Source organism: Danio aesculapii, chromosome 10 (assembly GCF_903798145.1).
Source record: "Danio aesculapii chromosome 10, fDanAes4.1, whole genome shotgun sequence".
NCBI classification, from domain to species: domain Eukaryota; kingdom Metazoa; phylum Chordata; class Actinopteri; order Cypriniformes; family Danionidae; genus Danio; species Danio aesculapii.
The window spans coordinates 22829363-22949381 of record NC_079444.1 but is presented as its reverse complement, the minus strand read 5'-3'; the positions used below and the strand labels follow the sequence as shown (position 1 = coordinate 22949381).

The following is a 120019-nucleotide window of genomic DNA, read 5'->3' as shown; positions in this document are numbered from 1 at the left end:
CAAGGGGGCGATAGAGGCACCTTAAAACGTTAGTATTATTGATGCATACCAAGTGAGATAAATCCATCTCCAAAGGCCGCTTTAGAACAGGGACAATCACGATCTCTATATTGACAGGTCATTTCTAACTGCTTAAACTCTGCCACTTCAGAGGATTGAAGGATTTTGGAGAGTACAAGTGATGGCCGCTTTTCTCACATGCTTTTTTCCAAGTGTTCAATTTGTTAAATCTTAACTGACTAGGCAAGGATCGTTTTTGGTCCCAAGCAAAATGTAAACCCTTCGAAAGGACAAAAACATAGGGATAAGACCTTTATAATTTAATGCAGCCATAATTGTGTATAAAGACATGTTCTCATGTGAACTTACGCTGTTTTAACATTCACCTGTTCTATGAGCAGCACTCACAGACAGATGATTGGGGTGGACACTCCCCAGCTATAAATTGAGAACAGAGCGGCACTTACTTGCAAATGAAAGGCACTTTACTGTTTCTGATTAAAAGGGAGAACAGTCGCAGATAGCCAGCAGCCAAAGCTTACTTTCAGTGTTCATACAATCAAAATGCAACAACACATATTAAGTTTGCTTAATATGCATTCAATAATAATTTGCATAATAATTTGCTTTCAAATATTTAGTATGTTTTGGGTTTTTCACTGGTAGAGTTTTTTAAAAAGTATTTATTTGTCCAAATAATATAAATAATGTGCATTTTGATGTATGCAGCTTTCAGTCACTGGGATATAAGAAGGTTTTGATATTTTTAAAGCCATAGAAGGGAAATAATGGTTTGATGATAGATGAATTTGCGTCTTAAAGCCTCCCGGATGCAGTTGAAGCTCCCATTGTTTTGTTGGATGTTTCATAGAAGTACAAGGTTACTTCTATTATTTTTTTAGCTTCCTGTGTCTTGTTAAGTTACTCAACAAATGCAACACTGTGTTATTTAAATATTTAATTTACTTCTCATGTTTCCTGTTGCCCTTGGATTATTTTACGAGGGTTTTTCAAAAGCTTTTCTGTGAAAGCAGAAAGGCCCAATCAGTTTACATGCAGTACAGTTCTTTTCAAAGCTTCTGTTGAATGTTCAGGAATTGTAAATTGAATTTATACATTTACCATATCCCGAACAAGCATTTTTTTTACTTAAACATGTTTAAAATGTTATTCTTTTTGCTTTTAATCTAAATAAATAAGTTTTTATTATCTGTTTTGACCATCTTTTTTTGCTACTGAACACAAATGGATCTTCATAACCACAAGAGGGCGTACAAACATCTGGCAACATTCACTAGTCTTGACATTGAGTGTGCTCTGAATTATCTTTACCCAATGCAAATATTTTGATTAGCTAATAAGATTATAGCTCGTCTTTCATTTTTCAAATACTTCAAACTGTTTTACAGCCCAAGTTGCTGACTTGAATGTGCATATAAATATCTGAGAGAGGCGACACATGGAGAAAAGGAGAGCATTCCACTTTCTTTGCCTATTTTCCAATGCTTAAATCTCAACTTTCCTCAGTTTAAGAATGCAGCTCAGACTGTCGCCTTACTCTCGCTTCCAGATTCCAAACTGTTCAAATCAGCAAAACATACCAAGTTATAAGCTCTTCTTTTTCTTCTCTTTCACCTTTCACTTAAAAAAAGATGTTTACTGTTTGTTCAAACTACTTATTTAAAATGAGCTGAAACAAGACTATTCTTGAGTTTTTTTGGCACAACTTAATTGTTTTATGCTCAATCCACTTAAATTAAGTTAACTTAATTCTTTCATGTTGTCCAAGCACAAATCGATTGTGTGGAACCCAGCATTTTTTACAATGTAGGAAAGAGAAGTGAGGAGCTGTTTGTTTTTGACGTCGTGTGATTGAGGGTTTCTTATTCAAACCATAATGATAGAGGAGATGACTGTAGTGGTGTATTTGATGCCAGCAAGCTGTTTGCAGGGTGTCTGCAGGGTCTTAAAAAGTCTTAAAATATCTTAAACCTCAAAAGCTACATTTTAGTCCTTAAAATTCTTAAATCTTATGAAATATTGGGTTGTAGGTCTTAAATCTTTTTTTAACACGTCTTAATTTTCCTTTGTTCGTGTATTGCTAGCCAATCTGGCCATTAACACCCAAACAATCACCAACAATCCTAATCTCAAGAAAACTTTTAACTTTTCATTCAAAAATTGCATTTTTAACTCCATTTAATAGTAATTAGTTAATTACTTTCCTTAAAGTAACATTTGTTTAAAAGCTCTTCATGTATTTACTGCTGAGGACACTGAGCTATATTATTATTATTATTATTATTATTATTATTATTATTATTAAATAAAGTAAATTATATTCAGTTTTGGACAGACCAAGTAAAAATCTTTTCAAACTGGGATATAAAAAAAAAATCCTTAGCACTATCCGTATAAATGTATAGGACTAAAATTTCATTCATAATGGTCTTAAAAATCCTTAAATTTCACTTGAAAGTGAAACCTGCAGAAACCCTGTGTTTGTGTAATGGGCAATGACTGTTCTGCTTTTTGCAATTGCTTTCATACGCTTTTTAAACTTTTATTTTTTTTTTGTGGCATTTTGAAAAGCAGTAATCATATACAATTGTGGTCACAATTATAGCCCCCCTTCTTTTCTTTTTTTTTCTTTTTTAACAGAGCAAAGAAATTTTCACAGTATGTCTGATAATAATTTTTCTACAGGAGAAAGTCTTATTTGTTTTATTTTGGCTAGAATAAAAGCGTTTTAAGGTCAGAATTATTAGCTCCTTGAAGCTATATATATTTTCGATAGTCTACAGAACAAACCATTGTTATACAATACCTTGCTAATCACCCTGTATAGAAGTGTCTTGAAAAATATCTAGTCAAATATTATTTACTGTCATCATGGCAAATAAATCATTATTAGAATTGAGTTATTAAAACTATTATGTTTAGAAATGTCTTGAAGAAATCTGCTCTCCGTTAAACAGAAATTGGGGAAAAAATAAACAAACGGGGGGCTAATAATTCAGGATAAAAAAAAAAGTTTAATATTTATTTATTACTTATCGTATGTAGTTTCAAATGAAATTATAACTCCAGTCATTATTGCTTTTATTACTCCTACCATTAATAATTATAATAATAATAATAATAATAAATTTTAATATTAAAGTGATTCTGAATGTGACTCTGAAGACTGGAGTAATGAAGTTCTTTAATGTTATTTTTGGCATTATTTGCTCCCCTCCTGCCATTTTCTTTCATCCATTAAATACAAAAGCTATTTTGAATAAAGTTCACGCTGCTTCTTTTTGTAAATAAGTAACTTAGTTAAGAAGTAATTTGTAAATAAGTTACTGATGTCAAAACATTTTGCCATTGTTCTTTAATAAATTATAATTTTTGCATTTATTTAGCAAATTAAATGTATACATGTATATGATATAGACTTATTTACAATAATCATCAAAACTTTGAGATCAGTATGATTTATAATGTTTAAAAAAGGCTATTCTGCTCTACAAGGCCGAATTTATTTGATAAAAAAATTGTTAAACATTTATTATTATTATTATTATTATTAATATTATTGTTAAATTGAATGTATTTTATATTGTTATTTATCCCTTTGGGTCAAAGCTGAATTTTCAGCATCATTTTTTCGTTTTTCTGTGTCACACAATCCTTCTCATCTGCAAACATTAAGGGACTTTTAACCAATATAACAAAAAAGTTTTACATTTATTCACTATATTTCTGCCTTTGTTTCTTGCTCAATCCAATTCTATCAAAGTACATTTCTAAATATGAGTTTCAGAACTACTGCCTTCCCTAAAATCAAACAAAATGTAATTTGACTACATACAGTATTTCCCCCACTAAGTTCATTCCTCTCTACAGTAATTCTGTCCTGTCCCTCTGCCAAGAATACATTTTGATGGATTGTTTTTGTAGTGCTCAAACCCTTGACCTTCCTCCAGGTCTTTCAGCCATTGTTGGCCCCAAAAGCACCTTCTCCTCCCTCCGCGGCCAGACTTCTCACTCCTCCACCCCCCAGCAAACTCCCACGTCACCACATTCTTGTGCTTTCGCCTGTCATCACAACCCCAATCACATCCCAGAGAGAGCAAACACAACCAGACGCCAAAAACAACACTCTCTTAACATTGGATTCACATTATAGAGTTTGACTTTGTACTTTGCTAACGATGCTTTGCTTTAGATCACTTCGCTATTTACATCATGGTGATTCGATATCCTGTCCTCTTTTGAGATCTGCAGTGATTTTTTTTTTTTTCTTCTTTTTTATTGGATTTATATTTCTTCAGAAGGTTTTATGTGGATATTTCCCTGAACAGGCCTCTAATGTAGATTGAAAGGCCGGAGTTGCGAAAGAACACCATAAAGGGCTGAATTCTTCAAACGCTGTGACTCTTTCTGCTTTTACTCTGACCAGACACACACACAGATAACATGAATGTGAGGTCGCTTATCCCAATTACAAGCAGAAGTGCCTTTTAATCTTGAAGGAATGTTCTGGGTTCAACAAAAGTGAAGCTATAGTCTCTGGACAGCATCTGCTGTGTGTTGAGGAAAAACACAGAAAACAATCTCGCTGTTCTTGACAGTTTCTGATGACTAAAACTAAAATGAATGTTGTGTGGTTTGTTAGAGTTTCTACAATTAATTTAACATAATAAAATATTTAAATGCTGCCCAAAAAATTCAGCTATAGAAGCAAAATTAGAAAGAAATTAGAAAAAAATCAACCGAAGTGTATAACAAATAAAAAAAACTAAATTACTGAAACACAAACAAACAAACATTTCAACATTTCAACATATTAATAACTAAAGCACAAAGCATAAAAAAGGCTGTAGAGAAAAAACGAATAAATTAATTAAACATTAGAATAAAAAAGTAAATAAAAATATAAAATACTTAAACTTAATATAAAATAAAATATAAAATAAAAAACTTATTCAAAATACAGAATTACCATCGATATCTTCCTGTAATTCATAACTTTTTGATTTAAATCATATGAATTCGTGTGATCTTGTTTGTATAATTTAGTACGATTTGCTTATCTTCCAATGACGGTTGGGTTTAGGGGCGTGGTTGGGTGTCATGCCTCCTTTTATAAAATCGTACGACTAAACTCGTACAAATTAGCCAATAAAATTACAAAACGTAAAACAGCTGCTTTCCTCGTGAGATCAGGCTGGAAATACTTTTCACAGATACCAAACAAATTCTAGCTCAACGTCTCAGTTTTTAACAAGGTTGAAGACGTAACAAATTAATAAAAACTAAAAATAATAATAATAATAATAATAAATAATAATAGTAATAATTTTTTTTACTTTTTAAAAAATCTAATATGAGAACACAAAGCCTGTCTTAAGTTGCACAGGTATATTAGGAATAGCCAACAATATATTGTTATAAGTCAAAATGATTAATTATTCTTATATGCAAAAAAACCCTATTCATTTTTAAGTAAAGCTCTAGGGCCAGACAGAATCTGCGGACATTTTTTGCTATTTCTGCGCAGAATTTTGTAAAAAATCTGCAGATTTATGCTGAATGATTTTGGGTATCGTAATTAAAAACTTAATATATGAAATAAAATAACTTTTATTTTTAACTTTTATTTAATGTGTGCAATGCAAATCCAATTTATTTGGTAAACAAAGCAAGTCTTTCATATAATATCTCTACTAAATCACTAAAAATATTACTTTACTAACTGTATTGTAAATTAATCATATGAACATTTTCATATTAATCAATAACATTGCTGAAATTAATTTAAAAACAGAATAAATATAAATTTACACACATTTACACAAGTAAATATTCAGACTCAACAATGGACTAAAAATCTGCGAAAATCTGTGTGTGCCGATTCCGCATGGGCCTACATTTCCTACAGTAAATATATCATGGCCTTAATTTTTTGATTAATAATACATATTGCTAATAACTTAGTTTAGACAACTTTAAAAGTGACTTGGGCAACGCAGTGGCGCAGTAGGTAGTGCTGTCGCCTAACAGCAAGAAAGTTGCTGGTTCTAGCCTTGGCTGGGTCAGTTGGCATTTCTGTGTGGAGTTTGCATGTTCTCCCTACATTCGCGTGGGTTTCCTCCATCTGCTCTAGTTTCCCCCACGTCCAAAGACATGTGGTACAGGTGAATTGGGTAGGCTAAATTGTCCATAGTGTATGGATGTTTCCCAGAGATGGGTGGCGGCTGGAAGGGCATCCGCTGTGTAAAACATATGCTGGATAAGTTGGTGGTTCATTCTGCTGTGGCGACCCCGGATTAATAAAGGGACTAAGCTGAAAAGAAAATGAATGAATAAAAGTGACTTTCTCTGTATTTAGATTTTTTTGAACCCTTAGATTCAAACTGTTTTTTTTTTTTTTTTTTTTTAATAATATTTTGCAGATTCAGAATTTTCATCCAGATTTTTTTCCAGATCATGTATTTTTCCAGTCATATCTTGGCCAAATGTTGTCCTATTCTGAGACACATCACATCAATGGAAATAATTTGATCAGCTTTTTTCAGAAAATGTACAATTCTCAATTTCTTTTTTTTTTTTTTTTTTTTTGTAATTTCTAATTACAAAAATTTCCTAAATGAAAATATACAATCTTTACAATCAGAAAAATACTTTTAACAGCTATGATGCTGTATATATCCCCCATCCCCCACCCCGTTATATGCACATTAGAAAACAACTGTATAGTTTAAACCAAGCAAGTAAATAAATTACATAAAATTTGACTTTCATATTATCATATGAGGATGAAGTGTCTAAGATTTCTTTAATGTCATATATAAAGAACTTCCACACAGTTACAAATCTCAATTTCCAAATAAAGGACTTCTATGGCTGGTTTTGTGGTCCTGGTTGGCATATTAGCTCAAAGTAGTTTTTAATGGGGACCTGTTATGCAAAAATCACTTTTATAACAGGTTTAAACACAGTTGTGTTGCAACAGTCTGTGAAAATAACCAGCTACTAATTGTCAAAACGTGTTATGTAAATTTTTTTATAATCAGACTTCAAACAATCTGCAGAAAGATCGACATTCTCCCTTTGTATGTGTCATCAGAGGAAAGCCCCGCCCTTTAGTGAGGATCACTCCCTCCATAGACATTACACCCCATTCACAACGGGATGTCACTTTGAATGGGTGATATCAAGCGTTGAACGACTGAATTGTGGGTTAATTGGTGCTGCTTCAGCGGCGTTGCTCACTGTAGAAGTTGGGAATTTCTCAACGTGCCAATGAAAGTATCATTATTTATGCAAATTTACTTCTGACTTCATTGGCTGACGCTTCTAAGACGATCACATCAGCCCCAACTTCAGACACGCCCTCTGTAAAGCGTTGACGCTAAAGCCCCATGTGAATCGGACATTAGTCATGTTTATGAATCTGCCACTATGCTGATGCACAGGCATTTGTAGCCCCGCCCTCTTTTGAAAAGAACACAATCTTTTCTTTTTACATTTAAGGCAACAGTCACCAAAATTGCACAAATAGGATCAAAGCCATTTTATCGTACAGTTCTTTCTCACTTAAATCTATTAAAATCATTTACAAATTTAGGAACTTTAAATAAAAAAGGGCATATTAAAAATTAAAACCCCCAATCTAAAGAATAGTGGTCTTCCCCAATGTTTAAGACGCAGTTATTCAACTTACAAACAAACTCAGCATTTGTTTCTCTGCGTCTCCTGCTTTTATTGATGCAGCCTTCTTCCCTTTGGCCAAAGTCAATGAGACTGATTCTCAACCCAAAGTGAACATCTGGCTCTAATTATAACCTTCCCCTTGCTCGTCCCCCCCATAGCGTCACTTTCTCAGTCCCTTAGCATCCCTCCCTCAAACCTCCTTCTCCTCCTTCTCGTCCCGGGTCGTGTGTCCTGTGGCCGTGTCTGCATGAGGATCTCAGTGCTGCTGGATATGGAGCGTTTGACTGTGGTGTGGAGTTTGGGGCTTCTTCTGTCTCTCAGTTTTGGAGAGGTCTTTTGTCAGACCACCAACTACACCAGGTGTGCGGTAGGGCTGTGAATGAGAATGAGCTTGGTGTGCATGTCAGGACAGCTCTTTGAAGCTATAAATAACCAGTTTTACAAACCAAAAAGGTTTCTGTCTCAGGAGCAGTTTAAACTCGCTAGCTTTTTTTAGATGCCTGTGTGTCATTTTTTACTGAAAATGCATGGTGTTGGTGAATTTGAATGTGGTTTTAGGGTGAACTGGTCAGTGCATCAGATCCAGCTTTCCTCGTTCCCCAATGCTAATTCTGGAGAACACAGAATTCAATGATTTTTGGATGACTAGAGCAATCTGACTCACATCTTTATGGGCAGGAATGCTGGAAAACGTGTTATGCTTACCTTTTAAAGAAACAGTACATTCTTTAAACAGTAGCTTTACTTGTAGAGAAACTTGTCGTTTTTTGTAGCCAAATTTTCATTAAGTATCTCTAAGCTGGAGATATTTTACTGAATGTTTATGCTGCTCTTTTTCCATAAAATGAAATTAAACATAAAATAGCACTACACGTGTAATGCATCAAATCTAAAGTTACGATAGCAATTTTCCTTTTGTTTGTTTACTATTTTGATAAAGAGCATTCATTTTGGCCATTTACAAGATGTAAAATCAGCCTGAAGTGTCTCCAGAATGTGTCTGTAAAGTTTCAGGTGAAAATATTCATCAGATCATCTACTATATCCTGCTGAAAATGTCAATTTTGGGGTCAGAGGGAATTGTAGCAGTTTTGCGCCTGTGCCTTTAAATGGAAATGAGCTGGTTGTCCCCACCCACTCTTGGGACATTTTCCTTCAGAGTAGGCTAACCGGCGAAAAAACAGGCAGCAACTCAGACATGAAACCGAGACCCTCAGGCATGAATACTATAGCAAGATGAATGAGCCATACACAAATGCAGAAGTGCGTGTGTGTTTAACATGATGTGCTGTTTTTGCTCATCTACTCAAGGCTAATGTGACAGGATGCCCACCAAACAGGTAAATGTATTGCAGCGTAGAGTTCAATTATGGCTAAGTTACTGTGTAAAATAAGCCTGATTAAACGTCCACAAACTGGGACTCCTGTTATGTGATTGAAGCATCCTCGTTATTAGTTGTGTGCACTATGCAGTTGTGATAATTCCAGAGTTTCTTTGCAAATCCTGTCTGGTGGACATGGTTATATGCATTAATACTAAGACATTGTAATATGTCCCTGTCAAACAATATCGGTGGGTGGGTAAAACGTACTTCTGTTATGGTGTGGTGGGCCAACATAATCTCATGGCAATTTGTAACTTTTTGATTGAATTTGTATGAATTCGTATGACCTTATTTGTACACTTTAGTACAATTTGCTCATCTCCCAATGATGGTTGGGTTTAGGGGTGGGGTTTGGTTGCCATGCCTCCTTTTTTAAAGTTGTACATTTTCGTACGACCGAACTTGTAAGAATTCCTACGAATTAGCCACTAAAATGACAAAACGTAAAGTACTTACGTTTCCTTGTGAGATCAGTCTGAGTGATCCCTTAAAATCGCTGGAATTTTAATCCTTAAAAAAAGACTTGTTTTGTTTATATTACTCCAATATGACTGTGGACTCACTACACACTGTAAAAAATGGGCGTGATTTCAATGGTAAAAAACTGTAGAAATGCTACAGTAAAAATCCGTAATCTGGTTAACGTTATGTTTCCTTAATATTTACGGCGAATAACCGTAAATTGACTTTCCCAGAATTCCCTGCATGGCACATCACTTTTTCTGCTTTTTGTTGACATTACTATAGATATTTTTAGTTGTTTCCCCATAAGTTATGTACATTAGAGATTTATGTTACATCTAATGTTGATAAACAATGTTTATTTCATGACTTTAATTTTATGCATGTTACCATGAATGACACTGAGCACCTTCTATACACTGATACACGTTTCTACTTGTGGGAAAAGTTGTTTGAGATGAGCTTTGGATCATTGTGTATATTTCTCATGACCACCAGCATATGGCTGTGTTACTGTGTCTAACTGTGTAACAAAAGATGTGCAGATGTTGGTAATTCAAAATACAGACATATTACATCTATAAATTAATGAAATACGGTAGTTTACTGTAAAAATGAGTAATTACTTTTACGGTTTGTATCGTATTTTTAACGGTAAAATACTGGCAACCACAGCTGCCGTTTTTTTACTGTAAATTTTACGGATTTATTTTTTTATTTTTGAAAGTAATTACCAGAAGCAAACACAGACACACAAATAATAATTACATATTTTTCCACATTCATTCAGTAAAACTTCTTAATATTTTGTGTACGATTACTTCATGGATGATTTCATACCATGCTGTAAATGTGCCTTTTCTGTCAGATTCAAACAAGGTTATATCAGAAGCACGCACAAAAAACAACTCAATCTTGAATATGTGAACAATTGCATGTATCAGGATATTAGATCTGTGAATTAGCAGTTTTTGGACATGGTGAAAATACATGATAACACAAAACAGTTCAACACATCATGCAGCAAATATTAAACCATTTCAACACTGGATATTGTGATTGCCAAAAGAAAACGCAATCAAGCTGTTCGAGATTACTGATACAAGGAATAATCCTTTGGAGCAAACTTTGTGCTTTGTACTTTTACAACAATTTGTCATGCTAAAATAACAGTATTACACACTAAACGAAGAGTAACAAGCATAAAAAGACAGTACAAAATATTTAAATCAAATATTCATTAATTTATTCAATTTCCTTCAGCTATGTCCCTTTATTCATCAGGAGTCGCCACAGCGGAATGAACCGCCAACTTATCCAGCAAATGTTTTACACAGCAGATGCCCTTCCAGCTGCAAACAGTAATGGGAAACACCCATACACACTTAGTCACACACATACACTACGGTCAATTTAGTTTATTAAATTTACCTATAGCGCATGTCTTTGGGGAAAACCGGAGCACCTGGAGGAAACCCAAGTTAACACGAGGAGTACATGCAAACTCCACGGAGAAATGCCAATTGGCCCAGCTGGGACTCGAACCAGCGACCTTCTTGCTGTGAGGCGACAGTGCTAACCACTGAGCCACCGTGTCACCATTAATTAAAACATTATGCACCTAAATAGTCGTCATTTAGAAGTAGTCTATTTTCCTGTGGCAGGTCGGTTTGTTTACTTACTTTTATTAGCTGTAAATATTTGAAAATGCCACTAAAACAGTAAAGTGCCATAAACATCCCCTTTACTAAATCTGTCATTCTGTAGGAGTGACTGTGTAATGACTGCTATTCTGGCTCTGCACCATCACTTTACAAAAGAGCCCTGTTTTATTTTGCTGTGCCATAGAGTTTAAGTCTATAAACATATGTTGCTGCAGACGTCAACGATTATCACAACAATAAAACATTTCAGGAAAGTTATAAAGGATTTTGAACTGTCAGTGAGTTTAGAAATACTGCCTGCGATGTTGTAAACACTGAATTAAAGCGTCTGACTCTGTGAAACAGCTTTTTGAAACTGTTGCTTGCCAAGTCTATAATTTAAGAAGTTTTTTAAAATGCTCTTTTCAGTTAGCAGCACTTGATGAAATTAAACCGGTGGAAAAAGTTCAGATGCAAAAACTTCCAGGTGTCAGAAATTGTCTCAGCTTCCTGTAGCTTCTTTATTTTTAGTTTTATGGCAAAGAAGTTGAGTTATTATAATCTATAAAGTTCCCTTTATTGTCTTTAAACTAAAATGTCTAAACAAAAAGGTAGAAGGCCGAGAAAAATGCTTATTTTAGAAAAAAAATTTAGATGGCACTTACAAGTTTTTGCATCTGAACTCTTCAAATTAGCAAATTATTACTACAAGAAATGTCATGGACTACTTTGTACAATAAATGTAATGACAAATGAAAAATGAATGAATGAAAAAACACTCTATTCATTTGTATTTGCAACTTACTGTGTAATTTCTATTATTTCTTTTTTGCCACAAGAAACCTATTGTTTTTCTATGGATTAAAGTTTACATTGAGTGAAGTTTCACAAACTAATTTCGAGAGGAGCACGTGATATGATTGACCGCAGCTGGTCTCTCATCTACAATCATTAGTTAGCCAATCAGATTAATCCAAACCCACTATAAGTAGCCTGGCAAAAACTACTCCCTTATCTTCGTTTTCCGAAGAAACCCCCCATCCACCCCTTCTCCCCCTTTCTTCCTGTACCACGGGGAGCTCTCGAGAACTACCTGATCTCGTGCTCCCCTTACATGCTCAATCGACCAGGCGGGAGCCCTGGGCTCAATTATCTCCGAGCTCAAGGTTCTCTCCCGGGACAGCATGCCAAACCTGCTAACATTTGTCAAACAATATCTAAGTGTGAACTCTTGAAATACAAACACTTTACAATAAGATTGTATTAGTTAATGATTTACTAACAAGAACAAACAATGAACAGTACATTTATTACAGTATTTATCCATGTTAGTTAGCATTAGCTAATGAAAATACAGTTGTTCATTGTTAGTTCATGGTGTATTAACTAATGTTAACAAGCATGAATGTAGACTTTAAATGCATTAGATAATGCTGAACTAATAAATGTTGTACCATGCTTGGTTTATGTATACATTAACTAATGAAACTTTATTGTAAAGTGTGACCCAAAAACCTACAATAAATATAAATATTATATTTATTTTCAATATAACATTTGTATTATATAAAATAAAAAGCTAGTATATACAGTGAACCAATCTAAAAATACAATAATGTATATACTTTGCTAATAAAATCCTGAAATACATGAAAATCCACCTTTATTAGCTTTTAAAATTATTTTGTATAAATATCTGTCCCCTATTTAACTGTATTTTGACTGAAATCTCATGACAGATAATAACAAAAGCTTTTGTAACAATTATAACTTATTTTAGTAGTATTTATGTGTTTTAATAGCCGTAATTGAGTTGTTGTGGGTCCATCTGTGTGCATCTGTTTGTACTTTGTGAGATTATGTGTTTTGCAAACTATGTCTTGACTCATGTGTTTATTGTGCAATATAAACACATTCATATGAGCCATTTTCTTATAGTGAGCAGAAATCTCTCTTTTTCACTCTTCCTCGTTTTCTCAGGCCCGTGTTTAACTGTGGAGGGGATCTGGTTGGAGACTCAGGCTTTGTGGGAAGTGAAGGATTCCCATCGTTTTACAAACCCAACAGCAAATGTACCTGGTACATCACAGTAAGTGAAGGAGGATTTCACACTCGAGTTTCTCCAGATTACTTGAGATTGAAGGGGGATTCTATAATTGCAGATACAATCAGCATTTCAGAAATTATATTTAATAATCAGTGCTTGCCAAACACAAGTCACTTCCTTTTTTTACATTTAAAGGTGCCAAGAAATTAAAATAAAATGTTGTAGATGTTAATATCCCTATTGTTTGTTTTTAGGATATCTATAAGCTAGTGCGCACCAAAACACTGACAAAAACCATGTTTAGCGGATATTAAACCGATATAAACATGTCAAGCTTTTTGTCATATCCGCCTAAATGCATCAACGGTTTTATTCAAGTCAGTTTCTCATCAAATCGTGACCAATCAAATGCTCTCTAGTATCTGACATGCCCCACCCCCTTCAAGACGTTTCACATTTGATGTGCTTGAGCTCAACCACTCTCATTGGCAGAGCTGTGGGAAAAAAACTAAACACTATTGGCTGTTTTTTAAAAGGGGAGGGGCTATACTGTCTCTTCGTATTTAGATTAACTTAGAATAAAAACACACATTTCAAAGCACTTTGCGGGACCGTTAAAGAAATAACAGCACAAAAGATTTCTTATAGTATTGTTGGTAACCTGTAACTTTCAACTTTGGTTCTGTCAACACTGATACTTTACTTTGTTAACAGAGTTTGATGGTAACAAAATTGACAATTTAAAATATTTTTGTTTTGGTCAAAAACTCTTTCGTGGCAATAATGAAATCCTGATTAAAATACTTTACTGTGAGATCAGTGATGGGCTGTGTTAATTTCTAATACTGACGTTTTGCAAAATAACTCATGTTGAAACTAATTTTCAGATCCAAATATTTTCTCAGCGAGAGCACACATGCCTTCAGTACTTTAGATATGATCAGTGATGGAAAGTGACATCATTTCCTGTATCTTAATTGTAATTGTAAGCTCATTTCATCAGTTTAACGGTACAGTATGGTAACAGAATGGATATAAGATTTACTGATACATTTTATAACATGAAATTTGATTTAAAACAATTAAATTTTGTAGAATTAGGGAAATGTTTAGGGCTTTATCAATAAAATAAATAGAATATTACTGAAGTAAAATAAAACAGTTGAGGTTGCAACATAGGATTATTCTGAAAACGTGGCCTTGTATACATTTCTGGAGATTGCAAATTATGTAGCCAGAAGTATGTAAGGCTGCATTTCGTCTTTAAAATGAACGATACGGGGTGGTATGATATCATTCCTTTTCGCGCTTACCAGCTGACCGCTTACCTCCGTATGGGCGGCTTTCCTGCTGTTACCAGATTGTCCAATAGCTCGCCATGTGCGCCAGTGGACTTTAGACGCAGAGAGGAGTTGACCAGGATGACAGGGTTCTATTCTAGCGAAGGACGCTTCCAGAAAGCAGGTAAGACAAAAACAAAAGACAAAAAATTAGATAAAATAAACAAGTAAAAAACGGGGTGAGAATGTGGTCAAATCTGAAAACGTGGTAAAAATCAGGTGAGGGCTTTTCCTTTTTCTGAATTGCTTTTTAAAACTGTTAATTGTGGAGGGTGGGTCAGTCAATCGGTCAGTCATTCAGTCAGTCAAACAGTCAGTCGACAGCGGCCTCTAGTGGATTTATGCGAGAATAGCAGGCGTGAATGGCACTCAAGAGAGAAATTTGTGATGTGAAAAAGCATACACATCGGCCTCTAGCAGATTCATGAAAACAAAAATTGCTAGAAACGTAGCCCCTGGGACATATTTGGCGCTCTCCAGAAATGTATATAGAGGTACATTTTCAGAATGAGCCTCGGTTGCAATTTACACAGTGATACATGATGATAAAATACACAGTATGATTCGAACAAAATGTAAGGCAATTTTTTTTGTGCGGGAAATACTATATATTGTTATGATTTGTAAAATCTTGGTATCCATGCCACTGAGTAATTATTAAAATAACTAACGACATTTGAGGAAAAATAACTGAAGTAAATAAGGACTTTGCACAACACATATACCTGCAAATAAAAAAAATCCTAAAATATGTGTGTGGCTTTGTATCAGGTCCCAGAGGGCAATGTGGTGATGCTGTCCTTCAGGATTTTTGATCTGGAAGCTGATCCTCTCTGCCGCTACGATTATGTGGATGTTTATAACGGACACTCAAACATGGTGCAAAAGCTCGGCCGCTTCTGTGGGACGTTCAGGCCTGGGGCTCTCATCTCCACGTCCAACACCATGATGGTCGAGATGGTTTCAGATTCAGGAACTGGAGGCAGAGGCTTCGTGGCCTACTTCAATGGAGCAAAACCACACGTTGATGGTGAAATCATGCATATTAAATATTAAATATTAAATATAAAGAGCCAGATTTACCAAACAGTGCGAAATAGCTGGAGACTCCAATAAGGTCATTGAGCAGCCTGGAAAAATTGAGCTTTTGATACTGATAATGTGAAAATGGGATCATTTCCAAAGTAACCAGTGCATTTAGCCGGGGCCGGTCTTGATGGCTCGACTACCCCGGTTAGGTTTACCTGCACAGCACTTCACTAGCTGGCCTCCATTATCCAATCAATCAAAGAGCAGCGCAAACAGGATGATAATCAATCAACACAATCTAACAGCATTTTGTAACTATTTTATGTTTTTGTAAATAAGTGGAAAATTCATACATTGTGTTTGTACATTTTACACAGTCTGCTGATCGAATATCCTAGTGATATTTAACCAATTTATGCTCAAATATGTCAGAATGGCTTAATGCATGTAGTCTTGTAACAGTGCCCCATGTGAATATGTTTTTATGTATTTTAACCATTTTTTTTCTAGAAAATTGTATTCGAATATTTCAGCAACTATAGTTATTATTAGTAATTAAATATATTGTATTCACATCCATTCAGTTCATTTTCCTTTAGCTTAGTCCCTTATTTATCAGTGGTCACCACAGTGGTGATGTATTCAAACTTTAATGTCAAATTTGAATATGAGGAATACATTTGGCGTTCTTAAAACGACTGCTTTCCCACACTGAACTGAATTAAACTTAAACTCTGAAAACTGGACTGACACAGTTTGAATTTACTATAGTCTTGTATGTTAAGCTGCTTTGACACAATCTAAATTGTAAAAGCGCTATAGAAATTAACTTGAATTGATTTGAATTATCGATTTGTCTTAAAGTGGTGAAACACACATTAGTTTCCCCAACAGCACTGTAAAACAATGCTTGGATCCATACACTCGATTTGGGTTCAGACAACATGAAAAAGTTAAGTTAGCTCATTAGTTTTTACAAATTTAAGTGGATTGAGCAGATTGTTGGAAAACAGGCAAAATAACATATGTTTTAGTTCTTAATTGATCAAAACACAAAATAGTTATGTGTTGATTGTTGTTACATAAGCAGCATTGAGATTGTGCTGCTTATGTAACGCTAATTTACTATTCACTTCAAAACCTTTATATAGTTTTACAGTAAAATGCTGTTAAATTCTGTAAAAGTAAAACAGTAAATATCTGTAAAACCTAAATTCTTGCTATGATATTTTGTTTAACTAATTTGTGCCCGAATGAATTTCTGAATACTTTCATAGTTGCAACAATGGCAACATCTAGGACAAAAAAAAATCTGTTTTTAAAGCTATTTTATTTTGTTTTATTGAAGAGGAAAAAATGCATATTATCACAATGTTAATGTTTGCAGCCTCAGTGATCTTTTCTCTCAATTATTTTTTTTTCTTTCAGAGCACCAGTTTTGTGGTGGGAAGCTCACAAAATCTCAGGGCACGATCAAAACTCCCAATTGGCCAGAGAAAAATTATCCACCGGGCATCAGCTGTTCCTGGCTTATAACAGTGGAACCAGAAATGGTCAGGAAAAAACATAACCCTGCAGCACTCACTGATCATTTATTGAGTTAATAATTCAATGCTCAATAGTGGCAGCAGGCCAGACAGTTTTTGTAGCCTGTTCTTTAAATGATAAGAAATAGGCCTGTTGGGAAACAGAGATATTTGAGATTGTATCTGGGATACTTTTAAAAACGAATATAAGAACCTTTTCCCAGAAAGCAAAATCATTTTCTGATGTTGAACTTTTGTCAGGGTCAATGCTGTTCCAGTCATTCCATATTTCTACTATTGTACTATTGAAATATTGAAGTATTGCTATTATTATTTTCAATACTATTATATTACTTTGTACATTTGAAATATTATTTACAAACGTTTCTTTCAACATCTGTTCACGGAAATGTTCTTTTGGAACCCTAAAACGGTTCCTCTTTTGCTTCAATATGAAGCCACACTTATTGCTTGAACAATTTTTTAATGTATTGAATCATTGTAAAGATTATGTTTGAGGTTTGGCTTTTTTGTGTTTCAGGTGATTGAAGTGAAGTTCGATAAGTTTGATTTGGAATCTGACACATACTGCCGCTTTGACTATGTGGCGTTCTTTAACGGAGGAGAGAAAGACGATTCGAGGCGCATCGGAAAGTACTGTGGATACGCTGCACCTCAGTCAGTATTCATTTTTATCTCATTGGCTGTCATTTAACTACTAAAGAAGCTACATTTTACTATTATTAGGGGCTATACATAAGGCTCATATAATCACTATTTTATTGCAACTGTGCAAAAAAAGTGGTAAAAGGCTTACTCTAAGCCAAGAAAATTGCTGAGCCACACCGTTTGCGGGGCTGAAATGTCCTCCCTATGCCATATTTGACAGCTCAATAGTGGTTTTATCGACGCGATCTCAAAGCAATTCGTAACTTGATTTAGTAGCTAATTCGTATTTGTACAATCAGAGTTGTACAATTTGGTGCGATTTGCTCATCACCCTATGACGGTTGGGTTTAGAAGCGGGGTTGGGTGCCACGACTCCTTTTTAAAATCGCTCATTTTCGGATGACTGAACTCGAACGAATTCACCACTAAATTGACAAAACGTAAAATACTTACGTTTTCTCGTGAGCTCAGGCTGGTTTTACAGGCTTTACGTTTAGTCAACACAATCTCACGGCAATTCGTAACTTTTTGATTTAGTGGCTAATTCGTATGAATTCGTACGATCTAATTCGTACATTTTCGTACGATTTGCTCATCCCCCAATGACGGTTGGGTTTAGGGGTGGGGTTAGGTGCCACGCCTCCTTTTTAAAATCGTATAATTTTGTACGAATGAACTCGTATGAATTCGTACGAATTAGCCACTAAACTGACAAAACGTAAAATACTTACGTTTTCTCGTGAGATCAGGCTGGTTTAGCTTATCTGTCATTATGTTTTGTAATCTGTGCAGTTGTCATTTTAAAGTCAAAAGTCTTCAATATATTATCTTGGCATGTTAGCATGTTAAAGACAGCTTAATTGATCACCAGCTGATGTGTGAAAAGATTAAAGCTATAACAATATGTTCAAAACAATGCAATACAAAATACAGTTTAGAAATGTGACATTTTAATAAACAGAAACTAAAATATAAAATGACAAACAAAAAATGCCTGAAATTTTAGGACTAATCATATTAACACTCCCTGACTTTCAATGTCTGGAATAGCCCTTTAAAATATTAGAGGATCTTTTAGAATTTCCATGATCAACCTTTTACTGCCAGGAAAAACTAATTTTTTCTTTTCATCTAAATGTGTGGACAGCATCTGGATATTTAGGTATACTGCAACAAAGCTATTTCCAACTTCTTTGAATTGGTAAAAAGAAATAAAGAAATTAGCTGTCAATAAGTTGGGGAAATCAATCACATTCATTCTCTTGTACACAAGCACAACTGAGCAATATTGAGCATGAGTGATAAGCTGCTAACTGCAATTTATTTAATCGCCACCAGAGTCGCTAATAACAAGGGTTTCTGAATTCTTTCACTTTAATACAGGGGTGCCCAAACTTTTTCTTACGAAGGGGCAAAGACCTTTATTGAGGGGGGTGGGCCGAAGGTAATTATACCAAACTATTAAATTAAAGCTGCCATGGTAATTTCCTAATTTACTAATATTGAAAAAACGCTTTAATCATAATATCATATTATTAATTATACGTTTTTAAACTTTTTTAAATTATTAACTATACATTTTTGCATTTAATAATGAAATTTTTACAATAAAGACAAACACATTTATAACACAATGTTGTTCAGTGAATCAAGCTGAACCTGCCTTTGCCTTAATTTGCTCGTTGTTGTCTTGTGTATTGTCTTCTATCTTTGAGTGACAGTCTTTACATTTTTAAAAATCTGATTCATGCACAACATTTAATCGAAACAATTAATTTTAGTTTTCCTTTTTGTAGCTCATCTTCTAAATCTCTTTTCAGATGGACAGGCCAAACTAAAAGTTTTCATGGGCCAACTTTTGGGCCAAAATGAAATTCTGTTATTAATTACTGTTATTAATTCTGTTCAATTCATGTCCCTAAGACCTTTGTTAATTTTCAGAACACATAATGTTTCATCTGAGAGCTCCCTTATCCTCCATAGACAGCAATGGTCAAGAAAAAGAACTAAAAACATTGTCAAAACATTCCATGCCACTTCAGAGATGTAACTGTAATCATACAGAGCTCAAAAAACACTTTTGTTAACCAAAAAAGCTGTAAAAACATGTCTTTCATATCAGATCAGGGTGTGCGTTTACTACAAACAATACAAATGCTTGCATATGGCGCTGCTGACTCTAAAGGCAATACATAGTAGCGTAATCCCCGTAGAAAAAGAGAAGCGTTTTCATTTTTGAGTGATCTAACCCTTTAATATAATTAGCTCATACAAATTTTAAACTACCACCAAATTTTACTGTTGCATTCCTGATTTCTTGTGTTTAATCTGCAGGAGCATTGTTACGAATAGTAACGTGCTGTTAGTGCAGTTTGTATCTGACCTGAGCGTGACTTCGGACGGATTCATGGCGTCATACAACAGCATCCCACGTGGTCTCCATTCTCCGTCTGCAGGTGGCGATGTTGTGTCAGGACCAAGAGTGTCTTCAACACCCACAAAACCTAAAGTCACCCCAGTCAAACCAGCGAAACCTGTCGTAACAACAGAAGTGATAACTACAACTACAACCACAACCACAACTACAGAGGTGCCGGAACAGCCAAAGCCCCAACCTAAACCCGTTAGACCCATTAAACCTGTGAAACCTCCAGTCCGTAAACCAGAGCCTGAAAGACCCAGACCTGGTAAGGAACAGATGAGAGTAACACATGATTCTGCTTATGGTTGATCGTAACTTGTTTAAACTCTTTTTAGCCACCGAAACAAACCCACTGTGTGCAAAGGCATGTAAAAGAGATGGAACAATCAAGACCAGCTTCTGTGCGAGTGAATTTGGTAAGCAACAATTTGGTACTATAAGAAGCATTAAGAAATATGTATACATATCTGCTGAAAGCTTGATTCCCATTGGTTGATGAACATCTAAGGTATGCATTATGTAACTTTTTAAAAAGTAAGTCATGACAAGATACCTAAAGAATTTTGGCTGCTTCTTCAAACTACTTATTTAAAATGAGCTGAATCAACACAGTTCTTGAGGTTTTTTTGTGACAACTTAATTGTTTTATGTTCAATCCACTTAAATTTGTAAAAACAATTAAGGTAACTTAATTCATTTGAGTTGTGACAACATGAAGGAGGGTGTGGAACCCAGCATTTTTTACAGTGGGTTTTATGTTATATTTATTATTACTTATTTAACCATGTTTCATAATTATATTTTAACAGTTTATTGTAATTCACGCTTAAGTGATTGATAAGACAACAAGTAATTTAATTAAGTTAACCGTCTCTATAAGACATGTATTTGATTTCAGTTCTCCTTGTAATGTTTTTCGCTCTGTTTCTCAGTGATCACTGGTAAACTGACAGCATTGACTGCTGGGCCTGGAGGAAGTATGCAAGGCACCGTATCCTTAATTAAAGCCTATAAAACTGGCAGACTCACAATCACCCAAGCTGGAGAAACCATGTCTGTCAAACTCATGATGCCCTGCAAGAAATGCCCATTGCTGCGCAGAGGTACAGTATATGGCCACTAAACATATACCCATATTGAAGAATTTAGTATATGGTGATAATGAACATACACAATATTGATATTGTGGGCACTTCAAAATACAGTGAATAGGTATTTATTAGTAGTATTAGTAGTATTAAACGGTAAACAAATTTGAAGTGGTGTTCATACCAGGGCCAGGGCTTGGCTTAATTGGTTAATAGTTTGAACATTCATTCATTCATTTTCTTTTCGGCTTAGTCCCTTTATTCATCAGGGGTTGCCACAGCGGAATGAACCGCCAACTCATCCAGCACATGTTTTACGCAACGAATGTCCTTCCAGCCGCAACCCAACTCTGGGAAACACCCATACACACTCTTTCACACACTCTATACGGCCAATTTAGCTTATTCAATTCACCTATAGCGCATAGATTTGGACTGAGGGGGAAACCGGAGCACCTGGAGAAAACTTATGCGAACATGGGGAGAACATGCAAACTCCACACAGAAATGCCAACTGACCCAGCCGTGGCTCGAACCAGCAACCTTCTTGCTGTGAGGCAATTGTGCTACCCACTGAGCCACCTAGTTCAAACATTAACATTTTATAATTTCATAACAACATTACATTAATCTCCAATAGTTAACATTAGTTAATTGAACTAAACTATTCAATTAAACCAAACCACGAAAACTACAAAACCTTTGATTAAGCTGATGTTATTTACTTATATCATCAAAATCGCTTAATTAAATAGAGTTAATAATTAATATAATTAAGCATTTTTAATTTAATGTTAACATAGTAACTGCTAAATTGAAAACTAAAACTGTACTTTTGTCAATGCAAATTTTAATTGGACTAACATCTGCTAATAAAACTTTCTTGTATTACTTTATAACACATTCGTGATTTAATTAGTTTGGAACATTTATTTACTCTGAACATGTATATAAAAATAATCCAGCTTACAGTATTTATTATTATACCTGTTAAAGTAATATTAAGAAAGCAATATTGTAATATTATATCATGATCAAAGCTTCACCAACTAATCTAGACCGAATGTTACCACCATAAGCCTAATGGCCACATATGATATCATAAATACAAGCATACGTCCATTTGACATACATTTATTAGTTACTAGTTAATTAGTTAAAGTTATTTAGAAAAGTACTAATAAAGTTATGGTAAGACTTTTCCGAAATTGATTGTAATGCAATAATGTGCACCTTTAAAGCTGCTTTGAAACATTAATTACTGTGAAAAGCACATTACAAATAAACTTGAATATGAATTAATTTCTTGCAAATCACCCTTTATATTTAACAGGTCAAAACTACATCCTGATGGGTGAGGTGGATGATGAAGGCCGTGGTGTTCTCAATCCTGGCACTTTCACAGCTCTTTACAAAGCCCCACATCACAAAATGCTGACCAACATCAACAACCAGCCATGCTGATCTGATCCCCCATATATCTATGTAAACATGAGCAACATGTGGAGAAAAGACACTAGATGAAAGCAATGGCTATGGACAGTGATTAGACAAGATAATGAGGTAATTTTTGGCATGCTCACAGTCACACAAAACTTTTCTGGACTGATTTGATTCAACTATGGTGCATTCCAACCTTGATATTTTAATAGCCAGTATATACACAACACAGAGATGTCACTAACTGTAATTTATGATGATGTCATCTGATTTATATAACACAGTATTGCATTGAATTTTACACTGTGTTGTTTCATTGTGATGGGCTTTCTTTATTCATTGAAAGCTGGTTTTGGTTGAAAATACATCCTTGACACTGATTTAAACCATGAGTACATACTAAACTGATGATGTGGTTAAAATAACACTTCTCTTTTTCTTTTCTACCCATCTTCTCTGTTTATATGTTCAGAAAAGTACATCATATCCTGTAGTTCACTCTGGACAGTGTGTAAATTATTTAATACATTAATCTGATAGACTTCATTGTTGTTAGTAGTAAAAATGAAAAAGATTAAAATAGTTTTAGTAAGTTGATTTAAAAGGCATAAGCGAAATTACAAATGTTCTTTAGCTATAACTGAAATGTGTTTACTTTTAAATAATAAAATTGCTTGGTGATAAAAGCTGAATGAAAAATTATATCTAAAAATATAATAGACATACATTACAAATTTGAATCGATACTAAATATATACTATAATTAACAAATACTACAATATAATACTAATTATACTAGTACAACATAATATTATCTAATTCATTCATTCATTTTCCTTCGGCTTAGTCTCTTTATTCATCAGGGGACACAACAAAGGAATGAACCGCCAACTTATTCAGCATATGTTTTATACAGCAGCTGCCCTTCTTGCTGCAACCAGGGGCGGACTTAACCAGGGAATAAAAGGGACCCGATCAATGCCAAGAAGCCTATATTAATCATATAGCTCTTTTTATACATTTTCTATGTTGTAAAATCTGTCTATAACCATTAAGATTTTAGCATTATTACTTCTTTTCAAAATCAGTGGCCCCCATGATTAGTGGAATGCTCCTTCCGTACTGCACATGCAAATATTAAAATCTAATCACAAATATAGCTAATTAACTGTACATAGTTTGTGAACTTGCTTTTTATTTGTGAATTTATTGTATTTTTACATTAAGAAGATAAAGGTTCCACTTAAAATGTATTTTTAACATGCAGTTTATTCTAATCTAGAGAAAAAAATATCTAAATAGGAGTAGAGGGCTTTGAGTTTTAATGTTAGGGCCCCATACATGGGATTGCTTAGGGCCCCCAAATCACTAATCCACCCCTGGCTGCAACTCAATACTGGGAAACATCTATACACACATATACACTATACCACGCCTTTGGATTGTGGGGGAAACCGGAGCACCCGGAGGAAACCCACGCGAACACGGGAAGAACATGCAAACTCCACACAGAAATGCCAACTGACCCAGCTGGTACTCGAACCAGCTACCTGCTTGCTAACCAATGAGCCACTACATCGTCCATATTGTCTAATTATAAAAACCAAAACTATAAATAATAAACATGGGGAACTCATTTAGAAATTAAGTCATATGTTAAGCTTATATACATTTAATAAATTACGTTTTTAGAAACTTTGATATGTCAATTAAACGTGACATTCGTTTAGAAAACTGCTATCTAAAATGTTTCACCACATCACACACTATTTCGTTTATTATTTAGTATATCTGAGCAACAGGCCAACATCATGCGAACTACGCAAAAAGAAGCACACCAATGTCCAACAGCCGTATTGTCAAAAAATGCTAAAGGATTGCGTTAGGATTTCTGTATAGGATTCCAACTGGAATTTCTGTCACATACTGAACCTTTCCTAAAGGATTCCAATAGGATTTGTTTCTTTCTGAAACTAAAATGGCTTCATAGCGTCATCTAGTGGCCAAAAAATTCCACAGATGCTCAAAAATGAGCTAAACTCACCCCAGTACAAAAACACCACAATTAACGTCAACTTTAAAAATGCATCGTGCAAGTTTGCAGTCATAAGCTCTGGCCTATCATCACAACATTAGATGCTTACAGACATCCATCGACGTCACTTAGGCCTATTAAAGTGGATAATGACTTTGGCACAATGAGTTAATTCTCATCCCATGTCTGGCAACCGGACAATTTATATCCTGTCTGTCCTCTCTGCGTCCTCCCAGATGACAAACATGGCTCCATCACCTCTTATCTAAACTCTGGCTAATGGCTTAATGTTTACACGCGCCAATTAAATTGTACAGTGTAAATCCACCTTGTCGGTCGAGTTTAATATTCATCCCAAGATTATAGAAGGGTGAAGTGACAAAATATTCACAGTTTCCTTAAATTCTAGATTATTCAAGAATAAAAACAGCGTCAGTTTATTGTGTACAATTATAATAATAGTTTTAACAAGTTTCAGACGGTGATATAGTATGTTAAAGCACTGAGCAGACATTGTATGCAAATAATTTAGTCTTAAAGGGATAGATCACCCAAAAAAATTTAAATGTCAATGTTGAATTGAACTCAATGGTGGTTGAGTTTCTCAATAGGATATTATCCTGTCCTCTCCTGCAATTTTCTTCCATGGACTACAAGTCATTACAGGGGATTTGAATAATTTAATGACACTGTGAAGATGCAATATTCCAGAATAAACCGATTCAGAACAGATAGGTTCTCTTAGGCTCTCTTGGCCTTCATCCAAATGTTTTTTGGGTGTACAAAAGAGTTCTTGGAGCTTTGTTTGATTACAGCTGAACCTTGGAAGTCACCTTGTCCCTTTTTGAAGTCCCTTTTCTGGACCTTAAATGTCTTGAGGGGACTGCTGCTCTTTATGGAGGACAAGAGAGCTCCCAGATTTCATCTACAATATCTTAATCTTGTGTTTTGAGGATGCACGAATGTCTTGGACAATTGGAATGACATGAAGGTGAGTGATTAATAACATTTTCATTTTAGGATGAACAACTCCTTTAAGGAAATTAGCAAAATGAGCTAGATTTTTATTAATAACTGTGAGCTTTCTGTTCATTAATTCAGACCCCAACCCCCCCCCCCCCCAATATATATATCTTCAACTTTTTTCAAGCGTGCTTCTGATTCATGAAATATATACTTAAAAATGCTCTTTTACTCCTTAGGAAAGCATCAAATAGGACTAAGCAATTGCCTTGAAATGTATGTAGTAGTTTTCTAATTTCTAGTTTAGTAAAATGCATAAGTGAACATACAAATGTTGTTTGACTTTTATAATAATACTTTTACATAATACTATAATATTATTTGTACATAATCATTGGTGCTGTAAGATGAATTCAAAATGTCATATCTAAAAATATATTAGACATGCATAGAAATATAAAAATTACACATAACAATAACTACAAATTTTTAATAAATACTAAATATAAAAAAGATGTAAAAAATACTGCAATATAATACAAATTATGCTAGTAAAAAAGTTGGTCAGAATTATTAGCCCCCTGAATTATTAGCCCCCATATATTTTTCCCCCAATTTCTGTTTAACGGAGAGAAGTTTTTTTTACACATTTCTAAACATAATAGTTTTAATAACTCGTCTCTAATAACTGATTTCTTTAATCTTTGCCATGATGACAGTAAATAATATTTGACTAGATATTTTTCAAGACACTTCTATACAGCTTAAAGTGACATTTTAATTCAGTTAACTAGGCAGGTTAGGGTAATTAGGCAAGTTATTGTATAACAGTGGTTTGTTCTGTAGACTATGGAAAAAATATAAAGCTTAAAGGGGCTGATAATTTTGACCTTAAAATGGCTTTTAAAAAATTAAGAACTGCTTTTATTCTAGCCAAAATAAAACACAAAGACTTTCTCCAGAAGAAAAAATATTATCAGACATACTGTGTCTGATAATACAAAGGGGGGCTAATAATTCTGACTTCAACTGTATATATATATATATATATATATATATATATATATATATATATATATATATATATATATATATATATATGTGTGTGTGTGTGTGTGTGCACAAACTAAAAGCTACAAGCAACTGAATACGACAAAATTAATGAATAAAATAACAATAAACTCTTTTATTAAAGACTCAATCTGCTTTTAACATAATTGGACATTAAGAAACCAAAATATATAATTACTAAAAATGTTCTATTATAATTCCAGTTATTCACACAAATCCTTACTCTTTTACCTGAATACATTCATAAACCTCTGAAAAACCAATTATGTTTCCATCTAAAAAAATAAAAATGACAGAGAAATCATACATCCAGGACAAGATAATCATACAAAACACACATCCACCATACACTTACAAACACTTACAAAACCAGCCCAGAGTCTGCATTCATCACTCTGTCTCCATCAAAACATTTCATTATATTCCAACAGTATAAGAACAAGACAGGTGAATGCCGGACCTGACAGAAAACACTGTGACATCTTCACTAAATACAACAGGTTTAGTTCAAGAGTCTAGCAGGCTCCTACACTATTGTTTGGGATCGTCTAGAGTCAGGTACAAGGCGGAGGATTCTGGGAAAGGAGCCCAGAGGTCAGCAGGTGGCATCAATGATATTGCCATCCATCTGGTGGCGATAAACTACTCGTGCTTTATGGGAGAAATAGACGGGATGTGTGACGCTTTCCACTCCATCGTATCCCCAGGAGACTGTTGGAGAAAAGACAGGCTGCACCTCGACAGATGGTACTGTGAACGATAGACGAAAGAGGAAATTAATGTTTAAGAGACAGACATTAGGAGGATATCAGGATGGTGATATTCATTAAACAATGCAACTCACCAGGCGGAGGAGGGCATAACCTGCCTTTACCTCGGTCTTTACAGCGTTTATACCAGGGAAAACACTGCAGGACTTTCTTACCCATGATTGACCGAATAGAAAAATCTGGAGAGAGAACATGGTGTAAGCTCTACTGACAAACTTTTAGACACAGTGTGGAAGTTTACATTAATATTTATACTATTCCTTAATATTTAGAATATTTCTATAATTTAGAAATGCTTAATAATGTCTTTACATTTGTATTTATTGAACAATAATTATATTAGATTATATTATTCATTCATTAATTTTTTTTCGGCTTAGTCCCTTTAATTATCCGGGGTCGCCACAGTGGAATGAACCGCCAACTTATGCAGCACATATTTTATGCAGCGGATGCCCTTCCAGCCGCAACCCATCTCTGGGAAACATCCACACACACTCACTCACTCTCATACACTATGGACAATTTAGCTTATCCAATTCACCTGTACCACATGTCTTTTGACCGGAGCACCCGGAGGAAACCCATGCGAACGCAGGGAGAACAAGCAAACTCTCATCCACACTCATACACAGACAAATACACAGACAATTTAGCCTACTCAATTCACCTGTACCGCATGGGGGAAACCGGAGCACCCAGAGGAAACCTATGGGAACGCAGGGAGAACATGCAAACTCCACACAGAAACGCCAACTTGCCCACCAATTATTTTTTCTTCTGGAGAAAGTCTTTGTGTTTTATGCCAACCAGCGACCTTCTTGCTCTGAGGCGACAGCACTACCTACTGCGCCACTGCGTCGCCCCTTTATTATAATATAATATAATATTATTATAATATTAATATATAATTATATTATATTATACTATATTAAGGGCGGCACGGTCGAACAGTGGGTAGTGCTGTTGCCTCAAAGCAAGAAGGTCGCTGGTTCGAGCCTGGCCTGGGCAAGTTGGCATTTCTGTGTGGAGTTTGCATGTTCTCCCTGCTTTCCCATAGGTTTTCTCCGGGTGCTCCGGTTTCCCCCATGCAGTACAGGTGAATTGAGTAGGCTAAATTGTCTGTAGTGTATGAGTGTGGATGAGAGTGTATGGATGTTTCCCAGAGAAGGGCATCCGCTGCGTAAAACATAAGCTGGATAAGTTGGCGGTTCATTCCACTGTGGCGACCCCAGATTAATAAAGGGACTAAGCCGATTTTTTTTCTCTTGAGAAGTTTAAAAGACTTAATATTTAATATTTAACAGCAACAAAACCAACACTTGCAAAACGTAAAGTGCCAATACATCATTAGATGTGACTGATGAATATGAAGTTTCAGTAACATTGTGTTTTTTGATGCTTATCTCGTTTCTCTGACCGGAACAGAACATTAGCTGAGAGGTGAAAGTGCGAGATTTCCAATGGCTCTAAGAAACAAAGAGCTCATTCATCTTAAGAGGATTATTCTTCATTCGTGACTGAGGTTTGTAACGGTAGTATATTATTCTAGAGGGGCACACAGTTGTGCTCTCTGACCCATTTCAGAGGGCTGGAACAAACAGCCGAGCGAGAACAACCAGATCTGACTCCACAATCAGTATCAATCAGTCAGTGTTAAATGTAGACCTGAAGTACAGGAAGGGAACGATTTTTAACTGAACACTTCGATTGCATAAACAAAGACCAGAACCACCCTGTATTGAGCAGACTATGATTTATGAATCTTCTGTAAATTTAGAAGATTGTCTTCATGTGACAGGAGTATTGTATTTAGATACAAAGAAATGCTGTGAGGAAATTAACATGTGCTGCAAATATATTAAAGTCAATTAATTTTAAATACTAAAACATAAATGGTACAAAAAATGCTACATTTATAAGATGAAGATAATAATATGAAACATTTAATATTATAATTTTATTTGTAAATAATATAATATAATATAATATAATATAATATAATATAATATAATATAATATAATATAATATAATATAATATAATATAATATAATCAATAACTACATTTTATAATGTTTAGTGTATGATTAATAATAAAACATAATAATAAAATTGCAGTAATAATCATTTAATAAAATATATATTAAAAACTGTTAATAATGTTTTGGAGTTTGATGCACAGCTTCTAACTAACCAACTAACTAACTAACTAAAATAAATAAACAAACAAACAAACAAACAAACAAGTAAATAAATAAATAAATAAATAAATAAATAAATAAATAAATAAATAAATAAATAAATAAGGACTTTTGAACAATTACAGAATTGATTATTTATTTGGTGCATGGCACTGTCTTAATATCAAACGTGCTATTTTTCTCATGCATTATGGATGTTATATTGATAGCCTAAATGGATATTCTTTACGCTATTGAGAAATTAGAAATGTTTACTATTTGGAAACGACACAATTTCATTAAAGTGTGTTTAAGGAAGCTAAATGCACAATTATTTAAATTATTAAATAAGTAAAAAATGTCAATAGAAACTCATTTTATTAGGTAGTATTTATGTGAAATAACTTCTCATCCATTATAGGTAAAAGATAAATAGATTAAAAGATAGATGGGAAAAGAAATATTCTTTACAATATTGAGAAGTTATACCATCTTATAAAATATTTTATTACACAAACATAGGCTATACATATACATACACATACATTTTTACACTTTCTTGTAATATCCCACTTAGGCTATAGTTTATTTTCACATATTATAGGAATTTCTAAAACAAATTTAGAAACTAAACTGCCTTTATAGACTATACAGTGTAAAAATCCTGGGTTCAACTTGTGTTAGGACAACATAAAAGAATAAAGTGGATTGAACATAAAAAAATTAAGTTGTCCTCCCCAAAACCTCAATAATTGCTTGATTCAGCTCAATTTAAATAAGTTAATTTAAGTCCAAAATAGTTCAATTTAAATAATAACAAACAGCAAATATATATTTTTGAGTGCATTATGAAGAGGGTCCTTATGTCAGGATCATATATCAGCGTCCGTGACATGAGCATTTCTAGCCAAGATCCTTTTAAAGTCCAGTGTTTATAACGAGTTCGCTAATGCAAAAGCCCCTTAAATGAGTACGTACCGGACCTGAAGCCTTTAGATGCCAGAGAAAGAGGCTTTGCCGTTCTATGAAAAGTATCTTACATAAAACTCTGCGAGGGGAGGTCAATCCCTCATTGAAGAAAATCAAACCAGAGCAACAAACACACATCACAGAGCAAATAGGTTCAGATCCAAATATACTTAGGCACACCGAAAAAACATTGCTTATAGCTTGCAAAATTAATACAATATTCATATTTATCTGAAGAATATGCTTTAGTGTCATTTATAGATTAGACTTTACTGTGCACGTCAGGGAGTCTTGTCTCAATCACGATTAGCCTATTCATAATATTTAATAGTATATGTAGTTTATATATATATATATATATATATTATATATATATATTATATATATATATATATATATATATATATATATATATATATATAGTTGTTTGCCTACAACTTCAACACTTTGCCTACGTCAGTCACACACACTCCATTAGCTATCCATAAAACATGACTTGTTAGAAACGCACCTGTAGAGAAGGGAAGCAGCGCGCGTTTTATCCAGTGGTCTGCAGAATCTGCTCCATCTGAAACTCTGGCTCCATGAGATGATGTTAGGACAGCGAGCAGGGCTCATTCCCGGCGGACACTGATGCTGCTGTGACTCTCTGCCCCTCTGTTCCGTTACCTCGGTTGCGTATTAGAGCTTTGATTGAGCGTGCGCGAAACGCCATGGGAAATTTCCACCGGCTGAGGCTTTAAATAACTAATCCTGCAAGCCACAACAAAAGCTCTTGACCTCAAAAGTGGCTGAGAACATTTTTTCATTTTTTACCGACAGGCGCCTAGCAAATCTATTTTCTTTGCCTTAGCAAATCTTAATAAGTTAAAGCTGCAGGTTTTATTTATTTATGTATTGTCTGACAGGTCCAGAAATGGATGCTGAGACGGCTTGCTGCGGGTTGTTGTTGTTTGTTTCTGTAGTTTAACAGTTTATTAGAAAAATCTCATAACCTTTTAATAGCCAATCAGAAAATTTGCCGTGAGTTTTTGATTGGACAATGGATGCTTCCTCATCGCCTGTTTTAGAGCCAAATAGAGAATAACAGTCAAGTTCTGGAAGTATTTTTGGGGTTTCTTTCTGCAATGCGGAAGCTATTTTCTGCAAATGTTTTAGAACATTCACTTGCACATTGGGGAAAATAACTAGCATTAACCATCGGTAAAAAAACAGTAGAACTACTATAGTAAAACAGTAAAATTAATATAATTAAAATACTATTTTGCAACATCAAGCAGCAAATCAAGCTAGTCTAGAGTCTTATTATAGTCTCCAATAGCTGTACCTGCAAGGACAATGCTGCATTCATGTCATGTCAGTATACCTACTTTAGCCTAATTCCAATAAAACAAGATGTGTGCTGTTTACGTCCTCGCTATAGTGCAATGGGCGTAAACTCAATTTTTGGAGTGCCGCAGCTCTGCAAATTTTAGCTCCAACCACCTCCAACTCACACCTGCTTAATAGTCTCTAGTAGTCTTGAACAACTTTATTAGCTGGATCAAAACCACCAGGAATCAAGTTTGAGACCTAAGCTATAGTGATTCACAATTGCTTTTAGGCAAAAGTCAATAACATCAACTTTTAAAATATAAATATTATGAAATTACTGCTTAATTGCATCACATGCCCATCCAATCAGATGAATTCAAACGCGCATAAATAGACTGCTCTCCTTGCCTTATTCATCTTTGATTTTGAAGAATCCCTCCCCCCTCCACTCAAGTCCTTCCACTCTTTTTTAGGTAAATAACAGGGAAGTTCTCGAGACCTACCTGAGCTCAGACTCTCCTCTTTTCTGACTAAACAGGAGGGAGCCCCAGGCTCAAGGATCCTCCAAGCTTTCTCCCTGGACAGCATGCCAAACATGCATTTACCTTATTAAGCATCAGCTAAGTGTCAACTCTTGAATTGAGATTACGAGTTCTAAAGGACGACATGGTGGCTCAGTGGTTAGCACTGTTGCCTCATAGCAAGAGGATCGCTGGTTCGAGTCCTGTTTGAGCATTTCTGTGTAGAGTTAGCGTGTTCTCTCTGTATTTGTGTGGGTTTCCTCCAGGTGCTCTGGTTTCCCCGACTGTCCAAACACATGCAATATAGGTGAATTGGGTAAACAAAATTGGTCATAGTATATCTGTATGTGTGTGAATGAGAGTGTGTTTCCAGTACTGGTGGCTGGAAAGGCCACCACTGCGTAAAACATATGCCTGAATAGTTGGTGGTTCATTCCGCTGTGGTGTCCCCTGATGAATATGGGACTAAGCAGAAGGAAAATGAATGAATTAAAAAATTACGAGTTCTACAGTGATGTCCTTAATATTTGTACAAATCAAGCTTACATAGAAACAATTCTATATTTGCTTCTACCTATTCAGGGCTGCAGTTTCTACAACCATATTTTTACCATAAGAGTGGGTACTGGGTAGCCATCTGCAATTTGCTAATTTGCTAGAGTTATAATGTTAATGTGAAAGTCTGTGCAATTCGGAAGAGAGACAAATATTGCTGAGAGATTTATTATGTTGATGTACTTCCAACTGAAATGGAATATTGAGTATTGACGGGGCTTTCTTTTTGTGCATCATTCAGTTGCAGCAAACTAATGATAAGTGAGGCGTGGTTAAAATATTGTGGCTGAAGCTGTCAAACTGATGTTAACAGAGGGTTGCGTCTTCAAACACAGACTTTTATGTGTAACTTTATTATTAATACTTTTATACTCAGGGTTTCTGCAGGTTTCATTGTCAAATTTAAGACTTTTTAAAGACCCTTTTAAGAACATTATGAATTAAAATTTAGACTTACACAGGGCTAAACACTAATGATTATTTCTAATGGCCCGGTTGGGCCAATGGTTTTTTATATGTTTGCTTGCCACAAAAAACAAAACAAAAAAAATCTAATGTAATTATTTCTTAGCGACACGTGTCAAAACAAGACAACTCTAGTCGTAAACACTATTTTCAACATAATATTAATAACTTTTTTAATGACAAGTTTTACATTGTTAAAAGTATATTTATTGTAGAGGCGATTACATAAATAATCAAAAATATGTATTTGTTGGCTTTTGGTCCAAACTGATAGAGTCTAACTTCTATTCAACCTAATGCACTTCTGTTATAAAACCACAAGTTTCATGCCTATATGTCTACTCACCCTTTACTTCTGTAAATAGTTTTTGTATGAATGGAATATAACATAAAGGGATATATTGCTCTGTTATTATCATTGTGTAATTGTGTTTAGTTTTTTTTCCTTGATTTTACTAAGATGGCTTGTTGGTGATTGGTTGGATGTCGGCCCGATTGGTTAGCTTTACTTGGACAGAGAAAAATGAAGACCTGTTTAAAATTATTTAAGGCCTAGAACACAATAGTTCAGTGAATTTAAGACTTTTTAAGGCTTAAAATTTTGTTTTTGAAATTTAAGACATTTTAAGACTTTTTAAGACACCCTTTATACTGTAAAAAGCACCATTCCACACACCCTTTTTTGGCATAAACAATTCAAACTTAGATTTACTAAATAGCTGCTGCACATTTCACTTGTTTATGAAATTGTTTTTTAAAAGTTTTAATAAGAGGTCTTGATCCAGTAATGAGTAAACATTAGTTTCATAGATATTTTTTTCATTTTAAATGTACAAACATTTGCTAAAATTCTAAAAATCTAAAAACAAAATAAAAAGGAAAAACTATTTCCTTTGAAAAAAAAATGTGTCTTTATTTTTTCACCATCTTAGGCTGATTCAGTAAAAAACCTTACAAAAGCATATTTATAAAACAAAACACTGAATAGCACAATATGTAAATAAAAAAATATCTTAAAATACTGAGCACATGTACTGCTTCTTTACCATTATTTACTTTTTTGTATGTGACTTTTTGCTATGGATATTCACATTAAATTCTCCAGGTTAAGTTTTTCAGTCTCCTCAAACCATGGCTCAAACCCACACGCTGCCCTTTCCCTCGCTCTCTCCCGCCCCCTGCTGGCCGCAGCAGCCACTGAGCCCTCGGTGACGTGATGCTGGCAGGTTTTTGTAGACGGCACGGCTGTATGGAATGAAGCACAGGCCCAACTGAAGATGGCGTGCCATTCTGCAGTAAGCTGCCAGAGCCAGAACAAGGAGCGGTGCCAGCAGCAGGAAGCCCACCACCAGTAAAGCAACACAGCCTCCATCATCCAGCAGATCTGAACAGTAAAGGGAAGTACCGTGACGCTGAACCTGTGGAACACAGACGGGAAGAGTGCAAGAATTATTTAGCAAGATTTCACTGCAGAGGGAGGAAGGGGACTGGAGTTTGGCAAAGTAAAAAATTTGCCGACATGTGATCTATTGTGGGATCGTGTTTACATTGACCTCTGATAACGGAATGAATAATAACATTCACATATGGTGAAGCAGTGGGAGTTGACTGAGTCGCCTCAGTTGGAGACGGTTAACTGATCACAGTGAAATGATAAGGAGGATTGTGTGTGTGTGTGTGTGTGTGTGTGTGTGTGTGTGTGAGAGAGAGAGAGAGTTTCCTTTGCTCATTCAGGTGTTTTGAATTAGTTGCCTTGAACTTTGAGAAGCTTTGTCATCAGTGCATGGATGCTTGGACACTACTGCCATATAAGCGTACATCTGTATAAAAAAAGTGTACTTAAAAGGGATAGTTCATCCTAAAATTACGATTTTATCACCCTTTTCTCACCTTATCCTTTTTCAAAACCTATTTGAGTTTTTGTTAAACACAAAAGAAGATATTTTTGAAAAAAAAAAAAAATGCTGATTGCTGGAACCCGTTGTCTTCCATAGTATTATTTCCCCTATTATGGAAGACATTGGCTCCAAGAGTTATGTTTAATGGTCAGCAGCACTCTTCCAAATATTTTTTGTCTTCAACAGAAGATACTCATAAAACCCATAAGGACCACATGAGAGAGAGAAAGGGACATGTGGTCTCAAGTGTTGTCAAGTACTTCAAACAGTCCTGAACATGCAATACACATTGATAAATATGAAGACATGCCTGCAGGCACAGGATGTCAACATCACATCAGATTAACGTTGTATCCCAACATTGTGGGGATGTTGATTTCGTTTGGAACCCGACATCAATGTCCAACATCCAACGTCCAACCAATTATCAATGTTTAATGATGTTAAAACGTAACGTTGTGTGGACGTTACCACTATGACGACTAACAGACGTTGGATTTGGTTGCCAAACCTGACGAATAAATGTCAGTATTTGACATCAATATGACGTTGGTGTAAGACAGTGGTTCCCAAAGTGGGGGTCAGGGGACAATGACGGGGTCACTTGGTGATTTCCAAAAGTCCAATAAATTTGATTAAGCTATTAGAATTACTATATTTTATCCATAACCCACAGAAGATAAAAATAGTTAATAGATACATAAAAAAGCTACAACATGCAATTAAAAAGCCATCACCCTTTTAATCTTTTTTTCATAAGATTGTGTGTTAGATCAGATTGTACATTAGATTAACAACACAGACTGATTTTATAGCACCAGGTTAAACTTTCTGACACCTTTATGGCAATCAAATACATTGAAAATAAATACGGGCCACAACTGAACATTGAGGTTGATCTCTGAGTGGCGGTCTTCAAAATAAAACCAATAATAGACTATAATAAATTACTATATAAATTATCTGATTGTTAGACTGTTGCACTTTTTTGTGTTGGCAATATGCTTGAGTTTCCATAGGCTTATTGTTGTGTGTGCAACATTTCTATACTTGTAACCTCCGTGGAATGTTGGGGTCGCGAGTCACTGGCATTGTTATTTTGGGGGTTACAGGCTGAAAAGTTTGGGAACCCCTGGTTTAAGACATTGGCTCGATGTTGGATTTTGGATTTTTTTTTCCAACACAACCTAAAATCAACCAAATATCAATGTCATTTCACATCGTTATTGGATGTCAAAATAACGTTGTGGACACTGTTAGACACTGAATTTTGGTTTCCTTACGTCACAACCTCAATCTAACCTAATAATAACATCTTATGATGTTGTGTGCCTGCTGGGATGAATACTGAACACCAAATTAACATATAAGAACAATTTCTGAAGAATCTTGTCATTGTAATGCTTATGTAATTGCCATAAAAACACATTTGCCACTAAAGGAATAGTTAAAATTGTCCAAAAACTGAACAGTAATATTGTATTTACTGTATAGACTTATCATGGGCATATAGGGTTAGGTTACTGTAGGCTAGTGTAGACTTTTGAAGACCTTTCACAATGTAAACAACCTTTTCTGACTATAGAAAACCCTTTGTGGGATAAAACGGTAAAGGTTCTTCATGAAATCCTCAATGTAAATAAACAACTTTTATTTTTATTAGAAAAATGAGAAATCAGTGATGCATCTCACTCCACACATACCGTTGAATGGCAGAGGAAGCCAAAAACAACCATGACGAGCGATGGCAGGAGGATGAGGCCGAAGATGAATCCCGCCAGACCGACATTGAGCGCGGCGATGATCAGATTCTGCGCGGTGACCAGAACGGAGCAGGCCCAACAGTCCAGAGACCCTCTCAGCTCCAGTGGACACTCGTTCCCGACGCTGCCTGCTACGGAGTATGGAGGAGGAACCACGACCCCGGTGCTGGACGCGTTTGCTGGAGTGCTGGAGGAGATGGAGCCGGTGTGGTGGAGGCGCGGGTGAGGTGACTCGGGCTCTCCTCGCTCCGCTGGGGACTGCAGGGACGCTGGCTTCTCCAGGGTACCGTTTCGGGGAAGACTCATCCTGCCGTTCATCAGCATGTCTGGTATGTAATGGTGCAGTTTTTAGCTGGCGAAAAAGTGTAAAAATAGTAAACTGGCCACAAACAACGACATTTTTAAGTCATGCCTTGGACTGTGTGGAGCCTACAAAGAAAGATAGCTTTAAAGATTACCATAGACTTACATTAGCACATTAAAAGCACGTGCTGACCATATTGTTTTTATATATGTATGTATTTATCTTTTTTGGGGGATGTGGAGTGGACAAACAGCTATTAAGTTTATGAAGACTTAGTTTAATAATGTCGTTTTTAATATGAAAGGGCCTTAACAGTTGTCAAATGAATATTTAAAGAATATTGCAAGGTATATTTTGGTTTGGCAAGGTTTCCAAATGACAAATTGGTACATGCTTTTCTGTGAGTGAGAGTGACAAAACAAACCATTGTTATAATTCTGACTTCAACTGTGTATAGAGTGTCAGGTGTTATCAACTCAGCTCTTTAAAAAGAGAATTTTATTAGTGGAAACTATTTAACAGTTGTGGACTGTGTCTTTCTAAATTCTTCTGGAGAAATGCAGAGCAAGTAAATTGTAATAATCAACAGTGAAGCTGAGGAAATGAAGCTGCTGACCCACCCTGATCTCCAGGATGGCCAAAAAACACAAAACAATAACCGTGGAACGGCTAATCAGGAAACCCTGAACGCTGACCAGACCACATATACTATAAAACAGAGGAACCCCAAAAAGCAACATCCTAAAAAAGTAAAGCTGCCAGATATAGTCCTTTACAGCTTGTTACAGATTTACAATAACCATTTAAGCAAGAACACCAGGGAATGATTACAGTTTTTTTTATTGCTTCTTGATTTGACATCAGTAAAAATAGGAACGAATATGGATGTTGAAGCACAGATCATCATGTTGTCCTTTATTTACAGTAGGTGTTGTTATATTGTGACTTAAGGACTTGGAGGTCACTCGCTTATTCTTTCTAGGAATTAGTCCTCTGTGTAACCTTGTTTATTTGGAGAGGGTCCAATTTTAGTGAATACAACAAGTGTGATATCATTCAGCCATTAATAGTTCAGATGTTATCAAGGGCTTGATTTAAAAACCTGTCTCCCACAAGCACCTTTTCAACTCTTACTGGAGCAATTTAACGTGACCTTGAGGAAGTCTTTAATGGCCTGGATCACTCAAGGGTTTGTTTAATAATGACAATAAATACAAGAATCTACATGTTTGATCTGTAGTTTAATTCACATCAGTGCTGTTGTGTTTGACGTAAAATGAAATGCATTCTCATTTCGCTGACTTTAAAACAAACAAAGATGTAAATAAAATAAATCAGTAGAGAACTAATAAACAATTAAAACAAAAAAAAACCTGAAAATACTAAATAATAATATATCAAAATAAAAAAGTATAAATAAATAAATAAATATATATTTTGATTTAAAATATATATATATATATAGTAACTCAATTAACAATTGTACAAACATGATGGTTAAATAATTTTCATAAATAACATATTATATTACATTTTATTTAATTGTCAATTGTTTTTTTATTATTGTGCTGGTATAGATGTGACAATATTTACATAAACCACTTGAGCAAACACACCTATAACATACAGACTGACATTCACAGATATGTAATTGTTAATTTAGATGTATTTTATTATTTATGTAGAATAATAGTTATATAATTTATATATATCTTATATAAGTTAAATCAGAAAATATAAAATATTCAAAAAAACATAATAATTTCTTTATATATATATATATATATATATAAATATATATTATATATTGTTTAATATTTTATTTATTTAAAGAAATTTTATTAATTGTATTTGATAAAATAAATAAAACCTACATGCATTGTCCAAAGTGATGGTAAATGTATTTTTAATTTTTAATGTATTAGAATATTGTATTCATGAATTAATTTGTATTTCATTATTAAAGTAATATAATAACATTTATTTAATTTAAGAAGACTTGAGTAAACCTCCATCATCATGACTAAACTTACATTCTGATTTTGGGTTTTGAATATAAGGAAATTCCACAAAATACAAGAATATATCAGGGGGAATTTGACAGAAGTTGGACAGCCTTTAGGGAATTAAAATCAGTACATGCCAGAATACAAAACAGGAAATGAACTCAACCAAACTACAAAATCCATTACACTGTATTGAAAACACCTTGTATATTGACTAAATGATTGACTAATTATGTTTCCTAGCAAACAAATTTTTAATTAGTAATATTTACATTAGGTTTAACTATTAAATCTCATTTATATGAAGATTTAAATATGCATACATACTATATATATATATATATATATATATATATATATATATATATATATATATATATATATATATATATATCAATTTATTGGGTTTTACTGTGCTCAAATTGCTTAATTTACTCAAATAGATTAAGTTCACAGTACTCATTAGGATTCGTTTTTGAACTTAAATGGTTTGTTGCAATCGGTTTCCTCAAATGGTTTGAGATACATTAACTTTTTGGGTTTTACAGTGTATATAAAGCAACACTAACATTAGTGTATTTTATAAAAATTATACTTACATTTATGTAAAAAAAGGTTTTCTGTTTTCTCAAAATCTTTTCCTCCAGCAGAGAAACTTTTCTCTTAACTTGTTAAATAAATTCCGTTCCTCAGTGAAATATGGGCAGATTCCTCAGACTGGCAGATGATAGCTTTACTCTACAATTAGTTTTACTTGATTTTTATCCAGTTTTCAGGTCCACCTGTAGTATCTCCTCAGGCTCTGTGAGCTCAGTAAGCGTCAGTCCTCTATTTCAGCTCGCTCTTCCTTCTTTCCTGCTCTACTCTTTCCTTCCTTTGACGAAGATGTCCTGCTTCAGTAACTCACTCGTATCTCTCCACTCCCACTTCTCCTCCTGGCCTCCTGCTCTGGATCAGCCCTTCAGGATTGTGGGGTGTTGGGTTTTCTGGGGGTTTAGTTGGATACCTTTTTTTGCAAATGCAGTAGGAAAATCTATGACCTGCACTGACTTTAGAGTTACACACTTCACAAAATGTTTTATTTTTGCTCAGAAATTGTTAATACATTTCATAAATACTATTAATTAATTCACTTTTCTTAAAGCAGAGTCAACTTGTTGCTTTTTAAGGCACAACTTTATCAGATTAGATAAGATTTCATGGGAAAATGTGATTATTTTGTATGTTGGCAATTAAGTTATTAATTTTTATGAATCTTATTTGGCAAAACATAATAAGCTATGAATTGCAAACTTTTTGCTTCTTTGTGAGTAACTGGATTTGATGAAAGAAATAAAACTATGGCAGTTACATAATCCTAGTTCTTACATCACAACCTGTGTGTTTTCATCACACTGTGAGAAGTGTCAGATCCTCAGGTCTCAGATCAGATGTCTCAAACATAACAGAAGAAAAGAGAAGTTAACAAATATATAGAGGTATAAAAAAAAGTTAAAGACTTAAAGACGTCTGTAGCTCTGAGGGCTCTGTGAAATGTGTTCGTTTGTGTTTCCAGCTCACCTTGAGTTCAGCAGGGAGTCGAGGTCTGGTTTGTGTCTCTCAGGACGTGTCAGTTCTGTCAAGATGTTTTCTGAAGATTTTGGCTCATCGGGGTTGTCGATGAGTGTTTGTGAGGGAGATATTGGAGGACATCAGGGCCAGTGTTGTGCAAGTTACTTCCAAACTGTATTACATTTTACATTGGTTGTTAATGTTATTTAAAAATAATTCCTTATAGCATTTCTGTCTAAGAATTGTAATTCGGCGACACAGTGGCTTAGTGGTTAGCACTGTTGCCTCACAGCAAGAAGGTCACTGGTTCGAGTCCCGGCTGGGTCAGTTGGCATTTCTATGTGGAGTTTGCATGTTCTCCCCGTGTTCGCATGGGTTTCCTCCAGGTGCTAAACTGGCCGTAGTGTATGTGTGTGAATGAGTGTGTCCCAGTAGTAGAGTGCAGCTAGAAAGGCATCTGCTGTGTAAAATATATGCTGGATAAGTTGGCGGTTCATTCCGCTGTGGCGACCCCTGATGGATAAAAAGACTAAGCTGAAGGAAAATGAATGAATGAATTGTAATTCTTGGATACATGCAGGATTCCTGGAGAAATACTACAAGAAAAATGTAGGACTCCTACAGGAAAACTGGTTTGAACAACCGTGAATAAATCAACAATTTCAGCAAAAGCATCTTGAAGCAAGTGGGACATATCAAATACTAGAGAGCATTTGATTAGTCAGAAGATTTAATGACAAACTGAAGTAGGAGGAGACGTTAAATAATTCTTTGATTAATTTTGCTGGAACTGCCAGACCTAAAGCTGTAAACGTTTATAACTTGTGCATGCAAATTTTGTCCGTGCTTGAGAGAACACTAGCTTATAAATTCCCTTAAGATAAACAAATCGTTGTTGTTAAAGGGAAGAAAATACAAAGCAAAAATGAACACTTATTCTGAAAACGTAGCCCTATATACATTTCTGCAGATCATGGAGATGTATTATGCGGCTAGAAGTACCTATGGCTGCATTTCGTCTTTAAAACGCTACAGAATGCTACAGGGCGGTATGACGCCGTTCCTTTTCACGATTACCAGCAAATCGCTTACCTCTGTGTGGTCAGCTTTTTTTTTTTTGCTGCTACCAGCCTATTCAGTAGCTCGCCATGTACATCGGTGGACTTGAGACGCAGAGAGGAGTTGACCACGACAGCGGTGTTCAAGTTGGGTGAAGATGAAGAACGGTTCCAGAAATCAGGAAAGACAAAGAAAACAGAAGCCAAAAAATAAAATAAACAAGTAAATAACAGGGTGAGAATGTCTTAAAATCTGAAAACATGGTAAAAATCAGATGAGGGTTTTCTTTTTCTGGATTGCTTTTTAAAACTGTCAGTTGGGTTTAGGGAAGGGGTAGTCAGGTCAATCAGTGCTTTTGAAAACACTATTGGTTGGGTTTAGGGAAGGAGGATGATGGGTCAGTCGATCGGTCAGTTAGTCATTCAGTCAGTCGACAGCTGCCTCTAGTGGATTTATGTGAGAACAGCAGGTGTGAATGGCACTCGCGAGAGAAATTTGAGATCTGAAAAAACGTACACAGTGGCCTCTGGTGGACTCGCGAAAACAGAAACTGCAGCTCCTGGGATGTATTTGGCGCTCTCCAGGAATGTATATAGCGGTATGTTTTCAGAATGAGCCTGGGTTGGTTATATATGTATTTTCTTTTGGAAACTTAAAAAAAAAAGATAAACAAGTTGATACCAACAGCAATACTCTAAACTTTTGAAGTTAAAAAAAAACGTTCATTTTAATTTCACAGGGACGTTAGTGCTTTACAGCTACCTTCAATAGCTTGTGGTTTTTGCAGTTAAATTTGAGAAAAAAATGATGTTGTAATTATGTTACACAACATGCACTGATTCAAATATTGCTGAAAATTGACAAGCAATGCCTTACATTACTGTGTTACAGCAAAAAGTAATTACTTTAATGCTTTACTTTTCGAATGTGTTACTCCCAACACAAACAATTCTATATTATATTAAAGCCCTATTCATTTATTTAAGTTTATTCATGGAGAACTTCTCATGAACCAAAACAGCATCACTTATATTGTAGCAATATTTTACTGTTACAATCAGGCGGTATTATCAGAGTGAGTTAAAGTAGCTGGGTTTGTATGGAAGAATTTTACAGCTATAAGATAATGGGTAATTAGTAAATAATATTTATTGTGTTAAGAAGACAATCATACATAATGGCATTTGGAATAATACTATTTTATTTTTCTCTTGAACAGGCGTAGCCTATGTTTGGGTATGTGCTATTAACAAAATGTACAAATTTGAAGAAATTTAAGATAATTAATTTTAAGTTATTTAAAATGTACATTTCCAAGTCAATGTCTAAACTTGTTAGCTAAACAGCCATTGTTTATGAAATAGACAAGCAATTTCTACTGAATTTTTGTTTCTACACCAATTAATATATGGTTATGTAACTTTTACTTTCATTTAGCATTATGATTTGTTCTCATCTGTCTGAGAGTTTATCATAAAAGACCTTTAAATGTTTTTCAGGTCACTGGCAGCCAGCTGTGAATGACTGTGAGTCAACAAAACAACTTATTGAGTTCATAAGAGTAAAAAACAGGATGGCAACTTTATCTGTAAGTAAATAAACTATTGACAGTTGTTTATTTATTTACTCACAGCAGTTGGTTATCAGCAGCCACTGATAAAGGACTGCTGGTGGAATATAAGCGTTAAGTGCAGAGGGACGGTGAAAAACGAGATATATCCTGAGAGTCATAAAAGAGGAAAACCTGCCTTCCTGGCCTTGGAGCCAGGATTTCCGCAGTAAAGTCCTGAGAGAGAGCCGAGGTGTCACCGAAACATTAGTCCTGTCCCATGACCTCTGCAGGCCTCACTTCCAGCCCACAGACAGACAGGAGACTGACCATCTGTAACCTTCCTCTAATATACTTCACAATCCACAAATAACTTACACGTAAACACTCGTGAACTTAGCAGAAGCTTTTAGTCTTGTTTTATAGTTATCTTTATATTAGGAATAGTGCTCAAAAAAATAAATCAGTTCCTTAATGTTTTTTCTTTCCTTTGAAATTTTTTTTTAAATGTTTTTTTTCTTTAATATAAAACAAACTGAAAACGGAAATTAATCTGAAACACAATCCTCTTGGTATCAGTGTAACCTTCCTCTAATACACTTCCATTCACAATCCACAAATAACTTTCATATAAACACTTGTAAAGTTAGCAGAAGGTTTTATTCTTGTTTATAATTATCATGTCAGTAATAACCAACACAATCTCACGGCAGTTTGTAACTTTTTGATTTAGTGGCTAATTCATATGAATTTGTACGATCTAATTCGTACATTTTCGTACGATTTGCTCATCCCCCAATGATGGTTGGGTTTAGGGGTGGGGTTATAGGTGCCACGCCTCCTTTTTAAAATCGTACAATTTCGTACGACTGAATTCGCGAATTCGTACGAATTAGCCACTAAACTGACAAAACGTAAAATACTTACGTTTTCTCGTGAGATCAGGCTGGATTAACACACAATAGTCATATAAAACGTTAGATAAATCTGGCTCAGTTCTTTAGTTTTTCCTATTCTTTAGATTTTTTTGTTAATGCTATTTCTTTATTTATTAACACAGTAAAACAAAAGAAAAAAAGGCAATGAATTCATTTAAGTTAGGGTTTTAGCAGATTTGATACTTTTTAGTTACTGTTATGCCAAGAATAACTAAAAATAATTAAGTCTGAAACATTTCCTTAATATTTAAAATTTCTCTTAAACATTCATTTATTTACTCTTTTTTTGATACATTAAACAAAGTGAAAAATGGAAATGAACCTGAAACACACTCCTCTTGGTATTGATGTAACCTCCCTGTACACTTTCACACACAATGCAGGAATAACTTACACATAAAGACTTTTTAAAGTTATCATTACCTCAGGAATAACAGAAAAACCACCAAATGTTTCCTTACTATTTTCCCTATTTAAATACATCAGTCTTAATACATTAAAGGGCACCTGTTTTACAAGATGTAAAATAAGACTTTGGTGTCTCCAGAATGTCTCTGTAAAGTTTCAGCTCAAAATACCCATCAGATTAATAATATATAATGTAGAATCTCCCCATTTTGGTGTAGCTGTTTTTGTAGCCTGTGCCTTTAAAGAGCCCATATTATACATGAAATAGGGTCATATTTAGGTTGTAAGGGTCTCCAACAACAGTCTAATATGCATGCAAGGTCATAAAACACTTTTATGGTCTTATAATCTGCATTTATTTTTACCTAATTATCCCAACGACTCCCATATGAATCGTTCAGCGATTCATTTGTTCCCAACCCCCTCCTCAGCGCGAAGCTAATCTGCGCTGATTGGACCAATGACAGCCTGCTGCGATTGGTCGACAGTGACAGGCTTCAGCATGAGACAGAGTGAAATGCCCAGCTGGTAATCAACTATATAAAAGTAGTCACAGTGCACACACGCTTCATAGTGTAAGGCTTTTTTCACACACACACACAACCCTCCTCAGAAGAACTGGGGAGATCGACGCGAGTCGCCTAGCCTCTCCCTCTCCCTCTCTCTCACACACACACACAACGCTCCTCAGAAGAACTAGGGAAAGCGACGCGAGTCTCTCTCTCTCTCTCTCTCTCTCTCACACACACACACACACACACACACACACACACACACACACACACACACACACACACACACACACACACAACGCTCCTCAGAAAAACTAGGGAAAGCGACGCGAGTCTCTCTCTCTCTCTCTCTCTCTCACACACACACACACACACAACGCTCCTCAGAAGAACTAGGGAAAGCGACGCGAGTCTCCTGTCTCCTAGCCCCTAGGCGTCACAAACTCGACCTGTTCTTTCTCTCTCTCTCTCTTTCTCACACACACACACACACACACACACACACACACACACGTTCCTCCTCAGAACTAGGGAGATCGACACCTCTCCTGTCTCCTAGCTTATGATCGCCATAGCAACGACAAACGGCAGTGGAACGCGAGCTCACAAAAGCCTTTAACGTTAAATCCGTAAACAAAGCGGCACGCGTTGCGTTTTTAACGTGGCTTACATGTGATAAGAGAATATAAAGAGTAACCGCGTGTACTGTACCAGGTTAACAAGTAACAAAACACAATAAATACATAGTTTGCAAGTTAAACGAGGCAACAATTTTAATCGCACTTACTTACACTAGTGAATAAACCTCAACCACTGATTCTTCACAGTTCACAACTCATCTTTGGGTAGAGACTGTCAATATTATCCATCTGAGCACAGCGTGACTTCATTCGACCGGCGGCATCTGTGTGTGTGTGTCTAGTGTTTTTTCTGTGTTAGTGGGCGGGGCCGCAGGTTTCAAATCTCCCTGGTTTGCGCGCGTAACTACTGGCGAGGCTTGTGTTTCGTGGCTGCGTCATCGCGAAACACCTAATGACTCGTTATCAAGACGACTCGTTTGAAGCACTATGAGTCGACTCTTTTATAGATGAATCAATAGTTTTAAACACTGTACACTTACAGATTTAAGCCTTAGCTGGATATTTCACTTCACTTAGAGCTGTGTTACACACTACATGGAAGGGCATTTTCAAAAACCCATAATATGGGCTCTTTAAATTTAAATGAGCTGCTTCTCATGCGTTACATCAGATAAACAGCAGTCAGTGATAAAGACAGACACAGATGAAGCTGAAATCCAGTTCATTAGACAAAAATGCCAAGTAAGTCTATTCAAGCCTTTCTGAAACAACGAGTCACACAAATTTGCAGTACACACACATTTCATTTTTTTTTCGTCTTAGTCCCTTTATTAATCTGGGGTCGCCACAGCGGAATGAACCGCCAACTTATCCAGCAAGTTTTTACACAGCGGACACCCTTCCAGCCGCAACCCATCTCTGGGAAACATCCACACACACTCATACACTACGGACAATTTAACCTACCCAATTTACCTGTACTGCATGTCTTTGGACTGTGGGGGAAACCAGAGCACCCGGAGGAAACCCACGCAGACACAGGGAGAACATGCAAACTCCACACAGAAACGCCAACTGACCCAGCCGAGGCTGGAGCCAGCGACCTTCTTGCTGTTAGGTGACAGCACTACACACACACACACACACACACACACAGTCTATGATGTATATTTGGCGTTTACTGACACCATGCGGCCGTGGTGATTATAGCAGTTAAGAATTACATTGCGATTTTCCTGTCTTTATTACAAACATGCTCTGTTTTAAAAACGTTTTAAACTTTTAAAATAAATTATTTATGTGCAGCTGATCACAGAGAGTTGTAACATATGTTTTACTTCTAGCTTCTTTGCAAAAAAGTTCTGTGGACATGTGTGTACATGGTATTATGGAGACATGGCACCTGTCAATCAATTCAGTGGGCGGGGAAACTGCACTACTAAATCACGTTGCGGTGGGCCTAAAAATTACTGGGATTTGGATTCTATTTTAACATTAGTAAATTAAAAAAAGAGACTTATTGGGGATATATCACTCCAATATGACTGGACACACTATACAAACACACAGTTCTCTCTAAACAACTTATAAAAGTTGATTTTAATCATAGGTGCCCTTTAAAACAAACAGAAATACGGCAAAGAAAACACACTCCTATAGCTATCATCTTATTCATCACAATACAATTCCACACACAATCCAGAAATAACTTACACACGTGCACACTAGTGAATTTATCAGAAGGTTTTATTCTTTTTTTAATAGTTATTATTATATCAGGAATAACACACAAAAATCACAAAATGTTTTAGACAAGTCTGGCTCAGTTCCTTAATCTTTTTCTTTTTTTAATTTTCTTTTCTTTTAATACAGTAAAACAAACAATAAAATGGCAATGAACCTGAAAACACACTCCGAGAGGTATAGCTGGAACGCATCTCCTCGATAATCTGAAATTCGTCAATAATGATCATAAATCAGAAAGACTGTAATAATCATAACAGCTAGGATGAGGGAAATCGTACATGTGTCACAATATCCTGTACCTCATATGTAAAGCAAACAATTTGTCATGTGTTAAATATACAGTACAAAGACATTCAGTTCATAAAAGTGTACTGACTCTGTTCTAAGCACCAACTTGTGAGATTAAATTCATGTTTTCAAACCTACAGAGTTTATACAGACAGAAAGAGAGAGAGATAGAGATAGAGAGAGACCCGGGAGGGAGGGGGATCAGCACCATTGTTGAATCAGACGTTCCCCCGAAAGCCTCACCACATCAGCACAACAGAAAGATTTACAAAATACGCATGTCTCGGAAAAGAGAAGCATCACGGACAATCAATAAATACAAAAGGAAAAGAAAGGGAAATAAATAAAGAACAAAATACGCAAAACAGAAGTATTCAGCTATGATATTATAATTCAAATAAAACGATAAAAGGCCCATTTACACCAGGGGTGATAATGATACTTTTTAAAATATAAATGAACAGAGTTTTACTACAATCATGATAAAAATATTGTTTAAAGGGATAGTTCCACCATATAATTAAAATTGACTCCAAACCTTTTAGTTTCTTCTGTTGATCACAAAAGGAGGTATTTTGAAGAATGTTACTATGGAAAACTTGACTTTGGAAAAAAAAAAATAGTATGGAAGTCAATGGCTACCGGTTTGCAACGTTCCACAATATATCATTCATGTTCAACAGAAGAATAAAAAATGACATTTAATGATACAAATCAGAATCTATCCTGCTTTAAAGAGTAATTAGGGTACGTTTACACCACAGCGGTGTATTAAAATGTTCAAGTTAGACTAAATTACTTCCCAAATGATGTTGATAAGCACCAAAGCAAACATGCCTGTAAAGGCTGGTTTATACTTCTGCATTGAGTGATCGCCGTGACCCATAGCGCATGCCCTGCGCGTAGTCGTGTATTTATACTTCTGCGTGCTGTTTGTGTTGCTCTGCAATAAGACCGCCAACATGTTAGCTGACAGTGAGGTTTTTATGTGTCAAGTTTCTTCAAGGGTATTTTGTTTTTTCTGATCGCTACCTTAAATGTACAAGTAGCTAAAGCTTGCTCATTCAGAGGCGGGAACCGGCAGACGTGCAACAACTTTATTCACAAGTTAAACACAAAACAAACGTTTCCAACTGGAGCTCCTTCACAGGACTCGACACTTGTAAACACTCGCATCAACAGGCTCACTGCACTTAGCACCGCCTACCCTCACCACCGTTACAAAGCAGACTAATCACATTGCGTTGTTGCAACATGTAGTTAAATTTTTTTGAGAGATGCGCGTCAGCCACAGCGAGTGCTATGCGACCGCGTGAAAGCAGCACCAGACCATTTGTGTGCGCTTGACGCAGAAGTATAAATCAGCCTTGACCCAACATGGCCTCACCCCTTTTTCATAGCTATAACAGTTACTAGACACGCCCCTTTTTGATATATAGAACAGTAACTAGACACGCCCCTTACTGCTGTTTTTTGAATCTGTCCAACATTGTGGCGAAGTGTTTTTCAAATATTGCTTAGTTTCCGTTATTGGCAAATTTTGCGTACAAACAGCAACATTGTCAAAACATTCCCCATTCACACAGATCTACAAAAAGCAACAGGAAATGCTGTATTACGCACACCAGGTGAGTAGATGCCATTTTGTAATCTTGAAACTCTACACGTCTTCATGAAGCTTTAAAACCTTTACAAATCTATTGTTTGAATCAGTGCTTCAGAGCATATATCGAACAAGGTTTCATCATGTACTATTTTCCAAAAAATGTGTCATTTTAAAGTTTCTTCACTGGGGACAAATCCACCTGATTTGGTTCACAGGGATCGCCCTCTAGTGGTGAATCACTGAACAAGCGTTCATATTTTCCCCCTTATTTTAATGTTTGTATCATTAAAAGGAATAATAGTTGTTAATAGCCTCTTATTGGTCTGTTTAGCGGAGCCCACAATGGAATGAGCAAAATGAGCAATATTATGCAGACACGAAATATTCAATTATAATAGATGATTAGCTATTACATTTGATAGATTATACCGTCAACAAAACATTTGCATTGTATTTGTAAAAGCTGTTTTAAACAGATGTTTAGCCTGAGTTTTTGTTGCATTTACACAGTTTTGACTGCGGTGTTGCAAACACACTGTAACAGTGAAATGTTTTGCGAAGCAATTGGTCAAGTGGATTCAAAGCTGTGTTTCTCCTGTGTGCTTACAGAATAAACACATAATACACATGTGAATGGCACCATTTCTATGAAATCACATTTTTGTAGTTAACACAGAGACAGTATTGTTTTTATATACTCTGAAACATGTTTTCAAGATTGCACCAACTCTGCAGCTAATATTGTTAGAATATTATCAATCCTGGTGTGAACGGGCCATTCGGATTAAGAAATGCATCAAAAACCACAAGTTCGCAGGAATGCTTTTTTTTTTTGTTTGAGTTATACAAAAAAGTTTCACTTAACACACACACACACACAAGGTTTTCCAGACAAATGCAATCAAATAAGTTTCGATTAAACCCGTATCGTTTGGAATAATTGTTACATATACTGTACCTCACGTGATACTTTAATGCTCTTAGAAAGCCATTACTGACTTAATCAAATACTATGAAATGACCTTTTGTCTAAATGCGTATCACAAGGCCCAAACGGTGTTAGTCTAGACTGTTGTTAAAAAAGTTTTTTTATTGTTTTTTTCTTTCTGAAAACCTTCGAGAAATTAAAAAAATAGCACCCGGTCAAATATGCAAATACCATTTACAAAGATCAGACTTGTAGTAAATATGACACGACTGAAATGGGAAAAACAACTAAACAAACCAAAAACAAAACAAACTAATAATAAACGTAATGCCACTGCAATGGTCATCAGCGCCGAGAGAAATCAATCCCCTGCTGTTTTTATATACGTTGTATCAAAGCACCACTCAGATAAACCAGAGACATAGAGTATAACTGGACTGGTGAAATCGTCTTCCGTTTGCATAAAAAAGTAAACTACATCAGTACCTGAATTAATGCACGTGTTCGGCAAGTTGACAATTGTTTTTTTCTCCGTTTTTTTTTTTTTTTTTTTCATTTTAAAAAGGAAAATCACAGCAGTTATCCGTTGTGGATTAGTGACCTGATAGCCAAGTTACAAGATTATTGTTCGAGTCCAATGATGTAGCACCACTCTAGTCATTCTAGACTCAGATGTCCCGTCAGTTTCTGGCTGAGGGAAGACGACATCTGCTGATAGGATTGTAAACAATGTGAAGTAAACAGCGGTTTGATCGGCTGTTCCGTAAGTCTGCAGTAGTGGTTTTGGTAGGAAATGAAAATCAAATAAAAGGAGAACAGAAGGTTTGTGCCGCTGCTTTGGGGCAGGAGGGTGGGAGATTTGGTTATGGCTGTGTAATTTCAGACATCAAGCTCACCTACAGCATGGAACTGCAGACTGAAGAGAAAAAAGCATAACTGTTGAGAAACTAGTTTAACTTTTATTACAGTACATACATAAAATGTACAATTCCTAGTAAAACTGTTATTGATGGATTAGATTATAGTCCAAGGGTTTGTTCTTCATACCTTGTTTTAATGATCTAAGATGATTTGACAGATCCTGGATCTTTTAATTTTGATAACTGATCTCTGGCTAATTTGGTTCTTCAAACAAGTTTGTGAATCAGATTAAAATGTCTGGATGAACTGATCAGAGATCGCTGTGTGTGTTGTGAAGGACAGATCTATCGATCCTCAAAATCATGATCAGCAATGCAACGATTGGCTGACGGCGCAGCAGCGTAATGACATCATCTGATTAATATTCAATTATCAATATGAGTAAAATTCCATAATATTCACAGTTGATGGCTTGTTAAATAAGATAGACAATAATTTTCCACCTCTGTTGTGAGCTGCAGGTTTTACACTTATGTGTCAAGAGTGTTTAGCAATTTATTTAGTTTTACATTTAGAGCGGATTTTCTTTATAGTAGCATAGGCCTATTCAAGTTTCTTAATCGGCATAACTGGAACAACTGGCTGTTTAAATAAATTTTGCATCAAAAAGCATTTTGATATCAGTAAAGGTATCTGCAACTTTTGCGAAGCATCAAATCCCCATCATATCAGCTGTCAAAACCTGTGCATGACTGCATAAATTATTATTCCTTTAAAAAAAAGTAGAATATTGTGCATGTCTGTCATCATACACAAATTGTACAAAACCTGGTACCTTAAAATAGTATGCGTTTGTGTCTAAAAAGTCCAAATTAATATATGTGAGAACCACCCCGTGACAGTCTTTGTTTTTTATTTCGGAGTGCAGATTACATAAGTTTTATCTATATATTTTTTAAACTATATATATATATATATATATATATATATATATATATATATATATATATATATATATATTTAGATCGGGTCATTTCAAGCAAAGGTATTACTATTTTCAGTATTACCTTTGCTTCAAATGACCCAATCTAATCCTGTTTATATAAAATAAGCCTGCAGGTTTGAGCTACCAGAACTGTTGCTATGACAACAACTCTCGAATGAGTTTTGAAGAACGAAATGATCCTGGATCGTGTCAAATCGTCAATAATCAAATCCAGCTAACTGAGTAATCCACGTAATCAAGAACGGATTTTACATAATGGGTTTGGCGTTTTTGCATTCATTTAAAATTGCTAATCAAATTGCTTATTTTATTTTAAGCATTCCCAGGTCCCACCTCCCAAAAATATACATTCTATTTTCTTTTTCATACTGAAATATGAAGGGTAATGAAAGAATGAAAGCATTTTTAACAATTTCAATGTCATTTTATATAAATTCTGTTATTTAAAATGAATTAAATGAAATAAATAACAGATAAAAATGTCATGAAATTTTATTTTATTTATTAATATTATTAAAATATTCTAAATCAATATAAAAACAATCAAATCAAATGTTATTATATATTTAATTCTATTTCAAACATGTCCAAGTCACATTCACATAATATTATATATAATATTATTATATATTATATAAAGGATGAGTACTAATTTAAAAATGAAACTATAATGTTTTGGTTGTTTACATAACTGTATTCCATTATTATTCTATACGTTTAAAATCAGCAGATTATACTATGCATTTTACATGTCATGTACTTACTGTTATTCAAGTATCTGCGTAATAAAATAAAAAAATGAAACAATATAATATAATATAATATTAATAGAATAGAATATTAATATATCATATAATTCAATATAATATAATATAACAAAATTAAATATGATACAATATAATATAAGATATTATTGATACAATATAATATAATAGAATATTAATATCATATCATATAATATAATTCAATATAATATAATGTATTGTAATATAATATAATACAATAAAATAAAATATAATATATTAGAATAAAATATAATAAAATATAATATAATATAATATAATATATTATAATATAATATAATATAATATAATATAATATAATATAATATAATATAATATAATATAATATAATATAATAAAATATAATATCAGACTTTTGTATTAGTGTGAATAAGAGTATTTGTCTTACCAGGGTAAAGTTATCATACATGTTCATCAGCTCATCAATGCGGTACTGCTCCAGCACCACCACCCCATTCAGTCCGGGGCTTCGTTCCCGAGCGCAGTCCTCACAGTGAACCACATACGACTTCCTACTGCTGTTCTCACTGGTCACAAACAGCAGGTCAAACACCTCCAACTGTTCAACACACATACAGGTATGCACACTCACATAAAATGAATTATTACACAATATCATATGCCTTCAGTATACTTAGTGTTCCTCACATCGCACTCATTGCAGTAATACGCCGGCTCATCCTTCACCCTGCTCTGATAGGAGATCTTCTTCCCTGCAGACACCAGCTGGTCCCTCAAGATCTGAATGTGTTTGATGGACTGCATGAGACAATGTCTGAAAGAGAAGATGAAGAGGAGGAGGAGGAGCTGGAACACTATAGTACTGTAAAGTAGGTGTTGATAACATGAATGCCTCAACACAGCACTCACTTGACCATCTTGAATGTGTTCGGGTCTGTGATTTTGATTGTGCGGGCGACGTTCCATGACACGTGAATCATAGGGACGATTGATTTGACCTTCTTGATCTCGTTCCACTCAAAGCGCTCAAGAGCTAGCTGGTATTGATAGGCTGGGAAGACATAATGAACACAACAACATCATGTACACTCACCAAAGACACCTTACTAGCACTGGTTGGGACCATTAGGGGACCCGATAGTGGAAAACCGTCTACAGATTCAACAAGGTGCCAATTCCTCAGAGATTTTCGTCAACAATGAAAGATTTCTGAGTTTAAAAATCCACGATGCAACTCTATCATTCCAGAACATCCCAAAACTGCCAAACTGGATTGAGATTTAGGGTCTGTGAGGATATTTGAGTTTGATGAACTCATTAGCTGGGTTTCCATCCCTCTGTGTTAATGGGCATTTTGAACTATCGCAGGAAATTGACTAATTTAGAATAAAAATTCCTTATTTCGACTTTGGTGCGATTATGTGAATATTGGGAGATGGAAACACGTTAAATACCCTGACGTAGTAAACATTTCACCCACTGGACTCCATCATGCTTGCCTTGTTTACTGTTGATTGCTGGTTATAGGAATGTAACGATTCACTGTGAGCCGGTTGAAAAATCGCTTTAAATATGTGACGATTCAAACCAGTACACATGTTGAATGAATTGTGATACCTGTTTTGAACAGAGGGGGCGCTGTTTACAGGTGCAAACCTGTTTTACCTGCACATGAGCAGCGAGGAAGAGGTGGGACGGCAAGCAAACAGCCTTCGGCTGTGTCCTAAACCGCCTACTACTCAGTAGGTACTGCATTTGAATTTAAATGTACTACTCGGCTGTTCTATACAGTATATTCTATCCAGTATGAATGTGAGCAACAACATCTGCCATTTTGTCATGGTCAAGTGACCTACTCAATTGCGTCGGTTCACTCCCATTCATGACTTCTCTTGGGAGGCATCATGGGATATCACAGCGTGCATGTGATGCGCACTTCAGAATCTCGCCAGATGTAGTAGGTCATCCAGCTACTTCTCACATACTGATTTTCGAATTCTATCAATTCGGACATACGCATACTGTTTTTAGCATACTATATAGTATGGAAGTATGCGATTTTGGACAGCCAAACTGTGAGCAAATACTGCAAAAAGACGTTTACTTACACTGACAGAACAACAAATCTGATGCACATAAACCATTAGCACAGTGAAAAACTACTGTCACAGACGTCTATACGTAAAAAGCTATTAATAGGCCAAACCATGCTGACCGGAGGATTGGCAGCTCCGTTTGCTCTGACGAGTGCTACGGAGATCACATGGTACATCAGTGTTTTTATAGCGAAAGTGTGAAGATGTTTTTCAGATTGAAAAAGAAAGTTGTGCTGTTACCAGCCTATGGCTGTTACAGAACCAGGTATTAGATTGTTCCTTTTTTACCCTCTCTTTTTCAGTTTAGTTAATGCATATTTTAATAGTTTATATTATAGCTTATTATATCATATATTATGATTAGAGTTTTATATCAGTGGCCAGTCCCCTGGAGCAGAAAGCTTATTGACCATCTCTATACACCCTGCTCTCTGGTTTAGGAAGGGCTTTCCTCACAACATCAGTCATCTCAGTCCCCAGTGAGAGTTTTTTCATCAACAGGGGACATTGTAAATGTGCTAATTTGTAATGTAGCGGCACAGTCAAAGTTTTAGTTTGTTTATATTAAAGAGTCTTCTTTAGTTTGCATTTACTTTTTTATTTGGATTTTGTTTTAAAATTCCAATGTAGTTATTGCAGAAAAGATTTTATTTTGTTAAAACAAGTGCAGCATTTGTTAAAAAAGAGGGCTCTTGTTCATCTTAAATTTGTCTCAAATAATTTTGTTAAAAAATGTTGTGACTAAATCATGAATCGTGAGATTAGTATCGTGAATCGTATCTAATCAGGAGTCAGGTCAATCTTTACATCCTTACTAGGTTACCAATGCTACAGTCAGCCACTCTAACAATTTGATTTAAATGCACCTCATTCACGTTTAAACTGAATTTCTAAAGATTTGCTTCATGTTAGGATGAAAACCCGCTGACTGTCATGTTCAATAAACCAGTTTGAGCAGATTTGGAGCTTTGTGACATGGTGTGTTATCCTGCTCGAAGTAGACATCATAAGATTGGTTCACGGGTGATAAATAGTCAGGGCTAGGGAACTAGCAACAATAGACAGGGCTAAGGCATTTAAACTATGCTCAATTGGTATTGCGCCAAGTCACTATCCACCCACACTATTACATCAACAGCACCAGTATGAACCATGGATACAATGGATCCATGGTGTTACTGTTTACACTAAAATATGAATCTACCATTGAAATTTGCATTAGAGATTGAGTCTCTTCATTCAGGAAAGCTGTTTACAGTCTTTTGTGGGCCCAAGCAAATTATAACCTCATTTTCCTTTACTTAGACAATAGGAGTGGCACCTGGTGCACTTATCTGCTTCAAGGGTTGATGTGTTGTGTTCAGAGATGCTCTTCTGCAGAACACAGTTGTAACACAATTTTTGAGCTATCCTCTGATATCAAAATGGCATTTTAATACATGAAACTGCTGCTCATTTGACATCATCTCTTTTCCATTCCTTGAAAGTTCATTCAGTTCATTCTACGCAAACCCTAGAGATGGCCATCTCACCATATGTGCGAAAAATCCAAGTAAAGCAGCAGCTTCGGAAATACTCAGACCAGCCAGTTTGGAAACAAAAACCATTCCATGTTCAAACTCACTTAAAACAACTCTCTTCCCCATTCTGCTGCTCCATTTGAACTTCTGCGTGTCTATTTGCAGTAAGTATCTACTATGTGATTGGCTGATTAGATATTTACATTAACAAACTGGTCAACCTAATTAAGTGACTGGTGAATGTGAAGAATTGACCATCAATTAATGTCTTTGGCGCCTCCTACTGTCTCACTCACCGTTTAAAGGGCCAACATTCCAGGCGATGTTGTTGCACCAGCCCACAGCCTGGACCCAGTGCACAGTGCCGGCGTTGATCCACACCAGGTCACCTGGCCTCTGAATAAAGCGATACACGGGGATGTTAGAACGGTACAGGTCCTCCAGAACCGGCCACCATGAGCCTGTCAGATAGTCCACGCCATGCCTAACACACAGAGAGACAGCTTTAAATTTGAGCACTTTCATCTTATAAAATAATGTAGTAAGTCTTTAAAAAGGTCTGAAATAGTTGATCTATACTGAACTGATCTAAAACATACTTTTCACAGAAGTCACTGATGGCTTTCCAGTAGTGTTCATGGACAGCAAACCATTCACAGTCACCAGGGCCAATATTGATATTCACTGAACAGAAGTTATTATTTTCCTGATGTCCTAGAGAGAGAAAGTCATACTTGTTAGATTTCATTTTATCTTCATAAAAAATTCTAGAGCACAATTAACAAAATAATAAATATATCCAAATAAAACCAATCCTATGTTGAACAGGTACACTTTAAGTTGAACAAAATAATACAGTTAAAGAAGAATTATTAGCCCCCCTTTGAATTTATTTCTTTTTTATATTTCCTAAATGATGTTTAACAGAGCAAGGAAATTTTCACAGTATGTCTGAGATATTTTTTCTTCTGGAGAAAGTCTTGGTTGGTTTATTTTGGCTAGAATAAAAGCAGTTTTTAATTTTTTAAAAACATTTAAAGGTTAAAATTATTAGCCCTTTTTATTAGGCCAAAAATACATTGCATGGGCCAAAATTATAGATTTCTTTCATTTCAAAAACATTAGAATATTAAGAAAAGATCAATGAAGCTATTTTGTACAATTCCTACTGAAAATATAACAAAACATTTTTGAAATCGCAATGTGAAATGATAAGCACTTTATTTAAACAACTTTAAAGGTGATTTTCTTAATATATTTAGATTTTATTGAACTCTCCTATCTACTGTAATTTATTCAGCTTTAAGATGATGCACATGTATTATACATATATGATATTATATAGATTTAGAATAATAAAAACCCCATTGAAAGGAAAATTGAGTGTGTGTGAGCATGTGAAATGGTTTTGTTATTCTCAAGGAGACCAAACTTGACAAAAATGTTAAGGTAAATAATGTAATACTGTCTTATTAGAAATCTAAGTAAGTTTGCGGGGCTTATAGAAGTTTTGAATACATTGAAATATTGTGTGTGTACACTGACCTGGTGTGCGGCTGCCAGGGACCTTCATATAAAGCTGGACTGTGTTCATGCCCAGTATAGTGTGGCCAACGTGACTCAGCATGTTTGCGGTGGAGGACACACGCATGAACGCAGGCAACTTCAACAGCTCCTGCAGCTGCGCCTTCCACCTGAAGACAAACACACTCAGTCCTTTACTCACAACCAATGCAAATTATAATAGCATGGATAAATTTTTTTTCTGAATCCCCCTGTCCAGTAAAATTTAATCAACAAACATTTCTCACCGTTTTGGGTCAGATAAGTCAATGTTGGTTCCAAATTTGATAATTTTCCCAACAGCTTTCTGCTTTGAGCTGTACAAAAAAAAAGAGTACATTTTCAGAAATAGCATTTCTTACATTTAAAATAAATCTACTAAAGAATAAAATTAAAATCTGAAATTAAAATTCCTAATTTGAATAATCTATAATGTTTTTTAACCTGGTTGTGGTTGAAGTTATCCCAATGTTGATTTGCGAGTTGGATTTTGTCTCATTTTTTTCATTTGATTTGTCTTCCTCATCTTCATCTTCACTGTCTTTCTCTTCCTAAAATATAAACAGGTAACAGTTATCATTGTTTTAGTTTTTTGAGTATGTATATGTTTGTGTGAATGTGACTTTAATGGATCAGACAGTTCTTACACTGAATATGTGCCTGCCATAGACAGTGTCTGCATTTGATACATTTAACAGTGTTGTTTTCTTATACCACTACAGCACTCTTTGTAACTCTGTCTTACTTGTAAGCTCTCCTGGAAACTGGATGCTTGATACTGTGCGTATTTAGCGATGGTGGTGTGAGATCTGCTACTTTCACAGGGCCAGGTCTGGGCGGATCCTGAATGGTTCCAGTTCTCATCTGCAGGCTGCTGCACCTGAGTCCTCACCTCCACTGCATGCTCAGAGTTGGCTTCCACCAGAGATTTAGTGGAGAACAACCCCAGATCTGACCAGAAAGGCAAAAAAATCATAGTTAAGAAAGATCCTTCAAATTATGTTGGGTTCTAATATTATAAAACATGCCCTGGATTATTTCAGTACAACAACTGCTGTAAAGACAGTACAAAATCGTATTGATTGATGAGTTAATTTTGAGGGAATTTTCAGTTCGGGTCTATCAGAAGTTACAGGGATTTGACAATAAAACTGATTTGCCAGGTTTTAGACCACAATAATTAATTCTTATGGTGTAGGGCCTGCTTTTGCAGCCAATACAGCATCAATTTGTCCTGGGGATGACAAATACAAGTCTTGCACAGTAGAGAGTGCCTAGAGAATATCATGATATGGCAGCCCAAACCATTACTGTTCCACCCCCATGCTTCACTCTGAGTATGCAAGAGTCTAGGTGGTACGCTTCTTTGGGGCTTCTCCACACTGTAACTCTCCCAGAAAGTCAGTGAAAGTGGACTTAGAGAACAATACATGTTTCTCATTGTCCACAGTGTAAGATTTTTGCTGCTGGCACCATTGAAACTGACATTTGGCATTGGCACGAGTGACCAAAGGCTATAGCAGCCCAGTCATGTAATTTGACCCTGTGGAGCTCCCAACGAACAGCTTTGGTGGACACAGGAGAATGCACATTTAATTCTGCAGTGAGTTGGTGGCAGCTGTGGTTTTATGTTTTCTGGATACAATCCAGGTTAGCACCCGGACATCCCTTTTAGACAGCTTCCTTTTGCGCCTACAGTTACTCCTGTTGGATGTGGTTCATCCTTTTTGGTGGTACGCTGACATTACTCTGGATACCGCGGCACTTGATACATCACAAGACTTGGTGTCTTGGTAACATTCGCCAACAAGACATGCACCAACAATTTGTCCTCTTTTGAACTCTGAAATGTCACTCATAATGTTGTGTGCATTGCAATATTTTAAGCAAAACTGTGCTATAACTCTGCTAATTAAACATTCACACTCTGCTTTTAATGATGGAATGTGCAATAAATGATAATTGGCCACCAGGCTGGTGAAAGTTAGCCATGAAATCTTAAATGCTAAATTGGGCAGTGGTTTGACAGCCATATCACCCTGCAGCCCAAGACCAGTTACTCACTTAATTCAAGCAGGGCTGAGCCTGGTCAGTACCTGGATGGGAGACCACATGGGAACACTAGGTTGCTGTTGGAAGTGGTGTTAGTGAGACCAGCAGAGGGAGCTCAACCTGCAGTCTATGTGAGTCTTAATGCCCCAGTAAAGTGAAGGGGACACTATACTGCCAGTGACCACAGTCTTTTGGATGATATGTTAAACTAAGGTCCTGACTCTCTGTGGCCATTAAAAATCCCATGGAACTTCTCATAAAAAGTAGGGGTGTAACCCTGGTGTCCTGGCCAAATTACATCCATTGGCCTTTACCGATTATGGCCTCCCAATCATCCCCATCCACTGAATTGGCTCTATCACTCTCTACCCACTCCACCAATAGCTGGTGTGTGGTGATAGCACTGGCGCCGTCGTCCTGTGGCTGATGACGCATCATCCAATTGGGTGCTGCACCCTGGTGGTGCTGTGGAGAGACCCCCCTCTTGATTGAGAAGCTCTTTGGGTGAATAGCCATACACAATAAATGTGCTATATAAATACATACTTAAGTTACATTGTCCAACCCCTGTAGACTAGGTTAATAGGTCAATAGTTTCAATAGTTTTTAATTTTTGTGCACAAAACCACACACCGATTGTAATTGGCATGTGCGCAGTGCCACACTTTTCCTTTTCTAATTAATTAATTAATTAATTAATGTACCCTTGGTGAGTATTAGATAATAAAAAAACCCTAACCTCTTAAAAATAGTACTGACCCATTTTTGTAGTCAGTAGTCTTCGTTATTAATTCTGCTGTTTGCTTAAATGTTTCCAGAACAGCTGTTTGCTATGATGGTGACTGATAAGTTGCTGTCTGAAAGTCCTTCCTGCTTTCCTCTAACTGTTTTTAGACTGTAAATAACTGTGTGTTTGTGAGATTGTGTTTTCTCACTGAGACGGAGGGATCCAGCCAGTCCTCTGATTACAGTAACTGCATTTTTAGAGTCTGTGCAGAACTGCAGGAGCACGGGAGAGAAAGCATCCCTTTTACTCTCCAGCTAAAAATACAAATACATACAGTCAGAATAGCACCGATGGCACAATCAAACAGACAACTTATTGCTCGTTTTGCTCAGATGAACATAATTTATCCACATTTGTAAAAAGAACATACTGTAGGAACGAATGGGCCTGAACTCACATAAATGCTTGGTGTAGGAGGGTTCAGTTTATCTCTGGGAATTGCGGTCTCGCATGACAGGTCAGGTTTCACTGAAAGCGACGGGAGCAGGTATGATTCACGAAACTTGTTCTTGATGTCTGCCCCTCTGTCACAGAAATAGAGATGGTGATTGTGTTAATATGGAAAGAAATAAATGGGGTAAAGCTAGTTTCTGCTGGTTAGAGCTGCTGTAGTGCTGGTAATTTGCTTGGTATAGTTGGCTCAAGTACCCCTTTTTCACCAACACATTTTGTGTGCTGATTCAGAGCAGAGCCTAGATCCAAATTGGTTCTTTGTCCTTTGACCCCATAGCACACATTCTCTGAATCAGGAAAAGTGGTTCTTTTACAACCCAGGCTCATTCTGAAAACGTAGTCCCGTGGACGTTTCTGGAGACTGCGAAATACGTAGCCGGGGATACGTACGGCTGCATTTCATTTTTTTTTTAAGCGAACGCTGCGGGGCGGTGTGACGCCGATCTTTTTGGCACTTGCCGGCCAGCCGCTTGCCTCCGTGTGGAGGGCTTTCCCGCCGCAACCAGTTTGTCCGGTTAGCTCTTCGTGTACTTTGGCGGACTTGAGGCGCAGAAAGGGGCTGACCACGACGACGACGACGACCGGGTTTGAGTCCGGGGAAGAGCGGTTCCAGAAATCAGGTAAGAAAACAAAAACTAAATCCAAAAAATGAAGCGAACAAGTTCATCACAGGGTGAGAATGTGGTCAAAATCTGAAAACGTGGTAAAAATCAGACGAGGGCTTTTCTTTTTCTGGACGGCTTTTGTGAATCGTCGTTGGTTGGGTTTAGAGACGGAGGAGGGTGGGTCAGCCGATTGGCCGGTCGCACGGTCAATCATTCTGTCATCCAGGCAAACAGGCGGAAGGTCGTTCGACAGCGGCCTCTAGCGGGTTTACGCGAGAACGGCGCGGGAAAAAACGCACACAGCGGCCTCTCGCGAATTTGCGAAAACAAAAACTGCAAAAATACGTACCTCCCGGAACGTATTTCGCGGTCTCCAGAAACGTCCACGGGACTACGTTCTCAGAATAAGCCTGGGTTGTTCTTTTAAGTAGCACCAAAACATTAAGTTTTGAGCACCATATTTGAAAAAGCAGCAGCACAAAATGCTGAACACATCGTCACTTCTAATCTTTGTCTATTAAATTATGACATGCGGCATGAACAAGTTATTCTCCCTTGCATTCTCAGTCTAAATAATTATGACATGCGGTATGAACACTGTATTATTGTTTATAATTATGGTCTATACAAACTTTGGTGCACTGCATGAACTTAGTGGATTTGCTTTGTTTGGAGGCTGATGCAGGTTTACAAAATTATTAACATTAATAGAAATTGATTGTTAATGCTATGTTTGTAATTGGCGCTTCCACGTTTGTGTTTCAGAAAAATTAGACATATGCAGTGACATCAGACATAGCTCTATGGTGGCAGTGGAAAAGCAGAAGGCTTGCCAGATAAACCAGCTCAGAACTGGCAAAAACACTGGCTCTGAATTAACGCAGATTTTTTGCTGGTGGAATATCACTCTCAATACCTATACTGGGAACACACATCTAAGCCTACTAAGATGGTCCGATCATGCCAACCTACCACTAGCAAAAAAACTACTACTGTTTTTGAGATATGGCTCAGGACCATTTAATGTCAGTCCACAGGATTAAACCTTTTAGCTATTTAGCCTTAGTGAACACCACTTATAATTAAGACAATCAGAATCAGTTAAGGTCACTCACTTGCAGGCTCGTATCACCTCGGCTGCATTATTTCTGATGTTGATGGCGTTAAGTGGAATGCTTTTCTCCTCAATCTCTGAGGCTTTGAAAGTCTGCCGACCTCTGCTCTCAATCTTTACCAAACAGATCTTTAGTTGTTTTAAGGGAATTTTAGCCAGCTCGTGCTGATTTCGGAGATTTACCCGCTTCAGCATTGGGGGTCTGCTGGAGAGAGTCATAGTACTAGAAGTTTGCCGGTTGGTTGTGCCAGGTGTAAAAGCTGTAGTGGAGAAATCAGCCTTTATAGGGTCTTCTTTTATGGTATCTTTTTTAACATCTGTCTCTTTTTCTCTCTTAACTTTATGAGATTCTGTTTTCCCATCTTTGATGTCAATTTCTGGGACAACTTGTTTGGTCCTGATTTCCACCAATTGCTTCTGTGCATCTTCAGAGGACAAAGAAGAAGAACTTTTCTCAGTCTTATCAATCATGATGTCATTTTTATTCTCTCCTCTGTCACTTTTTTTGGGACGTTTTCCTTTAATGCTTCTACCAACACATGTTTCAGGTCCTTCTTCTTTCATGGTCCTAATTGCTTTACTTGGAGTCTTCGACTGATCTTTCTGTCTGTCTCCTTCATTTTCTCTCTGAGCAGACTTGGATCCACTGACTTTCATGCCCTTTGACACAGGACTGGAGTTTTGATTAAGCAGTAGTTCACAGCTATGTACAAGTTTAGCTTGAACAGTGGCTGGAGACATCACAGATTCTTTCTCTTCCAGTGATGTGCTGGCTGGGTCTTTAGTTGGTTCGGCTAATTTGACCTCCATTTGTTGATCCATCTTCTGTACTTCAGTTTCCTCTTCTTTTACTTCTATTTTGTCCTCTTTTGCCTCAGTTTTCATTCTTTCTTCTTCTGTTTCACTTTCTTTGTCCTTATCTGTGGGTTGGATCAGTATAGGTATAACCTGATCTGGAATCTCTGTGGTTGGGGATGAGGCAGGTGGACTCTGCTGGTCTGGAGGGTGGATCTCAGGTCCCAAGGACAGAGATGATGAGTATTTGACCCCAACTAAAGCACTAGGGGGTGGCCGACCAAATGGCCCACCCCTATAAGTATATCTATGGCTGGCCATTGCTGAGGATGGTGATTTGAATGTGTCCATTTGGTGCAAATGTGGTTTGTTGGTCTCAGAACTTCCTGATGTATCAGGACTACCATCTTTTTGTTCTCCATCTGTCTTTTCTTCATCATCCTCCTCAGTGTCCATTGCTTTAGAGGACTCAGGAAGCCCATACAACTTGGCCAGGTCACTGTGGCAATAATCAATCCCAGTGCTAATCTCCATTGGTTCTCTAAGTGGAGATGAGTGTGTGGGACTAGGTTGAAGCACTGGCCTCCTCAACACTCCAATCATATCTTCTTCTTTCACATCCTCATCATCATCACCCAAGTCTAAAACAGGAGAACCCTGCCAGCTCAGAACGGGTGGGCTTGTAGGTGGGTCCAACCTTAGAAGTTCCTCACTATAGGTGCAGTGAGCCGGAAGGAGGTCTGGAGCAGTATGCAACCCTGGGATAACCTCCTTGCATCTGATGGGTTCTTCTTCAAAAACCTGTGTATTAAGAAGAGAGGGTTTGGATCCACTAACATCATGGGTTCCAACACTGTCATCATCGCTAGTGTCTACAAGGTCAGGCTCAGAATCTGACTTCTCATCAACCTCCAAGTCTTTAGTATTGGCTTCAAGGGTTGATTGGCATGGAGAACAATGGTTATTGTTGACAGGAGATTTACAAGGTAGGATGAACCCTGAGGTATGTTGAGAGAATTCGTTCTCTTCCTCTATATAACTGAGATGAAGTGGATCAGATAGCAGGTCATCCAAGAGTGGATCAGAATCACTGGGATATAATGTTCCCAAATTAGGAGATGCTGTTTTTGAAGTACATGTCTCACATTTTCTGTCTTCATGGTTCCCTTGTTTTCTCTCCTCTTTTGCTCTTTTTTTAATCTGGCCCAACTTTCTCCCATTTTTATGTATGGTTTTCTTATCATGGCCTTTTCTTCCTTCCCTCATCTTTTTCTTTTTCCTTTCTTCTATTTTTTTCTCCATCCGTTCCGTTGTGTCTTCTGTCAGTTCTCCGTCCTCCTTTCTCTTCTTCCTCCTCAAACGCTCCTTGTGCCTCTTCTTGGCCTGAATGTGTTTCAAGAGTTCAGAGTCCAGCTTGCTGAGGGCACTCTTGTGGGTGGATTTTAATTTATTCTGGTGTTTAGAGTGCCTGCTTTTCTTCATTTCTGACCTCTGTGCCCTCTGACCTCTATCTGAGGTTTGAGTGGTAGGCTCAGAAGGAGAGTCTGAGTCTCTCTGGTCATGTTTCTTTAACCCAGTCTCTGGGTTCCTCCATTCGGTACAATCTCTGACTCTACCCTCGGCACTGCTGTATGGTTGGATGGGACTTCGTTGACGGCTAATGTGTTTGGATCCGCTTGATCGTTTTCTATCTCCACCCACAGATTGATGGGAGTCCAGTTCATGGGTTATACGGCCCATCTCCTGTAGAGAAACAAATGATAAAATATGTCACAAATCTACAAAACTAACACGAAAGAACATCTTAATATATGCAATTTGCTTTTTGAGATGTATTTTTTTCTGCTACTAGTTAAATTGGACTTTGCAAGTCTTTTGACTTTTCATTGTTAAGTCTAAGAGAATTTCTGGCCAAGAACGCCCATTTAGATTGTCTGTGGGTGGAATGTCTGACATGTAGTAACACTGAAAGAAATAGTTGCTTAAGAAATTCTTCCATTCACTTACGCTGTTGCTGTGTTTTCCAGAGCGATTCTGCGTTTTCCAGCCATGCTGTGCTGTGTTAGATCTGGGTTGAGGTACTGAGGTGGCTGGGCTGCTGGAGGAGCCGGTGTGCCTCTGTGGTGGAGGGAGCTGGTGCTGCTGACTATAAGGCACACTGGTGAGGTTTGCTGGTGATGGGCAATCCCAGCCCCCTTTTGCCCCACGGGGAGGGGAGTCTGGATGATCATGGACCGGATGATGGGGGGGCCCTTGTTTGGTGAGTTTCCTGTTGTGGAGGCCCTGGTTTGATACACTGCTAGGTGGCGATGGTTGGGAATATGGTCTATAGGTGTGATCTCTCGTGACTGAATGACTGGACTCCTTTTAGGAAATAGGATCATTAGTGTTACAAAGAATTACATATATTTAGGAGAAATTTGACAATCTTAAAGGAACACTCCACTTTTTTTTGGGAAATAAGTCCCCAAGAGTTAAATAGTTGAGTTTTACCATTTTACCACAGCGATAACATTGTTAGCTTAGCTTAGCATAGATCATTGAATCGGATTAAACCAGTGTTTCTTAACCACGTTGCGGACCACCAGCTCTGCACATTTTTCTTGTCTCCTTAACCCAGGGGTGGCAAACTCTGTCCTGGAGGGCAAAGTTCCTCGTTCCTGCAAAGTTTAGTTCCAACCCCAATCATACACACCTGGGCTAGCTAATCAAGCTCTTACTAGGCTTTTCAGAAACATGCTTGCAGGTGTGTTAAGGAAAGGTGGAGCTAAAATCTGCAGGACACTGGCCCTCTAGGACCAAGTTTGGACATCCCCGCCTTAACCAAACAAACCAGACTCAGATCATCAGCTCATTAGACTGAAAGACCTGTAATGGGTGTGACAGTGAAAGGAGACATTCAAAACATGCAGTGTTAGTGGGCCTCCAGGAACATGGTTGAGAAACACTGGATTAAACCATTGGCATCTTGCTCAAAAAATGTAAAAAATTATTTTAATATTTAAAACTTCTCTTGTTACATTGTGTATTTAGACTTTTGGAAAAAGCTGCTATTTTCTAATCCAATATACAGCCATGCTACATCAGCAAAGGTTTTTGATTTTTATGCCACAGTTATTACACCATGTTTAGATTTGACATTGGTCTTAGTACAAAATGTAACTACAGAAGTGTCAAGGTTTACATATATTATTTAAACTCTAAAACGCAAATGGTCTAGTCCAATTCAATGATCTATGCCAAGCAAAGCTAAAAGTGCTCCTATTGAACTTATCTATAAAACTCTAGGGGAATTGTAAAATGAGCTTGTTTCCACAAAAAAGGAGTGGACCATTCCTTTAATTCATATGTCTGTTTATAAAATCATAAATTTTTCTAGAGCAGCTACTATCTTTCAGACAAATAGAGACAATCGACTGCACTAAAAATACAACAGAAAGCCATGGCTAACCTGAAAGCGGGAGGGGGAGGACCTCTTCTCAGACAGGCTCCAGGACATTGAGCTTTTGTATGCTGGGCTCCAGGGACGAGGTGGATGAGAAGGAGGTGGACGGTTGATGAAATATTTGTCTCTAGGGTGGAAATTCTGCAGAATTGATCAAGAGTTAAGCATTGCATGTTACATCAGATTGTTCTCCTTCTGACCACCAGAGGGTGCTTTAAGACTTCAGGGCCCTTAATAGTGTTATAACCAAATGCCCGATTAACATTTAGCTTTACAAACAGATACTTGTAGCTGCAATTAATAATAGTCTTTCCACATTAATTAAAAAAAGAACATGACTAACCTGGTGTGAGTTGAAGCTCCTACTCCTTTTGCTAGGACAGTCATCTCGTGAAGGGGACGGTTCACGGAAGGGTTGTGAGAGATTGTGAGGAGGTACTGGACGTTTGAGAGAGGGCCCTTGGAAAGACCTGGATTGAGCTGAATGTGTCCACTTCTCTCCCTGGGTCTGCGGGGGGCGCCCAGTGGAACGCTGCTGCTGGTGCGGACCCCCATACTGAGACAGGAAATAACATCAAGTCACTCTTTCATTTATTTTTTGCTCATCTCCAATAACACTGTTACTATACACATATAGATACAAGTCTCTCACCCTGTGTGGCTGGCTGCCATGATTGTTGCTGCTAGAGAGGTGTCCTTCATACCCTGAGCTGTAGTTTAGGGTAGAGCGTTCTGGGTTGTGGTGCTGGTTCTGGGTTGGTCCACAGCTCCTAGGGACCCTCTGCTCCTTTCCATTGCCTCTGTCTCTGGGGTGAGCATGGAGTCTGTCCCTGCTGAAACCTGGAGGTCTGTGTATGAATGAAGAGGAAAATAAATCAGGAATGCTACAGATTTGCATATTGCATGTACATAAATATAACATGCAAATTTAGTTTGTCAGTTCATAGTGCTTTGTAAACATGGATTAAAACTTTTTTATTTAACATATAAAATACTAGTATTGAGCTACCACCCGCTTTGGTGTTTTGTGTGTTAAAGTAAAGACATTTCATATTTATGAACAAAATGGCTTCTTCAGGCAAAAGTGTGACCCCCTTGGCACTAAACACGCTCTTGAACTATTTTGAGGATGCTGTTCTGAAGTATACCATGCTTCATTCAGTGATTTGTCAAGTTCGACTTTAGATTTTAGTGTCTTTTATGTATTTTTGTCTGTCCAGGTCTGGACTCTGTGGAGGCCACTTCATGAATTGTCAGTTGTTTTTCTCTCCAAACATGATTTTACAGTTCGGGTGGAGACAGAGACATGATTATTTACTTTATGTGTCATGAACCTGTTTTTTTGATCCCTGTTATCTCCTTCTCCTCTGTGTCTTGCTTTCTGCTGTTAGCTCTTGTAATCAGCGCGAGCACTGATCAAAAGTAATTGTTCTCGCTTTACCCTTATTGGCATTCCTATATCTTTCTCCTTTTCATTCCCTCTGTTGTCAGTATATTGTTACTTTGTGCGTTACCCTAAGTGCATCTTGCACATAACTAACCTGTGTGTTTCTATTCAGCCCTGTCTTGTCTTGTTTTGCTGTGCTCTCCGTTGACTACAAATTGGCTGATCTCTATTGAGGTGCGCTCTCATCGGTGAATGTGCTCCGACTATCAGCGCCCGGAGGTCAGACGTTCTCCTCATCAAAGTGGTGGGCTCACAGAACCAACGAACCTTCTTCTTCTTCTCTCTCTTTCTCTCACAGCCGATTGGGTGGCCTTTTACATTTCCTTTTGATGATCCGGCTCTGTGTGTCATGTGTGACAGACTGCCTTGTTTTGACTCTCTTTTGAATAATAATTCTTATAGAACCGCATTATTATTGCTCTGCATTCTGTTTCGTGACATTATGGTCTTTATATCTATGCTAAAACCAAAATCTAAAGGGGGACTTTTGCATAGTGCGGTACTAAGTATAAGCTAACCAATTTAATTTGACATTATTATGAGAACAAAATTATGAATAAAAAGACTAAATAAACTGATCAAAACATAAAATGTGCCTCAAAAAAGGAAAATGAATTCCCATTGTACAGGTATAAACATTGACAGTAGTGTAGTTGCACAAAAGCAGTGTCTACTTTACACCATTGTATGCAGATTGAGATTCAATAAGCATTGAGTACTATTAGAGCAGGAAAGAAGGATTAACCTGTTGTTATAAGCTTTGTTTGGGTAGCTTCTTCCTGCCATGTAGTTTTGAGATGGGGATTGATAGTTCCCTCCGCTGCACATGAAAATATAAGAATTACTGATACTTATTAAGCATGATTCAAGAGTTCACACTTAGCTGATGATTGATTATAAGCTTGTTTGGCATGCTGTCCCGGGACAGAGCCCTGAGCTCATAAGATCCTCGAGCCCGGAGCTTTCTTCTGTTTGCATGGCGAGAGGGGAGTTTGAGCTCAGGTAGATCTCCCCTGCTGTAGCAGCTAATGAACAGATAGTGATTGCTCTTAAGAGATAACTACTTACTAGGTCCATGTCCGATTTGGATTAGTCAATTAACTTAAGTTGCATGTTTTTGGATGGTGGGAGGAAACCAGGAAACCCCATATGTGCATGGGGAGAACGTGTAACCTCCGCACAGAAATGTTGGCTGGCTTGGTAATGACTAGAACCAGTGACATTCTTTCTGTGAGGCAACAGTGCTAACCACTGGGCCACAGTGTCATCTGTCTAGGAAAGGAGGAGGAGTAGGGGTGGAAGGGGGGATTCTTATAAATGAAGATGGCTGTTATATAGAACTTAGGGTATTTATATTGGCATTGGAATTGTCTGATTGGTGAATCATAAATTGGATCATGTGGGACCAGCCGCAAGCAATCATAAGCATGTGATCCTCTCGAAATTAGTTTATAAATATAAACTTCACAAAATAGTAAAGTATACACAATAAAACAGTTGTTTAATTAACAGATGTTGAGCCTTTATATATATATATTTATTTATTTGAAGGGCAGACCTGCATGGAGGGGCCCAGTGCCGGTTGTTGCCTGGGGCCCATGGTGCTCGATTCGGCCCAGAAGAGGGGAAGGAGTCCCACGAGTTACGTCCAGAATACTGCTCTGCTATGTGGTACATTCAGCCTGAGGCAAGACAAACACACAGACATACAAAAGAAATTACTGTAGCTGTTCACCCGTGCTGCACCATAGAAAGAAAGAAGCATCCTGTGAAAACTCACCACGCTGATGAGTCTGAGAAACCCTCCACTGCAGATCTCAACAGAGATCACTATACTTTCCTTCGCTTTCAGTTCAAGATTTTCTGCTTGAAAAAAGAGAGAAGGAAGAAAAAAAACAAGAATGAGTGAAAATAATGGCATCCTTTCATAAGTTGACATAGGTGATAATTATTTTAGGAAAATTAATAGTTACTAGGGCATTCTTCATGAACACTAGAGGGACCACCAGATTTGACTTAAGCTCAGCTCACACAGCGATTTTGGCCAGAATTTGGCCTTCTGATACAAAAAAAGATTCATATAATCCTAGGCTAAAGTCTGTGCTATTTGATCATGAGTTTGACATGTTCACAGTCATGGCTGTTGAGATCAAATTTCCCTCTAATGAAATTCTGTCAGTGTCAGAAGATTTCAAACACTTTACTGCAGTGTAACTTCCCTTATGATGAGCATGAAAACAATAGCCAATAGGAGCACTAAACCCAATGATGCAATCAGCATGACAGCTTCAATCCTTCTCAACCTATAGTTTTATTATCAATCTTTATAACAACTGAGATTTGAGACGAAGGTGACTGTTCGTACAGTCTGACAAGCTGCAAATCATAAAAGAATATTTAAATAAATTAATAAAAATAGCACAGTATAAGCCAGGTTTTAGACTGTTCTACAGTGTAAATCTATGGCATATATTGCACTCTTCAGTCAATTCCCATCACCTTTATTTATACAGTGCTTCATGTAAACTCTGAACAGAATTATTCATGGATGCTTAATGAAATTTGAAACAAATCCTACTGTAAAGCAACTCTAAATTTAAAAACAATAGTAACACTATACTGTAGTAGCATCTTAGGTCAGTGTTCATACTGCATTTCAATAATACCAGGGGTGTCAAACTCAGTTTCTGGATGGAGTTTACTTCCATTCCTGTCCAATACACAAACTTGTAGTTTAAAACAAGCCTGAAGAACAGAATTAGTTTGTTCAGGTTTTGTTAAATTAAGGTTGAAGCTAAATTATGCAGTGTTTTGCCTTCTAGGACTAGTGTTTGGCATCCCTGTGTGGTTCTCCATTCTAGTGCTTGCTTACTTCTAACTAAAAGTATTGCAGAATATCCTGTGGAGTCCACTACGCAGGGCATTTATGGCCCGTTTCCACTGAGTGGTACATTACGGTACGAGTCGATACAGGTCAGCTTTATCAGGCTTGCGTTTCCACTGAACAGGTTTCCGAGTTCATGATAGTCCAAAAGGTGATGATAATAGTTAAACGTGACAGTTTGTTCCTGTTTTAAGTTGCTGAAAGAATCATTCGCTCCTTTGTTTTTTCCAGCTTCTCCTTTTTTTGCGTTTCACTTTCGCGTTTATCCGTTTCTAAGAGGATCGGATGTCAGAAGCACTTCAATAATCATGCGCAAGTTGTTAGGATCAGCTCAAAAAATGTGTTATTTCAAATATAGATGCGCACACAAGCGATCGCGATCTCCCTGGAGAAAGTGAAACTGCTCACACTTTTAGACGGCCTCGTGAATCAAAAACAGGACAAGGCAGATTTTGTTCTTCTTGGCTTTGTGGCTGTACATCAAGACCATGACAAGGTTTGTTTAAACTTGGGTCTACCATGGCTCCATGATGTGTATTTAAAAATGGCCCTTCCTTTGTGTTCTTGAGAAGTGCTAGTGTAACATAAATAAAAAAGTCCTATATTTTGTTTTGCATGGTCACCTGGTATGCATTATATATACATGTTTATACCCAACAAACAATATTGTGTTTAATAGGCGTCTAATAGACAGACATCCAAACGCAGACAGCTTGGCTAAAACCAGGCTAAACCTTAGCCAGGGCCAAGACGACTATCTTTAGATGTCTATTAGACATCTATTAGACATCTTATGAAAACAAAAATTGCTTGCTGGGCACAGGCAGTGTGTTTACATGTAGAACCTGGTTCCCTACAGGAGGCCCTATTGCAATGCATTATTTTTCACATTTATTGTGACAGGAAAAATGCTTTAATTGCATAACACTGAATAATGGAAACAACATTATTTCAGAATGTTTTACATTAGCTTTTACACACTATCGCAAAGGTTTTGTGCATTAGAAATCTGAATCTGCAGATTGATCACTGGGTGATGAGTAACTAGTTTAAATTGTTAATCTCAGAGATAAGGATGCGAATAAACCCTTAGCATGAGCAATAATAATAGCTATATTTGCTTAACTATATACACACAGGATGCTACTGTAGCAACATTAAGACAGAGCAAGTAAGGAAGTGGAGAATAAAGAGAAAATTTTCAGGATGTGCTTTTGTAAATGATGGTCAGTATCAGTTTGCTGAGAGAAAATTCAACATGGCACCATGCTAACTCAATTGCATGTTTGTGGCTACCATGCACAACACAACATCTTTAACTGTCAAAGAAATAAATCTCTTTCTGATCTTCATAACGCCCACATGCCTAACGCATCTTTGAAGACTTTATTGCACCTGACTGACGCTTCCTCTTCATTTGACTGAAGCAATAGATCAAACGTGCAACACTGGAACAAGTTCAAGCTGAAGCATCTACTAAATCCACAGCCTCCTGTTCATCTTATCTGTGCCCCCCACGCGCCACCCCACCCACACCGACTGGCCTGTATCATAGTATAGTGTAACTAGTGTGCGGTGTAGGCTTAAAAAGGGTATGAGCTCTTTCTGGTCCCCGAATAGATCTGCTCTCATACTGTAAAACTGTGTTTGGGTTCAGACTGGGACAGAGCAACTGCAGGATCTTTGTGTTTGCTAAAGGCTGTTTCACCTCATATCTGCAGCTCTTAATAGCACTTTTAACACAAACGCATTAAACACACACACTTGAACTTTGACGCTGTGCCAGATAATGGTGAGCATTTACAAGTTTTTCCACACACACAGACAGAGGCGTCTTTTATACTGAGACATTCTCATAGACAGTAGCTTGAGGAGGTTAATCACACAAAGACTTTTGCATATAAATCTCACATGAGTTAGAATTTAAGAAAAGTAAATGCCTGTCAAATCACACATTTTAATACAATTTCTTCATTATTGCATGACAAATATTGGATGAAAACACCTAGTTATCAATAGTATTTGTAAAATATTCATTTAAAGGAACACTCCACTTTTTATCTTTCAAAATAGGCAAATTTTACTCATTTAAGTCACATAAGAGTAAAACGGTGGAGTTTTGCCCTGTTTGAATCCATTCAGCTAATAGCTTAGCTTAGCATAAATCATTGAATCAGATTAGACCAGTAGCATATTGCTCAAAAAACAGAAAATTCTATTTAAATCTTGACTCCTACATAGTTTAGTAAGACCAATGGAAACATGAATACTTTCTAGGCCGATATGACTTGGAACAATAGTGGTTCACATTTGAAGTGGATCAAAAATGTTTTTCAATATGTCCTACGGCAATGTTTTTCAATAGTTTTAGGGCAATTTGATGAAAAGTTTTGATCCACTTCAAATGTTGACTACTGTATACTCTTATTTGGATGGAGCCATCAAGGAATTTTGCTGCTGTACCACGGCTGCAGCAGGTGCATCAGGTTACTTACGTCCCGTTTACACTGATACGTTTTAGTTTTAAAATGCATAAGTTTTGCTATGGTTACACCTTCTGTCCATACTACCCCGGGGTCTTCAAACCATGAAAACTGAGTTTTTTGGAAACGCTGAAGAGGCCATTTTGGTTTTAAAATGCTGCTGCTCCTTGTCAGTGTGGATGAGGGAAAACAAAGACATCTGAAAACACAGGCATGGCTGCAGACACTATCTGATTGGGGCTTTTTCCTCAATATTAAGTGCACAAAGTTCAGTCTTGCATCCTTTTCTTTAAGTTTAGACTTCGCAAGTCTGATTTTGAAAATAAACTCCCGAGGATACGTCAGGACAATCTTCAAAGGGAACAGTGTACTATATAACCTCATTCACATCACCCTGGCTATCCTAAACAATAAAATGAAAATATGATATAAGGAACTGACTATTTTCATTTTGTTATTAACTTAACAGACACTAAATGTTGAGGCCTCGTGTACCTACATATTTATACGAGCGTCATCTTCATTGTGTGCATATCTATAACAAAAACGGGGCTTATAACATAACTGCCTGCTTTCATTTTCAAAAATATGAATCACCCTGTCTCTTTTGCTGAATATCAGTTTTAATAATCAATAATGGCCTCTAGAAAAGTATAACGTGTTAAAACGTGTTAGCTGAGAACAAGTAATAGATTCAAAAGACCATTAGATCCACAAGATGAATTATATATCATGTTTAACAACTATAGTTAGATGAAATCCAGCGGAAGGTCCTTGATAAACGGTCCGACGTGCACTCCTCTCATCTGGGGAGCTGTGCTCAAAGCACCCGCTGACTGTCTGGAGCTCAGATATGCGCATTTGCTGCAGCGCATGCCAGAGTGTGTGTAGTCATGTCATTTGCATTTTTAGCGGTGTAGTGTGGACGGAGATCTTTTCAGAAAAGCTAGATGAAGCGCCAGTGTGGATGTGGATTGTTTTCATTCTAAAATGCCGTTTTAAAACTAAAACGTATTAGTGAAAACAGGCCTTTAACTGTAGGCACTGTGTAATTTCATTGTGCCTGCTGCAGTCAGAGTATGGCAGTAACGTCCCTTGATTGTTATGCTGTAATGAGAGTATAGTTCCTAGTCATATCAGCCTTGAAAATAGCAACTTTTTATTTTCTTAGTACAAAAATGTAACTAATGTTCACTATATCAACAATGAAACTTTATCAAATTTGTCCAAATGCCAAGCAAACTCTACTTTGTTTACTGTCTGTTCATCTGCAGCCCTAGTTTCGATTTCCTTTTTTAAAATGACAAAAATAGACTATTGATACATGCTCATACAGACAGTTATTTCCTCTCTCTTCCTGCTAGTTGGCCATTGGCTGTAGTCTCTGCAGTGTGTTCAAACACAACTCCTTGACTTAGATGCAATGTGATGCCACAGTTGTTTTTCGTTGCCAAATGAGAACTACATTAAGTCCTCTAAGCTATAAAAGTGCAGCTCTTTGTTCCAGAGCTCACATGAGCATCCTGTCCCATTGTAATCAAATTTTACAACAGATCAACAATGCACTGTCAAACAGCTTGTGATATATCAGATTACACAAAGCCATCCAGGTATCACACCTGCTCAGTTTAAACCACACTCTCACAGTGTACATTCACCACTGAAAATACAAAACACGATGCAAGACTCATGTACGTATATATGCCAACGTTTTTATGACACGTTAAAGCAAGTAGCCATAGAAACCAACCCTATTGAACCTTTCCGTTGCAAAGGAAGTGGTTCGAACTTCCTGTCAAATGTGACTCTTTAGTGCAGCTGTGGTTGTGACCTCCTATACTACTGTCTCAAGTGTATGAAGCGTCTTCCCTTCATTAATTCCTGTAAGTCTTTGTGATTGTGGCGGTTATCAGGCCTCATTGGGATGCACGAGTGAAGTGTGTCGCATCTCATGGTTGAGTACAGATTCTTTGCATTTCATTCAAATAAGATGCGATTCAGACAGACGCTAGAAAATCATTGAAAGAGCTCATCAGGCATCTTCCTCTTACGACGAGCTTTTGTGATTCTCTCTAGCTTCACACACATGCATTTGGATTAAAGGGGAAATTACATTAGAAGCATAATGGGCCCAAGGCTGCACAGGCTCTGCATCTTAAATTTCTTTTTCTTTTATATCTTGCTCTCCTTAATTTAATTGAGTCCATATCAGTAGCTACAGTACTTCTGGTTTTGCATCATAGTTCTCAGTGAGAGATCATATTATATCTTTTTTTTTCCTTCAAGGCATACTTGTAAAGTTAATCGAGTCCTTTTTTGCACCAAAAACACTCCTAATTTTATTTTATGTATGCATTTAGTCCATCTTCTACCCATCTTCTGCTCTACTCTTCTACTGATTTAAACAGGCCATTTTTGCTGCTGTGCCTTTGAAGATTAACTGCTCCAATGTGTAATTTACCTAGTGCTTCCCCTTTTTTAATGTCATCAATACTAAACATGTACAGATAGCGAAATGTGCCACATGAATTGATCAAATCTGAAAGAAATGTTTAGGGATCTCATAAAGGAATAAACTTCTTCCCTTTTTTTCTTATTGATGGTACCCAAAAAGATATGCAAAGCCAGAAGGAGCAAAGTTTGGCAGACCTTCCCACATTTTGACATCTGACACCATTGCAAATTCGCATTCTGGTGCATTGAAATGATAGTACTCATACTTCATACTTCATTAAATTATTGAGTTACTTTTGGTTTTGAGGTTTAATTTCAAATTATATTTATTTAAGTGCATGGCAGCATTGGTGCACAGTCAAACGCACAGCCTATCAACAGTTTTTAATTGTTCATGTAACTCTCAGCATGAGTTACAACTAGGGCCAGACAGAATCTCCGGACATTTTCTGCTATTTCTGCGCAGAATATTGTTGAAAAGCTGCGGATTTATGCAGAATGATTTTGGGAGTATCACAACTAAAAACTTAATATATAAAATAAATAAAAATACCTTTTTAACTTTTAATGTTCACACTGCAAATACAATTACATCCACTTTATTTGGTAAACAAAGCAAGTCTCTCGTATAATATCTATACTAAAAGAAAGAAAATATTACATTACAAACTGTGTTGTAAATAAATCATTTGAATATTTTCATATTAGTCAATAATATTACTGAAATTAATTTAAAACTGAATAAATAAGCAAGTAAATAAACAGATATAATGATGGGCTAAAAATCTGGGGAAATCTGTGGAATTCTGCTCGCGCAAATTCTGTGTGGGCTTATAAGCCATCAGACATCTTTGTAGTCATCCATGCTAGAGTTCTACAAGTGACGGTAGTTTCTAACCTCTAACTGCACAATTGTTTATTTGTCTACTTCGTCAATATGGCCTGCACATGTTTTAGTCTGTATTTGCGGAGATTTTCTTTTACTACCTTGCACAATGAAACCTCCAATGTAACCTAGCATGTAAACAAATGGAAATGGACATGTGCATATAATGTATATGTGGTTAAAACAATCTACCACATATGCATACAGTAGCGTCTACTATTCTGATGACAACAAGTATAAAGACATTTTCAGTGACCAGCTGAGATGCATTACCATTTCCGCCTGGTATTAACATGAATTCACATGCATCTATTGTGCTCTGAATTGACCAAGATCCTTCTAACTTATTTAGAAGCTCTACATTACATTTGTGGGAGCACTACTGAATGAATGAATCAACGTTACGTGACTTACATGCAAAAAGAAAAGCAAGCAAATTAAAGCACTTTATTTGGCAACTACAGTTTTTATATTGGTACAACACAAGTATAGACACCTTGGGCCCTATCATACACCCAGCGCAATAAGACGCAAGATGTGTTTGACGTGATTTGTTGCTATTTTCAGAACAGTGCAACAGTAATTTTCAAGTTTTGCGCCACATTGTTTCAATAGTTTTGCGCCACTTTGTGGACTGATGGGAGTTCCGTTCTAAAAAGGAGGTGTGTTAAGGCACATTGCTGGTGCGTTGCTATTTTGAAGAACTGAAATAGACAGCGCCATTGGTTAGGAGGTCATGATGGACAGAGGCCAGAGGGAAGATTTGGCCAGGACGCCGGGGTTATACCCCTACTCTTTTTCAAAGGACATCCTGGAATTTTTAATGACCACAGAAATTCAGGGCCTCGGTTTGAGGATGTGCTTCTTTATCCTCGTGCAGATAATCTGTTAAACTGTTTTCTCACTAGAAGCATTCAGTTTTTCCTCTTACAAAGTCCGCCATGTAAATAGAAAATGCGCCATGGCGTGACACAACTGACTGTTAAAGATGAGACTCTGATTGGTTTAATGCACGTTATGCTCAAAACACACCCAGAACTCATTAAAAGATTAAGCACAACCCTGTTAGACCATGCCCCAGGGCGCAAAGCATATTTTTCTGTCCTTACAATAGCAAAAGTGAATTCAGACATGCCCTTAATGCATTTGCGCCATGCGTTTTAGACTTTGCGACTAGATTGTTAAAATAGATTATAGACGCATAGTTTTGATGCGGTTTTTCAAAACACATTTGATAATTATCCTGTTGGTCAGTAGGCAAATGTGTTTTTAACTACCTCTGAAAGCATTCGAATGCGTATACAGGCATTTCTTTTCTGAATTACCAACAGAAATGAGGCCTAAAGTTTGACATAAATATAACTATATGAACCCAAAACAGAGTTCACCAAGTCTAGAATCCATTTTGACACCAACTCCTCTCACAAAACTAAAGTCAGGAATCCAGTTGAAAACAAAGAGTCTACGGTGACTGTCCATTTGAAACTGATATCTCACGAGAGCAGGGGAACCACAGCAGGAGTCAAACAGCCGGAAAGAGAGAGGAAGAGTGGGAAGGAAAAAGATAGGGGCGCCACTGCTGTCAGGAGAAGAGAGATTGTGTTACTGAATGATATTTGAGAGAAATTTAGACTTGATATTCAGTGAAATAGCCCACGCACACTGCAGACGTAAACAAAAGTGGCTAGGCCGAGCTACGAGGGCTTTCCTATTTAAACAACTAAATTAGATATGTGTGTCTCCTTTTTGAAAGCAAAGCACTGACTGTGTTATAGACACAATAAAGAGACCGTCTAAAATGGCACAGATAATGCCTGAGAATTTGAGGTTTTGCTGATAGGTTTCAGTTTCAGACGCAGAACAACATGCAGTTTTGAAAGTAGAAACAGCGTGATGGCTTTTATAGTTGTATTTCACATCTAGTAAGACTTTGTTGTGGAGAAAACACTTATAAGACAACGCATGCTAATGTGAGATTCTAGGTGTAACCACACAAACGTGATTCTCTACTATGATCAGCCGCATTTTCGTAGCAAGTAATTTTCACAGGATTCCTCATTCTCACATTCAGCTTTCACGTAGTAGTGTCACCGACTCTTGACAAGTCTTTGAAAACTCAACGTGCTGCTGCAGCTGCTGAGGTCACAGTGGTGGTTTTTGAGATGATATTCAATCTAAGAGACAGATATTGACCAAGTTTTAGGAACAAATAACTTGATTTTAAGTTGATCATTTGGTATCAGAATTGGCTTATATGAAAGGCAAAGGCCTCTAGATTACGGTTATTTTACCAAAATAAAATAGGATCATGTCTTGATTATTAATTCTTTAATTAGGACAGTGAGGTCTGACTTTGCTAAGACAAAAAGTAGTCACTTAAATAATGACTAAATATATAATAAAATAAATAAAATAAATAATGTACAGTATAGAATATAAAGTCATGGTGCAGTGGAAAAAGAATTAATATTGTGTATGACTCCTATGAACTTAGAGGACTGCATCCATACATCTCTGAAATGACTCAAATAACTTAAGTCTGGAATGACAAAGAAAGTGTTCCAGAATTCATCAAGATTCTTTGGATTCATCTTCAATGCTTCTTCGATCTTACGCAATATATGCTTAATAATGTTCATATTTGGTGACTGGGCTGGCCAATCCAATTCATTTTTGCTTTCAGGAACTATGATGTGAAGGCTGAAGTATGAGAATTTGCCCTCTCCTGTGGTTTCTAATGTAATGGGCAGCACAAATGTCTCGATACATCAGGTTGTTGATGTTGTTATCCACTCTGCAGATCTCTCGCATGCCCCATACTGAATGTAACCCCAAATCATGAGCTTTCCTTCACCAAACTTGACTGATTTCTGTGAGAATCTTGGGACTATGTGGGGTCAAATAGGTCTTCTGCAGTATTTGTGATAATTGGGATGCAATTCAACTGGTGATTCATCTAAAAAAATCTACCTTCTGCCTTTTTTCCAAATGATCAACTAGAAGTCAAGTTTTTATTTGTTTTCTGGGATCGATGACAAGACTTTTGTCAGGTAGTGTACACATATCTTGTATTACTCTAAATAAAGCGAAACGCCGTCTCACACAAGATGCTTATATCAGATCTAGAGTGTGTGGAGTATGTGTTGTAACAGGCCGGACACATTTGGGGTAAGATTTAGGTCATTACATAAAAATCAGCTAGAGACTTTTTTCAAAGAAAAGATAATCTCTCATATTCTAAAAGATGTATTTTCAAACACGCAGATAAAACACATGGAAAGTCTACTGCTGCCTACTAACAGAAGTCTGGGTGTAAAAATGAATTTTAGTTGTGATGAATATCAGTTGTGCAAAACCAACTTGATGTGCATCACCACGCACCAATTCTGACATTTGACACTACTAAAAGTCTCCTGAAAGCCATGTGATCATTTTGTGTTTTCAGAGATTAAAACTAAAGTTGTAATTCACTGTTGTAGCTCAAATATCATTCATTATTGGCAAATCAATGATGTACGGTGTCAATGACATCAATGTTGGGAAATGTTTGAATGTGCATGTGCAAATGAGATTTGAGAGCTGTTGGTGGGAGAGATTTTCAGTGAAAATTAAATAAAATTTCTGTCACTTTATCATACAAAGTTACTGCCTGGCTTAAGTCATACTTATGGTGGCAGAGAAAGCTTCACACGCTGCAATTATTACGAAAGCACAAGCAATTACATACTGGTCATTTGGTCACATGTGTAGAGTGGCCAAGAGAGCGTAACGTGCTGCAATTTAAGAAAACATATGCGATTACAAAAAACGCCAGCAAATTGAGAAAAGATCTTCGTCCGTTTGACAGCACACATGCTGCAAATCCTTACAACACAAACACCTTTCTAAAAAACATGCTGTATTTTCACCCAACGCAAACATTTGATAAAACACACTGCATTTTCTCACAACAAACATTTTACCAAAAACACACTGCATTTTCTCGTAACACAACAGAAATGTTTCAAGGGGACCCTAAAACGTGACGGACCCGGCTATTTACATCATGGGTATTAAGGCTTATAAATACTAAAGAGACGAACAAAAAAAAAATTCACCTTTCAAAGGTCACCTACAACTTCACTGAGCAATAGTCACTGCACAGCGGCATCCGTCACGTTTTTGGGTCCAATTGAAACATATCCATTGTGTTTCGTTCTTTTTGCGTTGTGAGAAAATGCAGCACGTTTGAAACACTAAGGACACCTGCACTGTTTTAACAATTTTTTTGGTGTCTTTTTGACTTGCTGCCTATGGAGTATCAGAGAGCTATCTTAAATATCTATATCTTATTTGTGTTCTGAATATGAATGAGGGGACTGGAATGACTTAGGGGTCAGTTATTATTGACAGAATTCTCATTTTTGGTGGTAGTAAGTGGAAATATGTAAAGGTTCATGGAGTTATAGCAACAGTACTCCTGACTTGTTGATTTGTTTTCAGAAATCAACTACTAGTTCCACCACCTTCTTGATGACATCACAGATGTCTTTAAAATAAGTAAGAATGACTGGTTGGGAATTAACATATAGGTTACATATTATATTTCTTGTATGCAATATGACAAGAATGTAGTAGTCAAAATCCCATGATATAATACATCATAACGCCCCATTCACACGGAGCTTTAGCGTCAACGCTTGACAGAGGGCATATCTGAAGTTGGGGCTGACGCGATCGTCATAGCAGTGTTAGCCAATGATATTAGTCAGCAATAGGCCACTCTCTGAGCTAGTTTATTTGCATACAGCGATTTGATTGGCTGACGCTTCCGTCGGCGCTTGAAAAGTTGAGAAAGTCCCAACTTCTGCAGCGAGCAACGCCACTGAAGCAGCGCCGATGGATCCACAATGCAGTTCAGCAATTAAAGCTGACGCCCCGTGTGAATGGTGCGTAAGACTATCATCCTCTTCAATATACTAAAGACTTTTATTCATTCGTTCATTCATTCATTTTCCTTCGGCTTATAAATCAGTGGTTGCCACAGCGGAGTGATTTTACACAGTGGATGCCCTTCCTGCTGCAATCTAGAAACACCCATACACATAAATTCACACACATACACTATGGCCCATTAAGTTTATTTAATTTACCAATAGCGCATGTCTTTGGATGTCTATGGGGGAAACTGGAGCACCCGGAGGAAACCCACGTGAACATGCAAACTCCACACAGAAATGCCAACTGACCCACCCTGGACTCAAACCAGCGACCTTCTTGTTGTGAAGCAACAGTGCTAACCACTGAGCCACCATGTCGCCCCTACTAAAGATTTTTATTATCTGAGAAAAAGCAATGTCTTCAAATGCATGTTAGGTTTCACAGAGGACAGAACATTTTTCCCACAGTGTGAAAAAAATGAATGTATGATTTCCATATACAGGTAATCTGTCACTTTAAATGTAAATCTCACAAGAGCACATTTGAAGTCCTAAAGTTAAGTGGATATTACATTTTTGGTCTCCATTTCCCTTTTTCACATCTCTTATGATACCATCTCTACTCGCAGGTGCTGCTAATGAACTGGGCCAACAGGGACGACAGGTGACCATGGGGCCCTGAAGTAGAGTAACGTAATGCGTGCATGTGGGTGTTCTTTGGCAGATACCAAACCAAGGAAATCTCTCCTGCACAGGGAGAGTTATAGTGATACTGCTCATTGGGAGCTTGTCTGAGAAAGTTCACTGCAGACACACAAACACACATCGAGGCGGTGTCTTTTATTAGATCTGCGCTGAGATGTAATGGCAGAGATCTTGATGGCCTGCTATAATAACCTTACTTCCTGTACAAAAGTATTCAGCAGAGACCGGCTTACTATTATATTACACATACACACAATTGCATTATGGAGGATCTCCTCTGCTGCTTACTTCGGCTCGAGTTGTGGAGACTTGAAGGGGATTTATAGCAAAACATTGACGTTCAGTACAAAGAAAGAAAAAGAAAGCACATGGAGCACAAAGACAGAGAATGCGAGTCGGAGGGGCTGGTTTTTAAATGCCTCAGAAAGCAGAGGTAAGCATTTCTCTCAAGCATTCTTACCTCGGAGAAGAAGAGAAGGGCACTGCTTCCTGATTGCCCGGCACTCCAAAGTAATGTACCTTTAAATGTGTCACCTTTACCTTTAAAAGTGCCGGCTGACACCCCCAACCAAATGTGCACACGGTTGGCCTCACACACACGCACACAGACACAGACAGCCACACAAAAAGAGTGAGAGGACTTACTCACGAAACGGCAGTGACAGACAGGAAGTGAGCTTCTATTGTCAAAAAGGCGAGTGTGCCTAGTCCATTTTGTCTTGTCCTTTCTTACCCCCTCTCTCTCTCTCTAAACACGCTCTCTCGTTTTCTCACATTTGCACCCTCCTCTCCTGCCTTCTCCTCCAGTAGACAAAGAAAGGGAAGGAATGGTACGAGAAAGCAGAAAGAGAGAGAGAGAGAAACAGAGGGAGAGACAGTGAAAGAGGTAGAGAGAGTGGTGCTGAGAGAAGATAGCCCAACCCCCTTCTACCAGCCAGTCTGCTTTCATTTCTTTTCCTTTTTTGCTTTTCCCTGTAAGGCCCCTCCCCCACCCACCACCATCACCTCTCTCTCTCCTTCATTCTATCCACATTTTCCCCTCTCTAAAATCTCTCTCTTTCTCTCTCCGCACCTACACAGTACAGTATGTGTTTCCAAGGCAACCAGTCATAAACTCTGCTCGCTGCACACCAGCTCAACGCTACAGGAGACACTCTGAGCTCCAAACAACGACCTCACCTGAGAAGGAAAAACACATGCAAACATGGACGCGCAAGTTTTCCTGAGGGAGATTATGAGTACTTAAGAGATTTGCATTGCTGCTTATGAAGATTTATCTGTCTGGTTTGCATTGCCCGGTTTATTTCTAGCACAGGCTAGATGTTGAAAGATTTTTTTCCGGAGCAGGTTATGGCCCGTTTCCACTGAGTGGTACGATACGATTCGGTATGCTTTTCTGGTAACTTCCACTGTCAAATGGCCCATTTCCACTGAGTGGTATGGTACAGTTCGGTACACTTTTATGGCCGTTTCCACTGTCAAAAGTAACCAAAAACCGAATCATAACGTACCACTTTTTGCATACCCTTTCCAAAGGGTACCTGGCACCAAAAGGCGGAGCAACATTTTAAAATACACAGCCGAGACATTACCGCATAATAATATATATATATAATAACGAGCCAAGGTCGACCTAAGCTTAAACAAACATTGTCGTTGTCTTGATGAACAGCCACAAAGCCAAGAAGAAGAGCAGTGCCCATAGTTTTTTACAAGGCCGTCTAAAGCGCAAGAGGTTTCATTTTCCTGAGAAAGCTCGCATGAGCATCTATATATTTAAAATAAAGAACTTCTCGATGATAATAACATGCATGTGATTATTCAAGTGTTTCTGACATTCGATCCTTTCAGAAACAGACAAATGTGAGAGTGAAGCGCGGAAAAACAAAGGAGCAAATGATTCTTTCAGCAACCTAAAACATGAACAAACTGCCATGATTAACTATTATCATCACTTTTTGGACTATTATAAAATAGGAATGACGAAATTACTTTCTACCAAGAGGTTAAATGTGCTGGTGAAGATTAAAGATACAGATGACAGCTTTGCACTGACCATTGTTACCCTTTTGTCTGTGGAAACACAAGCCTGGTAAAGGTGACCTGTACCGACCCATACCGTACCACTCAAGGCAAGGCTTTTAAGAAGGTAAATTCACTTCAAAACGAATGAAAACTTGTTAAGGAACTGAACAAATTTGAGCTCTTTTGTACTAAATTTTCAGTTGGATCTTACTGGAACTACAGCTAGGCTTATTTCAGATTGTTTGAAGTCCCACTATAGTGATTTTGTTTTACCAGTTTAACCTGATCATGAGTTTTGAGACCAGAAATCTGTTGAAATCAGAAAATCCAGGAAAAAAATAGCAAAATCTGAAATCCGACATCTGATTATGCAGAAAAGATTGAGATTTTAAGGACAGCGTGTTTAAAAGTGTAAGACCAGACAGTTGTGATCAGATATTTTGTATTAAATTGTAGGAGTCACAAGTCTGAAATCATACTGGTGTGGCTATACAAACAAGATCTCAAGAGAAATTACGCTCAGATTATTGAGATGAGAACTTTATCAAATTACTGAAATTAGATATTTAAGATCAGATGTCTGAAATCAATCTGTTGCAGCTCACAGACGAGATCGCAAGTTTAAGATCAGACTGAAAAAATTGCTAAATCAAATGTTGGACATCAGACTGTTTTCAGATCAGAAGTCTGAGATCAGATGTTTGAGCTGAGACTTGTTTGAACACTCTATTAAACCTTAATCCTGAGATAGTGAGATGAAAAGCTTGTTATCAGATTGTTTAAATTACTTTAAACCACATATGTTAAATCAGAATGACAAGATCAGAATTTGGACATCAGAATAAAAAAATTTGAGCATTTAAAGGTGCAATCTGGGGTCGCCACAGCGGAATGAACCGCTAACTTATCCAGCATATGTTGGATGCCCTATGCAGCTGCAACTCATCGCTGGGAAACATCCATACACACTCATTCACACACATACACTATGGACAGTTTAGCCTACCTTATTCACCTGTACCGCATGTCTTTTGACTTGTGGGGGAAACCGGAGCACCCGGAGGAAACCCACGCGAACACGGAGAGAACATACAAACTCCACACAGAAATGCCAACTGACCCAGCCGAGGCTCGAACCAGTGACCTTCTTGCTGTGAGGTGAACATGCTACCGAGCAGCCCCAGTCTCTGCACATACTGATCACTAAATTAAGTGGTTCAAAAGTATTCCTATGTATTTTAATATTGTATGTAGGACCAAGAAAAGTTCATCCAATCAAAATGTTCAGTCCTAACGTAATGATAGGCTTTCCAAACCTATATGTCAAAATATGTACTGTAATTGCATACCTCTGGATAAGATTGTCATCTGTGTGTTCACGGACACAATTAGGACAGAGAATAGCAGGCAAACAACAACAACCTACCTTCTTTTTAAGTTTGAGATTGTTATTACTTGGGCGCCGATCACACTAAACACACTTTATGCGTTGAGAGGTGCCTTTTTTTCAATGATTTACTAATGGCTGTGAGCGTTTCAAGTTTTAACCGCCTGCTGTGCCTCGCGTTTTGGTTGTTGTACGCTCACAGTTGAAAAAAGTCAACTCTGAGCGGAAAAAGCGCGTTACGTCAGTCCCGCCTATTTCATTCTCCAATCAAATGAAAACAGAGGCGGGGTTTCCGTTGAGGTGACAACAGTGTTTGTCTTGTCAAGATGACTACAGAGACATTTGAAGATGGAGGAGAGGCTAGTGGTCACTGTTTTGAGTTATCCGGAGCTGTAGGACTTCACAAATCTTGAATATCACAATATTATTAAATATTAAAATGATACAAATATCAATAGCAACACTCGCGCACAAAAGGGAGCTGATGCAGTTGTTGCCTAGCGACACGAAAAGTGCATTTTTGCACCGTAAAAGCACATTTAGTCCCTTAGAATGACCGAGAGGTGACACTCAATAGAACGTTCCAGCGCCCGGCAACAGCCGCTAATTCCTCCATTTTGAAGTGAAAGCAGTCGGCCGTCCATTGGATCTCATTACTGTCGCGATTGCAAGCAGCTGTTTTGTTTTTAATTTATTTATTTAAAAAGCACATTAAAGCTGAGATACAACCTGAAAGTGCTATATAGTAAATGTGCTATATAGTTTGAATGGTGAATGTTATCACGCATTCAGAAGGTGTGGCTTTGGGATGGTGATATACAGGGTGGGATGTAGGCTTTCAGTGCTATCAGGCTAAAGTTAGCATTTTCCAAGATCTCCTATTGCACCTTTAAATCAAACGTTTGATAGACTTGAAATCAAATCAGAAGTTTCAAATCACACTGTTGTGGTTGACAGAAGAAATCAGAAGTGTGAGATCAGACTGATAAGTATAGAGTATTTAAATAAGACATTTGACATTGAAATCAGTTTGACATTGTTTTTCAGTCTGGCCTAATATGAAAAATGAAAATGTGTCATCATATTGTCAGTTTCTGTGGTTTCAGATCAGAAGTTTCAAATCAGACTGTTGCGGCTGACAGAAAACAGAAGTGCGAGGCCAGACTAATTAGATTATAGTATTAAATCAGACATTTGACAGACATTTTTAATCAGTCTGGTCTGAAATAAAAACTATGACATATTCAGTTTATGAGGTTTCAGATGAGGTTAGAAGAGACACTTGCAGACCTGTTTTCAATAGTCCTGTCTAATATAATTACTGATCTCAATAGAAGTGCAAGATCAGATGGTCTGAAATCAGACTATTGTGGTTTACAAGAAGAGATCATATTTTTGAGATCAGGCTGACAAGTTTAGAATATTTATACCTGATATAAAGTTGCTGAAATCAGAATCAGAATTTTGCAATCTGAAGTCTGAGATCAGACTAGTTGAAATCAGAATTCTTACATCAGGCGAGTTTCCAGTTCTAATTGCTGAGATCAGAGAAGTTTTAGATGAGACGTCTCAGTGTTCATTGTGCTGAGACCAGACTGTTGTTGAAGATTCTTGGAAGCTAGACAATAAATCAGTCATGCCTCAACAAGTACCTCTTTTTTTTTATCAGATGTCCACAAGCAGAAATGACACACGGAACAACTACTGTACACAACCAGCTGAAGATCTCCAAAACGATGGTGGTCCAGTAATGACAGTTTTCCCCGAGCCGCAGATTCCCATATGAGGTTAAGAAGTGCTTGGATTGGCAAAACTTTAGGATGTTTCCAAAACCAAGTTTCCTTCACTCCCAAACCATAATAACCAACACCACTGCGACACACAGCTGGACCACCGTGGTCCAAACCAGAACCAAGCATAATGTTTCAATTTACTGCAGCGCAGTTAAAAGGTGCACAGTACGCTTGAGAAACTGAAAACAGGGTGGTTTCTGTTTATGTTTCTCGAGTGCTGTAATTACATATTTAGAGAGTTTTGCTTATATTTAGCGTTAGACTATGCACTTCAAGACTTGTTGTAGTAACCAATGCTTCACAAGATCTCAGCAGATGCTGTCAGCAAACACAAACCTGCTCAGCACAGACAAACTTGTTCTTCAAAAACACATCCGACAACAGTATCTAAGCTGTCCTCACAAATGATTAAGTTTGCAATTAGACTTCCTGTTTCTGCGTTTCAACTCTGCTCTGGGTTTCAACTCGTGAAGGTTCATTTCAGTCTACAAGGTTACAAGATCTCATTTAACTGACATCACGGTTTCATTCATTACAGCTCCACCAAATGACTCGGGTTCAGCGTCTATTTTTAGAAGGATATTTTAGCAGCTCACGGTTGTCTGCCTGTGGTAAAGCTCCGGTGAATGTAGGTCAGTATGTGGAGATAACCACGGCACGTGTGCATTAAGCCCCCTGCAGGCCTGTGCAAATAATAGCCTTCCGAAGCTTTTTTTCCCCTGGAAATATTTACAGTATACACACCGAATTGTGTTTATGTAAGCTTAGCAATAGTCAGAGCCATAATATGTCTATGAGTTGACATTCATGACAGATGATGTCGTTTTTTTATTTTTTATATAATTTTTTTTCAAAAGCAGCAATGCTTATGTGACAGTGATCTTATAAAATGAAAACTAGTACTCCTTAGGGATTGTAATCTCATGATGGCATTTATTTAATCGCACAGAACCAGAGCCGGTGTAAGTGATACCAGTAACTACAGATGCCGGTGATGATGTGAGGCAATGCATCTGTAATGCTACAACACACACACACTGATAAAGTACACAAACTGCTGTAATAATAATGAATGACTGCTTTAGTGTCGATCGATGTGCATGTGATAAACATAAGCAATATGGAAACACATGCACACTTTCATTTGCACACAAAAAACATGCAAATACACCCATAAGTATCATGAGGTGTTCTTAATAATTGGCTTTTCTCTTCAAATCTCTGGCTTACCTCCTTTCACCTCCTCTTCTCTTCCCCTCTTGCTCCTATTTTTCCTTCTTTTCCCCTCAAAGCAATTCCTTTCCTCTCCCTCCCGAGTCAATCCTGTCGCCTCTGTTCCCCACTTCTCTCCTCCCTCTTTCTCCTCTCCTTTCCTCTCCTCTCTCTGATTCTCATATGTTCACAGCAGACTCATCCACGTGCACAGCTTGTGGGCGGGGCTACCTCTTAATGCTCCTGCGCTCTGCTGAGCTGTCAATCACCTCAGCTCGTCCAATCAGCAGAAAGCAGCCCGTGTCAGTCAAGCATTACTGGCGAATATGAGCCCTGGAGGTGGGAATTGTGTGGAGGAAAAAAGTGGGAGTGAGAGAGTGTGTCTGCCGTGTATGTGTGTGTTTTGGAACAAGGCCAACACACTATGTGCTATTTTTAAACCTCACTGTAGGGTGGCAAAAGACTCCATTTTCTGAACGAATCGGGTTCGTTTCAAAGCTTCCAAAATAGCTTTCTGCTCAATTAGATCTGTTTTGATTGAAGAACTATGAAATTGGGGAATCCGTCATGGGATAATTATGGTCTGTGAAAGTATTTTGATGAAAGTATCTCTTCATGAATTGGTGGATGTGGTCGCTGCAGTTGCAGATTATTTTTTTATGAACTAAAAGTCTATTCAACTTTTTAAGAATTCAGAGCTTAACTTGATTGCACTGACACATAACAATGGAAGGATGTTGTTTCGGTATGTGGTTGCTAGGCTGGTTGCTAAGCTCACCCCATTGGTGATAGACAGTACTGTTTCCAACAATATAGGTTTTCTTGATTGCTTTATACCAGGGGTGTCCAAACTTTTTCATATAAAGGGCCAAAAACCAAATATCACTGATAGCCGTGGGTTGAAGATAAATATACCAAACTATATTACATTAAAGTTGCCAATAGAACTATTGCAATAAAAACTTAAACAAACACAGTGGAGTTCAACGCTGAATACACTAGTCAAGCAGAATCTGCCTCTAGCTTCATTTGCTCATCAAAGTCCTCTATCTGTCAGGTGACAGTATGCACATTTTAACAAAATCTGATTAATTTACACCATTTAAATTGAAGCGTTTGATTGAAGTTAGCTTTTTTTGTAGCTTAACAATATAACAAAACAAATAAAGGTTACATTAAATTTGAAATGACAATCTCTTAACCATCTCCATCATTCTCCCTCTCAGATGGAATGGTAGGCCAAATCAAAGGTTACCATGGGCAAACTTTGGCCCGCGGCCTTAGTTTGGGCATCTCTGCTCTATCCTGTGTTTACTTTTTTTTTTATAAGCCACAACAATTCTTGTGTAGCAAACTAGAGTAACTTAAAGTAAACTGTACTGCTGCAAGTAAAACCTGTTTAAAGTTTCACTCTAAGAATACAGTCTTTTAAAAAAATAAGCTATAATAAGGTGATTTCATTCTGCTTACTCTTTCATCACTGAGCATCAATAGCAAACCTAAATTTAAAAGTAGCCTATTAAAAAAATACTATAAAAGCAGACCACTGAGGTTGGGCGATGTCGACCAATTTGGCATTGCATGAGGTCTAATGTGAAACGCGATTGACGATGGCATTGTCATCATAGGTGGCGGTGAATTAAAAATTAATGAATAATTAATTAATTCATAACCAATTAATTATTTGTAGCCTACCGTTTCAACTACCTGACTTGCATTTTACCCATAAGCAAATCATAAATAAATAAAGATAAGTTACACACAAATTACCATCTGTCAATCACTTTTTCTGCGGGACTCTGTGGGACATGAATAGGCAGAGTGATTTGTGTCATTATAATGGCAACCAACCAACAATTATTCCTCCAGTTATTGGGCCACCCTTTGCAGCAACAACTGCAATCAAGCATTTTCGATAACTTGTAGTGAGTTTGTTACAGACTTTAGACTTTACAGAATTTAGGCCCACTCATCTTTGCAGAATTGTAATTGAGCCAATCTGGTGGGTTTTCAAGGGTTTTTTAAGGTCATGCCACAGCATCTCAATTGGATTCAGGTCAGGACTTTGATTAGGTTACTCCAAAGTCTTCATTTTGTTTTCCTTCAGTTATTCAGAAGTGGACTTGCTAGTGTGCTTTGGACCATTGTCCTGCTGCAGAACCCAAGTTTGCAATAGCTCGAGGTCACTAACAGATGGCTGGACATTCTCCTTCAGCATATTCTGGTACACAACAGAATTCATGCTTCCATTTATCACAGCAAGTCTCCAAAGTCTTGAAACAGCAACACAGCCCCAGACAATCACACAACCACCACCGCATTTTCTGTTGACATGATGTTCTTTTTCTGAAATGTGGTGTTACTTTTTACCCCACACATCATGAGACAACTTCCAAAAAGTTAAACGTCAGTCCACAGAGTATTTTCCCAAAAATCTTGGGGATCATCAAGATGTTTTTTGGCAACACTGAAATGAGCCTTTATGTTGGTTTTGCTCAGCAGTGGTTTTCATCTAGGAACTCTTCCATGCAAACCATCTTATGGTGGTGTCATGAACATTCATCTTAACTGAGAAAAGTGAGACCTGCAGTTCTTTGGATGTTGTTGTGGAGTCTTTTGTGACCTCTTAGATGAGTTGTCGCTGCGCACTTGGGTAATTTTGGTCAGCCTGCTATTCATGGGAAGGTTCTCAACTGTTCCATATTTTGTTATTTGAGAATAATGGCTCTCACTGTAGTCCACAGCAATCCCAAAGCTTTAGAAATGGCTTTATAACTTTTCATAACCAGTTTTTCACACAGGGTTATGCCAATTTAGATTTTGTTTTCCCATTATGATAAAAACCTTCATTGAAAAAACTGCATGGTGTGTTTACTTGTGTTATCTTTTACTAAAGTGTGACAAGCATGCAAAGAAATAAGAAATCATTAAGGTGGCAAACCCAATTTTACACCATTGTGTCAAAATGGGACCAAGAGTGAAGAGGTAAATAGATGAAATGGATAGATGTTGTGAAAATTAGAAGGATGGATGGGAAAAGGAATAGGATAGGACAGAATAGAAATAGGACAGAAGTGGTAAATATGGATGATGACTTAAAGGTGACCTATTATGCCCCTTTTTACAAGATGTAAAATAAGTCTTTAATGTCCCTCAGATGAGTGTGTATGTGATGTTTCAGCTCAAAATACACTGCAAATAATTTTGTATAACTCTTTGAATACAAATGGCACTGTTTTGGTGACTGTCCCTTTAAATTTAAATGAGATTGGGCTCTTTTCGAAAGAAGGCGGAGCTACAAACGCCTGTGCATCAGCATAGCGGCAGATTCAAATCAGGACTTAAGTTATCTGTGAAAAACTGAAAATGTCAAAAGAAGTGTCTCAAAAGAGGGTAGACTATGGAGATTCTGGTGTTCATTTGTGCATCCTAAAACTCCACATTTATTATACCACTTAAGGCTGATTTACACTTTCGCCTGGCACTGCATCTTGCACCTCACTTGAGTGCGCACGCACCTTGAAAAAATGGACAAGTCTTTTATACTTAACATGTTCGCCGTTGAGATACTCTTTAAAACGACAGGGGGCGGTCAAAAGAAACCGACCGTAAAATAAGACAGATAAACATAGAAGTAGGACATTTCCGGAACTACGTCATATCATTCAAGATTTTAAAGATTTTTATAATCATTCAAGATTTTCAAATCACACTTTGTTGCATCACTTGCTTTTGTTCATATCTCAGACAGTTCTACCTATTGAAGTTATTAACATTTTAATGACAACAGACCGTGGGTTACTCTACAAATATATATATATTTTATTATGACAAGTATAAAAGCAAAACTATATATATATATATATATATATATATATATATAAATAATAGCCTACACATACCATATAACTCACAAAATGTTGCCTTATGGTTATTAATTATAATAATTTTTTGCTTATTTTTAAAATGTTTATACAGTTATTTTCAACACATTTATTTTCAACCATGAATACATACATCACATGAAGCAAACAACATCTGTAGGTTTTTCACATGGCCAATAACAGTGGCTTTTATATCTATCTACATACAGCAAGTCGTGCTTCAATAAAAAAAGTTTGCACTTATTTACAAAGTATTAAGTAGTCTACAGTGTGTTATATTTACTAGGCCTATGTGTGTGAGATAACACATACTAATATACAAATAATTCTGGCTGGTGATTAAAAATAGGAGAAAAAGTTCACACATTACTGTCTGGCTAGTTTGTGTCATCTACAAATCTGCTAAAAAGGCAATAATGGTCCAACATTCCAGACTATTATCACCAATAAAGTCCAGAAAAACAGGCCATCAGTATATTGTAAACTGATAGATTCAAATATTCCTTTCCAGGTTTCAAAGAAATAATTTATTCCTTAATTATAGTTTTGTAACTATTAAATTGTTTTAAATTAAAAATTAGTTTCCCACGGCTGTTGCAATTTCAAGCCAAGAATTGTTTTCCATCTGGTTATCTCTATGATCACGCACGGACAGATCATAAAGATGTCTGTACAGTCGTACCTGTTTCAGACAAAATCTCTTCGAACTGATTTATATTCAACTCAAATATAATGCAACTGTTTGCTCGAGTCAAAAATTTTGGGCGCTCTGCCAGCCGAAATCATGTCGCGCACACCGAAAGCTAACCTCTACTAACTCCCCGATGATGTCACATTCACTGCGCACACTCAAACAAACTAGCGAATGCGAGTATAAATCAGCCTTTAGTCGCTTACATTACTTTCAAACTTTAATGACGGATGGCTGCTTCTCACTCAGGGCCGTTTATGCTAATGAGGAAGAGATCAGCAAATATAATGGTGAAAGCTGAGAATATATGCTGAGAAGTAAAAAAAGGATGGATAGAATAGAAATAAAAAGGAGAGGTAAATTCTATAGATGGTTTAAAAAATAGATAATAATGAGAAGATGAGAATTGATAAAGGGAAAAGTAGAAGGTGGATGATATAATTGGAAAGAAAGAGATGGGATGGAATGGGAAGGGCTAGGATTGGATAGAAAAGGATTGGAAAAGCATTGGATATAACAGGATAGGAATACAGAGTGAGATAGAAACGAGAAAATAGATGATATAATAAAACCCATAATGGTGAGAAATGAGAACAGAGTGGGGAAAAGCAGAAGATAGGTAAGGGCAGAAGAAGAATAGGGACATGGTAGGAAAAAATATGATTGTGGGATGGTGAAAATCGAAGAGGAAGGGACAGGATGACATAGAACAGGAGAGGATAAAAGATAATAGAAGAACAGTGGGGAACTCGAAATGCTTGTGCATTCCTGGCAATGTCTGGTCACAGCTGGGTAGACCAACAGCTTCTGACTGAGACTGAGACACTTAGGCTGAGGCAGTGAGGCAGAGGGTGAAAGGAGGAGGGGGTCTTGCCTACGTGACTTTCTGTGCATAGCACCTATGTACCCCATCTGCCCCATGCCCATCCTATCAAACAAGAAGTGGAGACCTTTTTGAACAGAAAGTCCAGGTACTATATGATGGACAGACAGACGGTTTATCCCAGAAACACTCAGACCATAAGAAACAGGATAGATTCCTGTCTGACTGTCCATAGCAACAGCTCGAGTGCTGCACAGTCTCCATTGGGTGAATGAGCGGCTGCATGATATACCAATGTCGGCACGCCAGCCAATCAGACGCTCTGTCTGGCTGAGCTGGATTCCATGCTCACCATGGTAACAGAACGACACACTTGAGTCAGTTAAACATGGAGTTTTGACATCCATGAACCACATGTGAGCGTCGACTCCATACAAAGAGAAAAACCAGAAGATGTGATAAATCAGGGCTGTTTATGTGTTGGCGGTTGTGAAAAGACACACAGCAGACAGATTCACTCTGGACAGTGATGCGTGAAATAACTTATTGGAATTCCACTGCTGCTACAGAGCCATAAAAGATGCATCTAGTTTTGAGTGGCAGTGTGGTATGCAACATATCTGCGGCTCTGAATTATTATTTTCAACATCTCCTGAAGAAGCTCGCTTGTGATAACGTTGAGATCATAAGGTTACAGGGAGTTACAAAAGAATTCCGAGCATGTTGCTTTGTGGTTGTCAGGGGTAATTTCTGAGGTTAAAATTAACACTCAGCAGATGCCAAAAGTCAGTTAAAATTGCTGTTGGTAAGCATGTTAAACAGTGTTTCTCACCATTCGGCTAGTAACCATTTTATTAGTTCTACCAATGATTGAGAATGCAATAAGGTTTATTAAATCACAAAGGCTGCATTGTAGTTATTAGAAATATGTAATCTGATGTGCAGCACTGCATGTTTTTCACGTGAGCATCTCATGATAACACCATTTTCAGTGTTTCAAAGCAGCTTTGTTTACTGTAAATCTCCCCAGCATTCGTGCAAATGCTGTGACTTTAAGTTTGTGTTGTGGAGAGTATATGCAAGTAAACTTTATCAGTCTGAATTGCATATACTCACTTTAAAAGGCCTGCTGATTTGCATCATTCAGTTGTGTTTTGGGGACATTCTTTAACATGACCTCCGTTCGAAGATGAATGGAGAGGCGGGCCTTCCATTGTGACAGGGCAGCTGATTCACCATTTGATTCTGGGGTTGCCTCGCAAGATAAAATAACCACAGCACACAGCTCTTTTTTAAATAAATAAAAAGTCAACCAACTGAGGAACTTTTGTATACTTTTTTAACTGAACTCAATCAGTTTTTATTAAGCTAGAATTCATACTATAGCATTCTGCCTGCCTAATTTGTTTGAATTTGTTGGTCAGCAACAACACTCAGAAGACTGTGGCGGTGACACAATGCTCAGTTGGTACTAATGGGCCCAAAGTGTCCGAAGAAAATATGTCCCACATCATTACACCACCACTAGCCGGAACCATCGATACAAGGCAGTATGGATCCATGCTTTCATGTTGTTGACGCCAAATTTTGACCCTACCATCCGAATGTCGCAGCAGAAATCGAGACTCATCAGACCAGGCAACATTTTTCCAATCTTCTATTGTCCAATTTTGGTGAGCCTGTGCGAATTGTAGCCTCAGTTTCCTGTTCTTAGCAGATAGGAGTGGCACCTGGTGTGGTCTTCTGCTGCTGTAGCCCATCAGCCTCAAGGTTGGACGTGTTGTGCATTCAGAGATGCTCTTCTGCATACCTCAGTTGTAACAAGTGGTTATTTGAGTTACTGCTGCCTTTCTATCAGCTCGAGCCAGTCTGGCCATTCTCCTCTGATCTCTGGCATCAACGGAAAATGGATATTTTCTCTTTTTCAGACCATTCTCTGTAAACCCTAGAGATGGTTGTGCGTGAAAATTCCAGTAGATCAGCAGAAATACTCAGACCAGCCCATCTGGCACCAAAAACCATAATCAAAGTCACTTAAATCACCTTTCTTCCCCATTCTGTTTGAACTGCAGCAGGTCGTCTTGACCATGTCTACATGCCTAAATACATTGAGTTGCTGCCATGTGATTGGCTGATTAGAAATTTGTGTTAAAGAGCAGTTGGACAGATGTACCTAATAAAGTGGCCAGTGAGTGTATATTGACACAATCTACTGTACATTGTAAAAAACACAGTAGGAATAAAGATGAATTGAATTGGAAAAGGTTTAGTGTGACCAGGCCCTAAATTATTTGTTTGGTTTTTTATTGAGAGAGAAAAATGGCAGAACAAAAGGCTTCACTGTGCTGTAGTGTCCAGCCGTGTTCAGCGCACTGGTTTCAAACTGGTAAAATTATGTTTCACGGAAAGTTCTATCTATCTTTGTTACATAGATCTGAATTGATACAATATTCATTCATTTTCCTTTGGCTCAGTTCCTTTATTCATCAGGGGTCGCCACAGCGGAATGAACCGCCAACTTATCCAGTATATGTTTTACACAACGGATGCCCTTCCATCTGCAACCCAGTATTGGGAAACACCCATACACACTCATGTCTTTGGACTGTGGAGGAAACAGAGCACCCAGAGGAAACCTGTGCGAACACAAGAACATGCAAACTCCACACAGAAATACCATCTGACCCAGCCGGAACTCGAACCAGCGACCTTCTAGTTGTGCTAACCACTGAGCCACCATGTCACCCTGAATATAATATATTGATCATTGTTATTAATGCAGTGGTGACCAAATTATTGGACACCACAACAGATCTGAAAATATTGATCATTCTTGCCTCCAAAACATGATTAGCACAACAAAAACCAAGACATACTGTGTTCATCCACATTTAGCTGTAATATTTGCTATGTCCACCTTTTGCAGCAGTTACAGCAGCACATGCCTGTCAATGTATTCCCTGAGAATTTCAACGATCCTATGTCTTATGATCACGCAATGTCTGTTTCTGTCAAGTAACATGATTGTGTGACATTGAGAGTGAAATATGCCTGACTTTCTTTTAGGGATGTCCCAAAGTCTCTTTTCCTTGGTTTATAAAGTATAATTATGACATATAGTAAAGGCGAATCCAACAAAATCATGTCAAGCGTTTTAATCACTTGGTTTTATGTTACTGTCAATAAAATGTAGTTATTTTATCGGGCTGTGTGTATTTAAAATCAGTTTAATTTAAGCTACTGTGTTCTATTTAAAAAGCTTTAGAAAATTACCTTTATATTATTTAATAAAATAATAAATATTTACTACAACCATTTGGAAGTTAATTAAATCTGTTATATTAATTTTAGATGTCAGATTATAACATATGACGTTCATCCCTTGTTTAAAAAATATTTGGCAATGCATAAATAATCAGAATTAGATACACATTTCCATGCAACATTTTTAACTACAAGAAATTTGTTACAATTCCAAATATTAATGGCAGAATCATAACTCAAATGATAGATGAAAACTACATGAAAACCCATAACCGAAATGTGCTAGCTCTGCTTGGAAACAGCCTTGTTTGAACATGCAACACACATGAAATATGATGCTCAATGTCATCATGTCTCAACCCTGATGAACCATGATTATTGGTATGGCGAGTGTATATAAACCCACCTCTTCTCCATGATGATTGGCTCTCCACGCTGTCCATCTGCCTTAGCCAAATCAGAAAGAAGCTCCGAACAAACTGGTACAGTAGCGCATTTCGATTGGCCGCAGATGCATGAGCGTCAGTGACATCATCTTCCATCCCACTGCAGGGATGAAGGAAAAACCCCAGCTGCTGGACAGCTGTGCCGTAGACAAGAAAGTAAATAAGAGAATAAGGGTGTTTTTGTAGTGTTTTGTATTAGTAAAGTATTAGTTTTGAATAACAAGATATTAAAAATATATAATATAAATGTGTATATGATTCTATCAATATAAGTCAACAAATATATACAAACAAACTTTAAAATCAGTGTAAATTAACAAAATATTAAATAATGAGTGAACAAAAATAATGTTTAAAAAAAGAAAGTCTTTTGACAGACTGCGAAAGCCTTGCATATATCTTTGACGTAGTATCTGTATTCAAATAGCTCCATCTAGTGGTCCGTTTCAAAAATACAAATAACGCACAAGTGACAAACATTTTTAATACACAATGTTATGAGTGTGACTCTGCACTGAGCTTGCTCGTTATAAAATTTGAAAAATAACACAACTCAACAGTGCTCAAACCAGCTATTGCAAAACACTCGTAATCTTACCTGAAGGAAGGAAGAGCTGGAGACCCTTCTTTCCGTGAGTATGAGGTAATGAAGAACTGCGCAGTTTAAATTCCTTCAATAATCCTCCATATAGTCTTCCTCCACATGTGACATCGCCATCTCTGTGTGTTTTCTCCATCTGAGCTTAATTACGGATGAGCAGAGACAAGAGGACTTGTTACTGACAGCCGCGTTACTTTTACTAAGGATGAGTGGTTGAGTCACTGAGTGACGTAATCGCTATTCATCCCACGCGAGTGTCACTTGTGCTTGACAACGAGCTCGTGCAACTCTTCTTTAACATCTCAAGTTTTTGTTTGTAAAAATACATTATATTTACTTCGCTTTTGTACTTTGCATTTATTTATGTATTTACTTATGTATTTACTAATTATTATTATTTTTACTTAATTTATATTAATTTATTTTTAACTGAATTTTTATTAAATATACATTTTTACAGGACTATATACTTTAAAATGCTCATCCTCTTTTTTCCGTGCAAGAAATTGAGTTTAATCAACAAAATTATAACATTTAGTCCAGACGACAGACTCATAAATGGTCCTGAAACGTTTATGATCCATTTGGATGCAAGCTTCCTACTGCATATCATTTACCAGTAGATGTAAACTCACATGAGCTGATGCTGTTTGTCATTTGCCATTTTAAAATTCAAAATAATGAATTTTTCTTGCTCAGACTATTGATTGATGCTTTATTTGACATCAGTGTACTACAGGTATTTATTTTGTGTTGACTGTATGTGTTTTTGTGACTCAAAGTGTCAGCAGCTTTTGACTTGGATTTTATGAATCATCATTGACCATGGTTTCAGCTAAAATACATGGACAGTCTTACTAAACAACCTCCTAAATTTCTGAAAAACAGTTAAAATTCTGAGTAAAAAAAAAAGAAAGAAAACTACATATACACCCATCAGCCACTTTATTAGGTACACCTTACTTATGGAAGTATGGTGTAACTTAAGTTACTTATGGATTATGGAACTGTAATGTCATGATTTTCACAGAAACATGGCTAAACAGCGGGATACCAGACACCGCTATATCGCTAACGGAGCATCAAACAGGCCTGTGAACAGATCCAACACCATCATCAAATTTGCAGATGACACCACAGTGATTGGTCTAATCAGCAATAATGATGAGACTGCCTACAGGGAGGAGATACAGCATCTGGCCACCTGGTGCACCGACAATAATCTGCTCCTTAACACCAGCAAGACCAAGGAGCTCATTGTGGACTTCAGGAAGGCACGAACAGGCTCGCATGATCCCATCCACATTAATGGGATGGCCGTTGAGCCTGTCTCATCCTTCAAGTTCCTGGGGACCCACATCTCAAAGGACCTTTCCTGGACCACCAACACCTCCAGCCTGGTCAAGAAGGCTCATCAGCGCCTATTCTTCTTGAGGCAACTTAAGAAGAACCAGCTTTCATCAGCCGTCTTGGTGAACTTCTACCGCTGCACAATAGAAAGCATCCTGACCAACTGCGTCACAGTCTGGTATGGAAGCTGCTCTGTTGCTGAGCGTAAGGCACTGCAGCGGGTGGTGAAAACTGCCCAACGCATCACAGGGACTACACTGCCAGCCATTGAGGACATCCAGAAGAAACACTGTCTGCGCAGAGCACGCAGTATTCTTAAGGACACCTCCCACACTCCTCTACCTTATACTCCTCACAATCACTACACTATTTAACATTTGCACATTTAAAGTTTGCACATATTCATTGCACTGATTCATTTATTTGAACTGGACATACCCACTTCACATGGACATTTGTAATTATGTTTATCTATCTGCACACTCCTGATTATAAATAGTATCCTGTACATATATTCATTTATTGTAAATCTGTTCATAGCTAATACAACCTGTATATAATGTTGATAGTACATCCATCTGTAAATATCACCATAGTTTTTCTATAACTGCACTTTATAACTTATACCTGTATCCTGCACTTGCTGCTATTGCACTGCTGGTTAGACCTAAACTGCATTTCGTTGCCTTGTACTTGTACATGTACATGTGTAATGACAATTAAGTTGAATCTAATCTAATCTAATCAGCCACTTTATTAGGTACACCTTACTTGTACTGGGTTGGACCCCTTTTATCTTCAGAACTGCCTTAATCCTTTGTGGCATAGACTCATCACGGTACTGGAGATATTCCTCTGAGATTTTGGTCTATATTGACATGATAGCATCCATGATGCTAATCTCCTGTTCCACCACATCCCAAAGGTGCTCTATTGGATTGAGCTCTGGTGAGTGTGGAGGCCATTTGAGAGCAGTGAACTCATTGTCATGTTCAAGAAACCAGTCTGAGATGATTCGTACTTTATGACATGGTGCGTTATCCTGCTTGAAGTAGGCATCAGAAGATGGGTACACTGTGATCATAAAGGGATGTTGTTGACGCCAAATTCTGACCCTACCATCCGAATGTCGCAGCAGTAATCGAGACTCATCAGATGTTTTTTCAATCTTCTATTGTCCAATTTTGCTGAGCCTGTGCGAATTGTAGCCTCAGTTTCCTGTTCTTAGCTGACAGGAGTGGCTCCCGATGTGGTCTTCTGCTGCTGTAGCCCATCTGCCTCAAGGTTGGATGTGTTGTGCATTCAGAGAAGCTTATTTGAGTTACTGTTGCCTTTTTGTCATCTTAAACCAGTCTGGCCATTCTCCTCTAAACTCCTCTAAACTCTAAAGTTGTGCGTGAAAATCCCAGTAGATCAGCAGTTTCTGAAATACTCAGACCAGCCCATCTGGCACCAACAATCATGCCACGTTAAATCCCCTTTCTTCCCCATTATGATGCTTGGTTTGAGCAGTTAGACAGGTGTACCTAATAAAGTGGCCGGTGAGTGTAATTTGTTATTTTATAGCTCATATATAACTGTTCTCTGGAATTGATTTAATAAAGTTTTGTCTGCATTGTACATATTTAAAACATGGATTGTTTGGATGTTCATTTAAAAGAACATAAAATGATATACCAGCTAGAAAAGGCTGAAGTCCAGGAATGCAAGCTTTAAGTTGAGGTTTACAATACATTAATAATGTTTTCTCTCATTGTTGGAGTGGTTAATTAATTCATTCCAGTTCTTTAGCTTGTTCTAAATTAGCACAAGAATTCATGTGAATACTTGCATTATCCTCTACAGAGCTATCCAGTGTACAGGCCAAAAGAAGCAGAAAAAGTGGGATGCAGACCACCCACCAGGTAACTATGGCAACAAGTCAACTTTACGGTGGTGGGCAGACCAGTCAGCCATTAATGAAAGCTCACTATTAAGTGCGAAAGCTAACATATACAAACACTGAAAATACTTGTTTGTGTGCACTGTGTACACTATACTACAACAACACTTAGACAAGAGGGCTTCTGTTCTTTACACGCACAGTATACAGTAAATAAACATTGTGAGCTCACAAAAAATCCAGGTATATTTCAAATCATTTATATTTTACTTTACATCACGCTGTAGAAAGTGTCAAAACAATGTTTATTCTCAGGTGTAAAAGAAATTTATAAATACATACTGTAAATTGGGGTGGCTCAGTGGTTAGAACTGTCGCCTCACAGCAAGAAGGCCGCTGGTTCGAGCCCCAGCTGGGTCAGTTGCCGTTTCTGTGTGAAGTTTGCATGTTCTTCCCATGTCCGCATGGGTTTCCTCCTGAAGCTTTGGTTTCCCCCACAGGACAAACACGTGGTATAGTGTATGTGTGTAAATGAGTGTGTATGGATGTTTCCTAGTACTGGGTTGCAGCTGGAAGAGCATCGGCTGTTGAAAACATATGCTGGATAAGTTGGTGGTTCATTCCACTGTGGCAACCCCTGATGAATCAAGGGACTAAGCCGAAGGAACATGAATGAACATTGTAAATTGTAACTATATATTACCAGAGGATAGTGTATGTGCTCTTTTCTTTTCTTTCTTACTTTTTTTTAACAATACGTTAAAGTACCTCTATTTGCAACAAGTGTACATCAATCAAAAGTCAAAAGACATTTTCATTTTCTTATAATACACATCACTGCATCACCTTTTTATAACAGTTTCTGTAAAATTTGTTCAAGGATCTGATTTCTCTAATATGGAAGGCAAAAAGTAGGGCCTAAACATCTTTAACTCTTTATCTGATGAACCATATATGATCACTTTGAAACTGAAACACTTTCTCAATCAATTTGAGCTTTACTGTCATTCCCCTACACGTGTGGACATACAGTTAAACAATCAAATGTCCAGCTGGACCCCGGTGCTAAATACAATCTAATAAACAATCATAAATATGAACAACACTGGACACAGGAGCTACTTTAAACCTATAAATACCTAAGATAACAGATCTGTAATCTAACTTTACTAACTGTACATATACTGCACACGTCATGATTTGTTGCCAAGTACGATGCGATCCTGGATTAACATCCATGATCATTTTTATTGGAAAATGTAATCCATACCTATTCCCTACTCCTAAACCCAACCATAGCTGTAAATAACTCTCAAAATCATAGGGGAATAATAGTTGGATGACACTCATGTAAAAGTGCATAAATCTTAAGCCTAAACTTAACATACTGTTAATGTATCCCTTAATTCTGATTGGCTGATTGAAATGTTGTTTCAGGATCAACATAGATGTTGATGCAGAAACATGTCCTACTTGGTGAAGTCAGGTTAGGGACATATGCTATAAATAAATACTAAAACTATACACATAACTTAAGACAGGCTATTCAAGAACTTTTACGTAAGACAGAACAATATTGTCCTAGATATTGTGCAAAGAGGTATTTTAAGGTTGAAGAAAACAAGTGCAACATGATTTGTGGTACATTCACAAGTAAACATTACCTTTCTTATTGAGTCCTTGTAAGATGGAGTTTTAGTAAAGTGTCTGGTGCATACATTCTCATGCAAAAATGTGGGCACCCCTCTGTGTCCGCATAATATAGTGTTCTTTCTTTATATAAGATTGCGGTAACATGCCATTCGGTTTCTAGAGAAAGCTAGATAATGTGATGTTTTTCAGACAGAAATATGTAGTGTAGCAATACTGAGATGCGTGAAATTGAATTGAAAATGAAAAATAGGCTATGCAAAAGTTTGGGCACCCTCTCTCTTCTGTGGATTTCAAAACCTGTAGTCACTTAATGCTGACTGTTTACAACACAAAATTGATTTGAGTGACTTGGTGAACCATAACAATCCCAACACAGGTGCAACCAATCATAAAAAATAATATTCAAGATAGCTGATTGCTAGTTGTGCTTCTCCTTATTGTGAACTTGAAAGTAGCCAAATGTGAACCTTAAAAATATTCCTAATGACCTAAAACTAGAATAATTCACCAACATGAATTAGAAGGATGCAAAAAGCTATCACGCAGGTTTAAAGTCTCTATCTCCACAGAAATATATTAAGAAAATGGAAGGCCACAGGAAAAGTTCTTGTGAAGGAAAGATGTGCTAGATCAAGAATAATTTCTGAAAGGCAAAGACTAGGATTGGTTAGACTGGTCTCAGACAAACCACAGACCACCTCCAAAGAGCTCCAGGAACATCTTGCTGCTAAATCTGTTGTACATCGCTCCACAGTTCAGCGCATTCTTCACAAAGAACAGCTCAACGTGAGGTGATGCAGAAGAAGCCTTTTCTGCATTCTACCAACAAGAAGAGTCGTTTGAGGTATGTAAAGGCTCATCTGGTCAAGCCTGAATCATTTTGGAAAAACATACTGTGGACAGATGCCACAACTATAGGTGCTTCGCATGGCGGAAAAAGAACAGCATTCCAGGAACCTGCTACCTACTGTAAAATATGGTGGAGGGTCCATCATGGTGTGGGCATGTGTGGCATGCACAGGTACTAGAAACCTTGTCAGGGTTAAAGGTCGCATGAATTCCACCCAGTATAAGCAGATTCTGAAGAATAATGGAATCAGTCAAGAGGTGGAAGTTATGACAGTGTTGGATGTTTCAGCAGGACAGTGACTCAAAGCACAGTTCCAGATCTACCAAGGAATAGATGAATTACTGGTTTGTAAACATTCAGAATGTGTGGACAGCAAGGTTACAGAAAAAAACCGGGAGTGCTAGCATTTACAGCAAGGGAATGACATCCAATGCAGTACAGAGTTTGTTTTGTCTTAGAAATAAGTTATATATATATATATATATATATATATATATATATATATATATATATATAAATATATATATATATATATATATATATATAATTTACATGATGCTTTCAGCATATTATAACAGCTTTACACCCAGTGATAAGCACAGTGATTCGTCAAAATGAACGTTAATGTGAGCGGCGTTCATCTGACAGGTCAATATGCAATAGCACCCTCCCAGTGGATATTGGATAAGATGAAATGGCTAAGTATCCAGCCCGAAATATACAACTTTCATGAAACTCCAAGTGATTTTACAAGAGAAAAGTTAAAGGCCTACAAGTCTTTGGATGCCAACAGTTTTGTTCTGTGTGGTCAGGTGCAAGAAATAATGTTCCATGACTACCAGATTCAAAACTTTGTAGTGCTAAAAACCGAGGTTCTGCCTGGCCATCCCAGTCCCCAGACTTGAACATGATCGAAAATCTATAGATTGATTTGAAAAAGGTTGTTCATGGTCGTCACCCATCAAACCTGACTGAACTGGAAAAAATTGAAAAGGAAAAATGGCCAAAAATGCCTTCAGTAAGACTTTAGGGACTTATCCTTGACTATAAGAAACATCTACAGGCTGTTATTTCAGCAAAACGTGGCTGTACAAAGATTGAAGTCATTTTTCTGTTGGGGTGTCTAAATTTTTACACCTGTTTGTTTTTGTTAAGACATAAATTCCATTGCATCTGTTGATTAAATAAATGTTATGTCAGAGCTGAAATGTTGCTTTTTCCCTAGGGTATAAAATATTTCCAAATAAATTTTGGCTTGCGGTAATGAAAATGATCAGGGGTGGCCAAAATTTTGCATAAGACTGTAATAGAGAATAGTGTTCTCAATCCCAAAATCAAAATGAAATATATATATATATATATATCATTTAGATTTTGGGTTATGTCCTCATTCATTTCACTATTTGTGTGTGTTGTGTATGAGCTTGCTCAATGAGCTTGGGCAAATAGGTCATGGTTTCATGGTGTCGTATTACAATTAGTTTTTATTTCACATGACTTTTCAGAGCTCAAAATTAAGGATTTACCAAATTTTTCTCTCCAAACATAAATAAATATTTATTTCTTAGCCCCAAAATTTAAATGTGTCAAAACAAGCAAAATATAGCTGTATACTTTACTTTTTATGTAACAAAACATTTCTTTAAAAAAATAAAATAAATAAATAAATAAATAAATTGACATTTAAAAAATAATTATTATTATGTATCTAAAATATGCACAGTAATCGGTCCTGGCTAAAGGTTCCAGATCACCAGTTAACTACACATAAATGGGGAGTTATTCCCATTAAAGCAATGTTAATTTAAAAAAATGCTAATTAAACCATATTAACAAAAATAACTGTAAGCAAAAAAAAGCAGGTAAAAAACATACCGTGTGTGATAATGAAAGGATGCTCATACCCACACGGTTAATGTTAGGCCCATTAATAATGTTCAAAGAATGGTCAAAGCGAAAGCAACCGGTACTGCTTACAAAAACACAAATCTGGAGCTCTTAAAAGCAGCAAGACTGTGGCTGCATGAGCAAAACTTTTTGTCTAGTCTATTTAAAGGAGAACCGATCCCACCACTTGCGTTTCTAAGCGCGGTTGCTTCACGCAAGGAAACGGGAGCGCGCATGTTTTTTAAACAGTCGCGCACATCACATCAGCTGTTATCGCAAGTGATCATCCTCTCATTCGGCATTCGCCTGCTTTCTTTTGCTCGCGCAAACGCTATTAGTTTTGTCCCTCGCACTGCTTCTCGATGCATTTGCACGCATATTGGGTCATCTTTATTGTCGACCCTGCTTTTAAGTAAACAACAACTTAGTGGAGGTGACTGTCTAACACGGCAGAGCTGAAATATATACTAAAATATATAACTACCATAACACTCCAGACTTTTTCCAATTAACAGTATTTCAATTAAATAAAACATGCAAAATGCGATGTCATGCGCAGTTTGACCATGTTAGTGTGCCAACAAGCACAAAAACCAATGAAATTGAGGTACTTGAGAGTATTTTTCACATATATGATGCTGGGATATATACAGTTGAAATATCAGATGTCATGTTTATTTGTAAAGCATGACGAAATGGTGTACCATACATATGCAAACATCTGGCCCCAATTACCTTTCATGCAATAAGCAGCAAATGAAGATCTTAGACTGGCATTATGAAGCATTGCTACAAAGTAGGTTTGTGAGGAGGACTGACTTTACTAATTTCAGGCAGTTTAAGGTGACGGGTTCTTTCTTTTAAGAAACAATAAGTCCACTTGTGAGTGCAGACATTGTACATTCATATAAAGCTGCAATACACACTGCACAAGAGGAAACTTTTAATATAATAGAAATATTTAGTGCAGAATTAATCAGGCCATCAGTGCAAGGGCAGTTGGTTACATATGGACTTTTCCCTCACTGCTTTGCTTTGAGATGCTGTTGTCATGGTAGTGCACGAAAAAGTACAAGCACTTCAGGAAATGAGAAAGAACCTCTTCAAAAGACATGCAAGCTCTTGACCTTCAGAACCAATGAGAGTCATCACACACACAAAATACAACAGCAGCTCTTGTCATGACTCGGAACACTTCTGATTAAATGATTTGCACTTCCGGCAATAAATGTACTCTAATTTATTCTGATTAATTAACAGTCCAGGAATCGCATTCAGCATATCTGGACCCAAGGATTAAAGCTTCTTTAATTATTTGTTTGAGCAAGACGATGTACTGCATATGGCGTTTTACAAGATGAAATCATGTAAACAGCCAGTTTCATTATAGACAATCAGCTATAAATGAGAAAATGTGTACATAGAGAAATTGATTACGCTCAATACACAGTCACTAGGGGGCGCTATGACTCTTTTTGTGGTGAAAAATCCCCAAAACCGTCACTATTTTCCATTTAATTGCACTGAAAGCTACGTTCTTGTTTTACAATGAAAACTGAAGCCATCTCAGTTTGGTCTGACCCTGCTCGAGTTGTAAATTGCTCATTCATTTTAGCTTATTGACTTGAAATATGTTTAAAATCACACTAAAGAAAACGAGACCACATTTTCAGCTACAGATGAATGTACATTAAAAACAAATCAGATGCGTTTGGATTGTTTGAAAGCATGCTGAGAGAGCAACAGTATACATCTTGTTTACGGCCGACCCCTAAATCACCAATTACCAGCATCAACAGGAAATACATGATCATTACAGTTCACTTAGACCTGGAGTAATGTCATCCATCAATCAAATCTGAAGTCAGTTATAGGATGAAAATGAGAGAAGACGAGTGAGGATACGGTTTTATTACTGGCTGTCATCCACAGCCCTGCTTTAATGTTTCATTATGGCTTTATTGCAAATTTATTACTGTGCATTATGTATTTTATAATGGCTTTATTATGGATTATCTGAGAGCTTTTGTATTATATAGCAGCTATTTAAAGTCCTAATACTTTCTTATTCACATTTTCCATCACATTTAAAATTTACAACCTTTCTCTTCCAGGAAAATGAAAGCCAAAATATTGATAAGTCATGCAGCGCTACACAAACTTCAATCCAATCAGATGTTCTTTAAAATGAAATTGTCCTGCCCACTAAATGTATCCAACTAGAAAAAAAAATCTGCTTTATGTGTAGTAGTAACTGCACAAAGGAGATGAGCTGTTATTCCTAAATACAACCCACAGAAGATTGTGGGAATTACAATCACAGATAATAAATACATGAAAAATAGATGAGAACAACAAACTGAACTGATCCAAACAAAGTGAATACACCGATGAGCCAAAACATCAAGACAGTCACAGATGAGATGAACATCACTGATCATCACATACTCATTTTTGTTTTGCTTGTTCAAACTACTTATTTACTTATTTAGCTGAAACAACACAATTCTTGAGATTTATTTGGGAGAACTGAATTTTTTTTATGTTTAGTCCACATAAATTTGTTAAAAGTGTTAAACTAACTTAATCGATTTGTGTTGGGACATCATGAATTGTGTGGACCCCTGCATCTTTTTACAGTGCATATTAAAGGGTTAGTTCATTCAAAATGTTAAATTCTTTTATTAATTACACATAAGGGTGGTATGTCATTCCAATTCCCTGAGACCTTCGCTTATCTTCAGAACTCAAGTTAAGATATTTTAGATGAAATCAGAGAGCTGTCTGACCCTCCATAGACAGTTATGGCCCTGAAATGCTTAAAGTGCAGAAAAAGAAAAAAGAAAACATTGTTCAACTGTAATCATACAAAGCTCCAAGAACACTTTTGTGGGGCAAAAAATGATTTTGTTTGGAAAATACTTCTTTAAACTAGTAATTATTGACAGAATTTAAAGTTTTGTGAACATTTAAATAGTTCAGACTAGGGCTGCATGATATTGGAAAAATTTACCACTATATATATATATACATAATAGTTTTAATAACTTATCTATAATAACTGATTTATTTTATCTGTGCTATGATGACAGTAAATAATATTTGACTAAATATTTTTCAAGACACTTAAAGGCTTAACTAGGTTAATTGGGTTAACTAGGCAGGTTAGGGTAATTAGGCAAGTTATTGTATAACAGTGGTTTGTTCTGTAGACTATACAAAAACTATATACCTTAAAGGGGCTAATAATTTTGAACTTAAAAGGTTTTTTAAAAAATTAAAAACGGCTTTTATTGTAGACAAAATAAAACAAATAAGACTTTCTCCAGAAGAAAAAAATATTATCAGACATACTGTGAAAGAAAAAAAAAAATGTATATATATATATATATATATATATATATGTATATATATGTATATATATATATATGTATATATATATATATATATATATATATATATATATATATATATATATATATATATATATATATATATATATTTATATATATATATATATATATATCGATATGAATGCAACTTCACCAGATAACTTGAATATCTCTATTTATAAGAATTTATAATGTTAGATCGATTGGGATCATTCTAATGAACAATCTATAATCCTCGACATGTTTTCGTTGTGGTCTGTGCTATTTGCAGTGCATTTCTGTATTTGCATGTGTTGTGAGTATTTTCATGTATAACAATCTATAAATACAATCAAGAAAAAAAATACAATTGAAAAAGTGTTTTCTTGTTTTCCGAGTCTAACAGTGTTCAAGTACAGTAACTGAACAAATTAAATAAAATGAATCGTTGTTAAAAGATACAAAAATGGTACAATTTAAAATGCCTGAATGCTTTTTTAAAAATCATTATACAATCACAGGCATCAAAGACACCTGCAAATGTTTAATTATAATCCAGACTAAACATTGCGTAAGCTTGTGATGTGACTATTGCGAATGATCACATTGCGATATTAATGCTGAAACGATATATTGTGCAGCCCTAATTCAGACGCAAAAACCAGTGACATCTGAAATTTTCTTCTAAAATTAGCATTTTTCGAACCTATTTTATGTCATAATAGTAAAATTATTGAACCTATACATAGGAGAAGTTGAGAAAAATGCTCATTTTATTAAAAAAATTCAGATGGCACTTAAAGGTTTTTCACTCGATAGTTTCACGTTAAAGTGTAGGAGGATAAAATGGTAAGCAAACTACTAGCTCTCGTAAAACGGCATGTTGGAGAAATTGGTAGGAATAAAAATATGGGGTACACTGACAAGAGCAGATTATTATGCAAAGGTGACAGGGTCAGAATAACTCTGAAACAGTAGTGCTTGTGGGTTGCTCCTGGTTAAAAGTGGTAAGAACAGACTGCAATTCATGGAAGGACAAACCACAAACTAGTGACAGGCTGATGGGTGGCCACTGATGCACAAAGGCAAAGAAGGCTATCCCATCTGGTCTGCAGAGCCTACTGTGGCACATAAGTCACACATCATTTTGATAGTTTTATTTGTCAAACACATAGTGCATATAATCTGCAGCATATGGGACTGCCTATTACCTACTATTGCCCTCTAACACCATTAAATGTCAACAATTAGCACACAAACATCTGTACAGGACTGCAGGGTAGTAGAAGGAAGTTAGCTGGTCCAATGAGTCACGTTTTCTTTTATGTTGGACAGCTGTTTACGTGTTTGACTTTTACCCAGGGAAGTCATAACTTCAGGATGCACTACAGTATGTGATGAAGAAGGTGGATGGAGCATGATGATATAGGCAGTGTTCAACTGGAAAAACCTGGATGCAATCATTTATGTGGATAACAATTTGACACGTGCTACCTACCTAAACATTGTTGGAGACCTGGTACAATCATGACAGTGGTGTTTCCTGGTGGAAGTGGCTTCTTTCAGTAGGATAACGAACACTGACTCATGCATATCAGTGATGATTTGAGTGATATGAAGAATTCAAGATGTTGACTAGGACTTCAAGTTCCCTGATATCAATCTAATTGAGTATTTAGCACTGGGTAGCACTTGAGTCTCACAGCAAGAATGTTGCTGGTTTCAGTCCTGGCAGTCCACCACAGTCCCACACTGTAAAACCCAACAGTCAACTTTATCAAATGAAATGAGTTTAGTTAACTCAAAATGGACAGAAAGTTAATTCTACTCATTTGAAAAGAGTTTTGAACTCAGTGTTGAAGGTAATGAGTTAATCAAATACCTCATTACTTCAACCTAAATGGAATGTAAAAGCCTATAATGCACAAGCCAACTGCTATGTATGAGAAAGTCTTACCTCTGATTTATCCTTGGTGACGATGTTTGTAGGTGTCACCGTTCAAAATCAAAGCGCAGTTTTTCGCTTATGATGTCTTAATTGCTCATCATCATACATTAAAATAAAGACACATGACAGCTGAGCGGAACTATGCAAAGCAAACCCTGAAACTCTGACCAATGTGAGGAGAGTTAACTCGCACGTGACTTGTTTTTAGTTCTTTTGGTTAGTTTAGAAACTTTGCTGTGTGAAAGCGAACCGCACGAAGAATAAAGAGCAACATGGTAACAATTTTAGTTCCTGTTTCGGAACAAATGAATCGATTCACCGGTGTGAAAGCACCCTAAAAGTACAAACTACTCAATTACAGTAATTTGAGTATTTGTAATTTGTCACTTTACATCACTCGTCAGCAACAATAAAATCAACAGTACTGTCATCAGGTTCAGTCAATTTTGGCATTGGTTATATATGCGTTTCATTTCATAACATTTCACAGCTTATATTATCACTGTTATCGTATATCAATGATAAAATAGATTTATAGTGCTGCACAGATGTGTGGATTAGAACTGAACTTCTAATTAATTTTTAATGAACTTCATTGTCACAATTTGTTATTAAAAGTGTAATTTATTACCCTAATTAAAATCTCAGTAAACACACTTAGCCGCTATAAAAATAAACAAGGCTGTCAGAGCGAACGGCTGAAAATATCTGAGCCGGAGTCGCATGATAGAACGTGAAGAAACAGAGCACACTGGATTTCTAAATGTTTGACAGCCGCACCATATGTTTGTTAATTATGAAGCTCTTATGAAAGCACATCAGCTTTGCTTTTTTTGCTCCTGCTGCTGGTCATATGGCTCACATCAGCTTTCTGGACACAGCTGGCTAAGGTCAAACTCTCTCCTTGTTCCACAACATGCTGACAGAAAGTTTTTGAGTCTGACTAGATGTGAGCCAAAATGGACGTCTTTCTGACATATGGGGGTCGTGGATTGAGGGGAGTGTGTGGCAAGAAGTGGCAATACTGCATCACTGGATTCCAGCAGTTTCTGTGTTAGGTCCACATGAATTTGCTCCTGCAGAAGACTCACTATGTGGAGGATTTCAGTACTAATCAGGACAATTCTACTCTTTCTGTGCTTCTTAAGTGAATATTATACAGTTAAATTAATTTATTAATGATTTAATCTACCAAGGAGAGAATATACTTACGCGGTACTTTGCGGGTTGTAAAAGAAAGCGTTACTATAATTTCAAAAGCGGCATCACAGTGGCACAGTGGGTAGCACGATCGCCTCACTGCAAGAAGGTCGCTGGTTCGAGCCTCAGCTGGGTCAGTTGACATTTCTGTGTGGAGTTTGCATGTTCTTGGTGGTTGCGTGGGTTGCTTCGGCTTCCCCCACAGTCCAAAGAGGTGGTACAGGTGAATTGGGTAGGCTAAATTATCTATGTGTATGTGTGTGAATGGAAGTGTATGGGTGTTCCGCTGCACAAAACATATGCTGGATAAGTTGGCGATTCATTCCGCTATGGCGCCCCCTGATTAATAAATGGACTAAGCTGAAAAGAAAATGAGTCAATGAATGAATAAATACTTTCAAAAGCATCCACCTTTTAGGTATTGATTCATGTGTCCTTTTTAATGATTTTTTTATCAAGTAAATATAAGTATAATATTTATATCGGTAAAAATGTTAATTGTCTGGCAAGTGTGGTTAAATATTTACTCAGCAAATTTGTTACAACAAAAACAGCAAAATAATAATTGACAAAATTATTATGTGTGAAAAGATCACTAAGGATGTTTAAAGGGCCATGAAACCCCCCTTTCAGTTCAAGTCTACCTTAGAAAAATGCTTCATTATAGGCGTGGAACGCTGCGAGCAGAGAAAGGAGTGGGTGTGGCCAGCAGAGCAGGGGAAAAGGGGGAGTGAACAACTGTTGTCAGTTGGCTCACAAAATGAGACCCAAACCATGACGAGACTCATAATTTTATAGTTTACATAGTTAAAATGCAAAGAAATAAACAGTAATTTAATGCCCTGCTACATTTATTATTCGTAATTTTATATACACATAACCACAATTTGTTGCATCATTATAAAGATAATCATGTTTATATAAACATTATAAATGAGGAGGACTTCTCTCCTCCTGAATCCCCGAGTCTGAATGCAGACACAGTGGATAGCAGAGCAGCAGGTCTCTTGTCCTGTCTATTCCAACCATTAGCCCTGCCGGTAATCTGGAGGATTTTAAAAATTGGCGAACACAGCAGAACGAATAGGTGATGTGTCTGAATGGTAACAAACTCAACTGATAAAAGCCAAAGTCCGCCATTCTCCAATTCACGTACAGCTCTCCTGACAAAAATGCTTGCTGCATACATACAGCTTTGCTCTATCGACCCTGACAGCATCGCAGGGAAAAACATGCAACAAACACTGTGGATTATGGAAGCAAACACATACGACCCTTCATGAACGGCTAAATACTGCATACCTAGCGCAGACGTGGTCGCACCCAGTCATTGTGTCTCACAGCTTGGCAGGTCTGCCTTGCCTTTGGAAAGCAAGTGCTCTCTCGAATAATTAAGATGCAGGGTCCTCTCATAGGCTAAGAAAACCGCTATGAATAATAATGAGGAATCGACGCGTCGTTCACTCACCTAGCAGATGTGCGCTATATGTCACAGATTTTGATCCTGCCCCCAAAAATAGTTTAACCCCAGAAGATGAAATCAGCTGACAAAAGCCATCCAGTTTTCGCCCCAATTAAAGCTGACAGATGCTAACGTTGTCTTAACTGATGCTCAACACACAAATCTGTTACAATTTAAAAAAAGAACTTGAGAGTTTCTAGAACCTTTGAAAATAACATTGGTTACACTGAGCTAGCACAAAGACAATTCCACTCACCTAAATGACCAAAACCTAAAAAAAAATAGATGCTGCACTTTGTGCATCACATAGATCATCTACAACTTGCCACTCTGATTTGCCAACCTTGACATTTGTGTTTCTGAAGCAGACACTCAAGGGAAGCAGAAAGCGATATGTCAACCATCACTCCTCATTAGAGGGCGAAAAACCACAGTATGTGGCACAGCATGGTCCCTGGACCAATTTCTCAGTCCCTCCAAACCTGTAACACCCTTTTAGTGTCTCAGGCTGGCATCTTGCTCAGCAGTTTGACCAGCCGTCGTCCCTGCGCTTGTAAAGCCCACTTCTTTCTACAACTATTGGAGGAGCTCATTTGTCTGCATTCCACACAGAGAGGAGCCATTTGGATCTGACGAGGGGATTTAATCCCTCTTAAATACAGGCCTGAAGATTTCACAGAAAGACTTGTTACACATGGAGAATGTCTGATAGATACCTGCACATGTGTGTGTGGCCGCTGCCTTTAAAAAGCTGTCTTCAAGGAGTCAGACAAATCCGTATTATTGAAAGCTCAGCAAATCTAAACCTCTCGCTGAAGAGAGGAAGATGAGAAGGACAAGTTAGTCTTTATAGACAAACATGCTGAGATGTAGCAAATTTTCAGAAAACTGAGGATGAAGAGAAGGGCGGTGGGAGAAATATACACGCAGACGGTATTGATTTTCACCTCAGGAGTGAATTCTCAAGGAACTCTGGGAAATTTCGGGAGGCGGTAGTGAGTCAGAGTGTTCGAATATGAATCCGCGGAGACAGAAGCTCCAGCTCTACAACAGCTGTGGGATCCTGTCATGGTCTCGTCACAGTCGGCTGTGTCAGATTAGCACATGTGCTTGTTTTCGTGAGGAGAATTGTATGATTTGCAAGCCAGGCTTATGAAAAATATGTGCATTTGGTGATATTTTTTAATAAACTATACAACATTGCTTCTTGACGATTTTAAAGTGTAATGTCTATTGAGTGGTGCTAAGAAATGTGTTCAGTTTTCTTAGAAACATACAGGTGACTGTGGCGACAATTTAAAATGATTTTTCTAAAATTCAGAAAGAATTGAAAACCTACAGTACAGACAAATATAAACAAATATGAATACAAGTTGCTGTCTTTACCTTAGAGAACATTCATTGACATCTTCGGCATCAGAGGCATATCAGAATGAAACTCAGTGAGCATGTTTTCCTCATCTTTAGGCCCACAGGGAATCTGCGCGCGCAGAATTCCGCAGATATTTAGCCCATCATTAATTCTGTTTATTTACTTGAGTAAATGTGTGTAAATCTATATTTATTCAGTTTAAAAATTAACTACATTAATATTATTGACTAATATGAAAATGTTCATCTGATTTATGTACAATGCAATTTGTAAAGGAATACTTTCTGTCTTTTAGTAGAGATATTATATGAGAGACTTGCTTTGTTTCCCAAATAAAGTGGATCTAATTGGATTTGCATTTTAAACATTAAATTTTATTTCACATATTAAGGTTGTAGTTATGATACTCCCAAAATAATTTAGCAGAAATCTGCAATATTTTACCAAAATTCTCAGCAGAAATAGCAAAATACGCAGAATCCGTCTGGCTCTACTCATGGTCCTGAAGGTCTGTGAGAAATTTGAAAGAAATCAGCCATAAAAAACTGAAGAGTTCAGATGCAAAAGCCAATCTGAAATTGTATTTTATTCTATTTTATTCTCAGCCTCCTTTGTTTATGTTCATTTATTTTACTTTAAAGACAATAAAAAAAAGCTATTCATCGCCCTAAAAGTGAAACGACTGAAAAAGTGTCTCATTTTAGAATAAAATTTCAGGTTTCTGCATCTGAACTCTTCATCTGTTGGCATATTATGCTACTTTTGACACATACACTCAATATTTATATGAGATGTCTTCATTCTTAACAACTTTGCCTGTAGTACCACTGCTGTCAAAGCATTCATTAAATATTTGTCATTACAGTACATACTTGAACAGTTAGTCATTTACAAAATGGATGTGCCAGAAAGCATCATCAAAATACCAATGATTCCCAGACAAAAACTGGAATCTTCACAAAAATGTCTTTAACACTAGAGACATGGGATTCTAAATTAACATGCCAAATTTTAAAAAGACCGGAAAATAGGGATAACATACAATAAAATAGACAAACTTTGTTTGTTATAAAGGTGAAAAATGCTGTATTTCTGTGGCAAATGACTTTTCTGCACTAATCCAATACTCTACACACAATGACAATAATGATGAATTTAATCTAATTAATGTAACACTAAATATTTAATTACATATTATAATAAAAAATGTATAATAAAAATAATAGAATAAAAATTATTAAATAAATATAAATAATTATAATTTATTTTCATGTGTAATGTAATGTGTATATTTATTAAGCACATTTATTGTGCATAATTATACACCCAAAGCATTTCACAATCATGAGGAGGGTCTCTCCACACCACCACCAGTGTACAGCATCCACTTGGCGGATGTGACGGCAGACACAGGACAATGGTCCAGTGCGCTCACCACACACCAGCTATAAGTGGAGTGGAGAGACAGTGATAAGAGCCAGTTCGGTGGATGGGGATGATTGGGAGACCTTGATTGGTAAGGGCAATGGAGGGAATTTGACACCGGGGTTACACCACTACTCTTTACAAGAAGTGCCTTGGGATTTTTTTTTTAATGACCACAGAGAGTCAGGACCTCGGCTTAACATCCTATCTGAAAAATGGCACTCACTGACAGTATGGTGTCCCTTTCACTTTTACTGGGGCACAAACCACAGGTTGAGTGCCCCCTGCTGGCCTCACTAACACCACTTGCAATGTGCACATCTGCAACAGTCACATCACAGGATCTTCAATGTCAAGTATGGGTTATTGTTGACCAGGTGCTTGTAAATTAATGGCAAAGTTTAACCATTGGAGATGTAAAGTTTATAATTTGCATTAGTTTGCAAGTTTAAAGCATTCGAGCACAACAATAACATTGTAGCTTTAATAAATATTCATTAAATTAAAATGTTACAGTGAAGCCAGCCAAGTGCCATTTTACATCAGATTTTTTATTTGTTCAACTGTCTTTAAGGTTTACCAGACAAATGCAGCAGACAAAGCACCTTTTTCTCTCATATGTATGTTTATGTATTGTCAGAAAAGTAAAATGTACAATTTAATTCAAACAAAAACTTCAGATTTTTAAAAGGAGGTATGCCATTATAGATTATAGTAAGACTCACCAGACAAAAGCAACAGATTAAGCACCTTTTTTCTGTCATTTGTATGTTTTTTCCCCTAAAAATCTCGTTTAAAGTCAATTTTAACTAGTTTATAATAATTTGTGCAGATGCACTTCCCTATAAAATCACCCCAACCATTCTGTAAAAATTCTTCACATTTCTTCATAATTCTTCAAGAGTTTTTCAATCCATCGGATGAAGTAAATTTCATATTGCAATATATATTGCAGAAAAACTAAATATTAACCCCAAATCTAAACCCAACCATCAATGAGGGACGAGATAATAATACAATATACAAAAACAATATTGTAGAAAATACTATAACATGAAAAGGCATAGACCGGTATACGATTCTGACGGTATGATAACCTTGGGTAAAAATATCACTGTTTCACAGTATTGCGATTACTGCTCTAAACTATGTTCTTTTTAAATGTCTGAGTAAAAAACTAAATTTCCCCCATTGAATAAGGCATATTTTATTTTACCATTAAAAATATTTTGGAAGAGTAAACATGTCAGGCTAAAATAAAATAAGTCATTGACTACTGCCATCTTCATTAGTTTCAAAAACACAGATTTCTTTACAACTTGATAGGGCATCTTTGGATATCTTCCTTTTTTTGGATATAAAGTAAATCACTGCACGGTTCAGGTATATAAGTGATTTGTTATTCAACTGTTTCCTGAATTGTGGGCCTTTGATGTGGAGGCTCCCTTAAATAAAAACATCAAGAAACTCAATAAAATTAAATAAAAAAACATGTTAAAAAAACAGGAACTTTTAACTATTATAACAGGAACTATAACAGAATGTTTTAATAATTTTAACAACCTTTACCTTTCAAAACTGAGGTAAACCTTGAAACTGGTTATCATCGCATGTCTAAATATAAACTAGCCACTAAATAAAAAAGTTACAAATTGCTGTGAGATAGCATTGTTATGTTTTTATTCAAAAGAGTCTGTGTAGCAGATTATTCGAGATGGACATTTGAATATTTTAGGAGATATTTTGTATAATTGTGCTGAACTGTGGTACAGTCTGATCTACATGACTTGAACGGTTGACTTCTCTCACAGCTTGTCATCTGAGCTGGTCTTGAGCTGTCATCTCCTGGAGAGATTTGCTGTTCACTCAGATATGGCAGCTGAAGCACCTGTTGAACAGCCTGCTTGAAAGGCAAGAT

General features: G+C 37.0%; 4 protein-coding genes across 4 annotated transcripts; 1 reads left to right on the top strand and 3 right to left on the bottom strand.

Moving 5' to 3' along the window:
* The first annotated feature begins 7897 nt into the window (after nt 1-7897).
* Nucleotides 7898-23180, top strand: pcolcea (procollagen C-endopeptidase enhancer a). Its single transcript, XM_056467190.1, has 9 exons — nt 7898-8064; nt 13175-13283; nt 15353-15611; nt 17039-17163; nt 17678-17814; nt 20140-20492; nt 20563-20643; nt 21160-21330; nt 22649-23180. The coding sequence occupies exons 1-9, from the start codon at nt 7952-7954 to the stop codon at nt 22777-22779; spliced, it is 1479 nt and encodes a 492-aa protein (XP_056323165.1). The 5' UTR covers nt 7898-7951; the 3' UTR covers nt 22780-23180.
* A 3739-nt stretch (nt 23181-26919) lies between these two features.
* On the bottom strand, nt 26920-31459 carry si:ch211-237l4.6 (uncharacterized protein LOC446130 homolog). The gene is given in 4 exon segments (XM_056467153.1): nt 26920-27574; nt 27669-27773; nt 31256-31342; nt 31345-31459. Coding segments are annotated over 4 exon segments (462 nt in total). The 3' UTR covers nt 26920-27419.
* Nucleotides 31460-34511: 3052 nt separating this feature from the next.
* On the bottom strand, nt 34512-40446 carry tmem88a (transmembrane protein 88 a). The gene is made up of 3 exons (XM_056467005.1): nt 40170-40446; nt 37201-37612; nt 34512-35017 (listed from the first exon to the last, which is right to left on the bottom strand). The coding sequence occupies exons 2-3, from the start codon at nt 37582-37584 to the stop codon at nt 34736-34738; spliced, it is 666 nt and encodes a 221-aa protein (XP_056322980.1). The 5' UTR covers nt 37585-37612; nt 40170-40446; the 3' UTR covers nt 34512-34735.
* Nucleotides 40447-47896: 7450 nt separating this feature from the next.
* On the bottom strand, nt 47897-84410 carry kdm6bb (lysine (K)-specific demethylase 6B, b). The gene is made up of 21 exons (XM_056466335.1): nt 84221-84410; nt 71025-71107; nt 70803-70926; nt 69990-70064; nt 68450-68645; nt 68141-68353; nt 67804-67938; nt 66360-66716; nt 63559-66095; nt 61783-61909; nt 61534-61639; nt 59292-59497; nt 58991-59097; nt 58795-58863; nt 58529-58677; nt 57583-57697; nt 57280-57467; nt 54277-54418; nt 54055-54181; nt 53795-53965; nt 47897-51652 (listed from the first exon to the last, which is right to left on the bottom strand). Exons 3-21 carry the CDS (start codon nt 70919-70921, stop codon nt 51629-51631), a joined length of 5163 nt encoding a protein of 1720 aa, XP_056322310.1. The 5' UTR covers nt 70922-70926; nt 71025-71107; nt 84221-84410; the 3' UTR covers nt 47897-51628.
* Nucleotides 84411-120019: the final 35609 nt, after the last annotated feature.

Bases quoted from the DNA above. Each gene is read 5' to 3' on its own strand.
- pcolcea (XM_056467190.1), top strand. From the start codon at position 7,952: ATGAGGATCTCAGTGCTGCTGGATATGGAGCGTTTGACTGTGGTGTGG. The intron at 17,815-20,139 runs GTCAGTATTCAT...TTTAATCTGCAG, and splicing joins TGTGGATACGCTGCACCTCA to GAGCATTGTTACGAATAGTA. The intron at 20,493-20,562 runs GTAAGGAACAGA...AACTCTTTTTAG, and splicing joins GCCTGAAAGACCCAGACCTG to CCACCGAAACAAACCCACTG.
- tmem88a (XM_056467005.1), bottom strand. From the start codon at position 37,584: ATGCTGATGAACGGCAGGATGAGTCTTCCCCGAAACGGTACCCTGGAG. The intron at 35,018-37,200 runs GTATGTGTGGAG...TGTGTTCCACAG, and splicing joins GCTTCCTCTGCCATTCAACG to GTTCAGCGTCACGGTACTTC.
- kdm6bb (XM_056466335.1), bottom strand. From the start codon at position 70,921: ATGTACCACATAGCAGAGCAGTATTCTGGACGTAACTCGTGGGACTCC. The intron at 68,646-69,989 runs GTTAATCCTTCT...ATTCATACACAG, and splicing joins AACAAAGCTTATAACAACAG to ACCTCCAGGTTTCAGCAGGG. The intron at 54,419-57,279 runs GTGAGTGAGACA...ATGTCTTCCCAG, and splicing joins GAATGTTGGCCCTTTAAACG to CCTATCAATACCAGCTAGCT.